The sequence below is a fragment of the Ischnura elegans genome, chromosome 9, assembly GCF_921293095.1.
Source record: "Ischnura elegans chromosome 9, ioIscEleg1.1, whole genome shotgun sequence".
Classification (NCBI taxonomy): domain Eukaryota; kingdom Metazoa; phylum Arthropoda; class Insecta; order Odonata; family Coenagrionidae; genus Ischnura; species Ischnura elegans.
Window position 1 is genome coordinate 15433005 of NC_060254.1, and position 144179 is coordinate 15577183.

General features: G+C 38.9%; 1 protein-coding gene across 1 annotated transcript; it reads left to right on the top strand.

The window, feature by feature from the left end:
• Positions 1–24000: 24000 nt before the first annotated feature.
• On the top strand, positions 24001–113650 carry LOC124165893. Its single transcript, XM_046543433.1, has 5 exons — positions 24001–24758; positions 24846–25658; positions 26310–26410; positions 32364–32425; positions 113320–113650. Exons 1-5 carry the CDS (start codon positions 24368–24370, stop codon positions 113648–113650), a joined length of 1698 nt encoding a protein of 565 aa, XP_046399389.1. The 5' UTR covers positions 24001–24367.
• Positions 113651–144179: the final 30529 nt, after the last annotated feature.

Genomic DNA, 144179 nt, shown 5'->3' on the forward strand with positions numbered 1-144179 from the left:
AATAAAGTGATTTGGGATCTGCAGCCTTCTAGATAACATCGGAATGATTTCCTCCCCGAAATACTACGCAGTATTTTCAAGGTGCTCTCATTATCTCTTTCCTATTTAGACCAATAACGGTTATATCGCTCTTTGCCTCTTAACTGAACGTTCCAGGAACACATTTATGTTTGTTTTTGGCTGATTATTACTCTAACATGTTTTTTAACATCCTCTACATGCTTCGCATCCGCGCCATCCAGGCCCTCTTGCTACATCGTTTTTATGGCAGAAGTTTCCATGTCTAAGTGTCCTCCCTAACTATGTCTATTAGTTCCTTGCTTTCTTATCTATCCCTCCTCATTCTAATCCATTCTCTCAACTTGAGTACCTTTTATCCTCTTCCTTTAGCGCCCTTGTTTCCGAATCTTAAATGCCAACGCTCCACATCAAGGTATCGTTTGTCTTTTCTTTATGCCTATACACGATCTTCTCATTGGTATATATTCCTGTTCATGGTGACTCATACAAAGACTCTACCACCCTATGTTTCAGAAAATAATTTCCTTTTTTAAGGTGACTAACTTTTTTTTGTTAAATAATTTATAAATTGAAAAATTTCAAGCGTTTTTGCGTTAACGATTGCCGCAATAACGCAAGTTATCGGCTTAAATCTAGAAACTTTCTTTAAGAGAATATACTTCTCCATTCTCCATTTCCAAGGTCACCGATATGTTATAAAATGAGTAATCTTATTAACCTTCTTAATATTAGTAGAGTATCGTTTTGAAGTTTCGTGTCAAAATGCATTTAAGTTCTGTTTTTTTAAATTAAATTAATTTTATTTAATTTTTTAAATTTAACTTTAAAAAATTTAATTTCTAGTTTTATTTCAATCTAAACTATTGCGAGGCACGAATACAATATATTATAGTTTAAATTTTTATACCAATAAATTATCAATATAATTCCAATCATGCCTTGAAAATGGAAAAATCAAGTTATGAAACGTTAGATTTCCATATTTTTTAGTAATAAATTTATTTCCTGGATATGGTAAAACTATGTTATGCTGAAATCCAGGGTGACTGAATAACAGTCAGTGTGGAATGTAATAATTTATGTGATCATGGCTGCTGCGCTTTTTCACAAGCTATCCCGAAAACTACAAACTTTAAATTTGCTCTGGAAACAATACCGATCAAAGCAGGTACTATATTGTTATTGCTTATAATAATGACGAATTCACACACGTTATCGACTAAAATATTAAAAATTTTCCCTCGGAGGATGATAATATATTTTAGTCCACAATTTAATACGTATATTTTCTACTGTTGATTAGGAACTCACAGGTGTCACCTGAGGGGAGACTGACTTCCTTAAAATAAATAGCACTGTTGCCAATACACGAAATCAATTTTCTGAAGTAAAAAGAAATACTTGTCTGGGAAACTTCAGTTAAGATCAAAGCGTTAAAAATCAGATCAGAAACACATAAAGCAAAATATATTGCCTACCTTCATTGAAACAAAAACTTTTACCTTGTCACATAACATTTTTCAGTGGACAACATGTACTGCTGTAGAATATTCTGTTCTCGGAAGGTGTGGAGATTGGAAGCGTGTTTTCAGCTTGCCGTTTCGATGCAATACAGCCGTGGGGTATCCGCGTAATCTGATGAAGGGTTAGCAGTGGGATGATGCAATTGCTGGATTGAATGCGCCCAGCCCATCCTTCGCTGCAGTGCAGTGTGGGATCCTGCCCAATGCTATCTTGATTCGTGAGCACCTGCTGGTCTCAGGCGGTCGCGAAGAAAGAGTCCCACGCTTTAGAGTATACGTAAGTACCTTCTGCCTTGGGGAGATATCCTTTTCTCTCCCTTTGATGCATTTTATTTTTCATTTACCCATTCATCCCACCCGTAGAAGCGCAGATGGCTCTGCCAACGGTGTAGTAAATGCATAGGAGATCGAATGGATAGATTTTCTCTGCGAGGAAAGAGTTTTTATTTTCTTTTTTAAGGGATAGATAAACCACGGTTTCTGCGTGAATGAGCCTGTCATTTTGAAGGATCTTAACATGCGCTGCACCTGTCGCCCGCTCCCAAGTATCAAATGTTTACTTGGGCGGTGTGTACGAGCCGTTGAGTGAATTTAATTCTGCTCAGCAAAGACGAAGACGTGTGGAAATCTTGCTCCGATATCATCGCGAAAGTGAAATGTCTTGTAAATTTACTTCTCTCAGCGTTTATCCTTGAGCTTGAAATCACTATCCGAGTCAAGAAAGATCTCAGGTTTTCCCGGCATATGATGTTGATGTTGCTTCGGGTTTCCCACCGGGTGAGGTTCTCCATCTCTGCCGAAGTTTCGATGACCGCGTCGTCCATCGTGTTCGGGACTTCTCTTCGAGTTGAGTGATCCGACTTATATAGTTTGGGCTCCCGGTCTGGTGACTTGTAACAGGCGACTAACTAACACCATGAATCTTGATGCTGGTTACGCCCTAAGTAACTCCTGGAAACCGGTGCTTAAATACATTCGAGAGGCCCGGGAAAAAAGGCGGGAAAAGGCGGACCAATCACATGTCACCTGACCAGGAGACCAAACTATGTAAGTCGGATCTCTCAATTTGGAGACAAGCCCTGATGACGATGGACGACACGGCCATCGAAACGTCGGCATAGATGGAGATCCTCATCCAGTGGGAAACCCGAAATAACTTCAGCATCGCCATCCGAGTCAGATTATCAAGGTCATGTGGGAGGTACGAAGCTAAATTGCCGAGCAGAAAAAACACTAAAGTAAGGTTCATAACATTGTGTTTTGAAATAATCGAAAGGAATGCATAGAGGAGGTCCTGCACATCCTATAAAGCTTGATACGCGCTGCCAATTTACATTCCTTGCAATGGGTTTTGAAGAATGTCCGCAGAGTGACAATGAGTTCATAGTGAACTATATATTCCCATTTTTTGCAATGGAGTATTGCGCTCGCGGTGAATAACACTGAAAGGTCTTTTATCGATACGCAATGTAATCATGAGTATTGTCTTCAATTAACGGCCGTGATTATAGTCTATTAACCCATAAATTCGCATCGATCTACCGTCAGCTTCATACGTGGTGAATTTTTTAACTCTCCTAAATGCGCTTAATTCTCAGTTGAGAAAATAGTTCATGGAGGATAAATGAAAATGAAGCCTCTTTCATGTGAATTTCTTTTTAATTTCTACAACAAATCAAGTGACCCACAGTAGAACTCCCAATTATAATACTCGTGGAAAAAATGTTTATAATAACTAATGAAGGATAAATGACTGTGAAGCCTCTTTTTCATGTTAATGATTTTCAAACGATGCCATTCTTCTACATGGCCTATATTCAAGTATATCCTATAAAAATACATTGATTATTTTATATTGATGATCATAACAACAAATTATGGTTGGTGAAAGCGAGGTTAAAGCGAGGTGGAAGTTTACTTTTCCACCCCAAGATAAGGGGTCTGTGGCCAATTAGGTATTTCCTGGCTAAAATTTCAAACTTCCGATAAGACTATTAGTAGCGTAAAATAAATGATGCAAAAAAAAAATGATTTTTGGTGTTTCGCCAATATTATATTTGCAAAAAGTAACCAGATGCTTACGTTTATTCACAGTATATATATTTTTCACATTTTTTGCCTTGTGGCGTCACAACAGGTAAAGTAGTATGATTGGTAGCATTTTCCTCACGCTCACTTTAAAAGCATATTTTCATCGTATAAATCGTAGAAAAGCGCTATTGAAATGAGATAATCAGAATTATCTTATGAAAACATCTATGCTTGAATGTATGAATGCCAGTTCAATTCTGTCGAATATGGTCATAAATGTAAGAACATTATTTTCGCTCATATTTGGCGATATATATCTGGGCGATTTCAATAATTTGGAGTCATTTTGTTTTCTTTAAATTGTAAAAAACGTATAATACATTTGTGGTGATTTTTTTATTTTCAAATTAGGTTCTGCGATGAATCTCTTGGATGGCTGATGATATTTGGGTGCTTAAACGTCTTATTCGTGTTTCTTAAAGTGTGTATCTGTGATTCCGCAATTGCTTTGGGAAGACGCGAGCAGAAATGAGTCCGTTATGCAGAGAGAGGTATTACGGCTAAAGGAGCCATCCACTGTGATGGGCGTTTGCTGGAAAAAAAGTATAAAGACGTTCAATGCTGTTTACACGAGCCGCTTGCGAAAAAAAGAAAAGTTAGTTTGCGGAATTTTTCATGAATCCTCTGATGGGACGAGATTGCGTCCAAGTTGGTGGCTTACGTCATTTTCTTTCCTGAAGGAAAGAGTAGAGCAGCATCATGGGAAGGAACATTGTTGGATGGAGAAGGGCATATTTCGACGCACATTGAGTTGTAAACCCCCCTCCTCCATACCCTCTCATACCCTCGCCTCAAGGCAGCCGATCTCACAGAGCCCATACACCCATTTGAGGATGATAAGGGGGTTAAGAGAGAGAGAGGATGTGCCTGTTGGAGGGGTGGGTGAATGGAAAGTGGACGGAGGAGTTTTTATGATCAAGGCGCTTTGCATGCGCAGAGAGGTGCATGTCACCACTTTTCCTAGAGAGATTTACCGTGTTCGTCATCGTATATTATTCAACCTGTGTGGTACTTTTATCCTTCCCTCCACTCATATCTTGTAGGAAAATGTTCTTTCCTTGAAGGAAGTGCCATCGAAAACGGAGGAACTGCTATTTTCACGGAATTTCAATGTCCTTCCTAATTAGGTGCTCTACTGCCCGCTAAGTAGGAAATATGGGCCTTCCAATGACCTATATTTCATGAAAATGACACCTGCATATCAGTTAATTTCAATAAGTTTTCACGACATTGCTTCTCTATGCATAAGTTGCAATTTTGTAACATGTTTTAATTTGACAGAATTAGTGATTCAGGGTGTAATGTGGTGAAAGAAAAGATTTGGTTATCCAGGTAAAATATGATTTACGAATAAAACGTCACCAAAATACTTTTTTACTGTCTTGCTGCTTTAATGATTTTGTGGGCTAGTTTAGCACTTTTTAAGCGTCGAGTATGATAAATAATTAAATATATTAAAACTCGCTTTCTACTGTATTACTATCTGTCGCCAACTTTTTGTGGTATTCGAGGCCTAAAATCGACGGCCTTCGACAAATCGACGTCGCAAACTCATGTCCAGCGGGTCACCGCTCTCCCCACATCCTCAGCCCAGGGCGAAACCCAGTGGGCATAGACGTGGTTCGCTGTTGTTGGCACATTTGTAAGAGATACTTTCTCTCTAATATTGGTTCCCCTGAACGATTTAATCAACCTGATATCTAATGACGTCACCAACTCATGAGATAAGAACCTCAAAATTCACGTTTACTTTTCAGTTTCAGCTTATAGGAGAACATATGAATAAGGAAATTTTATTTTTCGTTATGACTAATCTTTACCTTTCATCAACGAAATTCTTTAACCCATGTCTGCCCAGAACACTTTATGCTTTCAATGTCCAAGATATTTAGGTACGTTACTCCTATGGTCGTTTTTAGAAATCCAGTGATATATTTTGGTGATGTATCAACTCTTTTTCAGAATGATCCACATCCATGCAGCTTCACTTTGTGGTAACGAGGTCAGAATATTATTATGTTAAATTACTACGAGTGACCGTGGTAAAAAGGATGAATTGTCAGGGCAAGCATATTTTTTGACGAAGGAATGTTAAAATAATATACATAATACTATCTGCTATTTACATTTATGACACTTGCATCAAAATTACAGACTTTAGGCGTCAAAATTGACTTTTCGTTTCGCACCCATATCTTAACGCCTGTGGGCCTATTTCTACCGTCTTAAAAATAAACCAATAAGTGAAGAAGTTGTTGAAAGCTTCAAAAACGTATTTGTGAAACTATGATAGCTAACAGAATTGCGGATTTTCTTTAAGAGCCGCATATGCTCAGAATGGTAGGATATAGCAATATGGCTACGGTTGGCTGAAATGGGTCAAAGGTATTGAGGTGCATAGTAAAGCTATTTCATGGTTTAGAGAAAGAACCTGAAAGTTGTCGAAGGAACTAGGATTTTCCCTTAAATTTTTATGAACACGCTTTTTAGATATTTTCATTAAGTACAAACTAGTCTGATATTTTCATGGTCACATACGTCGATCAAAACAGTTTTTCTCTGCAAAAAAGTGCCTTATCACTCATTTATTTGACCTTTTATTAGGGCATGAACAGTCTGATTGCCAGCATCAATTGATGGGGATACATCGTAGGGGAAAAGGATGATGTAACGTCTGCGATAAAAAGGGAGTCCTTAGAAGTTTCCGGCGGGCCACCCATGCGGCAGTGTCGTAGCAACGACATGGATCCACGTTTAAGTTCAAGAGGGGGTGGAATGAGTGGGAGGCGAAAGCCGAAATGTCATGTGGCGGTATCCCATCAAGGGTTGGCGGTGCGCTATCGCAACCCTCCCGCTACCAACCTCCCCCTCACACGCCCACCCCATCCCCATAGCTACACGAGCTACATTGCCGGGTGCTGCCATCTCTTGAGAGGAGTCCTTATCTCCTCTTTCCTACCCCACCACCCCAAGCACTCATCCTTAACATGTCTTCCCTTATATTTCCTTCCCTTGATCCTTGGAGTAGCGTGGAAGTAGTACTGCAACCCCGTAGTCATCGTCTCCGCTACAGGAAAAAATATGTAGGCGAGGAAATTTCGGGATATCTCTGCCGACGACGCCCTACTCCTGTCACTCGTGGTATCGTGCACTTCTTTGACCCCGGCGACGCTAGATAGGGCGATGTAATTGAACGGCTTATTTCGGATGTGATGCCAAGAAACTCGTAGGGAAGTCGGGTATCATCTATTTGCTTCCGTTTGAATTCCAGTGATGGCCGTGTTTTGCTGGTAAACCGAGCTGTACCTAATAACGGCTATAGGAAGATATTATCATTTCGACAGTTTTTGCCTCATGGTCATCAGATTTGGGATTTATCTCCTGTTTTACATTGTAAGCAGTAAGTAGATATCGACGATAGTGCTGGGACGGCATTAGAAATATTGTAATTGTGGCACTCATTTCATGTAGTAATGGGCGTCTCGATTGCTCGTCAACTATAACAAACGACAGTAGATGAGCGAATCTACAAATGGTAAGGCGCCATTTAGAAAAGACATTAATGATGGATTTGATTTTTCTTGACGAGACCTTGGAAAGATGATGAAATAGTATCGGTTTTATTACCACCGATATCATATCTCAACCGCTCCCAAAATCCATGCCAATCTGCCGACAAGTTATGGAAGCCTAAACAAACGAGTGTCTTCCCCATTCGTAAAGGGAATGAGCGCTGTGATTATCATATTTCTAATATCGTCGCAGCTCATAAATCCGCATCAGATATTGATGAGAATGTAAAATAAGTGATATATCCTAAATTTGGCGACAAATGGAAAAAAAATGGCTAAACAATAATTCCCCACTAAAGCGTGGCTAGTCACTGTTTACGCGCAAACTATGTGCTCTTGAAATGAAAATACACAACCCTGGTAACTTTTCACTGGAAAATTATTTATTGGTACGACGCGTTTCGGCACTGAGGCGTCATTCTCAAGTACCTGTAGTGAGTCAAGTACTTGAGAATGACGCCCAAGCGTCGAAACGCGTCGCGTCGTACAAATAAATAATTTTCCAGTGAAAAGTTACCAGGGTTGTGTATTTTCATTTCAACATCGAGTTTCACAAAGTAAAAGCCGTATCGATTGAATTCATATGTGCTCTTCATTTTTAAGTCCAATATCTTTATGAATAAAAGCCATGCAGGTAAAATTATTGCGTTCATTAATAATTATAACTTGTCTCCTCGAACGAAGACTAGCTGGAGCATGCAAATTATTAGAATATTTATTGAACTTATTTCTGTTGAGCCTTGAGGATCACCTGTAACGAACCATACCCTCATTCCTATGATTATGAATAATAATGTTTATAAATCAAGGGCTTTAATAGACGCTATGATTACTTTTTATCAAATATTGCAAGGACATACTAATGAAAGTGAGAACGAAAATATAAATGCTCTCGGTGGGATTTCCAAGTATTTCACAAGATACCTTCTACTTTTATCTTAATATGACTTCAAATATAAAAATTGTTATAAATTTTATCAAATATTTTCAAGTGTTTGTTGAAATAATGCACCCTCTCGGTGTCGTGAAGCATTGGCATGCTTTGTTTGAACTCTCCTAAAACTAGCTACCTTTATTATGGCATCTCATATTAATGAAATCGGTTTATAAGTAATGAAATGCGTTCACAAAATTGAAATTTATTTTAGGAAAACGAAAAATTGAGTAAAGTGTGCACTGCAAGAAGTTTACCTTTACATTTTCTTTTTATTTGACCATTCAATTCTTAATAGTATTAATATTAATAACTCGTTTTTATTGGCCGTGATTGGGAGTAGAAAGTCCAATCTTCCTTCTAACCCTCGTCATACATTGAATGTTTGCTGAGGAATACATTGTTACTTTTAAAATTTAATGCAGTAAAATCATAACAATAGATACATATAAGTATGCTTTAAAAATAACAATAAATGCAATGTGAATTAAAGTACATTTACCAGGTGTACAAGGATGCGAGAAAAAATGGGAAAAACACAAGGATATTGACTTTCGTCCTGATCAGAAAAGAACACAACAGGAAAACGCTCGAATAAGTAGGGTGTGAAAAGCCAAAGTATAAAATATATTTTAAATAGTGACGCGTTCGTATGTCCATGATTTTGCACCCCAAACCTCGAGGAAAGTAGGAAGAGAAGCAGTGACGATGCCGGGGGGTCCACAGGGTCCGGACCCCCCTGAAATACAAAAAAACAATTATTTTCCTTCATAAAAGAACAGCATTTTTGAAAAATTATGAGGTTACAAAATATTTCGTAAAAAAATGAAGTTTTTTCGATTATGAAAAGTATTAAAATTAGTTTTAAACCCATTACTTAGTACCCTGTTTTTCAAAAATGTCTCCCCCTGGTTTCGGACACCCCCCCCCGAACGAAATTCCTGGCCACGCCACTGAAGGGAAGGTAAAAGGAAGGTGGCGCTCATGTACCGTATCACTGAAATCATCCCTCTGGTTGGGGAAGTTCTTGAGCCACCATGTTCACCGTCAATCGCAGTGACCTCCGAAGGGAAGAGTTCCAACGACCTTTACTCGTCTCTGAGGTCGCCTTTGCCATTTCCCCTCTGTTCTCTCTCAGTAGCGTCACTCGGCTGACTGTTATTCATCATCAGATGAGAGCAGCGTTCTTCTCCGACTTTTCCTCCCTCCCTCACTCCTTCAGAATGGCTCTTTCTGGGGTAAAGAGCTTTAAAGCCAAAGGAGCGTCCGTTTCCCCCTTGCCCCACAGTTGTTCCTCTTTATCTTCCTCTTCCTCCATTACTATTCTCTCTCCCTATCCCTCTTTCCGGTTCCTTGTTTGCGGACCCAATTCTCTTTCTTCCGGTCCTTCATGACGTTTCTCATATTCCTCATACCTCGATGTCATGACGGTGGGGTTTAAGTTTTCGTCTGCTAGACTAGAGGTTGCGTGTTTGAATTCCACTCAACGATGAAATGTATACAACTATGCCTACAACGAAATGTTTCGGCTCGTGCCCATCAGGCCAAGGTAGAAATGTCAAATTTTTGCCGGCCACGGTGGCAGCGGAGATACCATATTACCTACCATACTGAAGGTCTCGGGTTCGAGTTCCAACTGGATAGGTTGTCCCTATGTAGGGCATGGATTTGTTTGATCGTCTATTGTTAACAATTGTTGAAACCCGATTAAAAAGCCTCGTTGTGATGTTTTCGGATATAATTGAGATAAAGAAGTAAAAATACATTCACGAGATAGATTTGAAGTTTCTGATTGGCTGATTAGGACAATAGCACTTGTTTTCACGTTGGTCTTTTTTGTTTGGAAATTAATTCCCATTAAATTTAACGATGTCAACGATGTGTCAAAGTCAACGACGAAGGAATAGTTTTAGAATTTGAAAAATCTATTTATAAGTATAGGTTCAATAGCTGTTTCCATTTCCCACAATATTACGGAGATAGAGGTTTGAATGTACTTTGGCCTCTGCATTTGCTTACTGCGCGGCCGTCATGCGCACTGTCGTTCATATTTCCGAGTTACTAATGGCGTCACTTCGTGGAGTTTTCATGGTGTCATTCTCATGAAAAAATAAAACATTAAGTCAATTCTACACTCGTTTATTTTCCCGACCTGCATTTCGACAATTTTAGCTTTTCACTATCAAAAAATTTGACCAAGGGTGGAATTGACTAGAAGTTATAGCTATTTTTTTAGAACGATTTTCATTATGTCATCCGAGTTCTCACTTTTTTCTGTGGTTCAGCCGATTTCTCACCCCCCAGACCTTGAATTTCTGTTGTTGTTACCCTCTTTAATTGTTAAGCCCAAATCACACTATACCATATCTTGCACAGGTCCTTGAACAGTCGTTAATAGAATCGAACTTGTACAAAATCATGTATCGTGTGGTTTAAGCTTAACGGAGGAAAATTTAAGTTCGAGGGGCTAAAATAATAACTGTTAATCTGATAATAAGGAATTAATTATCTCGAGGTTTTAGCTTTAAAATGTCGTCGGAGACAGTCCTGTTTGCAATTGCAACACATCCATTGTGAATTTTGGTATTTTTAGGGCATATTAAAGGAAAATGATTTTCATTGGAATATTGTTGGATTTTTTAATAATTTTCTCTTCATTTTTCTAGGGAAATCAAAGTGGACAAAAAAGAAGGGTATTCTTACCATCAAAGTGTGGCACCTCACTTCCACTAACTCCTTAATTACTGTATTATAAATTAATGAAATAATCAATGTGTTAGGTGCGCTGAACATGCTCTTTTCTTTAGCTTTCGTTACGATAGTATTTTTATGGCATTATGTAAGTACATGTTGCTTATGAGAACTATGTATAACTATCTGTGCTTATTTTGACTAAGTGCATATAGTTATACTTTTATTAAACCTGTTCCATACTTTTACATCAAGACTAGGACTAATTCAAGTATAGTCAAGTACTAATACAAGGAAAAATGGAAGAATTGGATAATAATGTTAACTGCTGTTAAGTATTGTTTAATCTTTAAACAGTCAATTAATTACATTTTTGACGTACCTTCAACTTATGATTTGTGGAGGCTGCTCATTTTTACGGAAAGAATTCTCTTTTAACGTCAACTCCATTTAATATTTGGCTATGACGGAAAAACTTTCACTTTCACTCAGTTTTAATTGTAACGATTCGCGTTTCATTTCGCAAAGTGTCATTCCACATGTGCCAATGTTTTGATGTTAATTTTATTTTATTTTGATACTCCATTTAACCTTATTGTAATTTTTAAACTAACATGTGGAATATATAACATTCAGGCCATATGATACTTACCCTGCAATGTGTCAATGGTTTCCTGTAACATTTTGCGATACTAAAATAGTATTTATCGGTCGTATTGCGTGGAATACTCTTATTCCATGTATTATGGAGATTCGAAGACATAAAAAACAACATTTTCCTTATTTTCCCATATAGCATATATTAATTCCTGAGAGTTGATTGTTTGATGGAAATGATTAATATCTCATTTAGATTCTTTAGAGATAATTAAATGTTAGCGTATTTACCCACATCATTTTCAGAGTATGAAAGGAAACACGATATCATTTCAATATTTTAATGATAATTTAATGATAATAAAAAATATAGATGATACCGCATGGTTAGGTACTATGGTTTGACCTCTCAGCGTCTCTAAATCTCGTTTCATTCGTGCTCGACCCTCGTTCATTTCTTCAACCTATTAGTCTGCATTCATCCCCATATTTTATCTTCTTTCGTTTGGAAAATCTTTCTTCTCGCTTCGTTTTCTTTAATAACTTTTTGTCCCTTCCCTGGTTCCATTAAGAGAGGCAGTTTCTTGAAAGGCGTTACTTAGCGTTAACGTTCAGAGATGAAGAATATGACTGACAGATGGTTTCCCAAAATTAGCGTGATCGAAGACCCCTGTTAATGCCCGTTTTATATATAGAGTTCATTTCACCATGAATATCTACCTCTGATCTTGTCTGTTTCGCTGGATATAGTATATGTTCGATAGATGCATAGGCTTCCTAAATGAGTGCGGCCGTAGACACCTGTATCAGTCTTTTTTCTTTCCAGAGTATGCAAGATCAAAATTCACAACGGTAATATAATCGTCCAGAAACATAAAAGTTGATGGTGTTTGATTGGTAGCTTATATATTAGTATATTGGAGATAATTATTAAACATAACCTTGTTTGCCTTGAATTTTATAAAATTTGGTTTTTTCAGAGTGACATTTGAGTAATACTTAATTTACATCAGCTTTTATGATCGTATTCATGAAGTTGGTGATATCGTGCTGTTTTATTTGTGGCCCTTTAATCACTCATATAAATATTAGTTAAATAAGACTGAAATTTTTCTGCTGATTATATTTTCGAACGGCGAATGTTGTTATTTGATACAACTACAATCTCAGGTGTTTTTGTAACAACAAAATGCGTCGTGCGAAAAAAAAATTCATTCTACTTTAAAATGTCTTATTTTGCTAATATTTATAGCGATATCGCACAAGGTAAACTTGTATGATGTTGTACCGGTCAGTACTGCCGCCACAATAAGATCTGCTTGCGAAGTAGGCAGACCTCTAAATCCTTTCAAATTCCTTGCTTCACCTTTGGCCATTTGTCCATCCCTTCCACCCACGATCATATCATTCCCTCTCAGGGGCGCAGCTAAGAATTAAGGCTAGGGGTGTTTTAGGAGCAACTAATACTTACGGGTATGGGGGTATTGCATACCCACAAGGGTAAGCAGGAGTTGCGGGGGCCCTCCTCCAGAAATGTTTTTATTACTAATGGTTCAAAATGGCGAGTTTTACGGCTTTCTGAGGGATATTTGATTAACACTAACACTATTCTATAAGTAATACTGATCAAAATAAGTATAATGGATTAAACTTAAAACATTTTCTGAGTTCTGGGGGGGTTTTATCCCCCAAAACCCCCCCTCGCTGCGCCACTGTTCCCTCTCCTTCTCAATGTTTTCTTCCCTCATCGTCTTCCCTCGTGGTTCACTGCCTCTTACTTCTCTATTACGATACGCGACCGACCCTCTCTCTGAGGCGCTGGCCATTCTCGAATATTCATTCCCGACGGCATTAAAACCACTCATATAAATACGATACGATACTAAATACGATATATGACGACTTTAACCTAGCTTTATCAGCAAATGGTGTTTAAAGAAAACGCTTCCAGTGGCACTTGATGGAAGTTGATAATATTTACAATAAAATACAATTTCAAACGTCAAATGCATTTAAATTTAACCGATCCTGGTTTCGGCAGCTCATTGCAATTTTCTAATTTCTAAATAAGAGTGGAGTATTCAGTTGTCTTATAACGAAGGAAAAAACTAATCGTAACCATTTTTATTGATGCACTGCTTGTTTTTATTGACATAAATATATGCATATTTACATTTCGACCGAATTTTATCTCATTTATTTCACATTTAATTGACAATTTTTGATACTCTGATGTCTTTGAGATTTATAAATTGGGCAGATGATTAGGAAAACTATTTTTGGTATTTTAGGATCTATTTTGCCACGCCAGCAAACCTCTAAATCCCGCATCATTCTCTGCATTTCTTAAATTACCCCTCCTCTTCACACACACAGTCATTCCGTCTCCGTGTCTCCTTCTCTCATCGTCTTCCTTTGAGGTCCACTGTCCCTTTCCTTCTTTAATACGGCACACGACCGTTTCACCCTCCGGGGCGCTAGTGTTTCTCCAAACGCGACAGGCCGATGGCTTTCCTAAATGAGTGCGGTCGAAGACCCCTGTAAATGCCATGTTTCTCTATTTCCTTCTGGAGTTTATAAACGTTAAAGTTAAATAACGATTACTGCCGCACTGGGGTGTTATGTGTGGCTGAGAGGACGCAAAGGGGAGAGTATTGGTGGCGATAGGGGTTGAATGGTAATGGTGTTGGTGAAAGTGAGCAGAGGGGAATGGGATTGTCGTCTTAGGCAAAAGGTTTGCGGGAGGAGATGAGAGGATTGTTTAGCAAGATGGAGGAAGGGGGAATTGATGCTATGGAAGGGGAAAGAGTGGGTAGGGGAGGGTGTAAGGGGTTGTGCTTGGCTTCGTGGAGGAGGGAATCAAAGGGATTCTTGGTTAATTTGTCAGATAGACCTCAGAAGGAGAGAAATAGGAGCGTAATGGAAGGGTGAAAGGAGTCTACAAGGAGACGAGCAGAGATGGGTGGGCAAGGAAACACTGAGAAGAGAGAGAAAGAGACGTATTCATCTCCATGTACTCATTATTATATGAGGGTTGTCAAAAAAATATGTAGGCTTAGTTCATAAAGCAATAACTATTCTATTTAGAAGATAAATACCTGGGTGTATTCCAAAATACTCTCTTTTCCGATGCATACAATATTCCACTCTTGGAAACAGTCTTGGAACGCTTCTTTTGTGATGTTCTTCAGCCAGATATGTCTCATTTCATGGAAGCTCTTTAAATATTCCACTTTTAAAATGTTTTTTTTTTTGAATTTGTGTAAGAAAAAGAAGTGACACGAAGTGAGCTTTACAAAATAAAATGTTTGAAGGAACTACAATTGGCCAAAAAATTACGAGTTTTAAGGGCTAAATGCGATGGGCTTTTTTGTCGTCCGTCGTTAGGCTTGAAAAATTGTCTCAGTATCCCGATCTTTTCTCAAATGCTCGGTCAAAATCTCGCAGTATGATCCACCTGATATCCCACACTCTTCCGCAAGACTCAATGGTTAAGCGTCGATTTTTCGAATCATGGTGAAGATTTTGTCAGCATGTGAGTCAGTTGACGTGTAAGGGCATCCAGGACGGTCATCGACAGAATAGGAGGGCGGGTCTTAGAAGTTTTTAGGGTTTCCGTGCGGCGCAATTACGAAATCTGGCGGTCTATAAATGGGATTTAAGGCTTTACGTGCGGAGTCTTGCGTACGTCACTCGTCTTCAGTTGAAATATCCAAAAGTGTAGGAGGTGTTTTGTCAATGTTTGCGTGACTTTGATGTGGAAAAAGGTTGAAGTTCACGTGCTTAGTTCATTTTTATTGAGTGTGGCTAGTTCCGCACCCCCATCACACTCACTGTTGCTTAACTACCTTCTCTTATATCCATGACAAAGATTGGTTTGAGAAGATGAAGGGCCAATTGTTTCCTAGTTTTATCGTTTTTTATGAAAATAAGAAGTTAACATTTTATTTAGTCCAGCTGTAATTCTTTAAGGGAAAAAATATAGTTTAATAGGGAGAAACAAGGAACGTTGCCTCATATTTATTATATACTTCGTACAATGTCCTTGTCTGTGAATGAATGTAGAAAATGTATGAATTGACTTTGTATGGATTGGTGTTCATCCACGGCGTAAAAGGTTTACATTATACTCATAGTGCAGCAGTTATTAACAATTAAGATGTTGAGGGTTGTCATTTCAGTTAAGTTTTGAAACATATTGTAATATAAATTTCGTTTTTCGATATTTTGCCCTAATATTTCGCTGCAGGTATAAATAGTCCACTTTTTTGAAAGATATATACGGGAAGTACCAACGGATTTGGAAAATCTAATTACAAAAATACAAATAACTACCATTGTTTCAATAGAATATAGACGGTGTGTATACAGATATTTATGGACGGTGTATATACCCAGAAACGTTATCGAGTCAAAAGCACATTTAGAGCCCAGACTCTTAAGATAAAAGTCACTTTTACCAGGAATAAAGCTAGAATCCCCTGAATCGGAATTTTGCAAATTCAGTGAGTTTTTCTTCTGCTCCAGGTAGAATATGATTTTCCTCTTTGATCGTATCGCACTTAAAAAGTAAGGTCTTTTAGAGTGTTGATTATAAGTGCTGTTATTTTCGAAATGCATATATCATCATTAAATGTAGCCCTGTGATAAATGTACCTGTCTCTCCTCCCTCGTTTACGGGTTTACATCCGTGGTCAGTGTCATACACAATTTGAGGGAATTAAGAATAATTACAAAGCCATTAGGAACTAAGCTATGCTTCTCGGGGGCCAAACCCAAATAGCTCTCGTCGTAAGGTTCTCACAAATTGAGCACACCCTAGCAAGGGGTCATTCTGCTGCCTCCTTAAACTTGACGACGCTGTTAACTTCAATTGGTATTCGTAATTAACCACCCGTCCCTGTTTTGGCTTATTTGTCTCCCAAGGGAGAATGGAATAAAATGTACCGCAGAGCGCTTTTTAAAATACAGGCCCATTACAGCGTGCTTCACTAGTACTCGTAGCTGCATTGTGCGTTCGTTATTTAAAAAAATTATTGCCATCCATAGAAGTTGAAAAGTTAAATAGAAAAAATACTGAATTATGATAATCTCGTCATTGCGCAAAAGAGAACACGGTTCAAAATGCGTCTCAGGTACATTGTTCAAAATGCCTAACACTCGATCAGTCTCTTTTGGCGACGGATCACTTGGTTAAAAGTTATTTTTCTACTTGAAAATTTTGGGGGTATGTGGAATGGACCTTGGAAATTATTTTACTGTATGTCAAATGTATTTTTATAAAATTTAATTGTTTTTATTTTGCGTACAGAATATTGTTGACAAATTCCTGTTCTGGATATCCTGAAAATTTCAAAATTTATTTTTTAAAACCATTTTGATTTTACTTACATGATTTGTAGCCAATTGTAACAATCCTTTCCTGATAACAGTTGACCAGTGAGGAACTTAAGTTTATTTTGAATCACGGTTGGTATGTTATGACGCACAAAACATCATTTTTTCCTAAATAATAATTATAATATTCTAGCATTAGTAAATTATTTTTATGCAAAGCCCTGAAAAATACTGCCATAAGAGCCGGTAAGAAAATTAAAATTTTTAAGTACAGTTTTTGGAGGATGTAGTGCTAAAATATCTTTTCGCTTGAATTAGTGTGGTGCATTCTCAACGAATAATATTCTTATTTTTTTCTGGAAAATAGCATTAACAAACCATTCCTTGACAACTACTGCCCTAAGAGTCCGGACGGAGAATGGATTTCCAAGTTCAATTACCGGAAGATAAGGTGAGTATTATTGAAGTACTTTTTAGCCGCCGTTGGTGATTCACAATCAGGAAACTTTATTTGTAATTTATTTGGAAAATGCCGTTACCTCCGTTTCTACGAGCAATCTTTTGCGTGTATGCACGACTATTTCGTTAGAACGAGGGAGTTTCAGAACGTATAAGGGGCAGAAGACTGCTGCAGACCATGCATGCATAGCTTCTAGTCTCCGTACTCACCGTTGAAGTTTTGTTCCATGAGCTCGCAGCTTATACATTCGACGCTTCTATTCCGACGGAGATTCTCGTGATCACAGCAAGAGGTCACGGCTGTTGCGTTTTATAGCCTGCCCCACGACGAGCGCCCATCTTGGCTTTTAGGTCTCTTCCTTCTCTTATTCGCCCGAGAGAGGTTTACACCCCTTCCGCAATTGCTCACTCTAACATTTTACACGCGCTGTAAAAATTTCGCGCTTTCATTGAGGTTACCTGTCAAAGATATTTGGATACGTAGGCTAATATGCATATTAATTTCCATGTAGACAATTTTACCTCATCTTCACCCCATTGTTGGACCGTCATTATTCAAATAAAATCTTTTAAATTTAATAATGAAAGGAGGATGAATATGGAATAATTGGAGAAGAAAAAAGGCTATGGATCACTTTTCGACGTAGAGGAACACAGTGAAAGGGTCTGTAATCAAGTAATCAAGGAGTCAAGACCATCTTGTCCGGTATAGTCTACAAATTTTCAAAAAATGAGAATGAAACCGGGGGATTTTTCAAATCCTGGTCAATGCGATTCATATTTTCTCCGTGGAATTTTCGCACAATTTCTGCATTGTGAGTGACGCCGTAAATAAACGACCTTGATAAGTCCCGGTATACTTAAATTACTCAAATTGACGATTTTTGTCCTCCGTGAGAGAGTTAACAAGCCGGTACTCATTTAAGGACCCCAATTCATGCAATGCGCGCGGCGACTTTCGCTTTTAATTATTTTTCTAAAGAATGAAAAATGAATGAATCGGAAGGAGTTTATTTTTTACCATAAGTTATCCTCTTCCAAGTAAGAAAAATGAGATTTTTCTCAGTGGAATTTTCGTCAAATGGAGGGTTGAAAAAAATGAGAGGCCTATGCTTGAAAAGTAGAAGTGGCTGTGCAGGTGCGACCCATTCGGTAAGAGTAGGTAGCCTCATCAACTTCTCTGCGATAGGGCCAAGGTCGACTATTTTCGCCGCGAATTGTTCGAGGCTGAGTAAGCACCGGAAAGAAAAACGTAAATATACGTGTCTATTTAGTTGTCAAACTATCACAATCGACAACGATCGAGAATTGGTGAACAAGCCCATTGTCATAGAGATGTAGTGGCCATGTAATTGCCCTCCTTATCACCGACGACCCATTCATTATTTGTTCCAGTTTCTCACAGTTGTACTTATTCTCTTCGCCTGACTTCCTTCATGGCCATGATCCGATCTACGTTGGCAAAACGGTTTACATTATCGCCACTTGGTGGCACAGAGAGTTCCAAACCGGGCTCCAGATTCCACTAATTTCCCCCGCCTTTGTCCCTTTCCGCTATTGTCTTGTCTCTCGGTATTTCTTCATCAATAAGTGATGAAGAGGCTGTTTGGGGAACAGGGGGACCCCGTGATAAAGGGAAATCAAACATGGGAAAAGGTGTAGATGATTTCGTTCGCCCCATGATGAAAGAGAGAGTATAGATAGGTATTTAAGGTGGGGTGATGTTTTGGTAGTTAATATGTATTCATAATGTACCTACCAACCATTAAGATGATCATAAATAGACTTGATAGAAAAACAGAGGGCAGTAGCCTCTGTCCCTTTGTGGCCAAGAATTCTTGTGTAATAAATTTTTACCACTGTATTCGCTTACTTTTAATTAAAAAGCACTCAAATAGTGATTTTTAAGTTTTATATTGATTTTAAAGTTACAATTTTCAAGAAAAATAATTATTGGCGATAAAAACTACCTCAGCTGAAAAAGATTAAATGACATTCCATTAATATTATGAATTTTAAATGGCACTTTAAATGAACCTTGTTGTGTTCAACGATGCTCCCCTTCTTGCAGCGAAAAAGTAGTGAGGTTATAACTTTTGGGATCGACTTTCAGGATACTGGAGAAATAAATTAGTAGAGTTATGAAAGGTCGTGTGTTATGCCTTTAGTTTAACTATTGACACAATACACGACCTCTTATGTGTGAAACTTAAGGCATAATACCTACATGACTCGAGCCTCGACGAATGCGCCGTATTTTTAAAAGTTATATTTTTCGGTATGTTATAAAAAAATATTGCCACCAAGTATTTGTGGTATACGAGTATTATTATTAGTACCATCCGCTTTTGCGTAGAGCTATGGTAGGAGATAACCCTCGCTATGGCTACCATGCTATTTCCTGCAGCATATCACAACTGAATATTACCTATGCCCTTGCGGCTAAGGTTGCACATCTGTGGAGCCATTAGAAATTAGGATGACATCGAATTGCCGTTATTGTGCAGGATACGAACTCCGTCGTGCGTGCTGCCTCATCAAATTCAAATTTGCCCTCATAGATGATTCGTATGGCTTCGGAAATCAGGAAGCGCGGAGAATAAAGGCAGGAGGTCTCTTCTGTTTCATGCATACCGTGGCCCTGAGGTTATCGGAGAGGGCTGTAGCCAGAGAGATTGGTCGACCGCTGACCGTCGCTTGAGCGTGGAAATTGGGTCGAGCTGCCTCAATTCAGGGTGATCTGCCATGTGTGCTATATCGGTTACGCTCCCATCTGCTGGAACCTGTGCCACGAGGAATAACGTTATCAAGTAAACATAATCGTCAAGACAATGTCCTGAGGAAGTGATTGCTCGAAGGCAGCTCCTAAAGTCTATTTATACTACTTGTGAATTAGAGAGGCTCGCTTAAAATTGAGGAGAAAAGGCCTATTACTTCTCAATCGGGTGTTATTTACAACTATAAATATCCTCCACTGAAAGTTAAATATTTTCCTTAGAAATTGTGAAAAAAACGGCCTCAACACCTAGTGGAACAACCAAGCCAGAACGCGGGACACACTCAAAAACTCCGTATATAGCTGCAATACCCGTAAGGGCATTGAAGAAGAAACCCTAAGACTTGTTTGGGGTGGCTTCCCTATTTTGTTGTATGTGGAAAATATTTTATGGGTAGTCACTGTTAATGCTGATCGAGAAGTTGGCTAGCTGGCTTTAAACAATGGCTATTGAACTGGCTGACAATAAAGGGCAGACGCGATAGAGAATAAAAACTCAAAGGGCACTTAAGCGTTAATAATCTGTATAGATATACCCTATGTGATGCAAAAAGGCGTTTTTTTTGCTGCAGCAGAGTGTTACTAATCTCAACGGGAAAAAAATCGTTACTAGCCTTGTCGGGGCCTTGCACTCGTGCTCGTTAAACTTATGCTAGGCGTTCTAGCCAGTGGAACTACAGAAAGCTTTTTGTCTGGTGGAGTTCTAGCGACCTGGTTTCAAATATGATTCAAGGTAGTTGACATTTTACTGTCGTTGAATATTCCTATTTCGTATGAATTTGCGGGAAACATCGGAATGGCTATCTGCTGGATATTCCGCATTTTATTTCCAGAAATAATTGATATAAAGCAGCATGGATATCTAATATCTGATCTCAAAACTCTCCGAGAACGGTTCTTGTTTTAGGAGCCGAAATTTCGGGAAAAATCGTCAGAAATGTCGATCCCATTAACTCGAGAGAAGTACGGAATATTCCTCACCGAGGGCGTTTACTTTGCGAAGCCACCTTTCTCCTTCTGGGATGCCTTGTGAGACTAGTCAATTCACTTTCATCAGCCATTTCTAATTTCACTATTTGCGCCTCATACTTATTAGAATACCTGTTGAAACGTGCGGGCAAGGCATTTGAATTTGCTTAAATAACCTACTCAGAAACTTGAGGAAGCCTTGGAGCAGCTGAGTAGTACAAAAGTACTCGATTCGAAATTTTATAAATATGTATTGAAGTAAATTTTAATTCTATTCGTGACGTTCTTTTATGGAAGATACCAGATAGGTTACATATCAGGCAATACGTAGTAAAATATTGATAAATGGAACGTTTTTCGAACTGTTTAAGGCTATTTCCCAGGAAGTTTCATTTTAACTTGATACCATAATGACTACCACTTGATACCATAACTATTACGGATTAAGTTACGGCATTAATTGACTAATAAACAGGAAGTACAAAGGTGAGGCGTTTGTAATTTAGTTTGTTTTCATCTTTTGATTCAACTCGAAAATTAGTTTGAACAGGTGAGAGTATGCATAGTTCACTCCACTATAAGTCATAGGCATGTAAGTATGACGTACTGAGGGCAAGGGGGAATTCTTCCTTAAAATTTCTTTCGATCAGCCTCTTTCTAAAAACTGTGATTGAACTGTTGTTTCATTCAGGTTTCACTCCGAATGTATCCATAACGAATGGGAAAAAAGCAAAAACACATTCCCGAGGAAGCTTATCCTCAAGATGACAATAAATTTAGCCTGAGTAGCGTTATTTTTGACGACGAGAATGAAAATGTGTCCCCATGAATATTAAAAAAGAGTATCCTCAAGTCAGCCTCTAAATGTGTTGTTGCCTACCACGCATATAATTGAGTTCACTAAGTCGCCACTCGCGTCGCTGACGGCCAATTGATCCGAGTTTCACGGGAAAATAAGGCATAGTTAGGGGTGTTAACCGAAATTTATGCACACAATGATGTGATCTATCAATTTTTCTTTTTCAATTTTTTTGCTAACTTTTCAATGCTATTTCATGCAATGGAAAATATTATAATGGAGAATATTGGAAAAAAGTGGATCGAGTTGAACTCATCACCGCGCCGCGGACATTTTTGAAAACCGATTAAAATGCGACCGAATTGGCAAAAGAAATCAGCCTTCCATGGGATGGAATTGCGCCTTCTCTATGCAGTTCCCTAGTGTATTTCGATGAGCGCATTTTGAAATTCCGTGGAAATATAATTTACCGCGTGCGGTGGAACTTTTTTGAATGATTGCTGCCGCCTTCCATAGGATCATCTTGAAAAAAACGCTCTGAAACCTTGGGAATTGTGCCCGTGACGGATGTCAAGTCCTTCATTCTGTGTCCCTTTTGGCAGGCCTTACCAGTGGTCGGACTTGAAGGAATGAAGTGGATGGAAGAGAGAGGGATAGAATGCGGTGAAAGGCAGAAGAAGCTGACTGACTGTCCTTCCCTTTCTTCGAAATTTCTCCGGTCAATGGCATAAAAAAGCCCATCTGCGACCCTCTCTTCCAAGGTTTGATGTCTCCATGGTTTCCTCGCTTCTGCACACTTCATCATTCTAAACCCACCTTCCCTCCTTCCATTATTGCCCGAGGCGTGGAGGACTAAAAAAAACTCGGTTTCTGAAATCCGTTTATCATCTTCGTTTGGTTTTTGCCACAGGCTCCTTCACTGAGGTGTCGCGGTTATACATTTCATCCTCTTCCTCTGAATTTTTTTCAAATGTTTCTATCTGAAGTCAACTCGGTAATGTGGTGTTTGTCAGTGAAGGCTTTGTGAGCCGTGGATGACAAATAATCATGCAGTAATGGAATTATCTCGCTCCGAACTCTTTTTATTTATGAATGTGTTACTTCAAAAATCAATGAATGCATTATTTAATCGCACAAGGCTCGAAAAAAGGGACAGAAATGCTTAAATTTTCAAAGGCGCCTTTAAGAATGCTATGGGGAAGAAAAATTGGATGGTTAATAGTAATTTTAGCCTCTAAATTGGTATAGAAAATTTTCCTATTTATCTCAAATGTGATTCAAGGTGCGAGTTCATTAAATTTTGTCATTTTTGCGTTTATTTTAATATTCATTTCTTCGACGCCTTGGCGTGTGGAAATGCATAAAATACATCGTGGAATTGTCCGGACTTAAACTTCAACCCAGAACCTGGTGTCTTTAAGAGTGAAGGCTTATGAAGTTTTCATTATATTTTCGTTTTATTTGAAATAACCTTCAACTTGCTTACATCTATAGTTATCTTATTATTGGGCTCTTTAAGCGTAACAGTTGACATACGGGAAGGAAATCGGGAGATTTGGGTTTGAATATCGGATAAACGAATTAAATTTTCTCTTGGCAAAATATCTTCATTTGCTATTTCTACGCTTCTCCTGTTCATAATTAATCGGTTTTCAATCGTTTTTCGTGGAAAATTACATAGGCTATCAACTACAATGGAGAGTTAAACATGACTGAAGTGTACAAGTGCGTTAATATTTGCTTTGGTCATATTTGCACGGAATGTTTTTTTTATTCCCTCGGTATTCATATTCATGAAATAAAAATATTTTGTGGAATATTGCGAGATTTCTTTTCTCGATTAATCTATTAGTCCGTCATTATATTTCCATTTCAACGGGCTTTACCACTGGTGCGATTTTAAGGAATGAGGTGCAGGGAAAAGAGAGAATTCCATGAGAGGACGCGTGCTTTGCTAAATGTTTTTAACACTAGAAGGCCGAAGGGGTCAAATTTGACCCCTCGGCGTTTTTAAATTGCTGACGATTTCTTAATTTTTTTCTGATTGAATTGAATTTTTGTGACTTTTCATCTTTTATGACAAGACGTGAACACGGTGAATTTCATAAAAAACGGTTGAACGGTTAATTTGGAAATTTAACTTTTACCTTCGAGCCCGGAGGGGTCAAATTTGACCCCCTCCCTGTGATAGAGTTTTCAACGTTCCCATTTCTTTGCATCGTAGCTATTATACTATAAATGTGTTTTTGAACTGTTTGAAAATACTCTAATGAAACACGATCTCATCTCTCTATACCTTCTAAGTCGTAAAAGTCCATATTTTACTCCTTAGCCACATCAACATGCTTGTTTTGCATTTCCTCTCTGATGTTTACTTGAAATATCAGTCACCGTGGTGTTTGAATTGAAACTTGATATTCGTTGAGTGTGTTCATACTTTCAATGTGTCTATTCCTTCAATTTGAAGCTTACTCATTCACAAGTCCGCGTCGTTGATTTTGAAATCTGATAGTTTTTTACTTGGCAGGCGGAGTGTTGACTGGCGAAGTTTTTTGATGCTTAGTGAGCGTCGATTTGAAACTTTGTCTCTGCGTGGTGATGGTGATTACATTTTCTCACATCATTTGTTCTCATATTTCTACTACCTACCATTCAGTGTTTGTTTCAAAAGCCAGTCGAAGACGAGCACTGTTGGAAGGTGGACTTGTCGACAGCGAACTTCACTCGTTGTCCGTGTTCTTAGCTATGGCTCGGAAAGGATTATCCCACGAGGAGCTTCTCGCAGCCTTACAGGACATAAGTGGAAATGAATCGGGTTCTGATTGTGGTTTAGGGGAAGATAGTGATTCGAGTAGCGACGAAGAACCTTTTTTGCTGACAAACCATTCCATCCCATCTTCCGAATCGGATTCAGATGTCCCCGATACAAGGTTGGAAGACAGCAGTGCACCCCCTCAGCAAGATCTAAGGAAAAATACTATTGAGCATGGTAAGTAATTTGAAATAACATGAGAATGTGATGTACTAAAAATAGTACTGGTAGATATTTATTTCTTTCCTTGAAATTATTTTTCAGAGAAAAGGAAGCTTTTAGAAGGAAGCAGGGGCCGTGCGGTTCGAGGAAGTAGGGGCCGCCGAGGGATCGGAGCTGTTCGGAGAGCAACGAGCCTACGAGGACATCTAAAAAGTCGTGGGAGTCGTGGAGGTTATGTCATGACGACAGCTTTAGATACCACGGATTCGCAAATGTGTCTCCCAAGAGGTAAAGAATCGGAGGGAGAAAATGGCATAGGTACTATTCTATATGCCGCAGATGGTAGTGAGTGGAGAGTAGTGCCCCCAAATGAAGGTCTTCCTGGGAGGCTTGCGAGACAAAATGTGTTCGTGGATAGGGCAGGACCCACAGCGCATGCCAAGCGCTTTATAAATGAAACTTGCTCGAGCGCCTGGAGGCTGATTATAGACGAAAAAATTCTCAGGATAATAAAAAATTGTACCGAAACAGAAGCTCGAATGAAGCTTGGAGATCAAAATTGGTCTGTGACATTAGAGGAGCTAGATGCTTTTTTAGGAATTTTCTATTTGAGAGGAGTCCTCGGGGCCAAATCTCTTCCCATAAAATCATTATGGTCAGTGAAGTGGGGTTTGCCCTTATGCAAAGCCGCAATGTCTAGAGACCGTTTTCAAGAAATTTTGCGTTTTCTTAGATTTGACATAAAATCAACAAGGCCAAGTAGACTGGCTACAGACAAATTTGCGCTTATATCCGAGGTGTGGGGCAATTTCATTGAAAATAGTCAGGCATGCTACATTCCAGGGCCCTACGTAACAATAGATGAACAACTTTTCCCCACAAAAGCCCGTTGTCCATTTTTGCAATTTATGTCAAGTAAGCCGGATAAGTACGGGCAAAAATTTTGGCTAGCTGTGGATAAGGATAAAAAGTATATCATAAATGCTTTTCCCTATCTAGGAAAAGATGATTCCAGGCCAAATGATATGCGTCTCGGAGATCACGTGGTGCTACAGTTGATTTCCCCCTACTTAGGAAAAGGAAGGAATATAACTTGTGATAGTTTCTTTACTTCTCTTTACCTCGCAGAGACTCTGAGGAGTAAGAACACTAGTGTAGTTGGAACTATCAACAGATCTCGAAGGGAGATCCCTTCTGAAATCAAAACCTGTCGCATGCAGCTGCACGAAACTAGAGTTCTGAAAAAGGATAATGTCACACTCACCGTATATCAAGGCAAGAAAAATAAAAATGTTCTTATAGTAAGTACTATGCACCCAAATGTGACCGTTAATTTAGGTTCTAAACATAAACCAGAGACAGTTTTATTTTATAATGAAAACAAATACGGCGTAGATATAGTAGACCAAATGGCGAGGCTTTATTCAGTAAAGCCTGCAGCTCGACGTTGGCCTCTTCACACTTTTAGCAACATTCTGGATCTCGCTGGGATAAATGCTTGGATTCTCTTTAGAGAGGTAAACAATTGTAAGATCTCTCGCCGTAAGTTCCTTCTTACTCTCGTAGAGGAGCTAACAGCTGCTAACACCCTCGCACGTCAGGGGCCATCGCAGATCGAGGACGATGATAATCTGTGTGAAGCAAGCGCGAAGCGCAAGAAATGTCAAGTGCGTTTGAAATGTAAAAAGGATGCTAAGGGATTCCTAATTTGTAAAACTTGTAGGAAACATGTGTGCAACAAATGTATTTTTTTAGAGCGAAAGGTTGTTACATGTGTGGGCTGTCAAAGTAATTGATTCTCTTCTAAGGATGCACAGCAGCTGAATTTAGTTCCGTGATGTATGTATGTACCAAGGCACGATTTACAGAAAAATGTAGTTTCTGTGTTCATGATCTTTCGAAGTCTAAACCAACCATAGCTATCCAACGGAACGTGTTTGGTGATTAAAATAATTGGTAATGAATGTGATTCACGCAACTTTACTCAAAGGAAAATTCAAAGGTGAGGAAGTCCTTATTCCGTAGATTCCATGATCTCAACTCATATGCCCTTTTGAGTTTAAACGTATTCAATTTCCAATTCGTGTTGCATTCGTGATAACGATTAAAAAATCGCATGGTCAGTCTTTCAGTTTTTGTGTTGTTTGTGCTCATGTGCTAATGAAAACCCATGATTTTCTCATGGTAAAAAAAAATTGTAAAAAAGTATGATTTTTATTGTCATTTGAAATAATACTCAGTTAACCAATATAAAATATGTTTTTCTGTACTTGTAGTCTAAAAAGCGGTTAATAGTCTTGACAAATAACTGAAAAAAAAATTAAAATGAGGACCTGCTGGCATTCATGAGAAATAGGTTCTCACAAGAATAGTTTAAAAAAGAGAAAATGTTATAATAATACATCTGATTGGAGAATAAAGTCGTTATTTACAAGTATTATGTAATCCCTAATGAATAGCATAGCATAAATCCCATGAAATAAATGGATGAGTCAGAAAAAAATAAGGGGGTCAAATTTGACCCCTCCGGCCACCAAGGTTGAGCGAAATTGCCGTCCTCCTACTGTTAATCGTTATTTTACGTTGCAATTCTAATTAATTTTTTGCAATTTTAATTTATTTTATTTATTCATATTTTTATAGAGTTTTCTTGTAAGATTTATTTATACACGTAATTGTCACTAGTGCTTTTAGATAAAAATCATACGTATCTCTGCAATAAAAGCAAGCTAGTATCCTGTAGTTATAAAATACCTAATGATACTGCCTAACACTGAAAGATGTTGTGAAAGTATTATAGTTTGGCGGAAAATTGCAAAAATATGATTATGACTACAAGATCTTTAGTATGTTTTGGAAAACCTTTTGTCGCAGATTGCAGCCGCAGCGAAACGAGTTGATTTTCCAAGAGACTGATCACTCTCACCTATGTCAGGCTGTCTGGTCATTGTTCGACGGGGTGGCTTGAGGGTAGGGAAGTGGAGGGTAGTTCCGTCTACGCGCCACCGGAACTGACGATCGGCAGACAAGATACGCTCTCCGTGCGGTCACCCTGAAAGGGTCTCTCTCTTTGTATCACGCGATCTCCTTCTCCTTCCTTGAGGCGCAAAGCAAGGGTTCGCTGTGAAAAGAAATAAGGGGACAGAACAGGGAGGATGTGGTTACCCTTCACTTTTAAGGCAGCCATTTTATATCTACGATCACATTTTTCTTAAACTTTAAGTACATAACCTTTTTAGCGATAATAAGAGAAAATTAGGAACTACCGACGTAATTTCCTTGAGACTAATTTTTTGTCAATTTTTTACTGCAGATTTGCCATTGGAAAAAGACAGCAAACATGCCACTAGAAATATTGACGAAAGAAACACGAGGCTTCCCCCCTTTTTTAAAGTGTATTCACAACATATGACCCTGTTCGTAAGTACTCAAGATAATCCATTCATTTAGACGACGAAGTAAATCAAAATTCGGACAGCCGAAATTCTCGAAACTTGCACCTATTTTTTATTTGTCGACATTTGATTTCGATGGTAAAAATCAATAAAAATCCATAATAATACGTTAAAAATGCATGGGATCAATAATATATATGTATAGAGGTATTATAACTTGAATATTATCGTTTAAAACTTCTATTTCTATTTAATTTGTGGAACTGGAAGAAATAGGTTTTAACGACTTTATTTCCTGAAGACCTTAAAGTATCAGCTTTGTCAAGTATTCAAGAAATCAAATAACAATTTGGAATGTTTTTGTCATTTTCTTTCTTGCAAAGATTACAATCAGGTTATGAAATATTTTTTTTGTCAATTAAATTGTTGTGTGAAAAATTTTAATTTTGAATGAATGTGCTACAAATTTAATATTCTTCTTTATAGTGTACAAGCTTACTCAAATTTTAACGTTAATAGATTTCATTTATGATATCATCACATTTAACACGTTCACATTAGTTTTCACCATCGGGCGGCGTGACCTACCGGTGGGTCACACTCTCCATAGATCTGTACAAGATATCTCAGCGCAGCCATTCTGTTATATTGTATCCTGAATTATCCTCCGCCAGATGGATCTTTTAAGGTGTCATTTAAATTTCCTTTTTTATGAATTTTCGCATTAATAAACTCGATACTATGATTCGAAAAATTTCCTTTCACTCAGTATTGATGTATTTATTCGTCTTTTTTCATTTCAAAATCATCATAATTCAGCCATCAAGTCCTCGGTTCTCCCTGTCTACAGTTTTCTCTCCAAAGCCATTCTCTTCAATGTCTTATGTGCCATATCTTCCCGTTTATCCATTCAACTTGTATAGACACCTTCCGCCCATTTTGCTCCTTTCCAATGCTCTTCATTCGCCGCTTTCAACTCAGGGGCCCATTTAAGGCACCAAGGGGTCCGTGCCCTCCCATAAATGAGGAATACCTATTTGAAAAATAAATAATGCCAGTCACGGCTACATAACGACTTCAGCTTTGAAATATCTTAGTACTTCTTATCCATGTGCTGGCACTTATGGCACTTCCTTTTTTCACATAGTTTTTTACATTAACTATCATTGGTTTTCCATACCAAAATTAATTACCTTAATTTTAGCATGACCTCCCCACCGAAGATTTAACCTGCATCTGCGACTCTCTTCAATATTTTTATATCTCTCCTCTTTTATTATTACCTAAATGGACGTCGTCAATCTGTCAAAGATTCCAAAGGAGACTTATCTAACTGGGTAACCACATCTAGTGGTGTTCCACAAGGTTGCGTTCTAGGACCACTTTTGTTCTCGTTGTATATCAGAGACCTCCCAAATTGTATTTCTCACTGCAAATACATGATCTATGCAGATGATGTGCAGATCTATTACCATTGCCTTCCAAACAAACTCTGTGATACCATCAATAAGGTTCATGAGGACGTATCTGGTATCACATCTTGGCCTAAGCTACATTTCCTCGTGTTAAACTCCATAAAAACTAAATCCATTATCATTGGCAACAGCATGATAGTTTCGAATTTAAATTTCACAGAACTGCCAATGATAATGGTCGAGGAAGTACGCATACCGTTCTGTAGCAGTGTGAAAAATTTGGGGCTGAAATTAGCCATGAATCTTTCCTAGAAAGAACCCACGATGAGGATATCCAACAAAATAAATGCAATTCTGCCTCAAATAAAAATCCATAGAAATTTACTGCCACTTCAGCTAAAAAAGAAACTAGTTGCCGCACTCATTCTCCCTCACTTAGACTACTGTAGTCTTGTGCACAATGGCTTAACTGAGGAGTTGAATATCAAGCAACAACGCCTGTTGAACTCCTGTGTGAGATTCATCTTTAATTTACGGCGAGGTGAACACAGTACCTCTTATTTTAAAAATCTGTCCTGGTTTGATCTTAAATCAAGGAGAAAATATAACATCGCTTGTTTTATGTTCAATCTCTTCAAATATGGTAGCCCTCTCTATTTAAAGGATCTTTTTCTCCCAATTTGTAAACACACTAATATTTTTACAAGACGAGACACCTGTTTTTTGTATGTCCCACAGTTCTGCACAGCTACAGTGCAGAAATCATTTACTGCTGTTGCCTCAAAGCTGTGGAAAAATTTGCCGAAACAGGTTAAAGAGACTGCATCACAGAAAATATTTAAGAAAAGGATTGTCGCCCACCTACTTTCTGGCGACCCATAAACTCGGATCATGTAATTTAATAATCATTTAGCTACTCACTGATGTAATTAATACCTATTGTTGTGTGAGAAGTAGTGATTAAGTTCTTTTTTCATTTTTTAGGATTAATTTCCTTTTATAAAGATGTGTTGTTTGTCTCTTGGTATTTTTAATGTTCGTTTTCTGTTAGAAAAAGAGATTATTCTTATTCCAGTTCGTTGTTAAATGAAAACACTGTATATGTCAATTGGTAGTAATGCATATTGCCACTTCCTTTATTTGCTTTTTCAGATTGTTGTATGACTATGTTAATTGTACTGCTCACCATTTTAATAATTTGTATTTTCCAAAGGAGTTAACACTCCTAGAGCAATAAATGAGTTAATTATTATTAATTATTATTAATTATTATTAATTATTATTAATTATTATTAATTATTATTAATTATTATTAATTATTATTAATTATTATTAATTATTATTAATTATTATTAATTATTATTAATTATTATTAATTATTATTAATTATTATTAATTATTATTAATTATTATTATTAATTTTCCAGATCCAATGCTTTCGTGATAAAATCTAATTTCATGGCCTCTTTTCCTCTCTCGAGGATCTATTCATTTCTAAATCATTTTCACATTCCGTATGTATCCATGTCTCTACTATTCAGAGGAATGTAGAGGCTTAGAAATCAATCTTCAAGAATTTAACTCAGAACTTCACCCGAAGTATGTAATATCTTCCTATTATGGGCATTAAAAACACGCTGTAAGGTTCACAAAATAAATTTTAATTAGCATGATACAGGGTTCGTGAATACTTCTGATAATGTATCCAAGTTATTCCACCCAGGTTGTGCCGACCAAAATTCGTGAAGTATACCAAATAAAGAGAATTTTTCAAATATCTACGTACTTGATGTTTTCAGAACCCGGCTAGAATGTGAACAATCCAAGAAATTTGGGCTGTATGTATCTATTTAGAGGTCGTTAAAGTATTATGTGAACACTCATAAGGGGCAATGGGGCATGGGCAACAAATTTGCTTACATCTAGCTTTGGTTTCATATTGTAAAACAGGAAGATAAAGGAGTAGTGGCCAATTTCTACGTTAGATTATTTTTGCGCTTGAAGTAAATTTAATAGTACCTTTAATGGTACGATTTTTGATTATTATAAGAAAGATTATTAGAAGAAAATACTTCCGAAATATTTCAAATAATCGGTTTTATTTGTATAAAGGGAGTATATAAAATGGAAAAATCGTACGTAATGAGGTTGTGAGATGAGGTTTGGCATTTTTGTTGGTGGAGGCACAGGTGGAGGCTTATGCAGTAATTGAACACTGCCTGAAAATAATATGTTGAATGGAAAGTGTTTTCTAGGAATCGCGTGGTCGCGGAATTACCCCCTTAAGACCTCTCTCCCGCTGCTGGGCTGCTAGGGGTAGCTATGTGTGTGTCACACGGAGCGTGGGCCTCCTTTGTGCCGGGAGATTGATGTTCCGCCCTCTCCTTAATGGAATACTCGCCCCTGCAAAGACGTCCTCTCATCCTTGACAGCCCAAGGGAGAGGAAGAAAACGACCGGCCCCCTTTCGCACCAGCCCTTCCCTTTTCTCTCCAAAGCAACTTCGCCAACTTCCTTTATTTCCTCGTGCTTCTCTTCGATTAATTCCCCGGCGAGAATGGCGCGTGGTTTTTGCTCCTAGTTCCAGCGAACAGCGGGCGGGGAAAAAGTGGCACCGCTAATTTTAAGATCGGAGAGTGAAGGGCAGCCCGAGGACTAATAAAGAAAGGATGGAAACGGGGTAGAAGCCTTACAGTGCCTTAACCCACTCATAGAAAAAAACTCTGTCACATTGAGGGATGAAAAATATTATCAGGATGTATGGGTATCAAGCCAAATGCATCTATAATTTATAATCTTTAATTTTTATAGGTTTACCTCCAGGTTTCGCTGCTGGTGATACCATACACTCACACTCTTGGTATTGCTGGAAGGTTATTTTCCTTTTCTGCCTTTATATTTACACTTGGTCATCAATATTAATTTTTAACTTAAGAGCTACAGATTGCATCCATCTATAGATTCATTGACTTCTTTCGAATCAAAAGTTGTTTTCCTTTACCTTTATGTCCCAGCGAAATAATCGTGGATGAGAGTATACCCCTGTAGCCGATACTGTGCCTTTGAAAATTGAAGCACCTAGAATTATACAAAAAGTAATACCTGAATGACCTTATTTGACCTAAAATTGTAATATGGAAGCTGTCCATTTCCCTATTCCCCATACTATTTCCTATGTTTCAACAATGTTCTCCTTCCTTTCAACTTTGTTTCCCTCACAATTGAATAATTAAATTTTGCCGTTTCCACAGAATTATCATAATTATAATATAATATAATAATTAATTAATTGTATTTAGCATTTATAATGTTAAAAATAATTAATCAAATACAAATAATACAATTAAGTGGAAATTAGAAATTTTAATTATTCAATCATGAATATCCAACATTTCAACCAAGTTACATCTGAATCAATCGATTTTGATGAACTATTCTTCTTAGCGGCCTTCCCTATTTGCCCCTTGTGTGTGACTCACTCTTGGCCTCTCTGGGAGCACTTTTCCTTTATTTTTTCCTCTAGTGTAAAAACTTTGTCGTACGAAATGACGTACCAATCTGGTCCTTCTCTGACGCATTTTGCTCCGCATTGTCATCTATTATTTGCTCTGTTCTTACTGTTGTATTGTTCTTTTCTAGTAGTTTCTTCTAATAATCCATTTTTTATGCATGAGCCCATTGGCAGATGATGTAGTTTTGTATATTCAAGTCCTAATTGAAAAATAATTTATCCTACGAAATTAAATGTTCATATCCAGAAGTGAAAAAGCAAAGCTATATTCCCTTCGAACTTTAGCCCCTCGCATTGAGTTTCCTTTGATGAGATAATTGAGCGATAAGTTCATGTAAAAAAAGATCATCACCTGGGTATTCATATTTTTTTAATTGAGGCTGATTTGGACAATTTGGAATTGGCGTGAAATTAATTTAGTACGCAGTGCTGTTGCCATTTTTTGGAGAGCTCTTATTCCGTATTTCGTTAAATCAAACTGTGAATCAAGCGGAAGATATCTCGGAATGAATAATTACATGGATTTCTTTATAACAATCTCATGATAAGGCATCAAGACAGCTAAGCAATAACTCAACTTTAATAGTGTTTTCCGCAGTGTGCAGTTCGTTTTGGGAATAAAATTAAATGGGGTTCAGTACACCCCAAGGTTTCAAGTAAGGGTGCTGAATTGGAACTAATATTTTGTTTTGTACGTTTTTTATTTTCCGCTAATATTTATAAGAACCGGCTTTGGCAAAGCATGGATCGCAGAGGTTTGCGGGTAAGAGATGGGGCACAGGGAAGCGAAGCCTTTGCGGGTATGGCATGGTGCGTGCATTGAGCTTCACCCCAGAAGGTAGTCCGTGGTGAAGTGACCCAGAATGCAGAGTTGTTTTCAAGACCGAAATAAAACCATATCCGTGCACTGCGTTGAATGTGAGAGTGGGGAACTCTGTTGGTGCAAACGGGAATGGGGATGAAGAAAGCGTGGTTTCCTCTGAAAGTTTTACGGGCACTACGGTGGAATGCGCTAGCGGCAGCGGAGATTTTGAACGTGCCCTCGGCACTCTATATCTTGGAAAGTTTCTTTTTGAGGTGGTCGAACCCAGATCACTGGTGTCTCATGCTGCTATCTCTATGGGATTATGGAGATCTCTGTGTAACTGGTCCATTATGCCCTCCGCTGCTGTAGGGGATTTGAAACTCTCTGACTTAATGGATAGGATTGTAGCTACAAGTAGGCCAACCTTGTCGGAGCCGGTTACTCTTATAATGCGAGGATAGCTAGGACTTCATGTTTGTTACAGAACTTAATGGTTGCAGAGGCATTTAGGAATTAGCGAGGCCTGGATTAGCAATTTTGATCTGTAGTTTGCAGGAAAAGATTGTCTAATTGCATGGGTATTTAATTAAAAACTCATAAATTTAAGAAATTGGTGATAAATAGATGCTGAATTAGTTCATCTGACTATGGAAAATCTACTTTCTTAGTCTTTATAGTTGATAAAGAATTTTAATTAAGCTATCATGTGATTTCGCGAGAAAAAAGCTATGATTTCCTATCAATGCTATAAGTGAGGTGATACATCATTCCGTGCGAGTTGTTGAAAGGAAATAATACCATATGAAAAAGTTTCAAATTTGACCCTTTACCATCTCCCGTCAAAATACGTCAAAAAATAAATTTAGCGATACAGAAGCTGTTAGAAATAATGCTTTGCCCTAAAGTGTAGGATAGCAACACCGTAAATTTATTTTGAAGGTAAAAAGCTAACATTGGGAACTGTGGGCCGGGAAACCGCAATGAAAAGTGGAGGCGCACATCATTGCTCGAGGAAAAATCCATGAGGGCATGTGTGTTTCTTCATGTATTTGCCTTTCTAACCCCTCCCTTTTTTCCAAAAGTCACCGTCCATATCTATCTCTTGCTCCCTCGACCTCCTTGCATTACTTAATGGTCTCTTTCCCATCCACACTTACAAAAGTCATAACGCACAAGGCTACGTCAAGCATTAGGGTCGCAATCCCTGGCCAACCCTTCCGCATCGAGACTCATATCCGATGACCCGTAACCTGTCCCCTGACACTCGTCAGCAGCGCCGCAAGCCAACATTACGGCCGGGACCTCTTCATCACGCGGACTTGGGTGATGGGTGAAAGATGACTGCGCAACTATATTATCGGTATACTCTTAAGGTGACTGCGTAGAGGAGATCACCGTACGTCCCGTGGTTGGTTGACTAATTTTGTCGCATAGGGCGTATTGCAATCGGCTTTCAAAAATGTCCACGGCGCTTTGATGGTTGCAGAGCGATACGTTCATTCTACATATTTGCAGTACAATACAAATTGGCTGTCTTGAGGTACATCATTGTAAAGTTGTGAATTTGGTAGAATACGCCATAAAAATATAAATTTCTGTCAGCAGCCGTGGTTGAAACATTTCTTTCTGAAATTTGGATTACCATGTCGGTTAGTGGCATGAGTAGTGACTTTTATAAACTCATATTAACTCGTTTTAGTCTAGTGTTTGGGATGCCTTATCTCCCCCATTTACTTCAGGTTGCAGTCCAACGCGGGTAGGCAATTCTCGATGACAAGGCTAAATCAATTCATTTTCTAAATTTTGATTTCAAGAGACATAATTTTGATCCAGAATTCTGGGTGAAAAGTTGCTTTTTGAAAACTTGTGTTTTTCACTTGCATTTCCGGAACACTAAAATGAAGTTTGAAAATATATGTGGTGGCTATTGTAAATATATAGACAAAAAAAATTTGTCCTATGCACCTATGATCAGACTTACGCTCACAGAATTTTTTTAAAACCCAAAATCAAGCACGTCGCATTAACGCAATGGGTTCGGGGCGGGGCGGGGTATGATGGAATGAAGCAAGAATAGAAAAAAGTTTTTATTTTTGGATAAATGGATTGACACTTTTGTCAACTGCATTTGTTATATTGCTAATCCAGCTTGAATAATTACAATTACATGGCCGGTGCTTATTTAACTTGTGGTACAGGTCCGATATAGAAGGCGCTTTATAGAATTTTTACGTTTTATACTTTGAATAAAATGACGTATAGTTTTTCTGTTTAGAGTTCCGGAATGCTTAAGAAGCATTAAGTTGGTTGGAGTGGTTGGGGGTTGGTGGCGGGGTGAAGATAGGGGTGGATATCATCCTCGGAACTACCCCTCTCTCCCTTCATCTGGTCTCGCGAAGTTGGCACCGCTTGAGGAATTAAGTCCCAGTGTTCGGGATGGGTTTTAAGAATGAAGCTCGGAGCCTTGGAGGAAGAGGGGGCATATCGAATGGGCGAGGACTGAATTTAAGCCGGAGAGGTCTTTTCGGGGGTGTCGAAGTGGGGTAAAAAAAGGTGGTGGAGGAAAAGGAAGGCCGTGGTACCTAGCACGCGAGAGGGGTGGTTCAGGGAGGCCGGAGAAAAAGATGAGGGTGAATATAGTGGAGTCGCAATGAATGAGGATTTTGAGGAGAACGGGAAGGGATAGGCCGTAAAGTGTGATGAAGTTTTTTTCTCTATGTTCCCCCTCCTTTAACAGTCTTAAAGGGAGGGGTTTTTCGGGGCTACAGAATTGGGGTGTGGATTTTAAGCCACCCTGGCGGCTATGGCTGTTAAATGCAAAAGACAATGAGGGCGTAGTAAGTAAGGGTAGGTTGTGGAGAAGTGTGAGTTGAGTTGTCATGGGGATAGGGTGGAGGGGGTGGAATTGTAGAGGAGTGAGGGGTGAGCTCCGGTTCACTTCGGAGCAAATGGGAAAATGGGTTCCTCCTTGGGGTGGTGGTAGTTTTTTTTTAGGTGCTACTGCCATTCGTGGGAATGGTACGAAGAAGGGGAATTGTGGAGGATTTGGTAAGGGTGATTCGGTGGAGGGGTAAGGTTCCTGCCGGAATGTGATACTGCCGCCGTTGAGAGAGACGAAAAGTAGGAGAGAGGGAGATTATATCTTCTGGAGGATTAGGGCCTTCCTCTCCTCTCATTGCTACCCTTCCCAGAAGTCTTTGCTTCCACCCCTTCGGACTTACCTCCCCACCGCCGACCTCTCCCTCCCGCCTCCCCGGTTTGACGATTCTTCCCGCGGCCTTCCTTATCGTCGACTCTTCTCTCTCACTCCTGTTTCCCAGAGAGCAATGCCGAAGTTTCCGCGTGCATCTCTTTAGGAGTAAACCTCTCTCCATATTCCACACCCCCATACCAGCACCTTCTCCTGTATTATTACCTCCTCTCCAAACTGTTTCATTCTTCTCCCTTCCACGCCGCGCACCGCGAAAGGTACTTTCGGGCGAAATCACCCTGCCTTCTGGAAACCGGATACTGAGTACGGGAAATCCCTACGAGATCTTTATCGAAAAGAAAAGGGAAAAATCGTGTGTTCTTCACCAAGAGTTCAAAAGGTTCAATTTGGGAATTCATCGAAAGATAAACGCCCGCAGAATTGGTTTGTGGTCGCAAGAAGAGATGCATTGCCTAACCGCATGTGTTGGAGAATGATACTCCTTTGAGGTATTGTTTGGCGTTAAGGGAAATTTTAAATGTAATTATGCTCGGAACTTCAGCATGACCAGCGCAGACGGAAATACTAATTTTAAAATGAAATTCCGATTCGGGGTGCTTCATATTTCCCATTCAGTGAAACATTATTCGCTTGAATAAAAGCACTAGACACAAGTTTTAGCAAGCAGAATTTTAAAATCATCAGGATGTAAGGAAACGCCAAACTTGGTTCTTTTCCATACACCTTGTCGGAATGAGATATTTTAAACCTGAGCTGGCCTATCTTTTATTGAAGAATACAAAATAACTAAATCTTATAATTTAACTTGCTTTCTTCCATAAAAATGATAGTTACGTTCACTTCAAATGAAATGTTATATTGAAAAACTTATTGATATTGAATGCATTTAAATTTAGTGATTATATTGGCTCACACTGAGCACTTTAAGCAGTTTCTTTTTCTATTCAGAGATTAATTTCCATCTGTTTTTTCACCTTTCTTCGCTTTTTCCCCTTTATTCTCCCTCCCTCTTTCCTAAATCGGGTGATCTTCACCAGTTGAAGAGGCAGTTTCGTAGCTGCGCGCCTCATAACTAGAGGTACCGAAATTTTACTCAATCACGGAGTTCAGCTTTACGATTTGTGTTTACATGACTCTGATAGAGACTTCCGGGAAATTTTATTTATACTCCGTTGCCTCCATTTGTAAGCGTTATTACGACTATGTGTACGATAATTTTTGAAATAGAGGATAAATTTAATAGCTTATAGCGAATATTCGGTGACCGTAACTCTTACATATGAGGGGGTGAAAAGTTAAGGGGTTTAAGTCATTTTTTTCTAATCAGAGTTTGCTACAGAAATCGGATGAAGAAATATACAAAAATTTGGTGACAAAGGCATCCGGGTGAGTATCTGTTTTTTGCTGACATCGCGTAGAAAACTGAATGCACTACTTAATATCTATTTGGTCTCGTTTGTTTTCTTTACCCATTTTCTGTACCTAAATCTATTTAGAAAACAAAATCTCTTCTACCCCTTGGCTTCTCACCCCCTCATATAACGTATCCTCCTCTCATATGCTCTTAAAATTTGCAATCATAGACGGTATTCATTGAGATTAAAAACAAAATATGGGGAAAGAGAATGTATATATATTTTAGACAATGATTATTAAATTAATTATAAATATCACATTTTATTTTAGTTATAACGACAAATATTATGTATTTAGATATCAAAGAAAAATAGTACACTTCGAAAGCAATCTAGTACACTTCGATAGGACCAACCGACCAACAGAATAAACAGAGTCCCAATAAGCATGTGGACCGCTCTCATGTATGCAAACTCCTTACTTATTAAAGAAACCTTGCCAATATTTCTTAAATTTTACATTTACCCAACCTATTTCAGCTCTAGAGAGTTATTGTTAAATGATTTTTTTGTTAGCTTTTTGGCTAGATTGTTGCCTTGTTGAGTTTATTAAAACGTTTTGAATTTTTATCAAATGTTTTTAAAATCTTAACTCTGAATTCTTCTAAGTTACGGCCAAGACAGGGCTTACAAGACATTGCAAATTCTCTTGAAAAATAGAAAAGTGTTAGAAGTATGGAGTGAAATTCTCGATTCTCCATCCTTCACTGATTGTTTAATCTAATCGTAAGTGGCAATGCCTTGAGGAAACAAGACACACTCAGGTTACTCTTGAAACAAAAAAAATTGTAATTGTGGTTAACTCCATAAGTTGAGTGAAGTTTAGTTTGAGTTTGCTTGAATTACGCCTGGAGCATTAGCCGAAGGTGATGGGTCGCCTGGGTAGAAGTATCGCTAAATATCGTTGAATGCAGAAAGTAGGATTCAATCAGACTTACTAAATTAGCGATTTTTTTATTATTAGGACTAGACAATGCCCACACCTTCTCTCGCTATCCTCTTCGGTCAACTTCCCCCTCAGGCACAAAGCTGATACTTCTGATTCCCTGGAAGTGGCCTTATCCCGCGCACACCCTCATATAAGTTCCAGAGGTAGAGGTATAAAAAAAGAAAGCCGTGAGACAGCGTCGCCTTAGCTTTTTTTTTACTTCCGCCCGGCGGCGGTGCTAATCTGCACCGGAGTTAGGGCTCTCCCCGCTCCCTTTAAACGTCCCCTTGGGGGCGAGGGGTATCAGGGAATTGCCAAGGTGGGTGGGTGCCCTGTTTAGAGTAAGTACGTACGTACGGAGGTTCCTTTACTTACGTGGAATAGGGAAGGGACCCGGAAAAGGGAGATAGTCATCGGGATTGCCACCAATTCGTGTGCGGCGCCTAAACTCTTAATCGCGAGAAGCAATCGACTTCGTATTCGTATAGGTGCTCACCCGACTATTCGACTTAGCACCCTTCTCGAGTAAAAAGACGTCGCTTGGGAGGCGTTTCCTCTCTCCCTCTCTATCCTTAGATGGAGCTGAATCCATGAAGTAATCGATGGATATCGACCGATCGGCCCCGCCCTCACCAGTGTCACTATAAACTCACTTAACTGTTCTGCCGTTTGAGGCGGGAATATTGCAGTCAAACCCTCCCCCATCCGCGTGGAAGGCTGTGTGGATCCATCCCCTCGTGGAGTTATTCTGAAGTCGAGGGATGCCTCGAAAGGATTAAAGTCTTGCGGTAATGTGTGCTTGAAATGGTGGAAATTTCAGAGGGAAATTCGACGATAATAGCTTGGAGGAATGATACAGGATTGGGTGTAGGCTTACCAAGCTTAGGACTACAGTTGAAATCCCTGTGATAAAATTAGTTTTTACTCTTGAGTTATTTTCAGGCTCAATATTGACGATACGTTTCGGAAAGCTTTGAGCCCTCCAAGTATAGTGTTGCATTATCAACATTCAGAAATTCGAAGCTTGGTTTGGCACAGCTCTATACTAAATTCTCCTATCAGCGAGTTTTGTAACAATAAAATAGTTTTTCACCACCTCTACATCTCATTCAAAGCCTTCCTCTGCCAATATAATCTTCCTCCCATACTTTAACGATTGTTTTCATCGGACCATTCTGTCTCCTGATACGTCCAATTAAGGTGCCCTATCTCACATTCACATGGCTTTTAAAATAATTTTCTTCCAGTCCTCAGAAAACATTCGTGCCACTCACACGAACCATTTATTTTAGCTGCGAAAATCTTCTGTGATTTCTTCTGATATTCCTATCTTGATTTATAAGGTTCTGACATCGTCAATGCTTCACAGCCATAAAGGAGCACACGTTGAATGTAAGTACAAAGGAATTGCTTCGTTACTGCAACGATTAATTTTCCAGCTGTTTGGAGGGTACCCTCTTTACCTTTCGATACTTCTTCAGCAAAAACGCTCTACAATCTCCCACCGAATCAAACCCGCGTATCTAGTAGTAGTAGTAGTAGCAGTGGTACTAGATGAGCGGATTTGATTCAATGGGCGATTGCTGAGCGTTTGTGCAGTGGAGGTGTCGTTTTGCTATTCTACTATTTCCTAACTTCCTCCATTGCCAGTCACTCAGCTAGCGAAGATGCAGAGCTCTAACAATGCCTTAAAATTATGGTTTATTTATTTAAAAGTAGGATAGTATGTGATTTTATAATCCTTGTGATGATAAAATTTAAGAGCGTGCATATATCGATAACAATTTTCTCTCCTGCTTCGCCCTCCCATGTTAAAGTCAATGCAACCAGCTTTTGGCTTTGAGACACCTTGAAAAACAAAGTACATTTCATTCTAGTGATCATTTTAATATGGACCTTTCTTTTTGTCCTCTATTCACTATAAATTGAGAACGATGAGTTTACTGTTTCTTGTGTGCTACATTATAAAATTCTAAAACTTCCTTGGGTATTCTCTTACTGCGCATCTTGTCTGCCCATAAAAGAAAATGTAAATCGCAACTTGAATATAGGTTTACTATTTAAAAATCTTAATGGAAATGCGTCCTGGATCAAAATGAATAAAACCTAGAGATTGAACGGGAGTTGTTAATTAACTAACGCACAAGTAAAATTTTTTCTCAGATATGGTATGGTAATGGTACTACAGTTGCAAACATGCTCCCAGATGGAAACGATTTCATAGTATCGTATTAATTAAATTATATTGAAAGATATAGGTAATTGTTACCGGGAAAACGCTTAGACTGAAAAAATATGGTTATTTGCTTGTATGCATCATATCAATATTTTCTCTGGACCCTGGAAGACTGAGTAATGATTTTGATATTACGACGTTTTATAAGGATTGTTTTACCCTCGGAAAAAGGATATATTAAAATTTTTTTAGGAGTCAACCTCTCTGAAAGTCCGTACTCTTTTATATCAAGCATTTTTTTAAACAATACAGATTAAATTGCTCAAATCTCATATTTTCATGAAAGGTGGAACAAAAAAAACTCATTTACTTACTGCATTAAAATCAGAATGACAGGTTAGGCTTGTGAACGATTTCTAACGAGATTTCCAGGAAATATAATATTTTGGATATATTAAACGTCAGATAAGATCGGTGGCCGATGGTATATCTCATAATCTCCTCAGAAATATTTTGGGAGACGCTGTGAATGAAAGGTCTCCTAGATACTGCAAAGAATGGACAGCAGTGACAATGGAGAGGGGAGTGGTGTAGATCTGAGATAATTTGACGGCGGAGTGACAATATTGGGGCCGCGGAAGAGTGACCAAGGTGACGGGGATTCCCCGCGAAAATTAAGTCTTCGGGAACAAGAGAATGACGTAAAAGGCTGCAGAATGCTGTGAAATGATCGCGTAAAACGAGCACAAAAAATGACGAAGTAACATTGTAATTTCATGTCGGGGCAAAAAAAAAGTTTGAGAGAGGTTTTTCTTCACTTCTTTGCTTTTAGTTTGAACATGCTAATATCCTCACGGGAGCTCACATTCTTTAAATTTGCACAGCACGGGAGGTAGAATACGAGGCGTGAAATCTTCAGTATTTTGCTAGCATACCTCTTTTAAGTAATTAACTATTTGTAAGAAATACCACGTTTAAAATATTAATAAGACCATACTATGATACCATTGGTTACGCCCCAGGTTAACCGAGCGATAAAAAATATATGGATATGTGAAAGAAATTTATAATGAGTCAAAAAGAGATAATGCACGTTTGGATCAATTTCATGAACATTTGACGTATTCGGATTTGTGAAGGTACAGAAAATGAGTAGCAAGGCCATTAAGTGGGAATGGGAGAAGTAAGCTTGCTGAAAATAATAACGAGGGAAAAGTTCTACTTATCAAGTAGACGAGGAAGATCACAGGAAGCCGTCAAACACGGCACATTCAGTGAAAAAATGACAATTACGCGAAATTGGTCGACTTCGAAGAAGTTGGCCATCATGGGAGACTTATATAATATACAATAAACCTACCTAATAATAAATACCTAAACAATGTATATTTAGCCAGCCAACGGTTATATCTGCAAATCTAAAAAAACTTGCTTAGCGTGACAAAGTCATTTAGTTTGGATTTTACTATATTGTTACTCACTGTTTCTATGGTAAGTGTTTTTTGAATTACTTGTATTTGACAAGATCTGTAATGGCAATAAAAGTATTGCATATAAAAATATCTCAATTTGCAATTAAATAGTCAAAAAGAATTTAAGTCAACATTTGTGTACAATATGTACGTTATAATAACATCTTTACTGGTACTCGCTATATATTTTTGATTTTGGTACCTCTGTATATTAGTGCAACCCATCCAACTGTGACAAAGGGTTTTTGGAAAATAGGTTCTTACAGTTCCATAATCGTCTGCTGAGCAAAATCGTAAACTTTCGAGGATATTGTTAATCCTTCTTTTAATTAGAATCGCTTTTGTATAAAACTGGGTTTTGGTCAATATTTTTTTGAATGTAAAAAATACATGCATCATATCTAATTTTTCCTCCATTGTATCCTACTGGACCGAGTCAGTCACAATCTTCAAACGTAAAAAAAATCTGAAACACCCCATGAAAACTAATGGCCATCTAAAATTATGGGACTAACGGTATGATATCCAATCTTCTTGATAGATGGGTTCCAGGATCGGCAAAACTTCATTTTCATATTTTTGGTGGAGAACATTTAGGCTTTCATTTCGCAAATTACACCAAGGACGGCACGGAAATTTAATTTTGACGTTATAAAGTCATATATGCCGACGTCCCATACATCATGATAATGAAACGAAAAAAATTTAATCAACCTTGAACTTCATTTAGCCGAATCCAATATTTGCCGATGGAAAAACGATAGGCACCCTTCTCTACGCACCCACTCCATAACTGTCATGTGTTTCTTCATTACTTTTTAGGCATAGTTCCCACCCTCTGAAAATTTGATAAATCCCTTCCACCGTACGTATTTTCGCAACGGGGTGTAAAGATCATATTTATTAAGCTGCGGTGGTCGACAATGTCGAGTATTAGGGTGTCCAAGGGGTGGTTGCCTCTGGTAATACTCAAAACTCATCGTGCATTCGTTGCATACATTGAACGGAGAAGGAAATGCGATCATTATGATCTTCATGTAAGCGTTTAGAGGAATGGTATCTATATCTTCTTTTAAAGGAGAACTCACCACCCCCTGTAGGTTTGTCTTTCTTCGCGACGAGTTAACCTTTAAAACTTACGCTATCATGTTGAGGTTTCGATTGCATGCAGGCGGTACTAGCAATAGGCTCTAGGTACCATTGGCCAGAATATCAGTTATAAAAATTTTTCCTAAAAGATAATACTTCGATGAAATTTCCAAAATTGAGATACACGCCAATTTGGTGATTATAAATAAGTAATTTTTTGTTGAAACAAATTTTAGACATCATTGATATATGCAACGGCCCTAATGTAATTTCGGAAAAGATAATATACGATGGACATGAAGATGCATACCTCTCGCGTAATCGGATGTTTTGGCCTAAGGGTTACTCCCATAAAAGGTATGCTTCATCTTGAAATTTTCATGATACATGGTAAATACCACGCTCAACTTTCGATTGTACCTCAAATGCAATAATTTTAAGTCAGCTTTTTCTTTGAAATTTTTTATGCTGGAAAAAACGAAGAAAATATTTACTGGGGTGGTGGCCCCGTTGACCTCCCTTAATTCAATCCCCTCTCCTCCCCACCTCTCGTCTTATGCTCTTCTCTACCACGCACACACCATCTATGTACTCTGTAAATTGTGATAAAACTATATTATAGGTGATAGTGTATGTTTTAATCAAGTATTACTTCACAAAATGGACCAAAATACGATTGGTTGAATGGGAGGTGAAGGGGTTTGAAAGGCAAATTCCCCTTAAAAAATGCAAGGGAATATTACGAGAGTGGTTTTTAGTGATTCAAACTAAAAGGTACAATTTGCTATTTAAATTGATACTGTTCTTCGGTACCTCTGATGATTAAGTAAACATGCCCAAAATATACATGAATTGCCATGAGAAAAAATTCCCCTGGAACGGTAATCGAACCATGGACATTTGACTTTCCTCGCACCGTTGGCTACATTTAATACCACGAGCCTCGGTAAAATTGCCATGGGATTTCAGGAACCTGGATAGCGTAGTTGTCTGCGCAGTGGCCAGAAAAGCCAAAGGTCCGTGGTTAGATTCGAGTTCTAGGGGAATTTTTTCTCGAGGCATTCATGTGTACTTCACCGCTGTTCACGCGGAAAGCTTTGAAATAATTACAATTCCCCCAATAATATTCTGTTATATCTTAAAAGCTAACAGCCTTTCAAGACAAAAAAATTCTCGAACTTTTCTTGGGACAAAGATCCTTGCAAAGTATCTTTAATTTAAAGAACACTCACTAACAAGATACTAGGTTGCACAATGCGGTCCGAACAAATAAATTTTACAGGTGCAAGCCCCGATGTCCTTGCAGGGCCGGGGATTCCCGCCGTGGCCAGTCTACCCCTGTCCTGAGCGTCCTTAGTCGTCCATTCCCTTTAATCATCGTCATCATGATCCCCTTGTGCTTGATATGCATCCAATCTTATCAACTCACTCGAGGATTACTTTTTTCTCCCGGTGTGCCGTCACTCGGGTCCCTTCCTCCTTCTCCACGTCCCTCCCAATCTGTCTTCTCCCGATTTTTTCCTTCCTCACCTCCCCCACCCTAATCCAAACTCCCGCTGAGACATTCCCACCCCCTCCTTCCGTCATATGCTCCGCTCCCCCTCACCCCCGCCATCTCGTCCATCAATGCCCGTCTCCCACCTCCCCTGCCCGTTCCCAATCAACTGATGAGCGGGGATTATGGGAGGGTCCACGCATGAGGGCACCCTGCCCCCTTCCCACCCCCTGCTTCGCTTGACAGATTGAGAGGGACGGCGGTGACCCCTGCGGTACTCTGCCACCTCCCACATCACCCTACCCTCTCTCTCTCTCCTTCTTCTTCTATTTCTGCTTCTGTTATGCACTGCAATACACTGGACGTTTGTTTTGTTGTTCATAAACAGGTCGTCGAATAGAAACGACAAAGGCTGACTTAAGTTACGCATGTAAAAATTCAATGTGTCTATTATTTTCGTTTGCAAGTTTCCGCGGTGATGACTGGATGACGCCTGCATTTACCGGATGTGTCCAAATATATAATTGAATAATCCACTACATTTTTGCCAGTACTCTGATGGCGTCCTCAGGTTCAGAAAGGATCCATCCTTCATCTGAGGGCGCAAGTATGTTAGCTGGCGAAACTGTTGCGGATTATTAAATAATATACGCCGACGCAGCCCGAAAATGTTGACGTCATCCAGATTTTTTGCAAGAAGAAATTTCTCAGAAGAAAGTCACGTCTCCAACTGTTCACATACATGCATAACTATTAAAGAAAACCCGAGCAGTGTTAACAAAAATGCCATAAGTTTATATACAATGAACGAGGTACTATACCAATTCCTGTGAACTTGCTCACGATTACCGTTGTGATGAAATACGGCTGAGTCTTATCACGTCCAGGCCTTTCTAATAGATGAGTGGCCTTGGTGGGAGCGAAGGTACAAGTCACGAGACGCGTGCTATCGCACACAATGTAGCTAAGACCAGCGAAATGAGGTAATATGTGCGAAATTTTCTTTCATAGTAAAATTAGTTGAATATGAAGGAAAAAATTGCTATCAAATACAACCCTAAACTTTGCGGATTTGCTAAAAAAATCCACTATTGGATTAGAAAAAGTTTTCTGCTGTGTTAATATGATTCAATCCTAAAAAAACATTATTTACAGTAGTTACGGTTAAAGATGAACTATTTTTGACATAACTGCAGAAAAGAGGACAGTTTAACGCGGTAATTGGTGAATTATTAATCACTGTAGCGCATCACTCATTTACTCTTTCATCAAACTATTTTCAGTTTGTAACCAATTCACACCCTACATAAGTAGCCGAGTGCACTCTTTGAGATGCCATATATAGATGGAATAACCTGTAAATGTAGTTTAAAAAAGGTAAAAGCAATAAGCTCTTGCGGAGCCTAATGGTGTGATAGGACATGGAAACAGATACGCCCAGAACTCAACTGCTTCTCCTCACGAATTCGTCTTTCACGCTGCAATGTATGGGGAACCTTGTCCCCTTCGCAACCCGAGACTTGCTCCATCCACTTCGCTTGACAGATTGCGAAGGACGGCGATGACCCTTGCGGAATTCCCCAACATTCCCCCATCTCCTTATTGCCTACTTTTTCCAACCCTCCGTATCTGTTCTGCTCTATCTCTTTCTGTTTTCTTCCTTAATTCTGTATCTACTTGCATATCTTTTTCTCATTTTTACTTGTATCACCATTTTAGTAGTCCATTTAGTTTCACCATTTTTAGCTTGCGTTGCTTAAATCTATCAGTCTATTCAAATAGATTGGATAGTTGAAGTGGCGTGAGTGTTGGCTCCCTATCTTGTGGGCCCGATTATATATCGATATTTTTCACAAGTTGTTCGATCCCTCCATGAATGGCGTTAGGAGGGCACAGCACGTCCTATGGTGGGAAAGGTAGACCATTGCGACATCGGAGTCTTAAATTAAGGAAAGGCTAATGCTGACGCCAAGTTTCTCTCCATCCTTCCTTTGCCATATAACTTTCTGCTTCTAATTTTTTCACAGCTATCTTTGAGTAGTTCATGCAATGAGTTATCATATCTGTAAATTATTTTCAAGAAATCTCCTTGGTATGATGGTTGGAATATTGTCCTTCCACCCTGTCTAAACTCGCTAAACCGTTGTCCTTGTGGCCCTTTTCGCAGACGCTTGGATTTTTTCGCCGTTACTTTTCACCTTCCACATTGGCGCAAATGATCCGAGGAATCAATGACCTCCTCAATGAATGTGTTATACCTTCCTATCAATTATCTACCTACCAGGTAATTCTTATGCTATACGTGCACTCTTTTACCGTATGCATAACGCGATATAACTTCAAATGGCTTCAAAAAGATTGAGCTTTCTAAAAATTGAACCTATGAAATAACTTCAAAAAGTTTTCTTAAAAACAATCCATAACGCGCGCGTTATACTTGAGAATTTAGAGTATATCATTGCTTGATAACTGAAATTACCTCTTTATCGGGGCTAATGTTGTGGAACTTCTAATCGCTGTAGTTTTTGCTGCCATTGGATATTTCCCCAAATTTCTTGCGTCGGGATCTGGTCGTCGGCCGTTATCTGTTTTTTCCAGGGCCTGAGAATTCATCAAGTGCATGCATATTCAATGGGCGATTAGGTTGGATAATTTCCGTGGATCGTTAGAGGGTGGTAAGTGGCCCGGAGCGCACAGTTTCGTCAAACTGACTGCGATGCGATCAGATGTCCGGGTCGGTGAGATCTTAGGATTCAGACGGTGAAGGAATTAGCCAGGCTCAGTCATTGCGGATTCTACTTACAGATAGAAAAACTCTTTCTCTGCGTTGCTCACAGGCAAGTTTCTTTGGCCCAATTCCGTTTCAAAACATTGAAGATACCGCCGCAGAAAAGTTTCAGAGGGAACTGCGGGCATGCTTAAATTTCCCACTTACAACTACGAATGGTTCTTCTCAATTAACATGCCATGTTAAATGTTCCCCTTTCCTAAATGGAAACGTTAAGCCAAAAGCTGCCATCCGCATGCAGAAATGGGAAAATGTTTAGCCAAAATTGTGTCACTTTAAAAATTATTATTTGCATTCATTCACGCAGACCCGTAATCTCAATTCTGTAAAAGGATTCGAAAGGTGGAAGGGAAAAATAAGCTAGCTAGGATATAAAACTTCCCCGTTCAGCTAATATCTCATATTAATAGAAAAATCGGAAGTTAGTTCCCGAATTTCATAAGTCGATGGCATCACTGGAGTTTTGGCTCATGTAATCTATCAGTAAAAACGTTTCACTGAGGAAGGGATCGCTGGGAAGAGCATTTGCGAGCCGCAAGGGCCCCACGCACAAACCGAAGAGTGGCAGGGAAGAGGGAATGCGCTCAGTACGTGTTTATGCGTTATAGAACTGTTCTATTCCTTTGAAACTCTACTTAATACTACTCTACAACATTATAAAGTGCCAAGCAACATTAGTGTTTGTAACGACGTAACGCGTCGTGTTATAATAAATCTAGTGGAAATATTGCAATGTCTCATTTAACTAGTATTAAGAAATTCTATCACATCATGCCGCATATAGGCAATACAATATTTACTTAAGTTGTTAGCCTGGCATAATGTGTGAGGAGTATTCAAACGTGCTATACCAAGGTTCCGGAATCAGAGTCATAAGCGGTAAGTAACCCATGGCTACCTATATTTTGTGATCCTTATCTTTTGCACTTTAGCTCGCAACTCATCAACCAAGCTCGCTTAAAGGGACCCGATCTCAGAGTTGCCTGATCAGGGAAATTTGGGGCATGAGTTTTAAAGCTCAGTTTGCATTCATTATAGCGGTTAATGAATGCAACAGTATTATTAATGAAATTTACATATTATCATATCTCCTTAAAGTTGCTTTAAGGCAGTCAATGACCTTTTGCGTACAATATACAAGGCAAAAAGGTTTTATTTGTTCTCGGAGAATTTAATTTTGAGGTCCTCTCAGTACTTAATATCACTAAATGCAAACATCTTTGTCTAAACTTTTGACCCAGTGGTGATATTGACTTTAACTAATGAGAAAAATTACTATTGATACTAAAATGTTTGGGTATGAATATCCACTTCCAACTATATGATAACGTGCATTGTAATTGGATTGTTAATAGAATTGGAGGTGATTGAGGAAGGAAAATTTATCACCTATCAGCATTGGAAGGTTAAAAAAAGAACTTGCCATTGAGTGAGATAACCTACTCATACGGGAACTCTGCCTGCAACCTTTTGGTTTGTTCGATGTGCAAAGCAAATTTTCTATTCAATAACTTCTATTTACTAATCTAATTTCACTTCTTGCAATATATTTCAATTCTGCCGCGTCCTTAATTGTCATTGGATAAATACTCTTGAACCGGGATTGAACCACGCACAAATTTCAAATTTTCAAACCCCTGCATCGACCACCACTACATCAAGTTTATTTTATTTCCATTTCTCAAGAGCTAAAGGTTCGTGGTTCACTTCCCAGTCCAAGAATTTTTTCTTAAGGCATTTTATTCAATACCTTATTATTAGTGGGGCTTTTTGACCCTTGAGGCATTACAATCTTGATAATGTAAATGAAAAAATAAACATGAAAAATTATATTTAAAGTCAAAAATAAACTAAGCAAAAAAATCATTTGAGGACATTTTGAAAAGAGAAGAAAATAAACCTTTCCTAATAGAGTAAAAAATATGAGAAAAAATTTCATTGAAAACATCAATATTTTCAAATAAATTATTGGAAAATAGCTTATAAGTACGACGCATAAAATACATAGTACAAGATGTTTTTATGAAGTATATTGAGTGACTTCTTTTCGAAAAATGCTGTGGATTATGTTCTCTGAAGGGAGGAGTTAAGGAATTCCATAGTTTTTCTGCTATTACTGTGAAAGACTTCGCAATTAAAGCTACTAACACCTCTTGCCACCAGCGTGGACGAGATAAAGGGGGGCTAGGAAAGTTTATAGATGCCTTGGGGTCCAGAATATCGTTTTAGCACCGATAAATAAGCACCTGCTTTCCGAAACACTTTTTCTAACGGACCGTGAGGCTTCCACCAATCCGTATCGCGCGGCCCATTTGGTGAATTTTTCAAACGCAAAGAGGGGACGAGGGAAAGAAGAGAGAGAGAGAGAGAGATGAAAAAATGAAAAGTAACGTCTCGGTGCATGCTCAAGGAAGCATGGGAGAGTGGGTGTGTGTTATGCAGTCGTGGAGCGTGCCTCCTTTCAATCGCCCAAGCGTTTTCTCGCCCCGCGGATCGATTTTTCTGCCTCTTAATAGGGACCATGGCAAAGGGATTGCACGTGGATTGCGATAGGGGGATGGGGTGGGAATTTTTAGGGGGTGGGGGGCTGGAAGAGGGAGCAAAGAAGGGGGTGGGGAGGCTCCGCGGTCTGCGGCTGTCTGTGGTGGGGGATGGGGAAGGGGTGCAGGCACGCTGGATGTTGAAAAAGGGGAAGGGAGTGGATAGGGATGATGAATTCATCCCCCGTTTTCCCTTTTCCGCCCTCCATCCATGAATAATACCCTTCGCAACCCCTTTCCGCATACACTTCCGCACTATCCACACCCCCATCCCCCCTCTTGCTCCTCAGGAGGGTGAAAAAATAAAGCGATCCCGCCACTCCCCCCTCTCCTCCCCTCCCCGTCCTCAAATCCCGCTACCCTTTTACAGCCATGGGCCGCGTTCACACCGCTAACTCACCAGGCCATCGCACACAACCGTCTTAAAGAGGCAGGAAGGATATGATCGCCAAAATGTATACTTTATTACTTGTTACCAGCCTTTTTTTCATGAAGCCATACTTGTGTTACAAATTCCCCACTTCGTAACGGCTTGCATCCTACCGAACTCTATACTCACCAGTAAAATCAAGCTTACGATTGATGCAGTTAGTAACGTAATACCGAAGCGACGACGCCTGGGTTTTTAAATTTTCGTATGGATATAAAATTAATTAAATGCATCGCTCCCACTCAATAAGTCGTATTTTCCCTTTTTCCTTGGCTGGTTAATTGTGTAAAACATGCGTCATCATATTTATTCTATTCCCCTACCATTGAATCCTTTTCATCATATGATTGTGCTTCAAGTGCCAAAATTTTTCCTCAATATTTTTTCACATGCAAAAGTTATGTATTAGAGATGGCACTCAATGTGGTAAAATGTCCGCTCACTGTTTCCATAAAATTACAAGGTGATGGCCTAAGTATTAAACGAGTAATTCATCATGGAGGAGACGAAATAAGTGCGGTGGCGAGGGGTTTATGCTTCGTCTTGTTGTTAGCATTCAAGTAGTCCTTTTGAAATATGCATGAGATACTGTCATGCCAGCACACTGATTATTAGATACAATGAGAGCGACAGGAAAAATACCAGCGAACAAAACCTCATTGCATTAAAAAATCGCTGCTCTTAATTATAAATATAATTTTTAAGGGATAATGCGTAATGGTGAATATGAATTTAGCAATACCCAAAGAATACAACAAGATGCCACACGGTTCGTATCTCTTCCATAGAAATCTTGTTTCCGTAATATTGTGTTTTTTAGCGGAAAACACCTGGCACACATCTGCATCACAATTGTATTTTATTGGGCAAAATTGATCGCTTAAAAATGAAAAGCCTAATATTGAAAATAAATCTAGTGCTCGACGAAATGCAAGATTTATTCTTAAGCATTCGTACGAAACTAGATATTAAAGGCACGCATAGATGGTGTATTAACTTTCTCTGCTATAGGAATGAATTATAATAAAAATTTCTAATAAGAATTTTACAACGCTCGATACCACGTGACTAAGTTAGTCCTTTAAACGTTATGACTCAATAGTTTTGTCGAAGAGGAATGATAAAGTAGTGCAGAAAGTTCGGAAAATAATCAATTTTTGTCTTAGTATTTAATGTTGTAAAGAACTTCGCCTTGAAGACAAAATATACGGGCGAGAATTTCTTGCATCATAGTACCAGTAAAAAAATCCCGTGCGATATAATGTCATACATTATTTATTAACCTTTAACATAAAATTTAACATCACCAAACACACCAATGGAAGCAGTATCTGGGGTCAAATTGCTTTTACAAAATACAATTAAACTTACGCGTTCGCCCTGTAAGAAATTAATGCGAACGGTTACGTTATTGCTCGTTCTTAACCTCTCCCATAAAGTTTGGTATTTTTGCAATGCTAAGCTTTAATTAAATTGGAAAAGAAAGAAGAGGGGGTGCTGTCAGGCATACCCCTAGACCTAAGTGCGTGAGCTAAATGTAATATGAATACAGAGATGCGTAAGAGGGAATTATTACGGGGACGTGATGGGAAGAATGATGTCGAGATAATACTTACGGGATCCATTTTACTAGTTTTAGGAACTAGGGATAAATAGTCTTCATCCATTAATAAAGCCATAAATCTGCGCACTGAATGCATTTTCGGAGCCTGAGGTGCATTTAAATTTCCCTTTGGTCTGTTAAAAATTGGTGGAATAGAGCTCTGAGCCCTGCACTGTAATAAAATTCAGTGTACGACTCACTGCCTGATATTTATACCTACCGCTGAAGCCATGCATTCAGTTGATGTCAAATTTTCACTCGACAATAACGAACTCACTCCTTCAAGTAAATCAATTCTATATGTGGAATGAGTGAATACCCTTATTTGTCACTAATGAGTAGTTTGGAGTTTAAAAAGTTGAAGTTTCTCAAACTTGGTCACAAAAACGATTCCACTCCATTAATTACTCTTTAATAACTTTAGTTATAACTACTCCATTAATTCATATTGATTCTACAACTTGAACCCTTCTTTCAATAGATGTAAAATTTTCACTCGAAAATGACAAACTCGTTGCAAGAAAAACAATTCCACGCATGGAATGGGTGAATATTTTGCTGCATGTGTATCACTAAATAATAGTGCGGAGTTATGATAGGTGAATTTTGGGGTTTCACAAACCCGGCAACTAATACGATTCCAGTCCATAAATTACTGCTTACCAATTTAAACGTCTAGAACCTAGAGAGTCATTGGCAGTGATTCTTCCTGGGCAATATTTCGCCAACTTGAATGTTGGAGAAATATTGTAAAGAAAAATAGGTAAAATGTTAAGAAAATGAAGGGATTTGGGAGGAGTAAAAAATGGGGAATGGTGATTGAGTCAAGGGAATGGGAGAAGAATCGACCGATAGCAATGATACTGGTGGAAATGATGGATGGTGGAAATATAATTAGATTTTAGAAAAGTTGTGCCGCTTAGTAATCGAAAAACGACGAATATAATAATTTTAGAATTTTGAAATCCATTCAGTTTTAAACATTTGTCGCAGATTTGTAAAGATTTATCCTTAAAATTATGCTTCCATAGAGTTGCTTGCATTTGTGTCCTGAAAATTGAAATTGAAATCTTCTCTTAAGCTATTGCACTTGTATTTGAAAGTTGCTGCTGATTTAACTCAGTGCGGATTATGGTAACTTAGGATAAATACCAACGCATTTTATACATTTTCGCCTAAAATTTTCCAAATGTCCACAGTGTCACCTAATAACTAATCCTATTTTCTTCACTAAAATCAATGGTTGCCTCGTTTTCGGGATGCATTCAAGCTCGCGAATATAACGGTCTTTTTCAAGGTCAAGGCTAAAGTGATCTGCATTTTAGGAGGAGAGTAGTGTAATTAGTTAGCGCGTGATACATGGGGCTTTTTCAGGTATGTCTTCATTATGCGGACTACCATTAGGTCATAAGCTTGCGAATGCCATGCCTGCCTTCTCTTCTCAATCGTCTCGGATTACCTCAGGAAATTATATCATGCAGATTCCGGGCTCAAAGCGAATTATATCACGTAATGGTAGCAAAATTAGTCCAGTGTTTTGGCTTGAAAAGAGCATTGGTGCGATTCTGAATTCACAAAAATTTTATGTTCTAGTATTGAGCATACAAAAACATTGTTGGGCTATTTTTTAACTTTTAAATGCGCGGTTTTGGTAAGTAATATATGCAAATAAGTATGGTAGAATATTTGTGAAACGGTAGGGAGGTTTGGAGGGAAACCTGGCCACAGATTTTCATTGCTTTTGACGAACGCGCCAACAGGACCACGTTTTAATGTCCCATCTGACGGACGGAGTTCTGTACTTCTAGAAGAATTCAAGTAGGTATCAAGAAACTTCTGAAACTTTTCATCCGCCTCTGAGATTTCAACTCGGGCTTATGAGTGTTGGATTTCCACGGGGTGGAAAGCCATCACTCCAGACCCAGCTTATCAACCCTCAAAATGTCAACTCATGAGTGTCCTGTAGCGAAATGGGCAACGCGTTTGACTACGGAACAGAAGATTTATGGTTAAAACCCTGACCGGGTAAAAAAATTTGCCGGCCTTGGTGGCTGAAGGGTACAGTCCTCTCCTGCCAAACTGAAAGTCGCGGGTTCTAGTACCATCTAGGTAAGTTACGAGGTGCATTCAAGTTGTATGGCCTCCAATTTTTTCTCCAGAATGGAAAAATAGAAACATGTGTAATTGTGTGTTCGTGAACAAGTGTTGCTTTAAAATGAGCGCCCATTCTTCATCAATACGTGACAGGGATGGCTGAAATATAGGACCGATAGATCTCTTTCGGCAGCGTGTAGAATTAGAACTGCTTTTTCTTGAAATGACGACGTTTTCCTTACATGAAAATCATGAATTCATTCGTTTTCTGCATTTTCATGGAGTGGTGCCTTTTGAAATTCATCGACAGTTAATGAAGGCATGTGGTGATGTAGTTATGGATGTGTTGAAAGTGGATCGGTGCAACGGTTTAATGAAGGCAGAACATCCAGTGACATCAAAACAAAACTATCTAGGCGACTTTCCAGTGGTCAAAAGGAGACTCCTAAAGAAGCCTTGGCCGCGGCCATGGAAACATGGCGTCGACATTGTGAAAAATGTGTACGGCTGCAGGGAGATTACGTCGAGGACTAACACCAGTTTCACATTTTGGGTGAGTATTCTATTAGAAAAAAAATCGAAGACTTCATCTCGAATACACCTCGTACACTAAAAACGGCAAGAATTTTTGTGGTCATCCGTTGTTATTTGTTGCAAATGATGCATTCTAGGTGATTAATATGAATTTTAAAAACTTATTTTTGATATTAGTGTATTCCATACTATTGATTCATAAACAAATATTCAATAATTTATACAGTTTTCATGCGAATATGTAGGATCAATCGCTGTTATTACTTTTCCAGCTTTACGCTTTCTGCCGAGGTACTGATCCCCATAATCCTCTCCTCTGCATCCACTTAATGCCTTCCGTTTTCAACTCTCATTTCCATACTCTCCCTTTTCCCATTTCATACATTCCTCTCCCTCAGCTTTTACGGCTCAGCATTGTCTGCTTCCTGTATACTCTTTCATTCTGAATTCCTTATTCTCACATTTTAAGTCCGGAATTCGCGTTCCCTTCCGGCATCCACTAGTTCATAATCCACCGTATTTTTCTTTTGACGTGAATTCATCGCATCTACATAATATGCCCCTGTTTTCGCCACCCCATTGTTTGCCTTACTCCACGAATTTTTAGCAGGGGTAGCTTTGATGGACCGTTCAGTTTCGCCCATTGACATTATTGCCCGACCGTAAATGGCGTGGAATGTGGTAATCTTAGCTCTTTATGGCAGGGAGGGAAGTATTTAATGCTAGAATTAAATCGCCAGGGATCGTGGGTCCATTTTATATTCTCCGTTAATATCACGTTCTTAATTTGTAGGCACCCCCCGACAAGATGACTTCACACCTTGCTAATACGGTGCGTCTGAGCGACTTGCTATGCATCGTAATACCGTATACACGAGTGTTCCTCGCGCAATAGTGTAGGACGCGCAAATTGTTTTTTGGACAATCGGTTTAGGGAATTAATTATTTAGAAAATGCTTGACATACGATAGCTTATGCCATAATTTGATTACTACGAATATAGTGGAATAGCCATTGTAAAAAGTGTAAAATTCGCATTGGAATAATATTTTGGCTTAGAGCGTGCTTATATGCAAAACACTTGCTTTTACACTTTTTGGTGGCCAGTGGCCACCAACCTCAGCTCTGTGAAAATGAGAAAAAATGCGACAACTGCGATAACCCCAAGTTGGGCTCACCTCTTGCCGCCGTAACCAGCATGAAAAGATTAGAAAAACATAGCCATTGCTCGGCCGAAGATTGCTGATTGCATCGTTGTTTTGTGTCCATACATTGGTTGCCACTAAAGCGGAATACACGGGTAACCCTCTTCTACTATGACGCAATCCTGTTGGTGGCGTCGCTCTAAAGGAAGAAGTAGCAAAATTAAAAAAAGTCATAACATCTTCTTCACTTGAACGCACATTTATGTGGAATAAGTTTTCTATAAATGAGTGAATGGAGTTTCAGTGGATTTTAATCTATTACTACGTTCTGCAAAGTTCGTTTCACCATGAATCTACGATCGAACATAAATCGTGGGCGTCATAAAAATAGGAAATGAAAATTTTCATTTATTCACTTGACAATAATACTTCATGATTTCAGCAGTAATATGTAATTTTAAAGTTAACAATTAATAAAAGTCATTCCTTAAATCCTTGTTTGGATGAGTAGATTGTGGAAGGTGGCGGGAAAAGGAAGGCAAACTCACAAAGAAGATGAAATGTGGCGTAAATGCAAAGAATAAGTCAAACGCATTTTTAAGCCTTTAAAATTTCAAAAGAGCTGAAGGATTATCAAATAAATAATCATGACTTGGCTAATGGTACAATTCTACCTAAATTTGGTTTTCTTTACCTGTTGCCTACCAACAGAACTATATGACACACAATGTGAACTTAAGTACAGTACGAACTTGAGAGCAGGTGAATGGCAACCAAAATAAGTTTCCGTTGGATATTATAATGAAGGCCGCTAAATATGATGCTGAACATTGGTATATGTTTTACATTATTTTGGTGAAACTGACCTATGTTTTGAGGTATATAGTCATTACCTTGATGGTTACTGAATATATATAAAATTGTGCATCTTAATTGTTGAAATGTCTAGTCGCTTTTCTGCATTTTTATTTCTATGACACGCATTGAGTACTTTGTTATATTTAGATTTTTTAGAGAAAAGAAGATAAGACATCCGAGGCCGCTCAGTTGAGTTGGCAAGTCAAGGGTTTATAATAAGTAGAGAAATTAAATGATCGAATTTTCAAAATGAAACTTCACCGTGTTTTATTTTAAATTTTCTATTTTGTATTAGCGAATTATATTTTTTCGATTTATCTCCCTTTTACTTAATTCAATAACTTCCCACAGTGGTCTCGGGGTATTTGTTTTATTCAAATAGCACACGCCCATAGATCGTAATTATTTTATATATAAAATTGATGGGTGAGCAGAGGCAGCTTTTAGATGAGATAGGGAGGAGACAGAAGGTATGGATGGAGCGAGTACCTTGAGGGGATGGGATGTTGAAAACAGTGTTAGGGGGAAGAATGGGGTAAACGAGGGGGGGGGGGGAAGGAAAAGAATAGGATTTTTAGATAGAATGAAAGGTAGTAGGTCTTATTGTGCACTGAAGAGGGAAGTGCATGATGTAAGGGGAGGCTCCCGGAATTCTTCTTAAGCACTCCATGGAAACCTACCTTAATCGGTAGAATACTTTAATAATAATGCTTGTATATCGAAGGTGTCCAGTGCACACGTATTCCACCAGCCATCATATCTGCGTCCCCTCAAAGTCATTCTCCGTCTCGACACCAGTTCCCTCGACCAATTTCTCCTCCTACCACCCCTTGACCATGCTGATCCTCTTCATCTCCTTTTTCCTCCAAATCTCACCTCCATATTTCTTTCTCCTTCTCAGTCTCTCACACCCCCGTCCACGTGGTATCTCCCCTTCCCCCTCCCGTCCACTTCCCTCCTCGAAACCCCGTCGTTCCCTTTCCAACCTTCATTACGACACTCTGTCCCTGGCTCCCGGGACGCAGGAATAATTGAAAATCCTTCCGTGAGAGGCCATCGCGCGCTCGTTGTGACAAGCGGACGGATAGTCTTTAATATTACCCCTAAAAGAGGTTCCTACGGGAATTGCAGGCACGTGTCATTGTGTTTGTTTGCATGGTGGTGGGCTAGTGTTAGACCGAGCGATGAGTGAGGAAGAAGAAATGGGAGGTATTTTTAGAGGGGAATAAGTGTAAGAATTGATTGAAGATAGTATTTTGCTTCCTTGCTCATATTGCTGTACCTGTGTTTCTCTATTTTCTATTATTCAACGTTTTTCTTAACTTACTTTCGTGTCTGCCTGTTTGTCACGGTGGAATTTAGTAACACAATTTTAACAAACTTAATGACTAGCTATAGCACTTAAACTTTATATCTAGCTCAGATATTGATGACCATGCACATTTATGCGCTTTCTTCATGATTCTGGCTGAATTAAAAAAAATATTGACATAATTAATTTTTTATGGAAAATTAATTCCACATTTTGCCACCGGTGGCACTGAAATCACATTTCAGCGCATTTTTTGTGTGATTTTTTGAATTTTGAAGCGCATTTTTCAGAAAAAAATTATTTAAAAAATTAAAATTTTATAAAACTTGAATTTAATTTCTCCTCAGGATATTTATATTTTCGTTATACAGCCGCTGATGCACGGTGCTACGGGTAACATGTAGTGATCAAGACACCCCTCTAGTGCTGGAGAAGGAACCTTTCGCCTCGGGGAAGACACTCCTTGCTCTAATGCATTTATTTAATGCACTCTGCTATTTTAAAGCATGAGGTATCAGGCAATTATCTAGCTCTCTCAAGATGCAGCGAAATCCATACAGAATAAGGGACATATTTTTTGGTATTGTTTGTTTTAGAGAAGAATAGCGCATTATTTCGAATGTCTAGAAAGAGAAGTAATTGTAAAAGAAAATGTATCAATAAAAAAGAGAAAAGTGAATAGAAAAGGATTTTTGGAAGCCTGTTATGAAATTTTGAGTTATAAACGTCGGAACGCGGACTCAGAAAAAGTAGAATGAGCATAGGTGGTAGGTAGTTGTTGTAGGCGGAGAGAAAAGGAAACTAGGAAGTCTGTGGACTTGGTGGGTAAGGATAGAATAACTCTAGATGAAAGGGTTTAGAGGTAGAGTTCGATTGCTCCAAAGCTAATCGTTGAGGGCATGCTGACAACCACATTAGAGCGATGAATGAGTGTGTGGGAAATTGGGAGAAGAGAATAGCGTTCATGGTGAAGAGAGTCCGGTGTGATTTTTCCTAGGGTTTTTGACGATTTAAGAGCGGATCGTTTTTAGGGTTTTTTGTCGTTAATTATCTCGTTCAATCCAAAAATTTGAATGAATCAGTCAGTCTGTCAGTGGTTGGAAGTGGGTTTTATGGCATATTGATTATTTTAAAACATTTAGATCCATCATTTTGATCTTTTATTGGAGTAACTTGTATTGGCTAAGTGCACAAATTTACAATGGAATAGGATTATTGAAACTACATAATTATTGTTGCAGTAAAGTAATAATTAGAAATAAATTGTAAGCACTTTAAGTTTTTGCTCCGATTTTTTTGATAACTTAGTAACAGAAGACATTAAAATTTGAAAACACTATTATTCAAAATTTAGAAAGTAAATTACGTAAATAGTTGCAAAAAATCTAATAGATTCAAAAATTATTTGAAAAATATATGAATGCATTTTAAATCGTCATTAGTTACTGAAAAAAATTACATAGCTTAGGATTAAAATGTGTTAAAGAACTACAGCTTATCATCACTAATTATTCTGGTACCCAGCTGATGTCATATCATTCCCTGCCATACGCCCCTGCGGCGTACATAGTATGCAGATATGGCGGCGCTGCCGAGACGATTGTCAGGGGCGGTGCAGGCGCGATATCGGAGACGACGGCATCCTTTGGAATCGCTTGGCGTGAGCGAGGCGCACGTCGTGCCTCGTGTGTTTTTTTTATCTCGCGGTACTGCAGTGAGCGGTGAGGAAGGGGGCGAATTTCCATTACGTGTTCCGTGAGGTGCGTGTGGTTTGCGTGCAATGGGTATCAGGGGGGGGGTTTTGGGGGTAGAGGGGGTTGAAAATGGATTGGAGAGAAGGAGCAGGGGGTGTGAATCGCGTGGTGCTTTTGTGGGAGTTTAAGAGGGGCACGGGGGTGTGAAAGTGCGGATTGCATGGAATATGAGTGGGAATCGGGAATGGAGGGATGGCTTGCGGAGTGCGTGGAAGAGGGTTGATGTGTATGCAAAGGGGCAGCTACCCCATCGATGACGCTGGAATGAAATGATTTGCTCGCTGTGCTATTATGATAGGAACGATGGACCCTGCCTATGTTTCGGTGGCTCTGAATCTCCCAGAGTGAAGGGACTGACAATATAAGTCACCTTCATTCACTCAATCGATGGTTATACCCGAAAATTGGTATGGATAAGTGAGAATAGGGTGGTTTCCTATTATTATTTTATTGTCTAAATCAAAAGATTTCTACTCCTGGAGTACATATTTCACGCTTTTAGATTTTTAAATGACGATATCTATTTTGCTGGATAAAATGAAAAGTGAAAAATTTCAAGCGCGCGAAAACGCGACGGCTAAATATGAATGCCGGGAAAACCCCGTGTGACGTCGTTCTGGTGCCCGCTGCCGCAAGTGAGGTGACCTTGGGGCGAGGCTTTGAGCGCTGATACGACGCAGGATGCTAGCAGGTAGCAGAGTACCCTGCTAGCTGATAGCGCTTGGCTTAAATAAGGATTATTAATACCTTATCAAACGAAGGAAACTTTCCGAACTTAAGCAGTTTTAATAAGTGATTATTAAGACATGTTTCTCTGAGCTCTGTGCCTCATGCATGCATTGGTAATCTCACAGATGTAAAACTCCTATCTACTCGTATAGAAACTAGGTCCCTGTGACGTCACGTGGAGTGGCATCGCATGGACGCCAATCTGGCCTTTTCCAAATGAAGATAAAATTGACCCTCGCCATTCGTCTAAACCGGTATTTCTAAAACCAAATAATTTGTATATTATGAATACACTAATGGCGGATAAGGAATCGCAATCAATGCCTTTCGTTTTCTTTGATGAAGAAACTATCCTATTGAGCTCACCTCGAACTAAGCTACAGGCATGTGAGTTTCACGCATTCGAATAGGGAGGCTACTCCCTTGGCCACCTCCCACTTCGCGGATTTTTGTTTCGGGGTATCTGAGGGCTTCACCCAGAATCCCTCAATCAGTAGCCTAGTACTTTACCCAATAAGCAGCCACGATCCCCGAGTCACCTGCGAAAGGTTTTGAGTCACTCTTAGTGGTCACCACAAGATGAATCCAATATCTTGAAAAGTCCGGAGGATTTGATGAGTGAAATTATATAGAGAAATGAGTAAACTTTTGGACAGTGTATCTCAATCAGTAGGAGATCGCTATGTCTGAGATTAAATCACACGCGTGTCACCCCCAACTGACCACCATACCTGCAATCTGGTTTCACTTTCCCGCATGTAGCTAAATCATATCCAAATTGAACGGCAATTTAGTAAAACATGATTTTGAACACACTAACCGTGTGGAGGTAATGTGTAAGGGAATCGATAATGAATGGGTGATTTTTTCATTGCTCGTTTGTGGAAGAGGGAAACGGGTTGTTGTTGATGCGAGGGGGTGATCTACCCCTTCAGTGCTAATAAAAGGGTGCGATTTTTATGCTGACCTAATTTCGTACGCAGTGAAATATCATTTATAAGATCAAAGTAATGCAATCATCTTTAAATTTATAAATTCCAGGTAAATTATTATTAAGTATTCGTAATTCAATTATTAATTTGGACAGTGGAGAAAATATACGCAGTAGTTGTTGGAAGTATTCGTTTGAATCAAATTAGCGTATTTGGTTCTTTCAGGGGTAACTACTTACCTTTTTAAAATGATTGACATAGCATAGCCAAAACTTCATTAATTGAAGAACGACGACAATTATTGAAATCCATTTCATAACACAGGAATGCATCACAAAATCACAAAATTATTATTCCGAAGAGTCACAGCTGCTCCAATCATTACCATACGATGGTATAATGAAAATTATTTTTGTAATTCAGTTGGAGGGGAGGAACGACACGGATGAAATATAGAGAGCAGGCGATGTAGGATGTAAAATAAAAAAGTTATAAACATTAGCAGATAAGAGAGCTGAATGAAGAGCTGAGTCAAACTAACCTTAGTATTGAAGACTGTTGATTATGATGATTGATCATGGAAAAAATCGCGGAAAAAACTGAAGCGGACCACGCCAAAATGGTGCCTCTGTTGATTGAAGTGTTAATCAAAGTAGATATGAAGAATAAATTTGCTTTTCCATGGACTTTTTCAGGGAATCAAAAAATTAGTGATTGGCCGTCCCCGAATTTGTGGGCGAGATGAGATTTGTATGCAATGGGGTAGCGAATCTACCACTTCAGAGCTGGTGGAAGGGAGAGATTTAATAGTCAAACATCTCTTACAAGAGAAGGAGAGAAAGAGAAATATTAATTTTATTTTTATGAAAAATTAGTACAATTAACTGCTAAAATTGATTGAATCCATGTTACTTATAATTGGATACCTGTGATTTAATATTTGTTTAAATGATGCAGGAAATACTCGTAGCAGTCTTAGTAAATCTTGGCTTTCGATGAATTGGAGTACATGGTACTTTCATGTGAATCCAGTCATATACTAAATATTAATTAATGTAGCGTAGCCCTAAATTCAGAATAAAAATCCAAATATTATTTTCATATATTATTTTTAATTTTAATTTTCATTTTATTTAATTTTTATATTTTTATTCTAACCAAAATATTTTTTTCCTCATGAATTTGTGAAATCAGACAAATAGCATCGTGTGCCAGGTAATTATTACTTTATCCGGCGAAACAAGGTATGGTTTTAAATTGCCATTACATCCGAGCCTATTTTTAAAAAGATTGCGGCCCATTACGAAGATTGAAAGTAAATACCCTGCGCATGCGATATAACTAGAAAGAAAACACCCTGAAGAGATTGAAAAAAAAGATTCTATCTTATCAACAAAATTTTTGGGTAAATCAGGAAGTGCTGCACGTAAATAATAAAGGGACACAAGCGTGTTCACTTCAGGGTAAAATATTTTCTAGTGGCATTTTCAATTCGCGACAAACTAATTAACGTTGGCCTTCAGCGTTGATGAAGATGCAGAAAACATCCCGTGATGTGTAATCATCGAGATGATTTCATTGAGGAAAATGAGACATAAAATGAGAAAGGAAAAACAATTGTCTCGCTGGAGGGACATCTCCATTACTCGTTCAGAGCATTTTTAGGAGTTTGGTGAATGGCGAACCGTGCGGTGAGAAAAATTCCTCGCGTAGAGGAAAGGGAATAAAATTGCAAGCGCTGAATGCAGAGTGGAAAATGGCCCCTCCGCAATGGAATCGGAAGATTTGAATTTCGAACCTACAAGAGAGGGAGAAGAATGGGGTACAGTGAGGAGGAATAGAATGAGATAGAAAATGTACATTTATTATACCTATGGTATAACCTTTGGAGCAAAGCACAATTTACAATTAAGAGGAATTTCCGTCATCCAAAAGCTCATTAGGTACATGAACAAGGAAACAAAGAAATGGCTGTTGAGTAAAAATAGGTCAAGCAATAACGAAAAGATTTAGCCGTATTATGCATAAATAATGACAGGATACCAATAAACAAAGACTCATGTATTACGGCATTCGTAATATGTGTGCAGCGATTTATTTAGCACAGTTAGTTTAATTTTGCTCTGCATTGAGTAGAGCTATGTACAATTCTTTTTTTAATGCGTGAGTGGAGACCTGTTGTAAGTCTTCAAGGAGTGGATTGCAGAATTAAATGCCGTAATGAGAAATGATTTTTTGGTTGCGAGGAAAGGAATCCTTTTTCATTGTTATGGGAGAAAAAAATTCGGGTCAGTGAGAGAAGTGGAATTTTTAAGGTGTCGGGGAGGAATGTGTTGTTTATGACTCGTGTCATTAGAATGGGGGTTTTCTTTAAAGTGCTCATCCACCCCCCCCCCCCCCCGCACATCACTCTCGTATTCCATCTCTCTCTCTCTCTGTGTTCCCATGGCCCCCAGAGCCCATTGTCACTCTCTCTACGCATCGCCTATATCCCCTTCCTTCCTCAGAACACTCTAGTACTATCAAGTACTAGTAGTTTTACTCCTCCACTAAGCTGTACTGGCGTCAATCAACCCTCTATAATAATTGGAGTAATTTTAGGCTTCTGCGCATTTTGCCAAGATTGGAATGCGAAAAAACGTTCGGGTGGTTTCCAAAAATGTTTTTATTGCCTAAATCGGAAGGTTATTACTCCTGAAGTACGTATTTTTAGATTACGTCACGCGCTTTTAGATTTTTAAATGACGATATCTATTTTGCACGATTAAATGAAAAGTGAAAATTTTCAAGCGCGTGAAAACGCGGCGGCTATGTATGAATGCTGGAAAAAGCCCGTGTGACGTCATTCTGGTTCCGGCTGCCGCCGAGTGAGGCCCCGTTGGTCCGAGGCAATGAGCGCCGCCACGAAGCAGGCTCCTAGCAGGAAGTTGAGTACCAAGCTAGCAGGTAGCTCTTGGCTTAAATAAGGATTATTAATACCCTATCAAACGAAGGAAACTTTCCGTCCTTGGGCAATTTTAATAGGTGATTATTAAGAGATGTTTCCCTGAGCTCTGTGCCTAACGCATGCATTGGTAATCCCAGACGATGTAAAACTCCTGACTACTCGTATAGCATCTAGGTCCCTGTAACGTAACGTATAGTGGCATCGCATGGGTGCCAGTATGGCCTTTTTCAAATGAGGATAAAATTGACCATTGCCATTCGTCTAAACTGGTATTTCTAAAACCAAATAATTTGTATAATATGAATACACTAATGGTAGGTAATGAATCACAATCAATGCCTTTCGTTTTCTTTGATGAAGGAAACTACCCAACTGAGGTTTTACACAGTCTGCCTCCAGATGTACACATACCAAGCGCGTATTTAAATGAGTGTAAATAAATCGCCACTCGCGCCGCTAGTGGAAGAGTGATCCGAAATTCACAAGATACAATATAACAATAAGCTAATCGAATATTATGACCGATATGTATCTTCTCAGTGAAAAAATCTATTGAATTAAAAAAATCAATTCAATTTCTTGCGTACAAAAATTCTCCTTTGATAATATTGAAAGCCTTGGGCTTATCTCCACATTGCGAATATTTTGAGAACCGAAATGCACCTCAGGTGGAAGCGTAAATCAAACTTTTACGGAATCAATTTGGGTCTCTTCTATGCATTCCCTATTCTCGGAGGGCTCAAGGTGCCTTGATTTCCCGCCAACATCACCATTTCCTTCTTATCTTTCCGTGTTTGGGAAGATCGCTAATTGGCTGATTCTGTCGATGCCATTGTTGTAATTCGAGGCGTTTGTTTTAATTTTATTTCCATTGAGAATATTATATTCATAAAGTTTAATACTTATAAAATTGGAAAGAAAACTGTATTTGAAAAAAAATGCTACAGCATTTTATTTTTTCCTGATTTTAATTTTTATTATGATCCGGCATTTACCTGAGGTTTTGGAGGTATCATTAGATGTTAACGACTTTATTACCACCTTGGCCTCCCTCGTTTGTTTTTGCATTGAGAATCAACCTCTCTTTCTTCACCTTTGAAACATATTCGGTGACTCACTAAATGCGTTATCCCGAGGAATTGTTAGAATTGGCGAGGATAGAGAATTCAGAATAAATCACATGCTATCTGTGAGTCTCACTCACTCAGGCTGGAGAGGCCAGCCACTTACACCTATTCCCACGTTAAGGCAACCTATATTACTCAGCTTTCGCACTTTTATCAATAAAATATACCATCTCACTTAATTCTAATTACAGTTTGCCGTGCCATTCTCTTGGGTGAGAGAAATAACGCAATACGCAAATGCGCAACGAGAAATAGCGTTATTTATCTTATTTGAAGCTCAAAAAGGTATATAAGATGGTATATTTGGACACCTAAGAAGGTATTTCTTTGTAGATTGCTGGTCGATAAAAATAACCTAAGACGAACATAGGCCCCCAAACTAGTTTTTGGATGAAATTATTTTTATACGTCAAATGCTTCAAGCATAAACCAATTACAGATAAAGCTGGTAAAAATTATTCTACTTATTATATTTGTCCTCTTGGGATTGTTTCCTAGAAGACTAGACTAGCTCTAGCTGTATGTTATTATCAATGACAGTATATTTTAAGTGAAATCGGGTTAATAATATAAGGATTGGAAGTTTTGGAAGAAATCTCTTCAACTGACGTTTACCCGTGCGGTACGCAATAAATGCCCCTTAATCGAAATCTCACGCCTGGAAAAAACGCGAGCGTAAACCAATGAATACGAGATGGACGCTTTAAATTTTGTCACGCATCAATTAGCCACGTTTCTCTTCCGCCACGTGGGAACAATTTCCTTTTATCAAATATTCTCTCGCGGGCGCATTGCAGGGAACGTGTCAGCTCTTTTATCCGCGCGTCCTATCGGGTATAAAGTGACTTTCGACGCGTCAAAGCTACCAAACGCATTCACTTATCTGCCCACTTCCCCCCCCCCCCCTGTTTCATTTTTACCACGGCCTTCATTCCCACCCACGTCCGGCAGTGTCCTGGCTTGGAAAAAAATACGCGAGTCCGAGTAGGTACCCTTGCGGCACCTCCCTCCCTTCAATCCGGTGGGTTGGAAGCTTCAACGCCCACAGCGCGGAGCAACCCAACCGCGACCTGTCACTCAAAAAGGGTACACTCGCGTGCTCAATGCCAGCGATCACGTGCTCAACTTCCTGCCCGCCCCCCCACCCCTTCCTTCCCCATTCCCTTTCACCTTTCAAACTGCCCAACAGCAACCCACTCTGCTCAAGGTACAGATAAAGAAGTGACACTTTCATTGTAAATGCTTGCTTATTTATGCATTTAGTTCAGTCAAATTTGTTATCTAGGCGTTATGTGATAGGACCGTGCAAAATGGACATTGCAAAAGGAAAGACAGCGAAAGCTACGAAAGGGCTTGTTTACCAATTTTATTTTAAATCTATTGTGAGAAGTTGTGCGAAAATTCCACAGAGAAAAAAACTGTTCGCCTTGACCAGGATCCTAGCTAGAAGTTATATACTTAATATAAATAACCAGCTTTATTAATGTGCTAAGATTTAGTTTAAATCTGGAATTCTCTGGAATCTAGAATTCTATTCAATATAGTGATCGAAGGATCCTGGTCAAGGCGAATAATTTTTTCTCTGTGGAATATTCTCACAATTTGTGCATTGCGGGTGAGTCCGTGAAGTGTTCACAGTGGTTAGTCCCGTAATAATTAAATTAAGGTTTAAAAAATTAAGGGAACAATAAGTGTGGAGAGTTGACAATAGGAATTATAACAGTGCTGTTAGTGAAAATCTGTTCGGAAAATTTTTTCTCACCAAATTTACAGCAGTGAAGTTTTCGAAAAATTGATGTTAATGCTCAATACCGATGGATGCATAATAATCGGCGGTATTTATGGCCATAGTGTAAGCTGCTTACTTCTATCACGCATTGCGTGAACATTTTCTTTTCTTGTTACGTGTACGGTTATAAAGGCACAATAACAACTCAGATACTGGTTGTGGAATTATCGAAGTCGTAAGATAAGTGAGTAAGATTTTTATCATCAACCCTAAGCCAAAAATAAACTGCGACGTAGTATTATTTATTCGTAAAACTTAAAAAAATTAAATATTGAATTAATTTTGAATTTTTGGACTGTCACCGCGTTTTTATCACATTTTCATATTCGAGAGTTGACAATGCATTCGAAGTACGATGCATTATATTTTGGTTTTAATTTAAAAACATCGTGGTCAAACAGGGGATAATGAGTGTTTTGAGAAAAATGCTGAGCCTGTGATATTAAATTGGATTTTATAATCTCTGGAAAGGCGAGGCATAATTCTGCTTGAACTCGTTTTGTTTTTGTATCGGTTTATAATTTCGTTTTTTATTTAAATCCAACCAATTTTTTTTATAATCACTCCCTGCATATCCTTATTTCTCGCTTTGATTCTGAAAATAAGAGGCCTAATGAGATTAAATTAATTTTTGATTCCGTTTTTCTCGCGGCTCTCAGGGTAAAAACAAAATTCCGGTGGGATTTGATTTCATGTAATAAATACTATCGTGCTGATCGATTAATCGATATGTTATACCCTTATTCATGTCATTGCACGCTAGTTTTACCCTGGCAATTGGTGAAACTATATAATTATACGACCGTGTATAAATATTATTCATTATTATTAAGAATTATACGACGTATATAATGATACGACGAAACTATATGTAATAAGACCGTGCAACGCAGTAAATTCTTACTACAATTTAAGCTTTAGGCGTTGAAAGCAGCGATTTTATATTCCTTGTAATAATTTCATGCTGCTATTACAATAACTACTCCTCTTACTACTTTTTGAATTCATATTGTGGCCACCTGTTTAAATTAATTCACACTTTTTACTTCCTAACCCGGGACTCATTGCAGCTGCTCCTGGGCCCCTCGATCGAAACATCCATTAATTATTTCACTGAAAGTCAATAAGGAGAAACAAGTCAAGGAGATTATTTATCGCTATCTACGATCCTTTACCTAAGAACACTTTTGTCTAATGTTATGACGTTGAATAGAAGTAGTGAGCATGGAATCAGGTACTCACTTAACTGAAGTAATTAGTATTTAATTTTGAAACCCAAGAAAATGCAAGAATTCGCTTTGTCACTGGCTTCAAGTTTTGGGCATGCGGCATTCTCCTTGATGGTGAGAAATTATTTATTTCTCCTCTTGTCGATAAGGGGGAACGATTTCCAAGTCATAATTATTTATCATCGCTTTTGGTCGCATCGCAATCGTTTCAAAATAACAGTGTTTTTACTTGAATTTTTTGCCGAAGAGGTTGCCTGTTGAAACGTGCTCAACGTTGTTCACAAAATATTCATAATTAGAGAAGAAACTTTGTTCTATCAAATACAAATTCACAAGCTTAAATCCTGACTAAAACTATTGTGGAACAGTTGTTGTGAAAAAGTTATGATGCAATTATAAATAAAAGTCATATGGCGCCGGTTACAATAGCAATGATTGGCTGGAGGCTAGATTCTACATTTAAATGTTATTTTTGTAGTTTCTGTAAGGAAAATTGGAAGTTAAATTTACCCTCTGCTGATATTTTCCGCACATACTAACATAGGTTAAAACTCTATTCCGTAGTTAACTTTGCTAGTGACAAAAGTGATGAAAATAGTAATACGCTTCGTTTTCTTGGCATGTCTGAGAGCATACTGTTTTATTTCAGTAGTTCGTTCAATTTTACGCGGTAACTAACCCTTACAATGCCGGAATAATTTTAGAAAGGAATAGACGCCGAAAATGCCCCGAGGAATAATTGTGCTGATTTCGCAGTCCGTGCATGAAATTTTCTCTCAATTTTTGAGTGACCGCTGTGAACACAATACCATTCCTGCGGCTCCCTCTTATTACTATTGGATTTCGTCCTTATTTTGTTGTCTTTTGAGTGCAGCTCGCCATGTTGTTTCTTTCGTGCGCACGGAGCATTGTTTTCTGTGCTATTACTTCGCAATGCTCGGGATTCCACACAACTATGGCTGCTCACCCACGAGCGAAATAGGAATTGCATTCTGGAGAGCTGGTCTTCATTTCGCGAGCGAGAGAAAGCTTCAGGGGAGACTGGTACGACCCACTAGGGGGCGCGGAAGAATAGAGGGGCCGAGTATGTTGAATGGGTGGGGGTAGAACTGGTCTCTAAGGAACAATGGGGTGGAGTGAGGGTTGCGAAGCGCTTTGCCTCCCCTGGCGAATATCTGCGAATGCCTGCGTGTGTGTGAGTTCGCCAAATTAAGTATTTTACGGCACATAAAATCCTTTTGCACCGCCGCCGCTGCCGCAATATAATTAATTTTTATTATGCCCGCGCAGGGGCGGTGTTGAGGGTTAATTCCGGCGGAAATGATTGCAGGGAAAGCCCGCTTCTTTAATGTCCCGCAGAATCCTCGCGCTCGCAGTGGCTTTGCAACGAATCGGAAGAAAAATGCAGCGGAAACGTTTGTACGAAATGGGATTGGGCTGAGGTATGCTTTTTTTGTTAATCCCATGGCGGGGGTGCTTGAAAGTGAAACCGTTGTCCCATGAATATACTTTACTATGGTGTGTTTTCCTCAAAAAGTACACATTTCTTTGGACTTTTCATAATGACATTTATTAGTAATTTTTTGTTACCAAAATCGCGTATATTTCAGTTACTTTTAAGATATATAAGTTAAGCCAGTTGTGCATCACATATAATACTGAAGCCTTAAGGTATATGTATTGACGGTCATATTTAATTATATATGAAGGCATATATGTAACTTAATATGCTGGGATACCAAGATGAGTGTAAGGTTGGTTATCATTCTTATTTATATATTACTGTATATTTCGCCGAATAAGGTATATAAATAAATTAGTTTTCGTAGGTTCACGTGTAGAATTTTATGATTACGCTGGTATGTGTCACCTTCAAACTTGGAACTACCTTTTCAATTCACTATAATGCCTACTCCCTATCGTTCTATCCATAAATCATTTTCTCTTCCTCCCCCTTCACCGCTTACCTAAAATTCATCTCTTTACACAGTTTTTCATATCCCCAGGTAAGGTAGCGTTAGCACCGTCTAAACCTCTTTCCTCCATACATCGTCTCGAGGCTTCCTCTCTTCACTCATCCTGTCCGATACTTCGTCGTTCCTCCTCGTCCCCGTCCACTTTCCCAATTCCATCTCTACTCATACATTTTGATTTCCCCCAGTCTCTAAGGGTAGACTAGGTAATTTCAAATAAGACAACCCATGGTATTTTATCTTCACAATAAATGCTATATTAATAAAGTATAAGAAAGTACGTAACTATGAACATATGGGTACGTATTACAATACTATTATTACGATAACTTCAAGCAGCGGGTGGTAGATGGCTTAAATGCTAACTTTCCACATTTTCGGGGTGCCTGGCCCCCCTCACCCCTTTCCCTTGTATACGACCGTACTGCAGGCAAAGAAATCACAATTCAAGTAAGGGCCATGATATATCCCTTGAAGGTAGATGAAATTGCCCTTAGCTCCTGAACTATCATTTTAGTTGATATTATGATTGAGAATAACGGTTATTGGGTGTGTTTTACATCTGCATAATAGCCTGCTAGCCGCCCTTTTGCTTGGAATGATTAATCCCCATAATGTAGCATGTAATTGGCACCCCATCTACATACCACGTGGTTATAAAAATCATGAACTAAAAATTATAAAAATAAAATATAATAGTTCAGCTGGTAATTTATCCCACCGAGCATGATTGCTCCAAAGAATACTCGACAATTTAACACAAATACACTGGAAGAGAAAGCTGTAAATACTTAACGGTTTTTGATGATAATAAGTCCATCCATGCAAATTTAATTTTAGACCAAGAGTTTCCTGCGAAGAAATAAAGATAAGGGATTACTAAAATGATAAAATTGCAAAATTTCGGTGGAAATGGGGGAACAAAAAGCTACAAAAGTAATATTGAAAACATGCAATTCGCCGTAAGAGCAAATGCTACGATTAATTTAACCAATGCAGAGCCATTGTTATCCCATCTATCATGGGTTAAAAGTGGCATCTTCAATCTCTCTCTTCTGCAGCGTATTTCTGATATCTCTTTTTCGTGATTCCTTCTGCTATATTTTGTATTTTGGAGCACTATTAGCCTTAAAAAAATCATTAGTAGATGAATTAGTTATGGTTTACGAGGGACGAAATGCTTCCTGATGTGGTCTTCTTCCTGAAAGTAATCTTTTTTCTCATCTTTCGCTCTTAAAGTCAGGATGGGCGACTGGTTCCGGTGCTATGAAGATAGAGGTTAAAGGTATGTATATTGATTTTGTTTACGCACTGGCTTTTTCTATCTGTCATGGTTCTAACCCATTTCTTTTCATTACTACACACGGAAACAATGTGAAATCTAGATATTATAAGGAAATCGTGTTTTTTAATCATCTTCTTCTCCCAAGAATTCTAATTTTATAATGGATGGGTGGAACAGTTTCATTCGAAATTAATGAGATGGTCGTTCATATGAAGCATAAATACTATTAAAAAACAAGTGATTAATCTTCTTGGCAGCAGTAAAATCATATTTCATCTCCAAGTATTTCTTTTTTCATCCTGTTTTGACGTTAAAATAATCAATCTTCAGTGGCTGTATAATCTTATTTCCATGTCCAGCGGTGACATTATTTTGTTAGTACTGAGCCATTGAAGTGGACTCAAGGATGAGAAAAGATTTAAGTCCGCAATAAACAAGGCTACAAAATATGATTATAAATCTTGAGGAGATGAAAAACCATAATTCACTGTCATGTCTCGAATAGTGGTTTTGTTTTTCTGTAGGCAAAACAGTTGAGTTGAAGATTACAAAAGATTGTACTTATCCAACATCAGCGCTATGAGAAATAATAATTAATCTTCGGGAGCAATTAAACTACGTTTCTTGCCGTGCAACGAGTGTCAGGGAGTGCGATTTTCCAAAGTCAAAAAGAGCTGGGTATAGGATAAGTAAAGTTTTCGGTTACCCGACGTTGATTCAATGAAAACTAATCAATCTGAAGACACTATAAAACCATCTTTTCTTGTCGTGTTCCAAGTGGTGCTTTTGTCTTGCCTTAATCAAAACATCGGGGTGGAAAGATGAGTATAGGTTGCGGTGACAAGACGTCGAGACGATGACCATTGTCCCGGTTGGCGGTCAGTGTGTTGGTTGGATAGGACGAGATAGAGGTTGGACACGGACAGAGGGAGCGGGGATGGAGAGAAACGAGAAGAGGGAGGAGAAGATGGCGAGGGAGGACAAGGTGGAGACGGAGAGAGAGCGGCTTGCATTTGGGAGCATTTGGATAATTTATGTCCGGTGGTGGCGCATGGGAGGTCATCCTGCCGGAGCGTCAGAACGCGCGAGGAAGGGGGCTTGCAATTACAGGGCGGGACTGGCTGGCCAGAAATGAAGGGTGGAAGTGGTACCAGAGTATGGAACGCCGAGCATTTAATTAGGCAAGTGTCTGAGGAGGAGGCGTATGTAGGGGTGGCCAGGGTTTTGTGTGAGAGGGGGAAGATGGGGTGCTTGAGTGGTCCTGGATAGAGGGTGCCGACCACAACACAGGGGTAAGATAGGGTTTTGGGGGGGTGGGGGGAAGAGAGGAAAGGGTTTGCTTCGGGGGTGGAACGCTCTGGGATGCCTTTAAAGGGATGCGAACGGGATGGTGGGGGGTGGAAAGCAGCGGTGGTCAACAGCACCCCAACCCAACCTCCCTCTTCCATCTGACTGAGAGGGAATTTCATATGCTTCCCAGTTTCGCCTTTTATTGTATTTTTTCTTTTAAAAAAGGCTCCTCATCGTATTCTCTTGCATGCTTACGCCATCCAGTCTCTCCCTTCCCATCTGTCCGGTTGCCCTTTTTACGGTGTATGGCAGTCAGGGGTCATGTTTGATAACCATTTGTGCTTGGGTGCAGATAGGGGTGCGCGTATGCATATAGGGTGTTCAACCCCTGCTTAAAACCCTCGAGGGTCGGGGTAAAACTCCATTGGGCAGGAAGGATAACGCTGCCGCAATTATAATTATGGCTATCATAGAACATAATTTAGGTGCTAAGCTTAGTCATTTAACAGGAGATATCCCAATTTTAAGGAAGTCGAAAAAATTAAGAGGTCGCATTAATCACTGAGTAGGTCATAATTTTCTTGAGACCAGTGCGTAGTTAATTGTTGGAAGGATAACTTAACAACAAAGAATGATAGCTACTCATAATAAGGAAATGGTGATACAATCTTCAAGCCTCTTGATTATTTTGCAGTACTTACAAGGATAAATATCGGTCTTAAATTTTCTTAAGTATTTCCCTCTACTCCGTTCGTATTCGCACGTTTGGTTGGGGTATTTCGGGAAGATAATTTCCATTAGCCACCCTATATTTCGAGAATTTTTGTTTTTGGGAAGTACAAAAGCGTTACCCAGGATTTGAACCCAGACTGGTTGACAATTAGCCAAACACTCGGCTCACATTTGTTTCCCGTTTATCTGGAAAATTAACGCAATTTATGGAAAACATTTTCCCCACTAAGAAAGAGTACTAAGTAAATCAAAAATATATTCTAATGCTACCTATCTGGCAGCCGCCTCAGAAATCGTGTGGCTGGAGTTATTAGGACGCCAGCCGTTAACCTTAAAGTATAAGTCTAAAAAAATGGATGTGCATTGGTAAGTTGATTTGACAACATAGCGATTACCCAATATTTCAGCGGCATTTTTTCTGAGATGATGTCCTGATTGTCACTCTGAAAGGCTTTTAATTCCTCAAACAATCTAAACCTCACTCGTAGCCTTCGGCTCTATATCGGCTCGAAACTAAATCCGTGTAAAATATGTATGGCGCTCTTTGTTTGCTCTTTGAGATTTTAACGAATCACGATTCAATCTTTGTATTGAATGTAATTCACAGGCTAAATATTTCCACCTCGGATCTCATAAGCTTTTCCCGAATTCTATGCTTAATATGATAAAGTCGAAGTAGTACCTCGCTTAAACTTATTAATCTAAATATTCAAATACATGGCACTTCATAAGTTGAATGTATTAGATTATAATAACTGTCTTCTATTATGACCATATATACAGCATATCTATGGATCTGTCAAAATATTTATTCCGGACAGCAATTAAATAAGAAATTGTATTTCAAAATTTCGCATATTACGTTATTCATAGCATATTTTCCTGTGAATACTGCCTCATACCTCACAATGTAACTGATAAAATTTCTCCAAAGTCATTTTGTAATGGAGTGAATACTAAGCAATTATTACTATCATCACCAGTGAGCAATCCCATGAATGGTTTGACGGAGCTCTCCATTTATTTCTTCTATCATATAATCTCTTAAGACTAACATTTATCGTCTGCCATGCATCCTCAATCTATGTATCCCATCCGATGCTTTTCTCAGAAGTTATTCCATTCTACATTTCCTGATAATCTTCATCAGACTATCGTGTTTCGTGATGTTGTCGATCAAACTGTCCAGTCGTCTTCCCATGCCTTCGACTTTTCCATTTCTCACACGATCTATCAATTTGGCTCTAACATTCTTATGCAACGTAACTTATCGAAAGCTCAATAAATATTTGATTTTATCTGGAGGGTAGCTCTTTACGTTGCGAAAATACAGACTGGAGGCGTTAGAGATATGGATATGAGGAAGGTGATGTTGACGGAGAGGAGGAGGAACGATGAAGCGTTGGATATGGCGGTTGACGAGAAAAGGCTTCTTCATGATATTGGAAGGAGACAGAAGGAAGGGATGAAGCCAATACTGGGTGGGGAGGGGATGTTGAAAACAGCGTTATAGGAAAGAATGTAGGATAAACAAGGAAGAGATGTATAAGGATATTTAGATAAAATGAATGAAAGTAGGCCATATTGTGAAATAAAGAGGGAAGTACATGAAGGGAATGGATACTGCTAGAATACTCTATACAGACTTAATGGAAACCTACTTTAATCGATAGAATACTTTAATAATAATGTAAATAAACTCTATCTCATTTTGTTGATTGTATACACACAAAATTCAGGCTTAAATACTAGATTACACCTTTTAAGCAAGCATTCATTTTGCTTCGAAGCTATCGGAGTCTGAGATGGCGAACGTTACGCAGAAATTTTGTGCTTGGGATGGCTCGGGTTGATGTTGCTACAAAATGCCAGTGTGTGGCTAGGAAGTAAGGTGGAGCATCTGCTTACGCATATACATGATCGAAGGTTACTCTGAGGGCCACCCGTACACGTGGCAATGCATTTACATTTCGACATCCCGTCCGCCTTTAGCTTCCCGGCGCATAATGGGTGGACCGCATCACCGAGGAACGCGGGGGTGAGAATATAAGGGCGGGGGAGGTACACCTTGGAAGTGATGACGCTGAAAGATTCATGTGGGCACGACCCTTGGCGTCGTCCCACTCACAGGAAGACTGCGTTGAAAGGCCGCGATGTGACACGTGGCTTGCTCAGGGAATGATTAAAGGTACCCTCCGGTTTAGTTATGTTTACACGGAGCACTTTTCGAATCGCCCCGGCCTGCCCATCTTCCCAAATTGAACTTTCTTCTCTTCAATTCGCAACAAGGCCATCTCAGTTTTACTATCCTGCTCCTTCTCTCCTTCCCCACTTACCTAATATTCTTCCGTCCCATACGACGAACATCATCCCCTTCATCCGAACTTATTGCCTCCTCTATATTTCATCTTAAATTTTAAAGCCTCTTATATCAAAACTGCGAGATCGAAAAATCCCTTCAGAAATTATTATAAAACAATTATCATGAATTGCTATAAAATAATTAATAATAAAACTATGTCCTCTCTGCCCATAATGAAAACTATCAAAACCATTTCCATATCTTTTCCTGATAAACATATATATTGTACATATTTTACTCTATTATGCTTAGGTATCCTTTAGGTACTCACTAGTAAAGGTAACTACTAGGACCCAGCGTATTAACCCAGCTTGTCTTCTCTTCCAGCATTGGCTTCCTTCTTCAGTCCGCTATAAGGCTAAGTGCTATTTCATTCCATTTAAAAATAGTATTCCTCCCTCTTCCCTTCATACTTGGCACTCTACCCTCTCTTACTTATTTCAGTCTCCCATACCCACTTGGTACTACTCGCATCATTTACACACTCTGAATTCTCCGTGTGTCACCTAGAAGTTTCCTTAAATCGCCGAAAATATCAGGTACCTACTCTCTAATTCCATTTTATCTCCATTCATCTCAACATCTAAGCTATTCTGCGTAAACAGAACTGGGAACTCATTTCGTTATTCCTTCCTAAGGGTCCACGTTTCCTCACAGCAAAATAGGATATCATCTTGAAGTTCCTTACTTTTGATTTTGCGTAGCGATCTTCACATCATCTCTTTTCTATTCATGCACGTTTCCTTCACGGACGTAATTCTCTTTCCGACTCCTTCGCTGCTATTTATCCATCAATATGCTATACACATTACAAAAATGTCCGACCTGCAGTGACCTTCAGGAGCAAAATATTTGCCTTAAAAATAGATATCAGAAAAGTCGGGTACCCCTACGTTTTTGTTCGCCCTTAATTAAATAAAAGAAAAAAATTCAATGGGAGCAATCATACTCTCCAATTCAATTCAAGCAATTTGAAAAGCTCGTAGGCGTTGGATTAAGTTTTTGCTGGTGGAAAAATGCCTTTTCTTTCCTCCAGTATGATATCACACCCACCAACCTCGATTCGACTATTTTCCTTGTTGATAGTGTCATTTTATCATACGTCATCTCTGCCTCGGAATGGTCTGAAGATACACACCTGCAGACTACTCCGCAAGCCCCCTCAAAAGACATGTAGCAGGAGTGTTTTCACACAAGCCGTTAACGTAAAAAAATAGATACGAGTTTCATACCTGTAACTACTAAGTTCCACCCAGCATTAATTTAAGACCTTCATTGCTCGATTAATTTTATTTAATAATTAATTTCTATAAAAATCCGTTCGGAAAAATATCATTGCTATTTTCTCGTTTCTATCAGGCGTAGAGACAAAAGAAGGTCTCAAATAGATGATCTCCGAGGCGCACTGAAATGTGGATGTACTTCATAGCTCAAACTATCTAAGTCTAACAAGTTGTCTGTGGGTATCTTGCGGATCCCGGTGTTATTCTCGTTAAAGTTGTATGACGATTTCTATTTGCTCGCCCCAGTGTTTGAAGAATATAGCAGTTGTTTTTTTGTATTTCGTGAAGTTCGTGGATTAATTCTTTCACCGCAGTTCCAATGCGTTCGCGCGTATACTGAGTGTGGTCTGAAAGTTCAAAGAAACGCCTCATTTTTAGATTTTGAACCCAAAATCCTCCTACAACACGCAAAGAGTGACATGAGTTCAAGAATTTTCTTATCAACTGAATGTACGGTGGCCGAACGACTCCAGTACCAAACGTCCCATCCTTACCTCAAAGTGGCTTGACGTCGTTTGGAGGTGATGTCGACGACCTCCCAGGGTGCGGCGGCCGAGTGGGGTATTATATTGGGTAGCAGCGGGAGGTTGGTAGATTTTGGCGAAGATTTATCTATTTCCCGATTCTGCTCCCGCTGAGCACTCATTGCTGGTGTTTTATACCCAAGGCGCACGATCCATGGAGAAAGCGTTTTCGTATCAAAACTTTCAAGGCTAAGGTTTAGAAAATTTAGTGGAAATAAATAATAATTATTTGTATCCCTGTTTTAATGTAACTTATTATAAAAAAAGAGTTAAAATACAAATTTTCGGAGATATTTTATAGAAAAGAGTGATAAGCATGGGATATAAAAGACTAATAAAGTAATTTAATATAATTCACCATTAAGTTAGAGTTTGAATAATAAAGACACCTTTATTTTTCCGTTTTTTTATATCTCTCCTGATTCTTGAGCTACTTGCTACAAATTTTCGTCTCATGTGACCCTTGCACAGAAAAGTTGATGACGCCGAGAGACGTGATAGAATGGCTGAATGTTAAAGATCCATTTCTTCGTTACTTACCTTTCCCTTCAACATCCCTAATTATTCCAATGAATGGCGATTTCGGGTAAGCGATGCTATTTTATTTGGCTATTAATGGTAAGAGTTTTTTTTTATTTTACAGTAAGAGCGATAAGTAGAAAAAATACAGCCATTATTTGCAGAAATTAATTGAAATTTTAATTACACTCGTGGCGTAGAATTTCTGTATAACTGTGGTTTTAGAATTACTTGTCAAAATTTTTGAAATAGATAACATCCATTTTATTGATGAAGAGTGATTTCAATTCCTTATCAGAGTATGATTCCATCAAGTAATGCCACTGACAGTGATTTAAATTCCCGAAAATATATTATAATGTAAAATGCTTATGCTGATGAATTTTGTGTTTCTCATAAATTCTTCCTTTTCTCTATGGTGAACTCTTAGCATTTGTTGCTGGGTAATGGCCGTTTATATGTGCATACATGTTTTCTTCGGATGTTACTTGATTTATGCCCTTCAGTTAGATCCCTCGACCCCATCAATATCTCCTAGGGTTATCCGGTTGACTCATTTCGCCGGTTAGAATTCCAAACCCCACCCTGCTATGTGAAGCTCATAGTCCAATCTCCTCTCTCGCTGACCCAATCACCCCATGACGCCAACAAAGTGCTATATTATCCTACTCCTATCTTTACCTCCCACTTGAAACGCAAATGAGCCGCCAAAATGCACTATCACCCCGTTTGCAATAACTTGGCTCGGAGTAACTACGCTGATCATCAGCCATTGAAATATACGAGGTATCCTACTTTCATCCTAGTATCACCGGTTAAACTACCATCTGCAGTTAGGGTATTTTTTAATCGAGAACATCCTATCAAATATTTTCCCTTGGTAAAGCATAGGAAAAAATAGCCACGCCAATTGTTACAATCTCGTTTGATAAATATCACTGAACACCAGTTATTTTGGAGGGTGCGCTACGCTGATGTTAAGGAAAAGGGAACTGAACCTTCTATTCTTAATGAGCGAAATTTACATGACTGTACCTAATGATGAGGTGATTTTTTCCCTGTCTTATTTGCATTACTTTTAAGGAAAAATACTGGATGATGTGCTTATATTTACTGCTGGAAAAAGGCTGGATTGCTCCTGTCATTCCAGAAACGAAATACTACTTACTTATTACTTTCTCGATACCGAGCACCAACCAGCTATAAGCAAAAATAATGCTGCCGGCTGCTGGCTTAATGGGTTCAGGATTTTAATAGTGATAAAATAGAAATTCTTAAAGACCTCACCATACAAGGCAGTCAAAGAAAAGATCATGCCCTCCTTATTTCGTACAGTTGAAATTTTCATTCTTGTAGCTTATATTAAGGCGAGGTCTGCATGTAACGATTTAGAATAGATGAGACCCGGGAGGCTCTCTCATTGGACCCGTGGAGACCCTATTATTTACAAAAAACGCGGAAGTTTATGTTCACTTGCCAAGATCTTCCTCCAAGTACATAAAATGGATGTATAATTGATTGAAAAATATATGCATTATTTGATTCTTTTTATGTGTGTGGTCCGGCCTTAAATACCAACTTTTTGATAGGTAATGCGGCCCTTGAGTTGAAAAGTTCGGACTCGGAGACTCCTGAAATATATCAAAATATCAGTCAAAATATTGAATGAGTGATATGCAATGCACACCTTCCACTCAATTTTGTTCACTGCACATTGTGCTTTGATTGTATAGAAATTTTTGGTATATCGGTCATTTGTAACTGCGGATATGTACTTATTTCTACTTCGATGTAGGCGTAAACTACGAAACCGGCCTTATTATTTCGCATCCTCCCCCACTTTAGTCTCATCCCCATGCGGCACATATTTCGTCCATAAGGGGTCCCGACTGGGGGACAATCCATAATATTCGACTCTCCTAAGTGGCAGACAGAGAGGGTATTGGGGCTTCGCACAAAATCCCCAGAATAAACGTTTTCCTTTCCCTCCCTCAATTCTCACCCCACGCAATATTATTGGAAATATATCGACAGGATTGGGTCGATTGGGATTGACTGAGGGTTCGATTTATCATTCCGTCGTCGCTCGAATGCGTGCGAGATAGACGGTCGTGTATCGGTCAGATTGTCACTTACGGAAAGGATCCGACATCACCGAGGTTGGAGCCCTCCTCTCCATCCTTGCCAGCTTGCTACAGAATTGCCATTCATGCCTTTAAAAACGGATCTCATCTTACTCAATGGAGATTAAAATTAACATTAAAGTGCTCAATAAATTACAGCCTAAAAGTTGTGAATATTTAATTTTTCATAAAGTTACAGCCACTTAAAAATACCCAAAGTGGCCATTCTGGTGTGGTAGAGGACAGCAGTCCATTTTCAACTGACTATTATTAAGATTTAATCAGAGAGGAGACAAAAATGTTTTTAAAAATTATTTATTTTATAGAAATTATTTAGTATTTTCATAAATTTGCACGGAATAGTTTCGCTTGGAATGGGAAGTGAAATAAAAATTATACAATTTAAAAAAGTCGCGAATTCGTGTCAAGTTTGATTGTTTTTTGTCAGCATTTATTGCCCTACTACCCTGAATGCTATTCACATGCCTAAGACTTAGTTCTGGGTGAGCCCACTCCTCAATTATCCAAACCTACCTTCGGATTGAATCACTGAGTGTAGTCACGGAATTGCGCTGAGTAATAGAATACCTTTTCATTTTATAAGAAAATTTGGGACAAATACAAAAATCCAAGAAGTAAATGCGTCCCATATGCCTCTGTTTGACCTGAAAAAGCAAAAAAACAAAGCATATTATGTATAATAACATGTCTCTAACTGGCGAACAAGGTCACAATGAAGCGTTATTTCACGGTATCTTTTTTATTCGCAGTGTGGACTTATATCCTTTCTGGCGTAGATGTTCCCGGAAGTACTGAAAAATAAACACCCCGCCTCCTTTTCTCCGTGTAACCGCTCGCTAAAAAGTGTAACGACCCCGAAATTTCGTCCTCATAACTAAATGGTAGTGCTTCATCTCGCCGCTGCGACGAGCGCCTTTGAGTTCCTCGTTATGAGGACACGAGATGAGCGTGGAATACCACCCGCGGTTGAGAGCCCTGAATCGAGGCAAGAATGGTACCACTCCTTCCCCTGAGTGGTCCTGATACTCGCGCAAACATCTTCTCCAAAATTCTCCCAGACTCACCCTCCTCCTCTGATGATTCTCATCACCCAGTTACATCTCTTCCTCAAGCACAGCATCTTCCTTAAACGTGTGACGATGGCACCATCTTCAGAGAAATAGATATCAATATTACTTGGACAATCTGGCAGATTTTTCCCTAGCTGTGTGTATTACCTAAATGCAAAGTTAAAAAAAATTGGTGGGCCAGTTTTTTACGTTTCCAAAAATCTGTCAGCCACAATCCGCGGAATTAATTTTTAATGTTAATTTTAATTAATATTTCTTTTGAAATAGAGGAAAGATTAAACATAAAATTATCGGATTTAATTGGGCAGAAAAAAAATAATTTTAACGCTGGGAGATGCAACAAAATGTTTCCCAAAGCCGTAGTTAACGTTCGTATGGACGTTTTATTACGTCTTAAGTTGTCAACTCTAATCGAAAGATCAATTCTGAAAAAAATCCCCGAAAAAAATTATCGCTCAACAAAAGTCGAAAAGGAAATGATAGCACTCTTAAAATTTGCCAAATGTTTTAGAATAGTCATAGCTTATATTTACTTTTATACCGCTTGTTTTCTATAAAAGTCTCTTTAGTTGATTACTGTGAAAGTTGCAAAATTAATCATCTGAAAATTGCTAACCATAAGATAGCTAATCGTTATGAAAGGAAAAATTTTAAAACTTCATTTATTCAACCATCTCGTAAAAAATGTCCAGCCCTCTCATCTAGAGTAAAAGCGCCGGTTAAAAGAAAAACATGGAACAGCTTCACGAGCACAATGGTATCAATTCTCTCCTTCCATGATTGGTGAAACGGTGTAGAAGTTCTTCGAATTTACACATTCATGTCTTCACATAGATGTAGCACAGGCGGTCGGCGGCAACCAGCTGCACTCCTCCAAACTACGTCCGAAATGCTCGGATTGTACGAATTTGAAACGCCTCCACTCGTCTTCCTCTGTGCTGCCATCTATATTCGTCTCGTCCCTCTCTCTATACAACTCTTCCCCTCCCCCTCCTCCCTGTCCTTCTCTTCCATTGTTATCCACGGACTCTCATATCTCCCATTCAAATGCCCCATTTTACTCATCCTCCAACTGCCGTAGCCCATTCACCCAAGCAGGGCGTTAACAATAGGAAGCGACGCGCAAGATTCCTTACTTCCTCACCCATTTCCCCCTTCACTCTCCCGCATTATGCACCCGTCTCTAGATTTCTCCTTCCGACACCCCCTACCCTACTCCCTTCCAACCCCCTCTATCCCTACATACTTCACCTACTCATCCCCTCGTCCTCCTTCCTCTCTCTATATCTCTTACACTCGCGAGATCCATTCTCTAGGATCTAGTGTGGGTGGAGGCTTGACGAATAGTGTTAAAGACTCCCTACGTCTAGAATTTGGTGGGTAAGGGTAGGTGGGAATTGGGGTGGAGTAGGATGGGGTGGTGGATTTGTGTTTGGGGGGATGGATCTTGGAGTGTGGAGGGGGGGGGGGGCGCGGTTCCGGAGGCGTCCGTCTGGCGAGACAATATTGGCGAGCATCACCGCCCCTTTCTTTGCCCTTATTTTGTCTCCCCCATCTGTGCATCCTCCTTACCAGACCTCGTATTCTTCTCATTCTTACCCTTATTTTCTCTTATTGCTTCCCTCACCCTCTTCTATATTCATTGCCAAAACCTTCAGTTGTTAGTTCCGCCACTCTCTTGATGGGATTTTGCTTAAATTTCTTCCTGGTTTTCCTTCTGATTTTCTTATATGTCACCGGTGACATAAGACATAAATCTATTCAGGAAGCTTTCCATTATCAAACCACGTGTAACATCTCATTTTTTTGGAAAAAGGCTATTCGGGCTTCCAGCCGGGTGGTCTCCCTCCATTCTGACAAGAAACACCCTCAACAGTGACACAGGGTATTCACTAAGTAATGTATGGAAACCCGCACTTAGGAAAATAAGATTGGCTGCCTCCCGGCCAATCACGCTAGAACTTACAACCGATTGAAAAGTATATAAGCTGGCAAACTTCATCCACTCACCATTATCCCTGAGGATGGAACCCGACTTGTGTTCCGAAACGTCGGCAGAATGGAGGGAGACCACCCGGCTGGAAGCCCGAATAGCCTTTTTCGAATATATTCACCGGGAAAGCATCAGATCTTACTTTTTTGTTCACAGGCATTGTCCACTACAACTTTACTTGATGTAACTAGAAAGAGTTGTAACCTTAGAACAAACATCTTCTGGCTCTGAGCAACTTGAAATATTCGCAACTCGACAGTGAAAAAAGAATGAGCTGAGAAAAGCTGAAATTTCCTTCGAACGCAAAGGCAGTAATTTCTATCGACAGTCGTATAAATTATCAAAAGTTCTCTGCAGTTGATTTTATGTTTTTATGCGCGGCCTGAGATGTTACAGGTGGAATATTTTAATTTTAAATCTGAGTAATACATATTTTTCGCAAAATTTAGTTGATGTGAACGGTTCGTTAGACAATCCTCTTCGTTGAAACAACGATGCGTACTTGGATAAGGTACAACATTATGGCTATCACCCATGCCTCTCCAAATTATTATTACTCTTGTATTCCTTAAGCCAAAACATCCAGTACCTATGTTATTAATCCCACCTCTTCCTCGACATGATGTTATCTAAATATTCACCTATTTTTCTTACAACCTTTTCCATGTTAGCATTAGCTGACAAGTAGAATATTGTAAATTACGAGGCTTTCAGTAATTAATACCGTTAGCTGCTTATATATTTGTTTTTATTCATGATTCTCTTGAATATTTCTGTGTCTTTTGCTATTATTAAGTTAATTAGAGACCAATCTACTTGCAACCCCATTTTTTATGCGTGTTAATATATACTTATAAGAATTAGTCTTCGTTGAAATTGGTGCAATGACAGGGCAAAGCATAAAGCAGCACACGTTTTTCCTTTCACTCTTGAGAAAAAAATAAAATATTTTAGAACGATACGCATTTTCTCGTTGAATTTTGCATACCTGCAACGCTTTCCATGACCGACTCTCTGTACTCCACCTATCGGAGCATCGTTAGAAAGGCGGCAATATGGCGGACAGAAATATTCACGAGTGTTCAATTCTTCTCGCCTAAATCCGTGGGATTATTGTATAATTTTTCCTTATGCGGGTCATAGTAGCGGAATCTAGATGAAAAGTGGAAAATAATTCATTGCATGCATGAAAATCCTGTCTCCCTCACGTGGACGGTCGGCGAAGATGTACTGCGATAGAGTCTGACGAGAGGATGATACCCACCGCCCGACCAGCCAGGGTCAAGGGTTCATCCATAATTCGTAAACAATATCCTGAAGGGGAAAATGTGTCTAATATCGGTGCCGGCGAGACCATATTACTTAAGGATGTTTGAGGTGCAATACGCGCCATTGCTAATGTCAACCTTCATTCATGTATCAAAGTAGGGAAACACTGTGTAAATACAACATTAAATAGGGCGATACCAAATTCGTGATTAGAATTATCTGCTGTTTTCCCGGCATGACAAGTGAATGAAATACTCCAGAGAATTTAAATCATTAGCGATTAGCATTTATTATTTGATATCGGATTTATTTTTAACCTCTTTAATTATCTAAATATTTTTGTTAAATGGAGGACGCATTGTTTTGTTGATTCATCAATTCAAACGTCGTTTTGACTTGGTGTGTTCGCCATTTTAGACTGCCTTGGTAGTCTCCGGCTATACTTTGTGGAATTTGCTAAACATTTTGGATGAATAAATTTAAACTTTGTTTTTCCACAGTAGTTTGCATCAAAACACGGCAGTGGTGTTATTTTAATAAATAAAATCTATGGAAAAACAAAGTTTACATTTTTTAATCCAAATCTTCATTGAGAAGAATAACCCTGTCTTCATTTTGAACTGAGTGCGCTAAAACATGGGTGAGTCTATCTGGCGTTATCACGGTTGTAAAGGCACTACGCCCTTTACGGCAGTCTGGTTTTGAGTGCTGTGACGTCCCCTCCTCAGCCTCATCTGATCCTTGCCATCGATATGGATGACATCCGTCCTCCCTTCACACCCACTTAATACTCCCACGAGTCTCAACAGTGACGGGGTACTTTTTCCTTCAAAAGCCGAAACAAACCATCTCCTTTTTTTAACGTAATGAGTATGAAGATAGGGAATGGGACGAGGACCCTCGTCGTCGAAAGCTCGAGTTCCCCCCTACCTTCGAGAAGGGTGCATGGAGGGTGCTGCAACGACACCGGCAATGAAAAAAAAAACACCTTGGCTTTTTTCTCTCTGCTACCGCAACCCCCAATGTGTGCAGCACTTATCTCATCTTCATCCTTTTCTCAAAACCCTTCCCACCCCACCTGTGTCTTCAGTAAAGCACTGACTCTTTTTTCTCACCCCTTTCCGTCACCCCTGCAGGTCGTTGGAGGGAAGCAAAAGCAAAGTCATCTGTCACGCTAATCCCTCTTGTCTCTCGATTTTCTCTCTCGAATAATGTTTTTCCCCTCCACAATTTTTTCTCCCTCTTTTGCGACAACACACACCTTTTATCTCCATCTATCTCTCTCTTTTCCTCCCTCATTTCCCCATTCTTTGAGAGATAATATCCCCTCTTTCGCCCTTTTCAGCCCTATCTCTCTTTACGTTATCTCCCTCCCTCTTCTGGCATGGTATTTGGAGGAGGCGGCCCAACAGCTAAGGTCATTTGCACCATAGGGAAGGGTAGGAAAGTTATTACGAGCTAACTGATACTTGCTTTGAACACTCTTGATCTTTGTGTAAGAATATAAGAATAAAATTGTGGAGAAGGTCCATTACATATAAATAGAACCTTTTTCCCTGAAGATAGTTCATCAATAAGTATCATTCACCATTCACCCAGTCACCATTACTTATGTCACACTATCATCCCCCTACGACACTCAACCTTGATTTCCTCATGTTTTTAAACCTTTTGAGAAACACCCCCTTTTTTCCTTTGTTGTTTCGCCTATGCAAGCCAGCCCAAGGCCTTCCCCTCCCCTATCTTCAAAAACAGCTTACCCGTCATCAGTGTTCCTTCCCACCCCTCTTTTTTCATATCCCCCCCTCCACCTACTGTTACCTATTTAAGGGCAAGCCACCCACTGAATTGTACCTGATGATAGCATGATATGCAGAAACCCGGGTCGTACTATTTAAAATAAAGTGTGGAATCGAACAAAGTATTTTGATTTTATGATTCATTGAGTAGCAGTGAGAATGGGTAACGAGTCGGAACCCGAAACGGCGCTCGGTGCTCTGAGAAAATATTACCCGCGCGGAATCCCGAGTAAAGTTTAAATATTCTGTTCACCGGGAAAGTGTAAAATCTTACACAAAAATTGCTAGATGTCGACGCTACGCGAAGTTGTTTGCATGTGCTTACACTAAATCGTTCCATTCATCTGTTGAAGAAGCGGTGAAACCTAGTTCACACGGCGAAGGGAGCTATTGTAGAGGTCGACTGCAGACTACAATTTTACGCAGATATCGTACTTCAGCAATGATTACGAAGCACTATGAAGAGATTAGGAATCGATTGAATGCATCGTAAACCGTGTAGCCGGGCCTTGAGATAGGGAAATGGAGAGAAGGCGGGAGGGTATGAGATGTCGGTGGGGGAGGACAAGTAGGGGTGACCAATGTTGCGTTCGATTAGACACTCCGTCGCACAGTGGGCTAGAATAGAAAAAAGCTGGCCAAAAGTCGCTAGAGTCTAATTTATTTGTAAATTAACGAAACATTTTACAATTTGTGTATTGTAAATGTGCAATTTAACTTATTTAGTATTATGTAGGCCAAAATGTTGTTTAGAAGGGCGATAACAATTAAAATAGGCGAATGTGATGCGGGAAGCAAACTCTACAGGGGCACGCCTATCTTCTGCTCAGGAAATATCAAGGGAAAAATAGAATTTTTTCTACTGCTAACAACGTTAAAGCTATCAAATAGTTTTGCATAAGGTAAATTTTGAGTCAAAAAGTCAACTTTTCTGGTATGTTTTACCCGATTTTTTCTAATCTTCTAATGTTCTAATCCTTGTGTCGGGCTTCCAATGCCTCTTCGGAAAGCTGCCCAATAGGAAGAATGTCATATTTCACGATTCCCGCTCCATTTATAAAAACCTTGTGAATAGTTCCCTCTCTATTTGCCAAGACGACACCATGTAAATCTTGACTAGTCACTGTCGTTGTATCCATAACTGAGCAACTACTCTGTGGACGTCCTTCGGCAATTCGACAAGGAATACTGAAAGGAAACTGACTCGGCTAGAAATGAGCGAGCCAATCGCTTAGACGGCTTATTTTGGGAAAATTAAATTTCTAAATTGGAAAAATTTGCACGTGTTCAAAGTAAAAGAACAAATCTGGGGACACAAGTGGGCAGCCGCCGAGTGAAAAGGGCTAGGAAAGCGCGCGAACCGTTAGGTTTATTACCGTCCGCACGCGGCCTCCGCGCGAAGACCCAAGGGTAAAACCGTCAGATAAGGGTACATACCATTAATTCACCGCAAATAATAAGTAGTTGAGTGCAATGCAACATAAATGTAAACCAGTGGTAGAGACCATAATAATTTATAATTCTAATATTGAAGAAATACTAGCTAATAATTTCACTGTCAAAAACTTGAATGAAAAAGACATTAAAAAATATCAGGTAATCAGTTCCATCGAAAACCAAACTATCATCATTCTTACATGGGTAGCAAAAAAAATTGCGGACTACAACTAGGAATCATTTTAAAAATTTTGCTTAACTTCGAACTGCTTCTCGCTACAATGGAAAGTAAAATCTTTTTCGATGGATGCGACGAACACTTATTGAAGTCACAACGAAACGGAGGCGGGTGCAAGGAGGCTTTGGTTCCCAGGAACAAGTAGGTAACTATATCCTCTTTTAAAGCGCTTCTGACGTTGAACAGATCAATCCAGTGTTATAGTGGATGTTCACTCGACACTCTCTCTAGGACAACTGATGGATGTGGTACGCAAAAACAACCGAAAAACCCTAACTAAGAATTCCATTTATCGGAACAAGTGGCGGTAAGGGTCGGCAAAAAGAGACACAAAAGTGTAAAAAGCATAACATGGGATAGCTACCGATGAATTAGGGGAAGTAGAAAAGAGTCATTACTGGTAAGGTTGTAAAACCAGCAATGTCGGGCCAGTAAGTACGGAGGGTCGCATATCCTCAACCATTCGGCGTGGGCGCCTGTCGCTGCACGTGCATGACCTTCCTAAACCCCTCGACCGCAGCCTGCCCATGATGCTTTAGGGAAATCCGAAATTCTGAGAAAATCCTTTCAAATATATTTTAGCCATAACTCTGCCGAGGAACCTTCCAATGACCAAATCGTAGAATTGCCAGTCACCAATATAGCAAGAAATTGTTATTTGCGACGAGATGTTCGTTGAATTTAGCCATTTACAGTATAATGTGCAAAAACAATATGACAATTATTCATAAAATATGTATTCAAGTGACTAATGTCATTGGACTTTTAGTATTCCGTAGTCTTTATGCACGGATATCATATCCTTTCTTCGCTTAGTCCCGCCGCCGTTTCGTGGCCGCCACAGTGGACCGTGCGGCCGGGGTGGATTCACAGAAATATGGTTGTTAAAATTAGGATCGCAAGTTATCGCAAAAACTGCATTCTGGACATTATTCTATATGCTTTTGTCTATCTCACAGTGCAAATAACTCCGTGTATTCTGATGTATAAACAAACGATAATTGCCGTTAAAAATGAAATTCAATGAAAAATCAACACAGTTTTTGAAAAATTATAAAAATATGAATTAACAAGTAAAATCAAACAAACACTGTCCATATTCATTTTATGAAGACCAATTTTATGGATAAAAATACATTGAAACCAATATTCCTAACAACGACGCTGTAATGAAGCTACAAATTTAGCTATTTTCAACGGAAAAAATTTGGTCGCTAAAATCACTCCGACATGCTCTACTTTAAACAGCTGTAAAAATTATATTAACGTATTCCATGCTCTGTATGGTATCCTATCTTATAGAGTACATGCTTAATAATGAATACCAACTGTTTTTGGTTGATTTGCGCTAACTTCATTTTTCGACTTTTGGCCAGCTTTTTTGGATTTTGGCCCACTGTGCGTCGTTAGAGGGGGATGGTAGGCTAAGCACGCAGAGACACGAGGTCAATAATGACGTCAATTCTTATTGAACTTATTGGAGGCTACAAATAAACTGTTTGTAGCCATAGGTTAATGGCGCACACGGCTTTTTCCAACTCTTAAAACAAGTGATTATTATTTAATTAGCAAACGTCTGTTAATATTTTTATTCTTTTCAATGTTTCAAGGCCAATTTTTTGCTGCCTATGCTGAATGTAAAAGCCTTATTTTTGTGTCCATAGCTTTTGAGAACAAGTCGACTGCTGTAGGGTTGATTGGATTAAATTAATTTGACTTAGATCAAAGTGTGATCTCTCTCGATTATTTTTAAAGAGGAAACCATATTTGTATAATTTGGACTTCGAATTATTTGTCAATACGTTAAATGGGCAGTTGTAATAACGGAAGCTCTCAAATGCCAATGAAGCTATAAGTAAATAAATGTTGCATGATCATAGAAAAACTCTTACTTTCAGTTTTTGAATGGAAAATAAAATCAGCATTAAGAAAATCATAATTTAAAATCGAAAAATTACATATTTTACCACAGCATTATACTCAGCATTACAATACCTATGTCACCATAAAAACAACTTATTGAATTAAGTTATTGGAATAATTCTAAGATTCTCTAAGTCTCAATTTTCTGTGCTAGAAACCCATTCTTTCAGCTCAGAATACGTGTGTGGAATCAAGAAAAACGATCATGCAATTTCTGCCGGTTACTAGTGATGGGCAGTGAATTTGTTACGTGAATATTGGCTCGGTAATAGGAAGAACAAAACATTATATAACTATGTTAAAAAATATTTTTGATTTTTAGTTAGGTACGTATTTTACAGCACGAAAATACTTGAGACCCATACAATTGGGCATTCATAAAATGATTACTGACAAAATGAGTGATTCATGTTAATAAAAAATGCTGTGACAACATGAAGAGTTTTTTTTATTGAAAATTACCTATATACAGGAGAGAAAACTTTGTATTAATCATTTTTTGCAATCAACTCTGTACGTAAAAGGAGTCGACCTCTACATTGAAATTCAATCATTTAAATGTTTGAATAAGGAATATAATTTAGCTGACTTACTGTTTCCTAATTTATTCCACAGTTCTGAGTGAACTACGCTAAAATCTAAAAAAAATTCTTTCCAACTGATGATACTGGAGAGATGAAAAGCAACTATTATTTTCATGATGGAATTTTCTTCTTTTTCTTTATTCAAGATATTCAGCTGGGAAGTCCTGCACTGAAATATAAATACATTATGGAGAAACTCATCTGAAAACAAGCAATTATGAAATGGTTCACTCTTGGCCAAATATTTAGCAATTTTAGAATGAATTCTTTCCCTGCATATACCTATTTAGCAAAAGCCATTGTCAAATTATTTCCCTCCTCTTTCAAGCTCTTCTTCTTTTGCTTTGGATAAAAAAGATAGGCCAATTAGTGTGCAGAAGTCATCGTTTGGCAGTATATTTAATTCAGCTTTAGCAATGCATTGGTATTTACGCGCTGCCTGCGGTTGTTTTGGTGTTTTTTGCCAATGTACAGCGCACATCCCAATAGTTTTGCTATTTTATTTTTTTATCTATTGTATTTTATTTTTTTAGTAAGTCATTATTACGTTTTTATCATTATTACGTCATTATTAGTTAAATTACGTTTTGTCAATTCTTGATAACTTTATTTGAACCAGTTATCTATTTTAGTCTTTGTTCTGCACTAAGCTACATCAAAGTTTTCTAGTTTCTTACCTGAACATCGAGAGTGTCCGCAAAAGCAGATAATGTTGTACCTATTATGATTTTTTTGGTATTAATATTACCTAAGTGTTTGCTGCCATAGGTAGCCTCATTTTTTTCCTTGATTTATTTCTACTGGCTGATTTTTTCTGAATGTCGTATGGTTTATAACAACATAAACTTACACATTTGCTAAATCCAGGAGTATTTTAGTATATTGCAGGGATGGATTGTATCTGATAACATTCATATTTTCATAGTTTTATTCCACTGATTGACTGAACGTTGAATAAAGTTCAAGCTACTTCCATAGAGGGCGAATATCACTGAATACCAGCAATATTACAATATAACAATGTCACTTGTGGATGCATCGATTTATATGTGGATGCATGTATCCGGTGATGTTGCGTTTTCACGCAGCCGTCACAATGTACGAACCCCTTTTTGGAGTTCGAATGAATTTGCTCGCGTCTATCCACCTATTGCAGGAATAACTACAATGACAACTTTGGGTGCCCACTTAATACTTTTATTCTGCTCAAAATGAATTCTCCTCTAGTTATTTGTTTGTTTCGTGATGCTGGAGCTGCTATGGCTTGTATGCTATGGGCTTTTGTCGATAAAGTTTTAAACAAATGCATCTTGCGGAAAAAAAAAAATCACTTTGACAAGTCGTTCGGAGGATAACCATTTACTAGATTAAATGATTATTAAATGAGTATTAAAATAAACATTTTCGTTCTCCGACCTCTACCTTCAGATGTTAGAATTGAAGTTGAGGTAAAAAGACGGGACAAGTGATGCAAACGAAATTTTTTGGCAAGTGGAAATAGTTTGCATTTCTAACGTCACATCCTTAAATGACAGTAAATTTGTTTTCGAACTTAAATTTTACTGGTGTTAATAATTATCTCCTATTGTAAATCCACTGGTTGATGTAGGTTTCAATAAATCGATAACTATTATTAGCCATTATTACCCCTGGACCTTAACACTCTCGCTCTTTAGCATAACGCAAAGATTTTCTCTCTGTTTTATCTCTCGTCCGTTTATTAAAATAAAACACCATATGATATCTTAAAAAATGATTTTTCTCTATAAGTGAGCCAGAGGGTCTTTTTCCGAATACATCTTAACACAGAATGAATATTCCAGGTTACCAATCGCACACGGTGACATGGTTGCAAAATAATTTTTATGCGAAAAACTGAGAATAATTTCTGCGTATGAAATATCATTTATCAACTCACAATGATAAAATAAAATGCTGCTTTTATTCTTTTACCCTTCCGTTTCACCTAATGTCCTTCACGCTTTCAGTGATATTTTTTACAATTAGCACCTTTGAACATCAGTTCCATTCGTGTTGTTTCAACATGAGCTAATTCTTCCGTTCTTTCCGCTGCTACTACAACCGAGGAAATTGTTCGAATTATCTCCTCTGAGATCCGCGGAAAGTTTTTATTCCCTTTGCACCGGATTCCAATTATATTCAGCGTCGGAAAAGTTTCGTTCATTTGTTTTTTCTTTCTCTCAGGTTCACGTCATGCAGCTTTTACTCTTTCTCCCTCTCTGGCAGTAGGCACTCCTAGTTGAGACCAATTCGTCTTCTCTTCAGCAGTCTAGGTTCCCGTAGACATTGAATCAACTTCCAAACCACACGTGCCTCGCTGAAAAGAGAAAAAAAAACGAGGTGGCTGAATTGGGAACAAGTAAAGGCGGCGGGTAGTAACGGGAAACCCATCGAAGTCTAGTTTTCCGCGGGGAATCCTAGTTCTGTGCACCTGTCTTCTTTGTATCCCTCCGTTACATTTCTGTCTATAAATCCGACTCCATCCAACTTCAATCCTTGCCATCCCAGTCCTTATTATTCTTTTCAACGCGAGTTGCTCCCTTTACCTTTATTTTAGATTTTGATTTTTCGTTCGAAACCGACATCCTTGGATGTGTAGCGTTTCGTACGGAGTATTTTTTTTTTTTTTGGTAGCTCGTATTTTTTTTCTTTGTGGAAAGATTTTACGCCGGATATGGTGACCTCTGAGGCGAAATCTCTCCCGCGTTGTTGCACTGACCTAATTGTGGAACCTAGGTAACAAAAACTCGAGTATTGCGTTGGTCTAAATCGAACGCAATACGATTTTTCACGCAATCGATAGACTATGAACCTCAGAGCTGCTTTGAGCCCAACCAGGAAGACTTTATAGAGGAGGCATCAGTCTGTTTCATTTGAAGTTGATACAAATGCTGCCACTTCTTTGGCTATTAAATCGGTTTTCAAAAATGTCTCCAGTGCTGCAGCAAACCCAGAAAGATCGATTTATTCTCAATATTAGCGATACAATTCCTGCAATCGCGAGGAATGAGAGTAATATAATTGGTAATAGCATCATTGGCAAATTCGATGTAAAACATTGCCTCGTGTGTATATTTCGATATAAATGCCTAATTATAGTTCATTCTCACGTGAAATTTGGGTCATTATGTTGTCAGAGTCGTATGTAATCGAATTCCGTAAGCCCGGCTAAAGGCAAGCGACTGCACTTTTTATGACTGACTGAAGAATCCTCTGTTTTGATGTTCGCGAACTTATCTTTGTCCCTCGTGTTACATCATCGAGGATTATTCTCTAAATGATGTATTTTTTCCGAAGATTATGTAGAAAATATTCAAGTTTTTGGAAACACCGGTAATCGGTGCAGCCGCGATTTCGGGACAAATCTCCGAGAGCCAGGTACAAAGTGAGTACGGAAACACGTATGAACAGAATCGGGCAAATTATCAGCTGCTTTGGCCTAAAAATTTGATTTCTTTAAATCCGTAACTAATTGGAACGCTCGGAGGAACTACGAAAAGTGAGGCAAAATTTCTTGAACTGCCGAGCGAGTATGAATGTATTTCTCTATTTTTCATCGATCGCAGCCATGCTCGGACGCAAGTTTCCGATTATTCCGCCAGAGGGCGGTACACTCGCCTGTTTCTTCATCAAAAACTTGAAATGGGAAATGATATACTAGCAGCCGGCCGATTGTGGCCGATTACGGAAACCTTTTTGGGGGCTCTACATCGAACTACTACCCCGCAAACCGCCTAAATAGGCATGTGGCGGTAGGGCTTTATAATACCAGCCATTAACGTATAAAAAGGAAATACTGAAACGAAATTACAGCTAGATTTTATCAAATTCCTACATTGTTCGCTACGAAAACTAATTCCCATACCTACCCGCTCGGCAAAATCACTCTCTCAATTTATTGTCTCTGTCGGACCAGTAACTATAGTGGGGTTCTAATATGATGTTCTCCGTTTCGCTGTAAATGATATCTAGACTCTAATGATAGTGCGAGGAAAGTAACGAGGTGTCACTGTTGTCGTCGAATGAAACGTAGGGTTTTGGGAAGAAGGAAGAGTGGAATGGGTTCTAGAAACAAGTATACGCCAATGTGGGGTGGGGTGCAGAGGTTAAAATGATGTTGTAGCGGTGCTGGACGGATTGAAAGACAAATGAAATACGCCACTGGAACGACCTTGCATCCGATTTGACCTCCCACCCCACAATCTTCTCTCTCTTTTCCATCTCTCGCACAGTCCGTGATCGGAATCTTCGATGTCCATGAATAGGGAGGAGGCCTTCTTCTTTCTTTTAAGCGGAAAAACCCTCTCCCTACCTCGGATCGGAAGATACGCTATTCTTTTTTCGTTCCTTTCGACCGAAATACGGAGCATAGGCTTGGCTGAATCATTTCCTTGGGATGTGTTTCGCATTCTTTGTGCGTGTGGGGTAGCAAGAATGGCGGCGTTATAGGGAATTTAGAGCAGGGATGAGATTGGGAGGTTGGCTCATCTAGTAGATCCTATTTCGAAAAACTAACGAGGAGCCCTCGGCGGAATGGCTCGCCGGAATCAGGAAACTTGGTGGCAAGGTTTGTGGAGGCATTCTAAACTGGATGGTATGACTAAAGATTGAAGGGGATATGCGTATACGGAGTCATCTACATCTACTCGGTACGCTGCAAGCCACGTCTAGTGTATTTGGTATTGAGGCAGTGTGACTTACCTTTGAGTATGCTGTCTGAATTTTTTATTATAACCTATTAAAGAAGACCTAATGCATTTGCTATCTCCCTTCTTAGAGTGGGTTTGCGCATTACATTTTACTAAACGCCATGTCATTCTACCTTTCCACATTGAATTTTCTATTTCAATCTTGCATATAGTCATTTATTCCTCATTGTATCTGCAAACCCTTTTAAGTCCAATCATTAAAGCTGAAAATTTTATATAATCTACAAATTCTTTGAAAGTAAACGAATGGACAAGAATTTTTTTTTACAAATATTAATGACGTTGAGCCGATTAATGTTGATCTACACATCTTATTGGGGGTGGATTTTTTTCTCAAATCAACCGCTAAAATGGAAATAGGACCAAATCATGAGCAAAAAATATAAAATATAGTATAGTATAATGAGAAATATGAGTTTTTTTCATAAATAAAAACTTTTTGAGCTAGTCACGGCTGAAAAGTGAGAATTTTTATGAGATAAATAACGTTTTCAAACGGTTTTTCACGACCAACTGAAAATTTTCGCCTAAAAAATTTAATGAACAAAATCGTTGCACGCAAACAACTGAAAGAACCGCGTCTTGATCTCAGTGGAATACAATGCGAGATATTGTTGATGGATGGAACTTTTTTTTTCTTAATGTCCGAATCGATATACTTGATGTGACGTTTCGGAAGAAAGCATCGATTTACAAATAGAATGACAACGAATTATTTAATAGTGCTTGAAAAGACCTTTCGTATGAGCACTTACATCAGCATCCCTCCCAATATCTCAGTATCTGCTGTCTAGTTCTCGCAACATCCAGAACCTGTCTCCCCCATATCTACTCTTGATTTCCCTTATCCAATTCCATGTGTATGGTATTGCCGTGTTCGTTTTTCTTCCATCAGTCACTATGTCCATTTTCCTCCATGCTCACACTTTGAGCTCCTCCTGGCCGTTTTTACCCTTGGTGACGTAGGATACTCACCCTTACTATTCCATTCCAATATACCGCAGTCGTTCGAGAATTCCTTCGGGAAACCTCATGTTTGAGAAACGAAGGTTTATATTTTGCTAATTCATATCTCTATGGATAAGGCTAGGGTCCTTAATTTTTCACTAATAATTGTAAGAGTCAAGAGCCGAGTACATACTTCGTTCAAAGATGTTTAATATTTTTAAAATGCATATTGGGTCATTTTTATCGAATGCGACGAAAATGACCGATATATTGTCAGCAGTAATGTTTGATGATCTCGAAGAAAGGATTTTTCTCCTCCATTTAATCTTAATAGTTTTGCCTCTGCTACGCTGCAGGTTTCCCAATCATTTACCTAGCAAGTTACGAACTTGTGGTTTCGGTGGAGTATAAAGGAAGAAAAAGAGTATGGAATCGTGTGAGGGGGCGTTGCTGTGGGGATGGGACGCGTAACCATGCCTACGGAAATGCCTGGAGATGAGGCAAAGAGTTTTGATCAGCGAGTGTGGGGAGGGGAGGCGAGGCTGTATGGAATCGGGAGGGGAAGGATGGAGCGGGGGGGGACACAAAGGGAAAAAAAGATCAGTCGGGTCACGTATCCAAGGGAACAAGATTCATACAATCAGGGTCACACCGATCCTCTTTTGGTCCGAAAATGAGAAAGAATGAAAAAAAGATGTGTCCCGCTGGGCCCTTTTATGCGGCGGTGGCTGCGATGCTAGGGGAGGGGAGAAAGAGGTTTGGTTTTCAGGGTAAGGGAGGAATTGGACAGAAGACGCCGAAATGGGGAAGACGGGGTACGTAGATAGAAGTAGGTTGAATAGAGAACGAAGATTGGAATGCGTTGCGCGAAGACACATATGAATGAAAGAAATTTATTAATTGCTATGGGGCTATACTCCTTAAGAACAAAAGATATATGTCTACATTTTTTAGTAAAATTATTAGAAATTATTAAAATTCTAATTATTAAAAATAATTAGAAAATTCAACAATTGCGAACTAACATAGCGAAAAAAATGAAATATAAATTAATAAAATATTCACGATCAAAAGGCTCAATGCGAAGTATTAGGACAACATTTAACTAAATTCATCTCCATACTTTTCATAACGTTTTTTTATAAACTCGCTTTAATTATGGTCATCTTGTTCGGGTCAAATCTTGCAACTCAATTTAACTCACTTCCGATTAACTATCACGCTGAAATTTGCAGTAAAACTCAGAATCAGGTGAAAATGCAACATTTATACACTTTATTAGGATTGTAACTGCATCTCGATTATTGTTCAGACCTAAACATTTACCATGGAGATTAGCTCAAAAAAGGGCATTCATGTCTTAGGGCGGCATTACGAAAAACGTTGATTTTTAAATGCAAATACAACTACTACTATAAATTAATACAATATACAAAATTATAACTATATTTAGTGGCCAAAAACTAGCATGTTATATCGTATTCATATTTATGTATAATATTTCATCTTAAAACTCTAATATTTGTGTGCAGGATTTTCTATAGATGACACACAGTGGCCAAGGAAGAATTTGGGAACTGTATAGGTATGTGATGGTGTGGAACTAGAACTGTGTAATACATACGTTTGTGTAGGACTGACGATTCTTGGGGGAAGAAACGTCTTCCAACTGCTTCTACGTATCTTCATCTCTTTCTTTTCCGCCGCGTAATTGAACTGGCAGGAATAACCATCAGTGAATGACCTCCATTTTCCGCAAGGGTTGGATTGCTTTCAGTTTTTCCCTCTCTTTTTGTGACTCACCTCAAATGTGTAATCTGAGGTAGCCTTTTCTTCACGCGCTTCGCACCTGCATTTCTCGGACAATCTAACCGAAGACTCTCATATGCTTTAACTTGTTCAAGCGAATGTCTCCCACGAGCACATTTCGTATTTTTTTGCTCTCCGTAAAGGACTTATTAACTGGAAAAAGATACTCCCGTGGGCTTAAAAATGTTATTGAAGTAATTTGCTTACATAAGGGTACAAGACCCAAAAGCTTATCAGAGAAATGTATCATAGCAGGAAATCTGATCTGGTGAAATCTGGCAGGAAATGTATCATGGCAGGCTTATCGGAGAAATGTATAATTGCTATCTGAAGTTAGTTCTGGCAATGTTAGATATGTAAGTCAACATTTATTGCAATATTATTTTGGTATTTCAAATTTAATGGCAGCGTGATACCATGGTGAATAAAGCTCCTGCCTCAATCGAAGAGTTCTGGATTTAAATTCTGGGTAAAGTCTCAAGACTTCCTCACTAAATTGTTTTTGGAAATGGCTCAGGGTAATGAACTATCCTCCTTACACTTAATGTGTATAATTCATATGCCAGTAGTTTTCATAACAAACAAACCCTTGTATTAAAATCCCGAATGTTCTTATTTTAAAATAGATATCCGTAGTAAATAAATTGACGCATCGAGGATGAATTTCAACAAAAAATTTCATGTGAAACAAGTGTTGTTTATAAATAACTCCCGAAAGCACACACTCACGAATATTTTATCCATAAAATTGTGTCACTTAAAAAATAAGGTGCGATAGTGACAGGAAATGTTTAAAAAAAAACACTGTGTTCAGGTATGTGTTAATGAATATGGAAATGAGGAAGGCTGGTTTGGTTTCCATGATAGCGGAGACAAGATTCAGTATGTGCGGTGGTCTACTCTCTTGCACATGGTTCTGGAGGAAACGTTCCGCCTATGGTAAAGGAAGAGGGTTTCCCTATCGGAAAACTGGAAATGACATCAATGAAGGAATTCCTAGTGGACAAAGATGAAAGGTGCTGTGGATATGGTCGTCAAGGCGATTCGGATGCTGATTGGGGAGGAGTCTGTGGAGTTGTGAGAACACGGAAGGTCAAAAAGGAAGTAAAGCGTGGAGGATTCTCTTTCCCTCTTTTTCTCCTTTTCATCCTCTTTCGTAAGTTTCCTGAATTGGCTGCCCAGTGGCGGGAGGTGGGAGTGGAGAGGGGAAAAGGCCTCAGGCGACCGTGTGACGGACTTACGAGTTTGCCGAGGGGCTTGGGTTGAGCGGAGGTGTTTCGAGGAAAAAAAGAGACGGATATAGGATAATAGAGCATTGAGAGAGAGTGAGAGGCCATAAAAGTGGGGATCAAGAATGAAAATGGACAAGCGAAAGAGGAAATTGCGTCATTAAGTGGTAATGGGAGAGATTTGCGGTCAACAATATAAACTTTTTCTAACGAGTTTCATTCCGACGAGTGTTCAAACACATTTAATTGTGTAAACGTGTTGCAGTAAGGGCTGAAATGCCAGGCCTGTAGGAATATAGTTCATCAGTTCCTGTGTATACAAAAGCTTATATTAATGTACATCTTCAATTTCGTAGGAATATATGAGGCCCAAAATCCACCCGTTCATGCCATGTGAAATATTGAAGAGAGCCCTGACAAGCCTTATCAAAGTAAAGGAAACATTAAGAGAAAACAAAAATGACTATGCAATGGATTATTATTAACGGATCAGAGTGTAGGGAAAATTTTATATATGACGTATACTGAGTTGAAAGAAAATAAAACAAGCCTGAAATGATGTCATCATAGAGGTTTACCTTCATGTTGGGTAAACAGGGTGGAAGAATGAGAACTGGGTTCATGGATATATTGAAGCACATGAGGCCCAATGTTGATCTTAAGAGAGAAGTATATTTGTTATTGGGGATAGAGGCTTATGGTGACTAATAAAATAAATGTGTTGCTTTTTCATGAAAAGTAGCAGTAGATTTTGTGGGCACTCTAGAAATCCAATACGTGTTTACCATAGGATTATCTGCAAGTTATCGTTTAATTCGTTCGGAAACAGAGTGTCTTAACGAAAGTGAATATATATAGGTTTAACTACTAAAATATAATACTTCCCTCCAGTACTAGAGGCAATGCTGTATCTAGAAATTTAACAACTTTGTGATTATGATAAATCATACTGGAAAAAATGTATGAAATTACATATTTTATAGGAAATGATTTTCATTGGGTCACTACATAACCTTTTTAATCCTTTGCTGAAAGACATTGTTCACGTACCAATTGTCAGATTTCCTATTTTTACAAAAACTAGTCTATTTAAGGGAAATTATTCAGTGTTGGTCTATTTTATAGATTTTTTTCTGAAAATGTAAATATCATTTTAACTTGTATGACGTTGGATGCATAGTCAAGAAAGGTATTAATGCCATGTGTATAGGAAGAGAGGTTCAGAAAGAAAGTAAAGCCCATTTATTAAAATTCAAACACGATCACTAGTCTGTCAGGCGAGAAATTGTTCTTTCTCAACTGCAATGCTCTGAAGCGCTTTTCTTTTTTGGCTTCATTATTGTCTAGTTATTATGTTACACCGAAAATGTATTAGTCAAATAAAGCTGTCCTGAGTTTTCCAAGCATGATGAACATTAATCCATTGCAAATTTTTTCCCATTCTCTCATAATTTTCTTGTTTTTTTTACTACTTGGCAGGGCTTTCTGTGACTTTTCGCATGGAATGAACGGATAAATTATGAGCCTCCAATATTCCAACAAATTTTAAGATGAATGTTAAGCTTGTATTGAATGTGAGCTGCCGTAACATTTTTCTAGAGATGTAGTTACAACATGTGAGGGCTATTTTCAATTATTAATTTGTATGAAATTAGCATATTATGCAGCTCTTTATTGTTCAAGTGAAATTTAAAATATATGTTATTTATCGTTTTTATAAGGTGTCATCGCTATTTGGGCAGTATAAATTTCGCGGTACCGATATTGACGTAGAGGCTTCGATTCAACTATTAATAAAACGCCAGTGCAGCCAGGGCAGAAAAAACGACGCTCAAAAGCAAAGAGGATTCCAGGATCACTTTTATGCACATACTCTTATGCAGTTCCTCTTTTGTGCGGGGTTCTCGGTGGTATGAGAATTTTATCTCCCCCTATCTGAATTTTCCTTTCTGAACTCGCCGCGCTGGTGCAATCCAATCTGAGTGTGTGGTAATTGTGGAATCAAAAAAATAATGCCTTTCAAAACTGAGCACCCGTGATGTAGCTACGTCATTGATCGATATATCATATTCGAGATTCACCTCCCGTTCCTTTTTGCATTATTTATTCATGTTCATTTTTTTCCAATCTTTCGCAAAATTAAAAAAAAACATGAGGATACTTTTCTTAATCTTGTGAATTTTACATTTATCCAATTTCCCAAAAAATATTTTTAAGAGTTTAATGTTAACTTTGAGCGACTCGATGCAGGATATTAGAGGAGTTGATTTCTGTATCAGGTTACTTCTGATTGCTGGTCCAGTGCCTGCTTAATATTTCTGAGGGTTAAAATCAATTGAAACAGAGCATTCTTTTCATGTTTCTTTATGGCTGATATTGCTCTCTGAAGAGATTGGCAATTATATATTGGCCACTATTTTACTGTTAAAAATACGCAGTTGTCTAAAGATTTGTTACTATGTTCTTTAAAGTTGAAATTTTTGAAAGATTTTGCCTGTAGGCATTGTAATCAAAAACCTTTTCTTATTGCGTGAGCAATTTACTTTTCACTTTTGCAGTTACCTTTGATATGATGGCACATTATCAGAGATCACTACAGCGATTGTTATCAAAACTTGGCCCTCATAGAAAATAAAGCTGCAGTAGCAAAAGGTTATTAAAAATAATATTTTACGTCAGATTTCAGCGAATGACAGTTTAGCATTATATCTTCCCAGTGGCGTAACATGGAATATGCTTTGGGGGGGATGGGATGGCCACTGGTGGCGCCCCCCCAGGCAAGGGGGGGCCCGGGAAAATTTTTAAAAAAATTATATGCCTGAAATTACATTTTACATCATTTTGTCACTAAAATTTTACTTTAAGCAGATTCAGTTATTTTACGTCAAAACTAGAAAATAGTTTTAGATATTTTTTTATTTCTCTGAAGCTTTGGGGTCTAGATTTGGGAAGAAGATCTATTCCCATACCCCCCATAGTTACGCCACTGTATCTTTCTAATATTTCATGTCAAAGATTTGTTTTCTGGTTTATTGTATCTCCAAATTATATTCCTCAACAATCAGCGCCGGATCCAGGATAGGGGTAAGGTTGCGGCTTGGTGGTGAGACTGGAAGGTAACCTCCTAGCAGCAATGGGGGTCCGAACAAAATTATTATTTTATCTAGTGTAAATTGGATACCCAAAGAGGCCCAAAGTCCCCCTAACGCAATAACTAAAGCCCCTCTTTGGATCCACTACGATTTGCTCTACTCCTCATATAACCCCAAGTAAACTATTTTTGATTTGATAGGAGATTCGTGGAATCCCTAGAATTATTAACTAGACGATTATGAAAATGTATCCCTTGAGCTTTTATCGCAAAACAATCCATTTGATGATATACAATGCTGCATACTGCTCTCTTCCTATGCATATCCAAATTAACTTTCACATTGAAGTACTTAAGAATCGCAGTTATAACATAATCTGGACCATAGTAATTTATTTGACCAACATCAGTCCAGGGAGCCGTTTGCTTATTATGAGTATTTATCATTTACGCTTTTTTGTGTGTCGGATAGGTCACATTTCAGCAATACGTGGGCTAAAATTTTCCTACCATCAGTGCCAAGACCATTGTCATCTATTTCAGATCGCTGGGGGGCTCCTTAATCTCTTTGGGTGCAAAATTCTGATCCTGTGTCGGCGAATATCGGGGACGATAGGGTTGGTTTTTGTGGAAGGGGTAAAAGCTGAGATTGGGTGGGGGAACTAGCGTGAGCCTTTTTTTTTGGCAATGGTGTTGGTGGGACGGGTGGCAGGAATTTTCGGCTGTTGTGCACTCCCTCCCCCAAAATCCCTGTTTCCCCGCCCAACCCTCTGCGACCCTGGAACGTTGGCGCCGTTATCCCGAGTTGGGGATCAAAGGAACGGCCGCCGCTGCGGTGTGGCTATCGGCACCCTTTTATATATTTTTTTGATGCCTTTCCCTGCATACCCTGTCCAGTTGGACGCCGATTTTGAATCGGATCGATTCGTGTCCCAGATCGAATGCGTTGCGTTCTCCGCTTCGCTCTTGTTTCTTCCTTCTTCCATCGCAAACCACCTCCCGCTCTTACCCATACCCTATCCTTCCCCTCTTCATCCCACTTCTCGCTCCCTCCCACGTGTCCAATCGGTCGCAGCGGATACCGCCGTATCCCATTTTCGAATCTCAAACAACCATAGCAATTCATCCCAAACATACACCAACGCACGTTTCTGTCCTCCCGCAACAAAACCCACCCTTCTACTCCCCCATCCCACGACATGATACGCTATGCATACGTCCGCAAAGCATTCAGGGGAGGAATGAAACTCTTTCCCCCTCCATTCTTCTTCCCTTCCCACTGTTCTCTCCTTTTACGTCTGTTGCAGTCAGTTTCTCTCGTCTGCATCTACGATTTATATATTTTCACGTATGCTGTCCACACCATCCCCCACCCTTGTCTTTTTTGGGTACTTCTTTTTTTTGGTTCCATTCCCTCTCATCTTCTCTTGCGTTCATTTATTTTTATTTCACGTTCAGGCCAAACAGTGGGGTAGTTTAGAGAGGGAGAGGTTCAGGTTCCCGGTGGAGTAAAGGGAAAGGAGGGTGGATCCCAAAAATTCACCGATGATATTTCGTCGGCGGGAGGAACGTTTGGGATTTGGGCGATTGTTTGAGCAAACACCGCTGCCCTCTCTCTCTCCCTGGTCCCTTTGTGCCGAATGCCTGCTCGATGCCTTGCTCGCTATCCGGACTGCCATAAGGCGGCTCATTCCGCGTAATCGAAAGGGGGAAGCTACTCGTGGAATTTGCAATTCTTTCTTCTTTTGTTTCTTTCGGCTCGAGAGGGAACGACTGGGTACGTGTCAAATTTTGGAGTTACGTGCGCTCCTATCATTTTGCCCTTAGCTATTCGTTTTGGTTTGTAGAATATATTTTACGTCTTGACTTTGAAAGGAAATTATTTTATAAATAGCAGACACTTTATTACTTCCACAAAATATTAATAAAAATTTCTATTTTATGACCGGTTTCGGCTATTACACCATTGTCAAACACAGAAAATATAAAAAAATATGTTGGGGATGGGTTTATATAAACTATGTTTGTTTATGGAATGTGTTTGGTACCGAGTTGGGATTGGTAATTCCTGGAGGGAAATATGGCAAAAACAAATTTTGTCATTCGGGTTGTGGGGGCAGGGGATTCGGGAGGGTGATGAGTAATAAGGGGGATAGGTTGGGAAAGGTTATGTCATTTAAAAGGTTTCCGTTTGATGCTATTTCCCGGATTTCCAAGGCATCAATCCTATTTCCTTAACTGGTAAAATGGAGTATTTATGGATCTAAACTGCTTTGGTGCCCCATTTCCAAGAGGTGCTGTGCGAAAGCTGACTTATCATCCTTGTTCTTTCAGCATGCCTTGTGTTCCTTCATCCTTGTCATCCGTTCGGCCGATATAGCATGAGTCACAATTGCTACACTTTGATGTGCGAGGTGGCCGATGGAAAGGAATTGACCATATACCCTCAGTGTGTGAAATTGTGTGTCAGTGGCCTAGTTCGGGCCAACCTGATGTCGAGTGGGAGTACTTAGTGCGTGTAAGCAATCTGAGGTGTTTTATCCTACCGTTGGCAGATAACACGGCTCCTATGAAATAAGCAAGTTGTTCGTGCGACATGCGGTTCGTACTCGGCGGTCAAATAGATTTATCCGTAAGTAATGCCGTCTTGCCCGAGAATGCAGCCCAAACGAAAGGAACGATTATGAAATTAACCCTTAGAGTGCCGGGGAGCGCTATCGCGCCCATCCTATCTCTCGCGAAAAGTGCAAGGAACGCGATGGCGCCCCTCCTGCAATGTCACTCTTAGACGCTGACAGTTCACTAATCATTCATTAGTCAATATTCCTTTTATTTTAAAATTAACTATTTTCTTTAAATTATAAAAATTCTTTCGTATTACCAAAAATTCGTCAAATGCATATTAAATTAAAAAGGTGAAACCACATACAATAAAGATTTCCTTAAGTTTTTGAATATATTCGTTTTTGGGACCTAATTTTTTTCCTGACCTACTGCAAAATCAGCAAAAATGCCTCGGCACTTTTAGCATAGTACCTACTTAGAAAAACGGTTGCCGCACAAAGGGTTAAGAAAAATAATAAGTAATTCGCTTCAAGTATCTCTCCATTCGCGCTGGAAAAACTAATGTCTCGAAATGTTTCCCCATCCTTTTGAAGAGGACAAATTGGAGCTAGCAGTTGATTAATTGACCGTTGTCATCCCTCTCTTTACCCACTCGCCACTGCGGAACTTTTCACGTCTCACCCAAGCGCAGGGCGAGAAAAAAGTAGACATTCTGAGCTGCCTTCCCACATCGCCACGAGGAAAATCTTGTCGAAGTTTCGTCCGTCGGAGAAAAAAAACCAGATGTCCTCGCTGCTGTCGTTTCATTTGTTTCTTCTCACGGTTTCCTTTTTTGTTTCCCCATTTTTGCCCTTTCTTTTCCTCTTCGTTTATGTATTTCATCATATCTCCACGATTTGCGGAAACAATGAAAGAAGGAAAAGCTGTAAGGTTGAAGAAAATGTGTTTCCGGTTTTTTCCTTGTGTGCATCATAATTCAAGTGGTTACACTGAAGGCCTTGGCAAACAATCATTCTTTCCTTTAAATTAAATCAGCAGTAATCATACTTGATGTTATTTTTCTGTTATGTGAGAGAGAAAATCCTTATTAAGTCTTTTAATCTTTCGAGAAAGTTTATGTATCATATAACAACAAGATTTCTCGCATAAGAAAATTACATTTTATAATGTCAAGATTTTATTTACATACTAGTGGTTAGGCTCTTCATTTCTTTAATCCTTAAGTGCTCTTAGTTTCTCTACTTTCTATCTTTGCTCTGGTTGCTTATCACAGAAAATAAAGTAGTATAATATTTTGAGAAGATTATTTTAAGAGTATGAATTCAAATGTAGGTATGTATATAAACTAAAAACTCGTAAATAAACCTGACAAAGGAATATTAATCTTTCTTAAATATTACTTCCAATTTTTTTATGACCAGAAATCGATCAGATTAAGGAAATTAGCAATGCACTTTCAAAAAGAGGGTTCAAATTATAAAAATAACCATGCACTACTCGAGTGCGCAATCCATTCACCACAAAAGCGATGTTGCATAAAAATCACTGGCTTGACCTAATATAGGTATGTATATGTCTCATCGGGATTCAGGTGTAATTTACTTTACACCTCTCCATGGTTTTGTTGCCCATGCAGGAATCCATTCAGCCATTTTCGTGGTAAAAACGGTTATAATGAACATTTTATGTAGTTATGAGGCAGATGGAAAATACATTGTTGCATTACATACATACAACACTTACATTATTTCCTTAAGAGGCACCTAAATTTGACTACCATCATGCTACAATTGTTACGTTGTAAATCATAAAAAAAACTTCATTTCGGAACTCTTAATATGCCCTAAATCCCACATTTTCCCACGAGTCGGAATTTGACAGGTACTTCTGCGGCCGAAGTGCGACTAATTGAGAGTGAGATGGAAATTGCTTAGGTAATCGGACCGAACCACTTTATTCCAATATTTAATTCTCACGCAAGTTAATGCAGGGATATAACCATAGAGGAATCTCCAGACGGCCTCTAGTTGTGCTGCCACCCACCGCGAATTTAATCGGATTTACAGTAGTCGCCACTCACGTGCTGAAGGGCAGAGCCATCCGAATTAGCAATTATTATTATTAAAGTATTCTACCGATTAAGGTAGGTTTCCATGGAGTGCTTAAGAAGAATTCCGCGGGCCTCCCCTTACATCATGCACTTCCCTCTTCAGTGCACAATAAGACCTACTACCTTTCATTCTATCCAAAAATCCTATCCTTTTCCTTCCCCTTCCTTGTTTACTTAAAATTCTTCCCTCTAAAGGCCGTATCACACTAGCGACTGCGACCGCCGCTGCGACCGCGATTTCAGCTGCGGCTGCGACTGCACCCCATCACACATTGCGGCCGACGCCACGGTCGCGCATGCGCACGTATGAACGTTTCTGATTGTGGCTTGCTTGTTTACGAAAGCCCAAAGAATGGATAGAGAGCAGCAATTGTTGAAATTGTTCCTAAAATATGTTAAAACGTACTTCATTATTAGTCACCTGTGTACTCGGGTCCAATATCTAATATGCTGGATTCCATCTTCACTTTAAAAATCCGAAATTATCTCAGCGTTATCTCACAACCTTCTTGAACTTCCCTCGCTACGGTAACCAAAACAAACACGTCTGCCGCAAGCGCGCGAGATTGAAATAGAGCTCTCTGATTGGCAGCGACTGCGACTGCGGCTCAGAAAAATAGCCGGTCGGCTATTCTTCTCAGTCGCAGTCGCAGCGTCGACTGCCTCGCTCTGATTGGTCGACGGGCCAGTCGTAGCCGCAGTCGCGGTCGCAGCGGCGGTCGCAGGAGCTAGTGTGATACGGCCTTAACACTGTTTTCAACATCCCATCCCCGCTAAGCACTCGCTCCATAGATACCTTCTGCCTCCCCCGTATCTCATCTAAAAGCTGCCTCTGCTCACCCACCATGTCCAGCACTTCGTCGTTCCTCCTCCTTTCCGTCCACTTCACCATCTCCATTCTTCGCCACACCCACATCTCGAATGCCTCGAGTCTTCTCTCGTCCTCCTTCCTAAGTGTCCACGTTTCTGCACCGTGAAGCGCTACACTCCAAATCAGACTCTTCACTAACCCTTTCTTTAAATTCTTTCATAGCGAACCCCCCCTGAAGCTCCTTTCTGTTCGTGAACGCCCCCTTTGCTAATTAGCAATAGTTAAGGCTATTAGCAAAAAATTTACATTCGTGGCTATGCGGTCAGTCGGAATGATAACATTTCAATGCTATTCCTCATTATTGAAAACATTATTATTGTGCATTAAAAAATTTATAATGAATTGATCGCTCACAGCTCATCACCAACCAACGGACAATTTTGGAAAACTATTAAAATTCTCCCTTAGTGGTAACATGATTCATGCTTCTACGGGACAGGCTGGTGCCACCCCCATGTATTCCCATCGAGTGAATTCACTAGTGAGGCCGACTTTATGAGTGCCCTGTTTGAATGGGACGGGAGTTAGTTCTTCCACGCCCTCCTGCAATGACCCAAGAAGGCGCGGTGCCGTATGACGCGGTCGGCTGAATGGCACCTTACTTCACAACCCAAACCTGTTACGCATACAGCATCATATGACCCTCGAGCCGCCTCAGCAAGGAGGTACACTTCACGATGGGTTAAAAATTGCGCATGAGTCAATTGTGTTGCATTCGGTTTCTGGGAGACTTTAAGACGACTCAGAAAATGCTTTGCTAACTTTCTATCTTTATGGGATATACCTTGAGATATTAAGGCAGCGGCTGTTAACCTTTAAGAGGATTCAAAACATTTATTCTGCGTGTGGCTAGAGATTTGATCATGAATATTACAGTTGAGAATTCTTCACTCGGTCGCAAAATGTTTTGTTCACACCGCACATTCAAAGAGTTTACATAAACTCCCAACTCGAGACGCTGGCAGGCAGAATGATTCGAATTCCAAGGGCAAATAAGATATATAATTTACGCCGTTAGCCAAAAATAATATTTTTGATGATCCGATCTATCAAATTAACTCTTAGCCCTTTCTAACCCAGAGCTGTTTCTTGGAGAAATCAAATTTCAAGAGTTTTCATTTTGAAGACTTAAAAATTTTACTCTAAATGATAATTATCTTGGCAGATAAAGATTTCGTCATTAAAATTTACTCTACAAAATAACATTTAGTTTAGATATCTCCTAAATAGGGCTGAAAGTTCAAACATTTTTGATGTTGCTTAGAAGCAACATTTATTCTGCTTAGGTTTATTATTATTGTTTTATTATATATTAGGTTTCTTATTAGGTTTTAAAGGGTTAAATGCTATTCCTTGCGATTGCACATACTTTACTGCAATCGTTAAGAACTAATTGATTGTTCTGCGCTGGTCACCAGGTGGAGAAAATTTAAAAAAGTAATTAAAATGCTCCTTGGTAAAGATAAATTACGCTTCTATGAGGCGGAATGGGGCCTCGTCTATTTGTCTGCCTGAGTTTTACCTAGTATTTACTTAAGTCCTTCATTGTTAGGGAGCAGAATGAATAAATCAATTTGGAAAAATACCTCTCTTGTTTTATCGTTTCTGACGGACCTGGAAATTTATTTCGGGTCTTAGATGACGATCTCTGTTCCACTCTGAAATATATCTGTTCTTAATTCTACGGCAGCTTCTTTGCCTAAGGAAATGAATGTGTGTGAAATTCTGATTGTCTAGTCCCTGGAAAACCTAAACGCAGCCTACATCTTCAAGAATTCCAGGGGGCATGACGTTTCAGAGACCGAACCATCGGATTATTAAATTAAATCGCTCAAACCTACTCAGCCTAGCTCTTAGCCTGCGAGTGTCCAGCAGCTCCACACAAAAATTTCCTAAAATCTCCATTGTATTCTTTGATTTTCCGTCGCAGTTTTTCGACAAATCGTGCCACTGTATTTTGTTGATTTTATTTATATCACGGATTAAATCCCTTTGCGCTGAATGCCATCTGTTTTCCGACTATTTTAGATGGGGAAAACAACCATGTTTTTGAGAATTTTGTCTGCTATTTATGCTAATGATATATGCCAATAATTTAGTGGGTCATTTCTCTTCCTCTGTAAGTATGTTGGTGTCACTTAAATATTATTCGATTCTCAGGGTTAATTCAAATCATCACGCACAGCATTTTTCAATCGTAGGGGTGAATTGGGTTGTTGTGGTAGAGCTCCCCGGACTAAAGTGTTGATTTGAGAATTCCACGCTTAGTCACTCATAACATTGAACATTTTCCTCTATTCTGCCGTATTATTTTTCGAACTCCATCGTTAGTTTAAGAGACAGTGGCCCTGAATGGCAGGATTCATTAAAGTAAAATTATTAAAAACTGTTCGATCGTATAGTACCCTGGTGTACAAGTACAAGCACATGGAGGGTCCCTGAGAAATGACGACATAACATAGCCGAGACGTGTCCCATTTTCGTGATGTTCTCTTTTGATCAAAGTGCTAAGAATTGTTTTCCAGATTATTTTATAACCCGTTTGTTTATTTAGTATATATTCTTTAAAGAGAAATCAAAACTATGACATCATTTACATATCCTACGAAATTCACAACCACCTATTACCGATATGAAAGCTAACGCTTTCAAACGCACCTGAGGGGGAAATATGCTGGAGGATAAGGGAAAGTAAGCGCAAAGCAGTGGGAATTACGGGCAGCAAGACGAATTAAAAGAGGAATTGATATAATAAGTTGTATTGAATAATTTAACTCTCTGTAGAGCACGTAGAAGGTAGTTGATATTTACGCTGTGATCTCTCCACCTGCTTTATCAAGAAAAGAGCACTATCCCCTCTAAATGCACTACTGTGGGTGAGCTGGGGCATAGTAATTCATTGAACATTTTTAAGTTCAAAGTTGGTTACGAAAATCATAAAATTAGCCTGCCGGTGCTATCCTTCCACCCGCTTCGTTCGATTTTTAGAGAAAAGACTTCCAGTCACAAAATCGTTTATAGCACGATGCCTCAAGCTTTAGGATGGATTGTGAATTAGATGTTGATGTGAATCACGTGATCGAGGCGGAACCTCTACATAAGTGCTAGTCCCTACTCTAGGTATGTTTTTGCTCAATTTATATTGTGATATAAATTTATATATCAACTGTACTAAGTGATTCTTGCAAAATAAAGCTATTATGCATCTAAATAAATGAACCCACCCAAACACCACTATGGTTGACACCTGGAGCCACACTAACATGCATACAACCTAGTCATAAAAATAATAATGAGAATAAATAATAGATCCTGCGTAGTAGGTAGACTTTCTTGAAAGTGGTGTGAGCTTCCACCAAGCGTGCATTGCTCCGTGAAGCACAAGAATGCAACTCAAATGCGCATATACTGAAAGACAAAATTTTCCAAGGGCTAGTAAGTAAAATATGACTATCCATGTAAAGTACGAATCAAAAAAGGTTTTTCCATGCAGAATTACATTACACATAGTTTTCAGAAGTAATGAGATGGAAAATAAAATACTTGTAAGGCGGAGAAAGAAAAAAATGAAATGGAAAAAAGGAAGCCTGCACTGAGTTTCGCGAGTTTCGCAATTAATTTCACGTATTTAGAAACTGTTCGTATCCCTAATAGCTGGAGTATTCAATGATTCACGAACTATGTATTCAGTACACAGTGCTTTACCATATCCAAGCATATTAGATCGATGAAGTCGATCGATGCATGCAGGGTAAAGCGCTCAGCACTTTTAATACTGCAGCTTCGTACAACAATGGATCTGCGGAGGTTGATCGAATTGTGTTGTGCGACTCTGGAGCAATTTTATTTGTTACAAGAAGGTTATTCACTTTTAACCTCTGCGCTCTGCCCGGTCAAAATATTTCCCTCAGCTCATTATCTAGTTCTTAATGCTTTTATGGCGTAGTCTTCCTCGCGCCAGTCTAATTCGTTTCAAAGCCTCATGGTTTTAGGGGGTCTACGAGGAAATTCCATGGGGAGACGTTTGACTTGAGCCTACAAGCCTCTTCTGAGTACTCTGTACTTTGGCCTTGTAGATCTGAAGGAGGACCAATGAGAGAAGAGGGGGGGAGGGGAAGAAGGTCGACTGGACGATGTGCTGCTCTTTTAGTTTGCCAGCTGGTATTGAAGACGGGTCGGTCTCTGCTGGTGACTAAACTGCGTCAGTCGAAGGGAAAGGTCCCGCGCTCTGAGGATAGGCAAGCTGAGGATCCGAAGAACTTGGAGCTCACCTTCTGCTTTGCTGCTGAGGCATTGAGGAAATTGAACCCATGGTCATCAGCGGAGCCTTCGTGCCTTTCCGTGTGTGGAACAGAAGGGAAGAACTTCGCCAGAGGCTTTAACATACTGGAGCCGCAGAAATCCTGACACTTACAGAGTGAGTCTAAATAATTTAGCCTTACATGTTCGTTGTTCAGAACTTCATATGGTTTCCGTAAAACTTTTCCGTTACTCCAGTGAATTGGAAACATTGTTAGAAACCTCGAATTAGTTACCTATTAAAAATATTTGGATAGCTCTCCGCGTCAGGGTTTCTCTTCAGCCTTCTTTCCCTACCATTCCGTCATATCGCAAATCCCTCTCCTCGCCTCGCAAAACCTAGCCTTCAAACGCTTACTCCAAATACTATGCTACACCATATTATTAAAGCACGTTGCGGTGATCCTAGGTTCAGCCGAATAGCTCTTGTGCTTCACTCTCTACAAGGAACAATGGTTTTTTTTTTAGGTTTAGCGGACCTTCTCCACAAAGAGTCCTGAGCAAAGAGGTATCTTAAGAGTTCAATACTGGTATCAGTAAGCTCGTAATATCCACCCCAACTGTCCCATCATTTCCTCGTGGCGCTAACGGCGAAATTCGTGAACACAGCGGGATTATTGGAAATAATAGGAAAATAGACGAAAATTGTTGGCAAAATTCACTCACGTTTAAAGTCAACTGTACAAAAGGCTATCAAAGGTTGAGTTCAAATTTTGACAAACAACTTAGAGCTGTAAATGTGAGTGAATTTTGCCAACAATTTTCGTCTATTTTCCTATTATTTCCAATATGACCGTTGTGCTCACGAATTTCGCGACGAGAGTGAATTCCATTCTAAGTGAGACGTGTGCGAATAGATTCTTGGGCGTAAATGAGGGAGAGTTCTTAGTTGAGTCTGCAAGAGTTGTCACACTGCAACGCGTATGTTTGAATTTACCCGGAGCAAGGGGAGTGTAGCTTGAAAATTCCTGGTTTTATGAAAACATGACGCAGAAAACATTTTGAATGACAGCCTTCATCTACTTCCTACGATTTGCATAAATTTTTCCCATCACTTCACTTGGAGTTGACTAGTGCCTCATTTTTTGAACTTATTTATTAGTCAATAGTGTCAACTTTTTCCGGAGAGATTATCAGGAACAGCATATGTCGAGAGTGAACTCCATTCTAGGTGAAAGCAAATAGATAGGATTGTTAGCTGTGAAATAAAATTATATGGCAATGCCGATATCTTTGTTTATAATGTTATTTATTTACGGTCTTTTGGTCCTTAATAATCACGTTTTCAGCCGATTGGTCTTCGTTCTCCTATTTAGGCAGTAGCCAGATCAAATTGGAAGGGGGAGGGGGTTTGCTTGGGCAGAGGTCATTTCGGGGGTTTATTTGGAGGGAATACAATTTAGACTACCTCTGAATAGTTTTGGGGGGGGGGGGTGAATCAAACCAGTAAACCCATTTCCCTGCACTCTACGACCTTGCCTTTTTTTCCTCAGTGGAAGGGATTTTTGAATGATTGTTGAGATTTTTAAGTGATTTTAAAGGGATACAAGCCTTTACGTGCTGAAATCTGAATCTGATATATGTTACCGATGCATTCAATTTGCTTGGGGGAATTTTTGCTATGCTGAGCTAATTATAGAGGCTCGACTAGTTTGAATGACCGCACTGTTTAAAAATTGATTTTTTTCTACCCCTGAATGCCTATATAGCGAAAAAGAACATCGAAATAATTTTCACTTTATTCCTTTGATGGTAGAAAAAGGCAATTTTTTAAAATTTCACTGTTCAAAACGTGGGCGGATGTATCCAAGCGACGCAAAGGAAAGGCGAAAGGCAAGGTGCATTGTTGCTCCCTCCCCCTCCACCCTGTTCACATGAAAAGAAAAGTTGTGGGAGCCAGACTTCGGCCTTCAACCCAGGCTGACCTTTTGAAATGGACCCTACTCCTTTATCCTCCTCTTCCAGCTTTAGCTCGATATCGGATCAGAAAAAAGGATAAATTTTCGGATTTTCCTATCCAAAATATGTATGATCGCGAACCTTTTCCTCAGATTAACAAAGTGAACCAGAATCTCGCCAGGTCAGTCGGTAGAATCCGTGGACATGGTCAAATACTTCCCCATTATTTCTTCTTATGCCCACTAGTCAATCGATGCCATATAGGAGGAATTAGTTGAAAAATGGTACCGATACTGAAATATGTATTTGTGATGATATAATCTCTATCGAATGAACTTTTTAATGCTACTCCTCGCGACTTAAAATACTCATAATAAATAATAATTTTACATTTGTCGTCCCGAAGTGGTCATTTTTGAAAACTGATTAAAATACTTCCTAAGTGACAACAATGGCTTCCTGCAGTGTGGTGATCATATCACTTATAAGCCGTGGATTAGCTCGCCGTGAAAAATATTACCTGCCTGCATTCCAACTGGTATATCCCAATTTCAGATCTATATGCATTGCTTATAGTAGCGTATGATTATGTTGCGTTAAATTCGTCATCATGATTAGCATTAATCAATTAAATATTGTTTTGACGCAACTAGCCACTCAGTTCTCCTATTAACTAATATTTAAACACCTTCGTAATTCTTTTGATTTATATCCTCCATCACCTGCTATGTGTATCTTATCAGTGGTATGCTTTTCCCGTCCTTCCCTTCCGCCTGTCCTTCAACGATAATTGTCAATTGACCATCGCGTTTAATGAATTGGCCATTTAAATTGTCCCGTCTTCTGCTCAAAGTTTCCACAAGATTTCTATTCTCTCCTCCTATGCTTAGAACTTCCGCATTATTCGCAAGATCTAACCGTGTGATTGTACCACATTTCTATGTCAACGATGGCTGTTTCTTTTATCAGTATCAGATAGTTCTATAATGCCATATGCTGTTATATAACAAGTTATATAGCTATCAAATCTTGAAATTTTATGGTATGAAGTACTTATTCATCAGGGTACGTGCGGTTTATGTGACAGATTGACAGATTTACTGCTCTTGGCATCAAATTGCACGTGATATGTGAATGTACGGAGATCACCTGCCGAAACTCTCACGGATGAATTCAGCGAATTAGAGTGGAGAGAATGCGATGTGGCGTCTATTGCCACAATTACCGTTTATGGTGGCAAGAGAAGGACGGCACCAAATTTACCATTAAACTTTAAAGCTGACCGATCAGCGCTGTCGGCTTTCAGTTTTATCACACCTCCAACAACTCCAGTTGTTGTGTGTTTCTTTTGTGAGCAGTTGGCGTTTGCTCCAACTTTATTCGATCATTGAAATTTCCGAAGCTGTTAGCTTTGTTTAAAAAAAGTGCATTTGTTAACCAATATCATTTTATCATTGCTATTTGTCAAAGTTAAATTTTATTATACTGGTGTGAAATAAGATATATAAGCACTACATCGAAAAACGCGAGAGTACGAAGTGTTCTTGTTGTGGATCAAAGAAGGAAAGAATGCAGTGTAGAGAGCTTTCTTCTCACTTCGACAATATTATAACAAAATGGTGTATTGGTTGTGATTTTTCCATAATTTTGCGATAGTGTTCAAGTTATAGTTTGAGAATATCGTTTTTTTTAATAGATCACGATCACGAGAAATCATGAATATGTTTTTTAGAGTTATTTAGGGACCTTTGTTGAATGCAAAACCTAGTATATCGTATTGTGTTGCTGCCCCACCTGTGACGGTCATATTATAGATTATTGGAGGCTGACATTTGTGGAAAGCCATTCTGATGAATTAAAAAGATTTGATACTTTTTTCCACGGAATTTTTATTCTGCATCAAGACAGTATAATTGAATGGGCGGCATCTTCAGGTACATAATATTAGACTCAGATAGTTGCTTAATAGACACAACTTCCTTTGAAATTCCAGCCCATACATTTCCAATGAAACTTTATTTGAAAATGAAAAAGCAGGAGCAATTTCCACAATTTTACATTTATTAATACTACCGGTTTCGCTTTTCAGCATCATCAGGTACAAAAATATCAAGTGCGCTACGCTTAAATAGGAAAGGTAGGAGGGGGTGGTGGGCGGGAAGGCGGGGGAAGGGGAAGGAGGGAGGGTGTATAGTCACGGAGCTTGGGAAAACTGAGGATGGAGTTATTGGAACTTGGGAAAACTGAGGATGGAGGATGGAACTTCATTTATTCAGCAATCCTCTGAGCTGACGTATATGATAGTGTAGATGGAGACGAAACTGGCTACACTCAGTAAAAATCCCAGTAAAAAGAGTGATAAAAAGTTAATTACAACTAATTAACGGGGTGCAAAACTGTCGCTACAATAAAATAAATTATCCCTAGGATGATAGTCCGTCTATTCCGTCGGGATTAGCCCACATCCTCTCCTTGAGTTCTCATACCATCTCTCTGACCATGCGTTTAAACTCGCCTCAACGCGCGTGTTAATTTCATTTGACATGGGACACGCCCTAAAGCTGGGATTCGCGTGCGTTGCAGCTAGGATTCCAGGGATAGCCTATTAGGATTTTATTCAATCCTCCGTCGTTTCCTCGCTGACACGTGAAAGAAACAAATTTTTTATTAGAAGTTAGCTATCGCCTATTCTGAGAAAAAGTTTTACGAGCTCTAGGTTTTATGCAACGTATAACGTTATCATGTTTGCTATATAACGCGGCCTCGGTGGCGGTGGTCCTCGCCTGCCAAACCGAAGGTCGTGGGTTCGAATCCCGCCTGGGTAGGTGATCCCTATCCAGGGCATGGATGTTTGTGTTGTACCTACTTTGTTAATATTGGAAACCCTCTTTGTAAAAGGCGTTCATGTGCTGTTTAAGGGGAAGTTGATAATAATAATATAATGATCGATTATCCTTATCAAGGGAACATGCTGTGTTTTGAGAAATTTCACAATTTTCCAAGAAATCTGGGAATCCTAATTATTCACTGTGTCTGAATAGGAAGCCATTGAGACTGTTGTGCATGTAGCTTGGGCAAATTTCACTATCGGTAAATGCTATGATGCGATCCTATCGTATGTTGCATAATCTCATGTGATTAATTTTTTTCTCTTTATCTTGACCTCATTAATTAATGGTAAAATAATTCTTGGAGCATAGGTCAAATGTATATGATGCAAAAAAGTTGTTAGCCAACGTTTCAGTTTATTTAAAACTATCATCAGGGCTATGAATGAAAACATGAGAACAATATTAAATACAATGATATACAATGTTTTTACGTAAATAAAGTTACGAAAGAGATTTTTTATTTACAATAATATAATTAAAAAAAATATATCAGAAGAGAATACTCCAAAAATTTTGACATTTAATTTACCATTAATATCATGTGGGTGGATGGAATCGCTAGCCACCGAGTTCCGGCGTCTGAAATTTGAAAGGAATTAAGTTTTAGGTTCTTACTTTTATCTTTTAACACAAAACGTGATGTTAGAGAACATTTTACAGCATAGAAGACAAAAACTCTTGGCAACGAGACGCTTAGGGCTGAATGTCTATCTGAGTGGTTATAAAATATAAGTTTCTTCTAAGCGTATGCATTTTAGAAACCTGTCATCAGGGTATTTACTGGGAGGTGTTTCGAGCAAGTTAAATTACACTTTGATTGAGGTGAATAAAAAGCGGGAAAAAGATAAAAAGGTAACTTAATATAGTGCGAAGACAAATTGTATATCATACTCAGGAAGTAGGGGTGTGTTTGTTGTTAGAAAGTATGAAGATGACGGGGTACGGGGATGTATCTAAATTTAATGAATATCAAGAAACCTATCCGTTTAGTAGTGTGAATAAAACACTTGACACTGTGTCACAAATTTTTACTTGTGTACCTATCATGCCTTTCGTGTTATGCATCTCTATTGAGTACTCAGGAGAAATATACTCCATAAATAGGTAACGTAAAAGTCGAAACGGCATTCCATCGGACATTTTTGTGAAAGCCCCATCTGTTTGATTAACATAAGATGTGTTTCCACTCTATCTCACCCGATAAAGTTAATTACAATCGATTTTTTAATATATACATTCTTTTTCTGTGAACAGGTGCAAATGCAGATTTATATTTGGAAAGCTCTTCTGACAGCGTTTTAAAAGGCAAGGAGATATGGCAGCAATTGAAAAAATCACGTAGGCATTAATATAGATGGCACGATACCGTGATAGAATTGGCTCTTGATGCTTGCCACTAGTTGATAAGTGGATGCGGGAAGTGTGTACTCGAGGCTGCGATTGCAAATAACGCCTTCGTCGTGTGCATTGACCTACCTCGTATATCTAGCCCGGCGACTATGGACGTCGGAAATACTAGATCACGCCGCGCCACGTTCCGCGAGTTCAACTGGCGGACGTATCGCATCCATTTAAGTTCAATGGCTCCATTGAATAAGCGACGGAAGGAGTGTTTGGCCAGCCTGATGCTAGTTATTCATCCCCATTGTTAGTGGCAATCTGAGTTTCCCATGAAGGGGCTATATCTCTAGCCATTTGGCACAGCATTCGCGAGTTCTACATGGAAATTCACGTCGCTCACGGCACAGTCTTTGCTTAAGCTTATTCCATAGCATAGGAATTGTTTTCAAAATCGCAAATATTTTGCCCTTTCCGTCTGATAAGTTGGTGAATTCAGTTTATTTTTCATGCGTATGAATCTTTTCATACACTCTTTCCAATCATCACGAATTTTCTAGATTTCTCAAACAATTTGTCACACCTTTTCTGACACCTATTTTCAGCTCCTCTTCCCCCTAATAATATATGGTAGTAATAAATTGTTTTTCATTAGAGGTAATCTACCAGTTTTGGTGAAAAAGAGTATATTCAGGGTGGTACTTTTTAAATGGATGTAATGAAGTGAAAAACAGGAACTTATTATTTCATGCCATTACTTCAAATTATTCCACGCTACTCATTGGCAAGGAAGTGCTGTACCCTGAGCGGTTTATGCATTTCCTTGTAATTTTTAGGGCCCAAAATGACCAATAATAACTTACCAGGGGCTGATGTGGTAGGTTAAAATACAGCATTTGCCACTGAGGTGATGTAATAGTTTGGTAATACTGTCAAATGAACTAAATATAACTAAATTCCTGCATTTAAATATGCCAATTTGGAAATAGAAAATTTAAAGTGCGCGTTTTACACCAACAATTTCCACCAACCATTGAGTCATTAGAAAGGTACATATTCTTAAAAGTCAATTTCTTATCTACGCCAACATTAGCAGAGTCAGGGGGTGGGGGTGGCGGTAACTGAATGGGGTAGGGCGATGGGAAGGCACAAGAATTGAATAATTCTTGTATTAATGGAAGGGTAGGGGGATGTGAAGGATTAAAAAGGAAAGCTAACTTACTAACAAGGGAAACTGTGGTGTCAATGCTAAGACATTGATGCCAAGAGTAAAATGCATTGGAGTGTTGGAAATTCGTAAGAGGTTGACTGTCGAAATATTCTGCGCCGACCGTTAGTAGTTGCCATCATATTTTGTTTTGTTGCCAAGGAGGCTTGGAATTATTTATATACCTATATCAGAGACTGCGATTGTAAAGGACATTGTTGATGAGCACTAAATTATTAATTATGTAAACGTGGAGAACTTCTGACTTATGCATCTTCACCTTTTTTTGCACAGATGTATCACTTCTTCCTAGCTTTCATTACTTGACTTTGTCCTAAAAATGATTTTACCTTTGTTTTCACCATCTAAAATTTCTGCTCCAGCCTATGTGTGTGTTTGCATTCCAGTTAATATTAAGCGAACAAAGATGGTTGATCGCCAGCAGCTAAGCATTCAGCACCTTATTTCCATCTGATAGAAAAAGTCCCTCCCATTTGGCCTACAATGACAATAAATAATGACGCTTAGGTTGGCACTGCATCTCATATTTCCCTCTGGACCCGCGCATTTTGATAGTCACCTCGGCCTTACGTCTCCTTCGCTGGAATTCCCCTTTGAATTCGAAATGAGGCCGTTTCCTATTCAGTCTGTCTATATGTCCTATTATCTTCCTCCCCCAATCACCTATTACTAAACCCTCGTGTGCATACCCGAGTATTCAAAAAGCAGAAAAAAAATAATAACTGTGCTAAAAAATAATTAACTTTGAGCTCCTGGATTCCCACGATTTAGAACATTTAGGACATGAAAAAACTCTCATCTCTTGAGTTTATGTAAAAAATACCACATTGGTAGCTGTTTTAAAAAAGAAAACTTCCCAGCTTCAACCGGTTACCCATGCGTTCATTTTCCCCGCTTAGCAAACTTTAAATCTCTACTATTGTTTACAATCAGCAATCACGGAAAAAATACGTAAATTTTAATTAATTTTCAAAATTGCTTACGTAGTAACATATGTCACAATATATCATTCCCTTATATTTTTCCAACCCGTTGACACAGAGTGCGGCTTTATATTCATTTTTATGCCACATTATACTGAAAATATCATACATCAATGAAATTGAATTTTGTTAATTTCCCATTTATATTCATTGTGAAAGTCTAAATAATGTCAATACACTTTTATACGATTACCCTCTCGGAATCTCACGAATCGTGGATTTTTGTTTTCATACGTAAGACACATCTGCATTGATATTTAAAAAATACAATAAAGTGGTTAAGAATTTTTTTAAGAATTTAAACATTTATATTTTTCCCTCGCGTGGCGATTCTGCTCATGTTACAAATGAACGTAGGGTATGTGTCAATGGCTGTAGAAAGATTAGCAATCCAATTGGAGGAAAAGTTAAAAAAATATTTTATTCAAGTTTGCAAAGTATTTACTTAGCAACCAAAGCGGTTCACTTAAGGCTAAGAGCCTTATTTTTGGTTTCCATACAAGTCAGCAAGTGATTTCGTGTTATGGGGAGGTGAGCTATTTTTGGGCTTTCAAAAAGTTTTTAGCTACCTTTCGGATAATTAATTTAGTCCTAAAAATTCTTCCTTAATAACCCGCGGGAAATAAAAATTTCCGATTTTAATGTATATTAAAACAAAATTATGCTTAGAAGTAATATGTTCAAAAGTGGGAAAATTGAATGGCGAGTTTTCCTCGCGGCGGATCTTTTGTAATGGGTACCAAGTATTTTTATTTAGAGAAAAGGTAGATTGCTCAAATTGAGCTCGCTTTTGTGAAAGTAGGTAGGTAATCACTTCATGAGGGCGGTGTATTTTTTTCATCTCATTTGCGTGGATTCTTAACCTTTACAGAATTTTGAAGCCGCGGATGCTGACGTTTCCCAGGGATAATTTAATCGGATTTTTATTAATCAAACACTTTTCCTTTTCATCCTCCTCCCACGCTGAACTTTCATATCCCTCACATCAATCAATCCCTGTAACCTCTTCGCTGTTTTTACCATTCCCTCCTTTCTCAGCTCTTCCTTTCTATCCATTTTTATTTGCTCTCTCGTCTTGGTCATTTTTTTTACTTCATTTCCATTCCCAACTGTGTATTTTTGGGCTTAAAAAGTCGAAATTCCTCCTCTGCATCGATGTTTTCTTCGTATCAGTCCAAGAATATGTATTTCAAACATTTTAGAAATATAAAAAAATCCTATTACTCAAAATTTTATCGTTATCTATTCTGTCCCTTCATAGAATCCTAATTTTGTCGCCCAAATACGAACTCTCATATAGGATGGAAAGGAAGATCAATCAACCCCTGCATTCTCTTCACTATTTTAACCACCTTCTCCCTTTTAACGTCTTCTTTCCTCCCATTTTTATTTCATCTCTCGTAGTGATGTGCGAGTAGTGCTTTTTCATCTCGAGTCGAGTTGAAAACTACTCGCGAATATCGAGTCGAGTAGAGTTTGGTCATTTCTGGATCTGGCAATGTGACAATAAATGCACCAACGTATTCCCATTTTTCCAAACCCCTTGCAAGTTTTCTATTCTAAATGCTTAGCCTGATGTAAAAAGGAAAATATAATGGGAATTTTGATGGTAAATGTGCCAGAATTAGGAGATGAATGAAATGTGTCTTAAACAGTTCCATAAGTACAATTGAAATGAACTAACCTCTAGTAATGTGTTGTCAATTTAATTTATAAATGTATCCAAACTGCTAGAAAGAGCCCGAATAAAAGAATTTGCACCATGGCAATAAATATTACATAAGTAAATGAATCATGTAATATTTGATCCTTTCAAATTTTCATGAAAAAAGTCAATAGTTCTACATGATTCAGTAGCAGTTTTTTACGTCTCCATGTTACAGTATTATTGCTTGCAAAAAATTGTCTTTCGCTGCTCGTGTGGCTGGTACTTCCTTAACAAAATTGATATATTTGAGAACCTTAGGCATTTTTATCAAAAATTATGCCAACGATTTTTAATGATCTTGAATCTCCTTGGAATTCAATTCGGCGACGCGAACGAACTATAGAAGTTACCTTTAGCCATATGGACCAAAAATAGTTTTCTTAAATTCACACTTTGTTTAATCAACATTAGCAACTCTTGCTTTGTTAGTTCAAGAGGTAAACAAAACGCAACAAAGGAATAAACGAAAATTAACATCGGGGGTAAGTAATATTAAAAAATACGGCACTATTTGTTACGTCAAACAGGGAAAAATCGACGTTGTCCGCTAAAGCCGCAAAGTTGCATGTTTATCTTAGTAATCTAAACAAATTTTATGTATTCTCCCAGCGTTTGAGTTAAGAAAGTAGGGTAATGTGTAAAAGTATCGCACACTAAAGTATGAACTACGCTGAGGTTCACTCCGAATACGCCGCTGGAACGGAAGACGGTCGGCCGCTGTGGCTGACTGAAAGGTTTTTGGCGCCGACGCGTCGGACGTCGCGACGTCGACTACTGACTGCTAAGTATACAGCAAGCTGACTCTTCAGTTCCAAGGGTTCCAAGGCATTAGAACGACTTATTGACTTTAACAACGATATTATTTGATGGGTTTCATGACAGCGCTTCCTATCGGCAGATTTATGAACTCACTGGCCTCGACAGCTCTGTAACCTAAACTACTGGACTCGACTCGACATTCGTAACACTACTGGGAACACTCGAGTCGAGTATCAACCACTCGACACGACTCGAATTTTCTAGCACTCGCACATCCCTAATCTCTCGTATTTTCTCATTCTCTTACTTCATTTTCATCTCCATCAGTATAGTTTTTGACTTAAAAATCGACGTTATTCTTTGATATCAATGTTTGAACCGTATCAATCCAAGATTATTGATTATAATAGTTTATAAATACCAAAAACTGACTACTAACACTCAAACTTTGTCATTACTTATTCCGTCCGATATTAGATTCCTAATTTTGGTTCTCAAATATATATTCTCTTCAAGAATGAAACAGGAAAAAATACTTCAAATAGGCTGATTTTATGAGAAATCACTCACTCAGTGACTCAATCCAAAGCTTGGTTTGGACAGGTGAGAGTAGAGCTTACCCCCAAGCAGGAGAATTGCACTCATTCGTGGTAAGGGGTCAGTTCCTTTCCCTAGATATCCACCAGACTACCACGCTCCCTTCATGTAAAATATATCATAGAATTACAAACGCCATTCTAACGATTGAAAAACACCTTTAATGGTACCTAGGTATTGTTAGTACCGGTCATTAGCCAACATTAAAAATTCTTCCACTGATCAAGATGTGTGTTGTGATTGCGATCTTTTTTCTTTACTTATTCCTACTTCTAACTCTGTGGTTCAATCAACATGCACGGACAACTTAATCCCTGATATTGTCTCATTTACTTACGAAAAGTAGGAGTCAAAACCAAGACCTACTGTTTAGTACACAATTGAAATTTCCTGAAGCATACGAAGTTCATATACTAATTAATTTTCGAGGGAAAAATTAGAGGGAAAAAATGGTGATTTTTATCACCCGCTATAAAGGAGCTCTCTTGTGTCTAGAGCTTTGGTTAGTTTTACAGAAATTATCTTCGGGTTTTCCACCGGGTAATTTGTTGCATGTATCCTAAAGTCTCCAAGAGCAAGTAATTCTTCGAAACGTCGGGAGACAAACTACTAATTACCCGATGGAAACCCGGAAACTTTCTGTGCCTCATACGCTGTGAAAATCAAAGATCTTCCATTGGTATCGTTTACTCTAACATCCTCCCTATTCATTCATCAATGGTTTACTTCCTTAACCTCTTTTCATCCCTCTCATAATCCATCATCCTTCCCCTTTCGCCTGCTTCCGCATACTTTGCTATCGACCACCTCAGCCCGTGGCCCCGCTAGAGGGGCAGGGAGGAGTGAGGTGGTGGTCGTAGGGGCCACGTGGGACGCGCGGCATAGGAAAATTAAACTGTCGCCTCGGCGGCGCTCCCAGCGCGGCGTCGCGGCCGAAAGAGAAAGTGAGTTTGAGGAGTGTGGGTATATTAAAGGCGGCGGGGCTCGCATGAAGGGGTTTGAGGAAGTGTGCAGGCAGGTAGGTTACTGTGGGAGGAGTTGAGGAAATATGGAAAGAAATTACGGGCTGAGGTAGGGAGGAAAATGTGTTTTAGCGTTGGAGGAGAAGAGGTTGACGAGCAGGGTGTATAAGAAAGAGTAGGCGTTAAGAAGCAGAATGGAGTGGGAGGGAAGATTTATGCATGAAAATATGACGGGGGTGGGTACTGGAAATCCCTTGGTGCGGTGGATACGACGTGTTAGCTGATGCTTTCTCCTTTCTCGAACTTCAATGTTTTACTTATTGAGTGCGAAATTTCAGCAAAGGAAAAATCACATGCCTTTACAGTGATTCGAACCCGGATCCTCAGAGTGTGTTCGTTTACCAGATTTTTAAAATTATTTTCCTAAATTTTCTAATGTGATATAGTTTGAAAAATGAAGAATCCAGTATTTTTCAGTTTTCGGTCCGTCGTCTACTACCGGCGAAAAATCGACGGCACTAATTCTCTCTCTCAGATAATATGATGATGCCAACAACTCATAAGAAATGGGAAAAATGTTAGCTTAGTATTTATATTTTTTTATGGGAACAAAATTAGTATAGTATTTTTATTTTTTTATTCATAATAGAATGAATGAAAAACTCAACACTTATGGAAAAGTAAATAACTATTATTCTGTGTAGTTTTTGCTCTTATTGTGTACCTCCAAGTGATTCTGTAAAGGTGCACCGCGAGGTACCAACAGGTGAATTTCTTGAGCAATATTACTTGTGTTGGTGGTAGGTTGGTTGGAGTGTTCTTAGAATCGAGTCATTGACTTTTTCTTCGCTCATCTCGATGCATCTTAGTTGTGGATAACCATGGAACGAGGATAATTGAAAACTGTAGTTAATTGGAAAGGAACAGGATGAACACTATAACCGACGGAATTTATGGCTGCATCCTCCATTCTCACTGCGATTTATTCGCAATTCTTCACAAAATTTCGTGAAAAGTGTCTATACCTGATTGCATTTGGGAAACAAAGTTTTGGCTGACAACGTTTTCCACAGCAGCTTCTAATATCGCGATGTCTTCTTCAATCTAACTCTGTGACCTGAGAAGTCGTTAGTTGATGTATGCACCGTATTTGACCGTCACAATTTGCCTGCTTGAAATTTTTTTAAGAAAAGCGAGTATTTTCACTAATTTTATTTCAGCATACAGAGTGGCAGTAGCAACTTTTCTCCAATATGTTAATCTGATAATTTTACCCATAGTGATTGTATTCACTGGATTTCTTCATGCAAGCAGCTGGCATTGTGCCATAAACCAAAATTTGTTCCTAAAAGAAGTGTGATGTTCGGTGCTAGTAGGATATTATGTGGCCCTTGCTTTGCTTGGGGCTAGATGGTGTATCAAGAGTGTCGGAGGTGGTTTACCTCTTCGACCGAGGGAAGGATTAGGATACGTAAGGGACGGGAGTGAGAGGAAGGGGGTGGGCGTAAGGAGAGGGGGTGCGGGGAGCCGTCCAGTCCACTCTTCGCCCTCGCGGGACCTCACAAGAGGCCTCCACTGATTTCCCACAGCGCACGCCTCCGGCTGTATGAACATTCGTGCACGTCACCTCTAGGGGGCCTTCTTGCGCTGAGCCCCTTCCTTTCAGGAGAACATCAATCCCCACTCCAACTCCTTTCCCTTCCCTTCGGCCACTCCCATCTCCCCTTTCCCTGCTTCCCTTCCCATTCATCTGGGATCTTTTCCGCGTGGGCTTTGTGGATATTAATCCGCACCTATCTCCCTCGGGTGGGTATCATATCGCAATTCTTAATGATGATAACACTTCTTAAGGGTGGTGGTACCGTGGTGTTTCGGGAACGTGCTTTCCTGGAATTGAGACCGGTTCTCGTGCAGTGTTTGTATTTTTTTCCGGGTTTGAGTTCGGGTAAAGATGAATCCACCCGCTATCAGGCCTATAATTTTAAAATTGTCTGTTCAACCTCTTTTGTAAAATTGAATTCATTTACTCTATTTAACTTTCACCAAAATTCCAGAGCTTGAGAACCTACCTATTAGAGTGCCTTAGAAGCTGTCAAGTGATATTAATTTTGGAAATAATAATCTGTTTATGCACCCATAAATATCGTATTTTATAGTAAAAATTTTTAATTCAATAATTTTTCTCGAACAATATTTTATAACATCTGGGTTAATTTGGAGCTCTCATAATATTTTATATTCCCAATAGGATTTATAAATATTACAATTTTTAGTCAATTTCATTGCTTCATTCCGTAATTTGGCTTGTAAATATGAGGTTGGAGTTCTACCAGGACTTAGCGATAGACTTTTTACCTCCATAAAGTCAGAATGATGGCAGGTAATTTCTTTCCGTGGGACCGGTCGCACTTCGAAGGTTTTTCGATTAGCTTGCTGAAGTCTTCACCTGGCCAATAACCAAGGATTCTCCATCAGTAATCCAAGTACCGCCAATTAATAACGCTCCCCGATTCCGAAATTATGGAAAGAGAAATACCCCTCTCCTTCCACATGCATATGTGTGCTCACCATTCTAATTGCAAATGCTTGACTCGATCTTCAGGTTTTATTTTCACTGTGGCTCAACGAATTCACTAGCGTAGCAGTATTTTGAAACATGCTTTGGGATAAATGGAATATTAGTCCTCTATATCATATTGCGATTATTTAACCTCCATCTCCATTCACTAATATTCAATTCAAATTATCGTTTATCTTCGTGAAATAATATCCTGTTAGTAAATTGCAAGGTGATCCTTGCCAGTGTGAGAGATAGGTTTAGCTATTATTGAGGAATAGTAAAATGTAACGGTGAAAGTGCGTTTGAAAAATTAGGTCTTATGTAATGTTGACAGAATGTGTAACTACCTTTTAGAAATGCAAAATGGCCGGTAAAGGAAAATGAATTGAATTAAATTAGTAATACACTGTAAAAGTTCGAGTTTTGTCCCATATACTGTATCTTTCAAGTTTATTCTACAGGTATACTGCTTAAGTAAATCCAGATATTCATTTATTTCATTAAATTTCAATTTCATTAAATGCATATTAGAGCATCAGCCCTTTAGGTACAAATGGGTGTAATGAATATTAAATATTTTGGATCATGAATATGTTGTAAATAGCAATGCATTATAAATAAGCGCACATACTAAATAAATTTAATATGACGTTGAAATATGGGAGATATATCCATATATTCATTATTAAATTATATAAAAATCTCAGTGGAAATTCTGTCCTACTAAACCTCATTCCGAGCTTAACAACGAAAAAAAAAAATTAATCACTACCATCGTTCATGAAAATAAGTTGTTTCGCTTGTCACAAAATTAATTATTTTTTGAAGCATATTTTAATGGAAAAAATATAAATAGGTTCAAAGGTTATTAAATATAATTTCGATAACATTTCGTGATAAATATCCATTTTAAGTTATAAATAATTCATTATATATTTTTAATGACTATAAAACTCGGGTTTTATTCAAAGGTGGTGGTTATTTTTTCGAATAAGTCGTTAATAAGGAAAAATTTTCTTTATAAAACGATTGCAGCTAAAGTGAATTCATGAGCGAACGTAAATTTTTAGATCCAAGCCACGGCAAGCGGATGATATGAACATCCTTTAAATGGAATAGGGCCTGTATTGCCATTTATTGGAATCGTATTTCAATTTTTGACACTAAATTTGAGCGCATCCTCTGATGACCTTATTTTTCGTTGCGTCCCTTTTCCCAAACCTACTTCACCATCACGTCTTGCCCCATATTTTTCTTTACTTGACCTAACTTTTGATGAATTGCTACTAATCTTCATCGGACACGAATCCAGCCATCGTCGGAATGGCTTGCAGGAATCCAATTTTGTTTTTAGAAAAGGGATGGGCTTCAGAGCTTATTTCGATTTTCTTGAGCCAAAAATGCTACATAAAAATGGCTTTAAATACTTCTGGACGATACAATCATTATTATGCCGTTAAATTCCGCTGTAGATGTCATCCTTATGGCTATTAAGTTTATTGCAAGTTGTCAGTGACCCACTGAAATGCCCAAATTAATATTTCATTATAATGACTATACTAGTAGTGCAATGCTGTTTTTTTTCTGATTCTTACGATTGTATTGTAATTACTAGGGCAATAAGTCACACTCGACTGCATTTATGTTCCTGGGGTGTGCTTTTGATTTTTCAAAATTGCGTTAGCTTTGTAAGTAAAAAAATACCATTCTTCTTTAATGCGATATTATTATCCGACCATTTTCAGCACTAATGGATTATTTTCAAGAGACGTAGCAACAAGCTCTGAAATCATTTGGGCTATAAATATAGTTGTGTCTTCGTGTGACATCTATGTTTTCAATGCTATGCAATTCCAGTGGGTGACGGCCGAAATTCACAAAAATGCATGTACTACTATTTACTTCGATTTTAAATCTGCAAGTACTGAGGAAAGAGTATAATATGTGATTTCCACCTAGACTCGTGCAATATCTCCTCATGCCTTAATTATGTTCCCCATCCTGCTTCAGTCGTCATCTTTCTTTCTTAAGATGCGACCTCGTGGAACAAACTGAGGGGAGAGAAAAGTTTCGATTAGCGATTCTTGAGGATGTCTGGCTGATTAGTGGCGTCATTTTCAGGAAAAAATAAAATTTTTGTCCATTTCTTCTGCTTTATGAGCGAGAGGAGAAGGGAGGGAGGTGCAAACTGAGGGAAAGGGTTAGGGGGTTTGTCATTAGGGCTCCTATCCTAACCAACCACCCTTGAGGTCTATTGTAGGCTTTCCGGATAATAAAGTGGTAAATATGTTCACGGGTTATGCACCGGGTAAGGCTTTTGAAGTCCAACGTTTGGACGAGTGACTCTCTCATCTCCTTATGAGCTAAGTTTGCAACGTTACAGGCGTTTGATAGCCGGTTTTTCATGCATAAACTGGGAATCAAACGGTGACCATATGAAGTACTCTTTCGGTTTTTTGCGTCGCACTGTGCCTTATAGGGATATCTACAAGGGGTATTTGGGTTTCCCACCACGTAAATATTGAAATGGCAGCCGACACTTCGGAAATCGAGTCGATTCCTGAGGTAGAAGTGTTGAAGTTTTCACAACATATTTGGGTCTCGGATGGTTTGGCCACAATAACACTCAATGAAAACATAGCCAATCGCGCTTTAACTGACGAGGGCAAGGATATATAAAAATTCCGGACAGTATATTTATACTCGCTATTCCGCCCTGACAAATGGTAGATTGGATCACGTCGGTACATCTACATCTACATCTACAAATTACCCTGCGAGCCACCTCTAGGGTGTTTGGCAGGGGGTGATCAATCACCAGCATGCAGCATGCATTTGGACTCCCACATGCACACCACACCGTCCAAGAAACGTCCCGTATAATAACAAACTATACTACTATATGCTGTTAGAAATAGAATATAGAATACAAATTCAGAAACATGCAGTAAGTTTTACATAGGTTAGTAGGCTACACTACAAGTCATGCAATCTATTTACGCGTTCTATTGCTGCCGTTATAATCTCTTATTGATCGTGGAAAAAATGACATTCGGAATCTGTCTGTTCTGCAATCTATCTCTCTTATTTTATTTATATGATCTGATCTTCCGTAGTAGGTACACTCTTTTTGGTATTTACGTTTTAGCTTTCTAAATTGAAATGATTGATTTTAAGGTTAAAGGTTGGTTATGCGATATAAAATCTAATATTTTGCCTTTAAAAGCTCAAAGTATTACTTTGAGAATTATTTAAGGGTATTAAAAAAATCAATCAAACATAGACATATGTGCCCTGTACTTATGGAAATGATCTCATAGGTTGCGGAAATTGACCCAAGAAACAATTTATGGGATGAGTTGGAATTAGGTAAGGTGTATATGTTATATCATGGGAAATAGGTATTATTACTACACAACTCACCACTTCACATTATTCAAAATTATTCAAGGGACGCATTGACCTACATGATCCTGTTTTCACTGGGCTAACCTACCCATCGCCATAATTTAGAGTACATATGCTTTTATTCTTAGGCACCAGGAAAAACCGTTTAAAATTAATATGTACACTTTTCCGACCACTGCAGGTTGGTACTAGACTGTTTATTAGACAGTTTATCAGTGAAGACTTTCATTCCGGTTGGATAAGGTGGGGTGAGGTGCTATATGAAGGTAATATGGCACTATGGCAGCTCTTGTTCATATCAAGATAAAATGTCAACAGTACAGTTTTCCTTACTCTACTGTCAATGTTGTTTTTCGATACAGCATAGCAGTTTATGATTATAATTGTAATGAAAAGCAACTTTGCATACTTATATCACCTTTAAATGACCACTATAACGTTGTTATGCATTTATGCTTAGGCAATACAGACGACTTCAATGCAGCTTGCATTACTAATCATTTCAAAATGTGATTCCCTTATTTCCCTCCGTAATGGTATGATGATTTTCAATCAATAAATCTAGAAAATGAGTGAATTTCTTTACGCCAAGTGTTCTCTTTTGCATGACAAGGAATGATAGTGATAACTTTTTTGATAGTTCCCATGAGACTTAAATTCAATCAGCAATTCAATCAAAGGCTTCAAAACTAACGAAGAAATTTTGAATATGTTGCAGCTTTCGTTTGTTTTTGTCTAATTCAAGATGGAATGACAATACCTTTTGAAGGAAATTTCCTCTCATAAAAATCCATTGAGTTTCGATAGCAGCGTATTTCATTGATGAATCCCGTTCTTTGAAGACGATAAGATCGGATGATCCGACCGATATTCTTACATTGCTCTATTACATGAATGTATATTTTATTTAACCAGGTGATGCAACGTTTCCACTGTATTGAATCCTTCACAAGTATTGCTGTTTTAGACCACAAATATTAATAATTTTACCTCTTCTCGAGGACAACAATTAGTCTAAAGGTTTTGATAATTCACAAATTATCCGTGAAACTATTATTACACATTAGATTCACTTATTGAACTCTCTGTTTTACGATTATTTATAATATCTATTATCCAATCCGTGATACTGTGATACTTCTTTAGGAGGAGGCTACTGCTGACGAATGTCTCGTTGATTTTTAGCGCCCTTAAGAGCATAGTCAATGAACTTACTCAAATGGCCAACCTGCTCCTATAGCCAATGTGCCTGGGTCTGCCCTGCTCCTGTTGTCATACTTGGTGTGGATGCGGACAAATATAATCTATGCGCTTGTCGCGACATCCCAATCACCGTTGCCACTGGAATTAATCATGGTCGGCCCCACGGTCAAAAAATGAGAAAGAATGGAACATACGGTGGCACCTCTTTTCCTCAGATTCTCATGTTATAATTGTTCTAAATCCACTCTGTGTTTGAAATTCCGTCGCACTTAATGATAACGCGGTGAACAACTTTTTGCCATACGGATGTCCAGAATAGTGAATAATGATAAAGGTTCGCGTTTTTTATATTTCATTTAGAAAAATTATTACAGAAAAGCAGTGTTTCAACGTAGATTAGGAAATGCACGATCAACCGAATATCAACATGAAATACTTAAGCTTTCCAACTCAATAGCAAATATTTATTTGTCCACATTTTCGGTCAGAACATTAGACGTATTAACCAAGTAGATAACCCGAACAGTTTGCACCAATTTCACACTTGCCAAGGAGGCGCCAGATCTTACTTTTTAATGCCTCTTCCTCTCCGTTCTCTTCTTCTGCTGTGCAGTGGGCCACCATTTAATAATGAAAGCAGCACACCGGGGGTTTGGAAAGAATTGGGGTTGAAGGGGGTGCGACACCGCAGCCGCCACCACGGGGAGTTGGCGACAAAACGAAAATTAAATTGGAAGGGGCGAGGGGCGTGCGCCTATGGGAGTTATGGCTCGCTTTCCAATTTCTGAGAGACAATTAGCGCGTGGTAGGGGAGAGGTAGGTCGGAGGTAGGAGGGTGGTGTGGGTCGGGTGAGGGAGAGGAAAGAGTTATAAGGGTACGCAGCCGGAGAAGGCTCCAAATGGGATGTGAGGGGGAGGGCCTATATCTACGTGTACAAGGCACCTTGAAAGTCAACTCAAGGGTGTGTAAAATATTCACGAACTGCTCTCGGGTGTTCAACCAGGGTAATGTAATAAGATGCTTTGACGTTTTGGCTCCAGACTCGGGCACCGTCTTCCAAGAAATCTTCTTTTAAATCTCAGTACTGAGGAAAGGGTGTTATACGTGCGTTATACCTAGAACATGCAATATCTCCTCTTTCTCTACTTCTCTACCCAGTCCTACTTCAGTCGCCATCTTAGTTTCTTAAGAGTACTGTCCGGTATTTTTATATCTCCTTGCTCTGGTCAGTTAAAGCACGGTTGGCTATGTTTTCATTGAGCGTTATTGTGGCCAAACCATCCGAGACCCAAATAGAATGTGAAAGCTTGAACACATCTACCTCAGGAATCAACTCGATTTCCGAAGTGTCGGCTACCATTTCAATATTTACGTGGTGGGAAATCCAAATACCCCTATAAGGCACAGTGCGACGCAAGAAACCGAAAGATTACTTCACCTATAGCACTATATGGTCACCGTTTGATTCCCGGTTTATGTATGAAAAACCGGCTATCAAACGCCGGTAACGTTGCAAACGCCGGACACGAAGTTATAAAAAAAAACCCGTATTGACCAAACGCGACAATAATTCTTAGCTCATAAGGAGATGAGAGAGTCACTCGTCCAAACGTTTCCGGTGCTTAACCCGTGAACATATTTACCACTTTGTTATCGGGAAAGCCTGCAATACATATCGAGGGTGGTTGGGGATGATGCTATCAAACTGCGACTTTATTACTGCAACAACGATAACTGATATGAGTTCACTTGATAAATTACAGTTTCGTAGCTATTGGTAATAAAAAACAATCAACTGAATCGAATTTGCCATCTTGATAACATTGGCCCTTGAATTAAGATATTATCACTAAATACTTGATTTACTCTGGCATACCAACTAAACTGGCTTCAACTGTTATATTAGTAGTAAATATAATTATTCATACTCAATAATTCTGACATGTTAGTTAACTGTTTGGCTGTAAGCAAGATCTCACGAAGAGCATAGGATTAAGGTGCATAAGACCCACTCTGAGGACAGTCGATGGCGTGGAATGCATGTCAGACATTTTCGTGCCCTGTAGTGCAGATAGAGTTTATCATTACACCATACCTTCACTGTGAATTCATATCGATTCCATATTTTTCTCCATTCCATATTTTAATATTTTTTTTGTTAAAAAAATATTCATGGCATTGGTTTGTTTTCGAGAAGTAATAACCTTTTTCTGCGGATTTGAATGGAAAATTTTCCTTAATCGATTCATTCATAGCAGAAGTAAGTATTGGCAAAAATGCGGAATGTTTAGAAATCTTAGGAATACTTCCTCCAAATGGAATTTCCATAAATATTCCCCCTTCAAGAAACACGTCGCCTCTTATTTTTTCTGGCTCCTGCCTTGTTTGACGAAGATGAACTTGTGGCGTATATTATCCTGCCTTAGTGGGTGAGATAGGGCAGAGAGTCAAAAGGTTATTTATACATTTTATGAAGATTTGTGTCTCAAGTATCGGTAAAGATCTTTTTTCTGTGGAAGTGAATATGAATTCTATGGTATATTTCCTGTAGTAACGAAAGAATGAGTATGAGAACTAAAAGTACGCGGATAATATTGAAGGAAACTCCTGTTTCTGTTGAAAATGCACAAAAGAGAGGAGTGTTCGTCTCTTGTATTTCTGACCCAATGAAAGAGCCTGTGGAAGAGATAGGATATTAGAAAACTTTGTAATCAAGTGGGAAAGTTATGAAGAGTCTGGTAAAAAATATCTTTTGGTCACTAGAGATATCGTAGAATTCTCTTTTGCTGTTGTTCATTGATGTAATGAGGTAAAACAGGATAAAAATTACGTGTGCTTCAATGGAGGGGCTCCAATTTCAACAAAAGGTGGCAAGCGGTCCAAAACACGTGTAATGCTGATGCTTCTATGTCTGCGTAATACGCGTCCTTCAAGCCACCGGATGGGTGTTTGGTCTTAAGTTATTTTTTTCAAGAACGCTGACAGGTTGTTATGTCTAGGAGGCTATATAACAATATACGACTTTTCATCCACGTTTATGCAGGCGATAGGGATGAACTCTCTCTGCTGCTACGTATCCGTAGCCTAAGAAATTTATTGCTAGCAAGTTGCGAGAACTGAACTCTAAGGAGATGCATAGAAAATTTTCCCTGCCGTACCTAAGTGCGTGCACATTTGTATGTTTATGTATTTTTATCCACAAAGCCTCCGAAAAACCGCCTACACTTTTTTTTGGCAGCGCATCGCTCTGACGCTAGCAGAGTTACGATCTTGACGAATTTTCTTATTTGGAGCGGGTTATCCTCTCGTGGCAGGTCAATTTTCTTAAGGGAGAGGCCTACGCCGCCCACGTCTCTCCATATCCCAAGCAATCCCTTCGGCTTTCCTCGCGAAAAAGCCCTTCTCCCTCCCCGCCACGGAGTCCCTCAAGGCTCGGTCCACGGCCCTCTCCACTTCTCCCATCCCTATCCCACCATTCGTTCCCCCATTCTTCCTCCTCATTCCACAGTTCTCCTAACAATTCCTGCCTACTCCTCCTCCTTCTCTTTCCTCCTCCTCCCTTTGGATCAATTCTTCTTGATTTCTGCCCGTGCCCCCGAGGAGTCGTAACTTCCCCCGCCGCCAGTCTTTCCTCCCGCTCCTTTCGATTCCACGGTAGCATCCTCCTGCCATTCCCGATCCGCTTCTTCATCTCCTCATTCTCTCCTGAACCCCTCGCTCTTCTTCCCCACCCTTCTCTTCCTCCTCCTCCTCCCTCTCCACATCTTCCGAATCCTCCGGATCCCCGACAGTGTGAGCAATGCCCAAGTCCCTAATAGACGTTTTCACCTTGAAACTTAAGACTGATTCTCTTCCTCTCACTTTCTTGAATGCTCACTCTAATCCTTTCTCTTCGTCTGCTAATCGTGTTAATACAATCGCAAGAAAAATAATTTTTCATCGGGAAATTTAACTACGGTGTTAGATTTCACCCGCGCGCGTGTATGCGAGCAAAACCTGTTGTTGCATGCAGTGTTTTGAAAACGCATATCGCTGGATAGTTTTTTTTTCTCTCCGAAAGTGGCTCAGTAATCACGATCTCCCTCATCTTTTCCACAATGTAGATCTGAGGCGTCAAAACACTGTTCGGTTCAATTCAGTTTGAGATAAGCTCTCGAGGACGTGGTGCTATTGGATAGCATACCGGACGAGTAATCATGTTTTAGTCCCGTTAAACCAAATAATTTCTCATGGAAGATATCAATCTATGTATATTTTCACTTAGTGAATGATTGCTTACAAAATCAATAGCAAGATGTTCATTTGTTTCAAATAAATTGTTAAACTCATGAGTTCAGGCTATTCATTGCTTAGTTCTCTGGGCGAAAACAATTATAACTGATTTTGTGATCTTCCTGTGTAACATATTTTCCGATTCTAACAAATGGATTCGAATTTAATTGCCTGTCTCATTTGAATAAGACCAAGATATTCTCTCCCTTCTGGTAGCCTTACTGCGTCTTTGCTATAACACGTTTGACCTGGCAAAATATTTTTAATGATAGCACTCACGCAATGAACGATTCAGTATCGTGCCATATTTACTTTTTGTAATTACTAGCTCCTGTCATTTTATTTGCCAAACAGAAAATATGATGTGCATCATGCATTCCGGCATTAATACATAATTTTCAGTTTTGAAAGTGAGAGAAATACCTTGCCTACCACATCTTCGCTATCTTAGCTGATGAGAATGAAGTTTCATATCTTAGTGGGTTTGCCAATTCGAATAATATATGATCGACTATATAAATTCAGAAATTGGGCCGCCAAAACAATATCCTTCATTTCATTGGAATTTATAGCCTTATAATCTAGTTTTACTGTTGATAGCCTCATAATGTTTTCACTACAATCCAGAATTCACGTCATAAAGGTATAATAATAAAACTCCATTATTTCCATACCTGTATGTAAGTACGTTTAGTAATGTCAATGTCATGTAAAAAGTTGACTTATTTACAAAAATGTAACCAAAATGCTGTTTTTGTCATATTACTAAGTTCTCAGTAATTATGTGATGTGGTTGCTCCTTTTTCTGAAGCAAGTACAGACTATCCTTATGAATTCCAAATACAAAATTTGCAGAAATGCAGAAAAAATGGCGTACATATTAATTGCGTAACAATGTGTTAGTGATATTATTACTCAGTGAGTACCTACCCCTAAATGACGCTGATAGTTTAGATAACCGTGTGCATGTTTCAATTTTACATTTCACTGGTGTGTGACAATGAGTGTCGGAATTAATATCTCTTATTGTGATTCAGAGTAACCAGAAGTCTATGACTAAATTTTCTCTATTCGATAGAGAGAAAACTTGCTATCGGTTCCATTCTAAAATGGCGTATCCAATAAATTTATCTGCCTCAATAAATGGAAGTAGAAAACAGGTTACCTCATATTCGTCAGATTTTTATCACGCCATTGGTGTTGAAATGAAGCCACCTCGGACTTCCTTGCAAAGATTTTTGAGCAGGAAAGCTTCCCATTTTGCTTGGCACCAAGACTTCGTGATAATCATGCACGGAGTCACTGACTTCTTTTTCTTAAGACTCTTTCTTCTACTTAAAGGACAAAGCCCTCGTTATTTAGGTTGCTGAAGCAATGACCGAAAAGGAGGGCTATAGCCAGTGTAACTCCTTGGGAGTGGCGTCGATACCTCTTCAATATCCTATGTAGAAATGTTCGATCTCTTTGAAGTAGGTGGCTCAGATTCGTCATAAGACGGATCGTCACATAGCGATGATTTTTTGGAGATCACAGGGTAGTGTTTTTTAACCAAATACAAAACGTTTGGCTGTTATCTAATTTTAATATACGAGTCAGTTATCTAATTTTAACAATACGAGTCAGTTTACTTCAATAGCTTGGTAGTTTGCTAAGCTTTAATCTGAGATGTTGAATATCGGTTTAGATAATTAATTTAGACTTTCTATCACGGGTAACTATTTTAGTAGGTGATTGCAAGGTATATTTTCTGCGCCTGATATTCTGCCTGCATCAAATTTGTGATGCCAATGAGTTGTGATAATTGAACATAAAAATGCTCACAACACTTAACGGATGCTCCTTTGCTGTATTAACTTACCATCCACCAGTTTTTATATTATCTTATAATCATAGCGCTGCTGATCGTAAAGTATACACACCATGGGTGAGAACGAGTGCTTTCTTTAAATTGTAAATGAATTATGAATTTAATGCAGTTCCCTACCACGAGTGATCAAAGATAGAGAGAATGTGCCACCAATTTTATAAATTAATATTTTTTCGAGGAAAACGTCTTTTATGACAGTGATTCGAGAATAATAAGTGCACAAATAGTTTGCGTCTCACTCCTGTGGAATGAATTTTATCTCTCTGTATTTTAAAATATGCGTACGAATGTCTGCTAATAACGCTTACTAAAGTATTAAATTGATTATCAGTCATTATACGTATATTTAATTTTTCAAATCATGTGACTACTGATTATATTTGGATACACTGGATTTCAAATTAAGGATTTAGAGAGTTTGATGTGAGTTACTTCTCCTCCCCCTTGGAAAAAAAGACTATTTGAGAATCAATGATAAAAAATCTAGTCTTCGCCAAGTCTAACCGTCTCGAAGAGGGCATTTAACTGAAAGAGCTCCTCTTAGGAGCAATAGGAACAAATCAGGGGGGATGATTGGGAATCAATACGGTCTTTTCCTTGGGAGAAAAGAGTACGTCGAGAGAAATATAATGGAACTAAAGGCGACCTGCTTCTTTCCTCTTCCCTACGACTTCAACGGAACAAATCAGCTGACTGGAAATTCATCTCCTGTTAACTTTTAACTTGGAGGAACAGTAGGGAAAAAATTGGGGGATAAAATTCGACAAGCATAAAAGGAATACTACAGGAAGAATCAAGGATGGCTGGAGTCTTTTCGGGAGATTTTTTTTCGGCCAATCCCACCCTCCACACCTCATCCCTACAATTCATCCCCTACTACTTGGATTCACCAATCAACCCCTTTTCCCTGATACCCCTCTTCTCCCATCCAGCTCTCCCCGTATTTTTTTGTAATACATCGCGCTTCTCACTCCCAGCTTTTATCGCTCTATTCCACTCCAGCTGAGAGCAAAGTGCCTCCCTCCCTCCCTAGACTAATCCATCCTTTTTCTCCACCACCCCCACCGATTCTCACCCCCAAAAACCTCTCTACTCTCCCTTATTCACCCCTGAAGCGTTATAGACGTTCTACCCTCGGTGTCCCAAGTCACTCAGTATCCAAAAATCTCACCGGCCATCCTTTAAGACGAATTTGGATTTTAACTAGGGTCATAGATTAATGAAAAAAGGTAAATCTGACCAAATATAGACCAAAATTTACCATATTATTCCTTTTTATACGATTAAAAGTATTGACCATTTAACTTGCCGAGGACTTTCTGGGGTATGTAGAATTTTAGCCACACAAATCACCGCTAAAAATGAAAGTCATATGTTTTAAACGACAGTAATCAGGTAATTTAACTAATTCCTTAGAATCTACTTTTTTCAAATGACATTAGTGAATTTTAATAGGTGTTCACATATCTCAATAACAAACTCGTTTTCAGACAGATTTTTATTTTAAAATTGATGTTTATATGTAACTAGCTGACCCGACAGACTTCGTCCTGTCAAAAAAATTTGTAATGTGGCAGTGTTTTGTTCCTACCTTTTTTATATTCTTTGCAAAAAATTATCCTGAACAGAACCGTTACCCTGGTAATAATTCGGTGTGAATTAAAAATAATTAAATAAAACACTATAAGCATTTAAAAGTAAGTAATTTTAATCATGTAAATCATAATTATTAACAAAAAAAATCAGTTCTATTTTCATTGTAGTGCTTTGTGATAAACGATGTTTTTTGTTTGATTACCTGGCGCATAGACAAACAAATCTGATGGTTTTCCAATACGGGAACAGGCAACATACAACTGACCATGTGAGAAACATGGGTTTTCCAAATTAATACCACAAACACTTAATGATTGCCCCTGGGACTTGTTTATGGTCATAGCAAAAGCAAGCCGCACTGGAAACTGTAGTCGTTTAAACTCAAATGGCACATCAGTCGGAATCATTGGGATGCGCGGTATGAGAACATCTCCTTTATACTTTCCTTTCAATATAGTTGCTTGTATCACGTTGTTTAGTAGTTTTTTTATCGCTAACCATGTGCCGTTGCAAAGGCGCGGTTGGTTGATATTTCGCAACATTATAATTACCGATCCAACCTTTAATTGAAGATTGTGAGGTGGCAATCCTGGCAAATCCAGCGAGTTTAAAAATTCCGGTGGATAGTTAACTACATCATCTTGGTTAGTTGCCGAATCAACTGATTTATATATCCTCGATTCGCCTGTAATTTGTTCTTGAATTTTGAAATTTAATTCATTTACATCAATGTTTTTGGCTGCCAATATAGCTCGTTCGCTTAACCAATCATGGTTTCTGTAATTTTGAGCAACATCTGGAAATACCTTCTGAATGAGTTCTTCTTTTGGTTGAGTTAAATGACAAAAACTTTGAGGAAAGTTAATGCATCCAGTCAACATGTCAATAGGAAAATTGCCATTACCAATGTCAATGAGTTGTTTAGAGAATATGTTTCCAGATTGGTCATTTTGCAACTCAACACGCATATTCTTGCTTAAATGAAGTACTTTGACATATTTCCACAAATTGGATGACTTTAGACATGCGTTGAGTTCATCAGCTGGTGTTGATCGTGGAATCACTGGAAATGTTTGACGAAAATCTCCTGCTAATAAAATCATTGCACCACCAAATCGGTTCTGATTGCTCCGTAGATCTTTTAAGGTTCTGTCTAAAGCCTCCAAAAATTTTTTATGTGCCATCGTGCATTCATTCATTCATTTTTTTGTCGCCTGCCGAAAGTAAAACAAAAGAAATAATATCGCGAATCCAACCAAGTTGTTATTATTATATTTTGTGACTATTCAATTTGGTCGGGTCCGCGATCACTTTTTTTTAGTTTCGGAACGCGACATTAAATCCTCCAACGACGTATTCTGTGCTCCAACGCACACACGCACACTGTTTTGATAGATATGATTGAATTTGAACTTTGTATAGCGGTAAGAAAGTGCAAATTTACTTTTTGACGTTAGGAACACACCTACATTTCTTAGATAACAGTGAGTGCTTGTAATTTAATATGAACTTTATATAATAGCAATAAAGCTCAAATTGATTCTACGTTATAGTTAGAAAACGTTTGTATGTGAAAAAGAAAAGGGCTGTTTTTAGGGTTTTCCCGGCAATTATTCGATTTTTTCTTGCCGTAAGAACCATCCTTGGACTTCAACAAACATTTTAAAAAAAGAATTAGCCAAATTGGTCCAGGCGTTGTTGAGTTATGCGCTTACCAACACATTTTGCGATTCATTTTTATATATAAGATAAGATAAGATAAGATGTACAGGTTACCAAGGGGTTTTTGTGGCATTACCAAGGGGTTGTTTTGGGATGAGAGGAGATTGTTTTGAGGGAAGCCAAAAAGAAAAGATCTGGAAGGAAGGAGACGAGGAAACAAATTGTATTTGGAGAGAAATAAAAAGTTTCGGATGGAAAAATTGTCCTATGTTGCAGTACTTACTTTCTATCGTCACCAAGAGAATTAAAAATTAACATTTTGGCGAGGTGGTGGCATTTTTAAAAAATTCCATACCACCTAGCTGTCTGCCGTACCCTTTGTTAGAACATGTTCCCATGCAGACTTTTCGTAGGAGCCTCTTAGTGGATAAGAATGTTTTTACAAGTCTTTTTTCGCGTCTATTCACTGTAGATATATTCTACTCCGGTCGCTTCAGTAAAGAAGCAAACGCTAACGCCGTCAAAATACTTTTCAAGGGTGCAGATAGATGTGGAGGAAGACCCGAGAAAACAGCGTGTCTTATTACATTAGGCGAATCTGTTTTTCCTCATTGGATTTTTCACAAAACTATGGGCAAAGATGTAATGAAAGGCGCCGAATTTGTCCAGTAGCACTAAATCGGTAAATTCTTGTGGAGTGATTAATTTCACCTTCCCTGTTTGCATTTAAAAGACATTTTCATCGTATACAATGAGAAAAGTTGTTTGTACGTAGTAGTTGATGTAAAATTTGCCGTTTCTGCGTCGAAAGTATATCATCGAGATAAAGTCATGATTTTAACTTGAGCTCAAAATCCATGTTAAACGGTTCCAATCGCCGTATGAGTTGTGACTCCCAGATCATTTGATCAAATGGATCAAATATCCCGATCACAAAAAAATGCTGGATGTAGATGGATCAGTATTCAAGTAGAAGCGCGAGGGCAACTTTTTCCGTCGGACATAAGATATCCCATGTAATGTCAGCTCACGCACTCACACTAACCCAGATTGAAACGCAGAAGTCCTTTCCTCCGCGTTTTAAAAGGAGAAGGAATAAAAAAAGACTCCGTCCCACTTTCCTTTCGAGCTTAAAACTCTTGTATCGATTACGCTGGCCATCTTACTGAGTCCTCATCCTCCCTTCTCCGTTCCACATTCTCTCCCTTCATCCCTTACTCTAAACTCAACCCCTTCGTTCCCCCCGTTACGCCTTCACTGCCATACCAACCACCCCACCCTCCACCTTAATCTTATCTCCCACAATCCCCACCCCCTCTCCCCAACCCTCTCTCCACACCCCCTTCTTATCTCTTCCAATGATCCGGAATCCAATCGGCCTGGATCGCGAGAGGGGGGAAAGAAAGGGGAAAAAAATGCGTCAGGAAAAGGGTTTCCAAAGGGTCTAAGGGGATGAGGAGTGGAGCGATACGCTAAGGGGTGCGTGGGGGTATTTTGGGGTGAAAATGGGATGAAGCAGGGGTTTGAGGCTAAGGATAGGCATTTCGACACCCTTCAATCTTAAACGGGAACACGCCTCTTTTCGCCTCGTTCTCTTATCTCTTTCACTCGCACACTCCTCTCTCTCCCTCTATTTCTCTCTCTTCTCATTCTTGCCTTTTATTTTAACCGTTAACCCGAATCTCACCCTCTCATCCCCACTC

Bases quoted from the DNA above. Each gene is read 5' to 3' on its own strand.
- LOC124165893 (XM_046543433.1), top strand. From the start codon at position 24,368: ATGGTGATTACATTTTCTCACATCATTTGTTCTCATATTTCTACTACC. The intron at 24,759-24,845 runs GTAAGTAATTTG...ATTATTTTTCAG, and splicing joins GAAAAATACTATTGAGCATG to AGAAAAGGAAGCTTTTAGAA. The intron at 32,426-113,319 runs GTTATTTTCCTT...TTGGCCTTGTAG, and splicing joins ACTCTTGGTATTGCTGGAAG to ATCTGAAGGAGGACCAATGA.